Genomic DNA, 144,179 nt, shown 5'->3' on the forward strand with positions numbered 1-144,179 from the left:
TCAGCCCATTGAGTCTGTGCTCTTGAAAAGAAAACACCTAGCTATTCTAATCCCATTTTCCAGCACTTGGCCCATTGCCTCGTATGGCTTGGCAATGTAAGTGTACATCTAGATAATTCTGAAACAATATACGGGTTTCTGTCTCTACCATCCTGCTAGGTAGTGAGCCCCAGATTCCAACTGCAATCTGAGTGAAAAATATTCCTCACATCTCCACTAAACATACTGCCCCTTACCTAAGGCCACTTTTGGAATATTGTGCACAATTCTGGTCTCCTATCGGAAAGATGTTATGAAATTTGAAAGGGTTCAGAAAAGATTTACAAGGATATTGCCAGATTTGGAGGATTTGAGCTATAGGGAGAGGCTGAATAGGCTGGGGCTGTTTTCCCTGGAGCGTCGGAGGGGTGACCTTATAGAGATTTATAAAATCATGAGGGGCATGGGCAGGGTAAATAGACAAAGTATTTTCCCTGGGGATGAGGGAGTCCAGAACTAGAGGGCATAGGTTTAGAGTGAGAGGGGAAAGATATAAAAGAGACCTAAGGGGCAATGTTTTCATGCAGAGGGTGGTGCATGTATGGAATGAGCTGCCAGAGGAAGTGCTGGAGGCTGGTACAATTACAGCATGTAAAAGGCATCTGGATGGGTATATGAATAGGTTCGCAGGGATATGGGCTAAGTTCTGTCAAATGGGACTTGATTAATTTAGGATGTCTGGTCAGCATGGGCAAGTTAGACCGAAACCTGGATGAGTGAGTAGAAGGATGGGTTAGTAAATTTGTGGATGACACTAAACTCGGTGGAGTTGTTGAATGCGTGGAAGGATGTTGCAGGCTATAGAGGGACATAGCTCAGCTGCAGAGTCATAGAGATGTACAGCATGGAAACAGACCCTTCGGTCCAACCTGTCCACACTGACCAGATATCCCAACCCAATCTAGTCCCACCTGCCAGCACCCGGCCCATATCCCTCCAAACCCTTCCTATTCATATAACCGTCCAAATACCCCTTAAATGTTGCAATTGTACCAGCCCCCACCACATCCTCTGGCAGCTCATTCCATACACGTACCTCCCTCTGTGTGAAAAAGTTGCCCTTTAGGTCTCTTTTATATCTTTCCCCTCTCACCCTAAAACTATGCCCTCCAGTTCTGGACTCCCGGATCCCAGGGAAAAGACTTTGTCTATTTATCCTATCCATGCCCCTCATAATTTTGTAAACCTCTATAAGGTCACCCCTCAGCCTCCGATGCTCCAGGGAAAACAGCCCCAGCCTGTTCAGCCTCTCCCTGTAGCTCAAATCCTCCAACCCTGGCAACATCCTTGTAAATCTTTTCTGAACCTTTCAAGTTTCACAACATCTTTCCGATAGGAAGGAAACCAGAATTGCATGCAATATTCCAACAGTGGCCTAACCAATGTTCTGTACAGCCCCAACATGACCTCCCAACTCCTGTACTCAATACTCTGACCAATAAAGGAAAGCATACCAAACGACTTCTTCACTATCCTATCTACCTGCGGCTCCACTTTCAAGGAGCTATGAACCTGCACTCCAAGGTCTCTTTGTTCAGCAACACTCCCTAGGACCTTACCATTAAGTGTGTAAATCCTGCTAAGATTTGCTTTCCCAAAATGCAGCACCTCGCATTTATCTGAATTAAACTCCATCTGCCACTTCTCAGCCCATTGGCCCATCTGGTCCAGATCCTGTTCTAATCCGAGGTAACCCTCTTCGCTGTGCACTACACCTCCAATTTTGGTGTCATCTGCAAACTTACTAAATGTATCTCTTATGCTCGCATCCAAATCATTTATGTAAATGACAAAAGGTAGAGGACCCAGCATTGATCCTTGTGGCACTCCACTGGTCACAGGCCTCCAGTCTGAAAAACAACCCTCCACCACCACCCTCTGTCTTCTACCTTTTAGTCAGTTCTGTATCCAAATGGCTAGTTCTCCCTTTATTCCATGAGATCTAACCTTGCTAATCAGTCTCCCATGGTGAACCTTGTCGAATGCCTTACTGAAGTCTATATAGATCACACCTACTGCTCTGCCCTCATCAGTCTTCTTTGTTACTTCTTCAAAAATCTCAATCAAGTTTGTGAGACATAATTTCCCACACACAAAGCCATGTTGACTATCCCTCATCAGTCCTTCCCTTTCCAAATACATGTATATCCTGTCCCTCAGGGTTCCCTCCAACAATGTGCCCACCACTGAGGTCAGGCTCACTGGTCTATAGTTCCCTGGCTTGTCCTTAGCGCCCTTCTTAAACAGTGGCACCACGTTTGCTAACCTCCAGTCTTCCAGCACCTCACCTGTGGCTATCGATGATACAAATATCTCAGCAAGGGGCCCAGCAATCACTTCTCTAGCTTCCCACAGAGTTCTCGGGTACACCTGATCAGGTCCTGGGGATTGATCCACCTTTAACCGTTTCAAGATATCCAGCACTTCCTCTTGTGTAATCTGGACATTTTTCAAGATGTCACCATCTATTTCCCTACAGTCAATATCTTCCATATCCTTTTCCACAGTAAATACTGATGCAAAATATTCATTTAGTATCTCCCCCATTTTCTGTGGCTCCACACAAAGGCCGCCTTGCTGATCTTTGAGGGGCCCTATTCTCTCCCAAGTTACCGTTTTGTCCTTAATATATTTGTAAAAACCCTTTGGATTCTCCTTAATTCTATTTGCCAACACTATCTCATGTCCCCGTTTTGCCCTCCTGATTTCCCTCTTAAGTATACTCCTACTTTCTTTATACTCTTATAAGGATTCACTCGATCTATCCTGTCTATATCTTACATATGCTTCCTTTTTCATAACCAAACCCTCAATTTCTTTAGTCATCCAGCATTCCCTATACCTACCAGCCTTCCCTTTCACCTTGACAGGAATATACTTTCTCTGGATTCTTGTTATCTCATTTTTGAAGGCTTCCCATTTTCCAGCCATCCCTTTACCTGCGAACATCTGCCTCCAATCAGCTTTCGAAAGTAAAGCTGGGTTGAGACGTGACAAATGGAGTTTAATGCGGAAAAGTGTGAAGTGATACACTTTGGAAGGAGTAACAGGAATACAGAGCACTGGGCTCATGGTAAGATTCCTGGTCGTGTGGATTTGTCGAGAGATCTTGGTGTCCATGTTGCATCGATCCTTGACAGTTGCCATCCAGGTTGATAGGATTGTTAAGGTGTACAGTGTATTAGCTTTTATTGGTAGAGGGATTGAGTTTTGGAGCTGTGAGGTCATGCTGCAGCTGTACAAAACTCTAGTGTAGCTGCACTTGAAGTATTGCACTCAGCTCTGGCTGCCGCATTATAGGAAGGATATGGAAACTTTGGAAAGGGCACAGAGGAGATTTCCCAGGATTTTGCCTGGGATCAAGGGAAGGTCCTATGAGGAAAGGTGAGGGGCTTGAGGTTGTATTTGTTTGAGAGAAGAAGATTAAAAGATGACTTAATAGAGATATACAAGATGATCAGAGGATTAGACAGGGTGGACAGTGAGAGCCTTTTTCCTTTGATGGTGATGGCTAGCACAAGGCGACGTGGCTTTAAATTGAGGGGCGATAGACATAGGGCAGATGTCAGAGGGAGTTTCTTTACTCAGAGAGTATTAGGGGTGTGGAACACACTGCCTGTAGCAGTAGTAGACTCGCCAACTTTAAGGGCATTTAGATGGTCGTTGGATAAATATATGAATGATGATGGAATAGTAGAGGTTAGATGGGCTTCAGATCGGTACTTCAGGGTGGCGCAACATCGTGGGCCAAACGGTCTGTCCTGTATTGTTCTGTGTTCTATGTTCTATGTCTGTTTCCATGCTATGCATTTCTGTGACTCTAAGGCCTATGCCCCCTGGTTATTGATCCTTTCATCAAGGGAAAAGTTCCTTTGAGTCTCCTCTGTATATGCCCCTCTTAATTTTATGTACCTCAATGATTCCTCTCAGTCTCCTCTGCTCTAAGGAAAATGGGCTCAGCCCATCCAATCACTGTTCATCACTTGTATTGGAACATAGGAAAAGGACTCAGCCACTCAGCTCCTTGAACCTGTTGTTACATTCAAAGAGGTGCCTTTGGTCTGATCCCTTAATAACTTTGCTTAACAATAAAACATCTCAGATTTAAGATTAACAACTGATCCAGCATCCACTGTTGTTTGTGGAAGAGAGTTCCCAAGCCCTGCCACCCTTGCACATTGAAGTGCTTCTGAACATTTCTCCTAAATGGTGTGGCCCTGATCCTTAGCCCCCAGCTCTGGAATCAGAGGTGATGTAGGCTTTGTGACATTGTTGCTAGGTAATTAAATAGAAGAACAGGCAATGTTCCCACCCAGACAGATGGTGAAATGTGACTTCAGTAAAAATTTGCAATCAAGAGTCTAATGGTGCATGTGAAACCTTTGTTAATTGTCAGGAAAAATCCACATGGTTCAGTAATATCTTTTAGGAAAGGAAATTTACATCTTTACATGGTCTAGCTTACATGCGCTCCAGTTCCCTCCCACAGATATGCAGATTAGGTGAATTGGCCATGCTAAGTTGCCCATATTGCCCATGGATGTGTGGATTGGTCATGGGAAATGCATGGTGATGGGGCGTGGGTGTGGGTGGGATGCTCTTTGCAGGGGCAGTGTGGACCGAATGGGCTGAATGGCCTACTTCCATATTGCAGGTATTGTATTGTATTCTATTCTATTCTATGTGACTCCATACCCACAGCATTATGGTTGACCCTAACAGCCCTCTTGGCAATTGTAGATGGATATGAAATGCTGACTGGGCCAGTAACAACTATGTCCCATGAACAAATTAAAAATTCTCCAGCAAATGGAAATAGTTTATTCTTATCTACCCTGTCTTTCTCTGTTAATACCTGAAAGACTTCCAACTGATCAGTCCTAACCTCATAAATTTAGAGAAAACAAACTTAATTTAGGTAATCTCTCATAATTTGTCACCTGATACCATGGTATCATTTTTTAAACCTACATTGTGCCCCCTCCTAGGACTTCCTATCCTTACTAAGGATCTAAATAATTCTTAAACTTCTGCTCACAATCCTCCAAGTAGGGTCTAACCAGGGTTTTGTATAGTTGCAGCATAACTTTTGCATTGTTCTACTCTAGTCTTCTAGATATAAATGCTAGCAATCTGTTAACTTTCTTGATTATTCTTTGCTAAAACTGTTCCGGCTATAGTTGTAAACCTTTCAATACCATAGAATCATAGAGATATACAGCACGGAAACAGACCCTTTAGTGCAACTCATCTATGCTAACCAGATATCCCAACCTAATCTAGTTCCATTTGTCAGCACTTGGCCCATAACTTTCCAAACCCTTCCTATTCATATACCCATCCAGATGCCTTTTAATTGTTCCAATTGTACGAGCCTCCACCACTTCCTCTGGCAGCTCATTCCATACACATACCCTCCTCTGCACTCTAAAGTTGGCCCTTAGGTCTCTTTTATATCTTTCCCCTCCCACCTTAAGCGTATGCCCTCTAGGTTTGGACTCCCCCACCGCAGGGAAAAGGCCTTGTCTATTTATTCAAAGTTTGTGAGAAGATTTGTAGCTCGGGTGTTCGTTGTTGTGGTTCTGTTCGCTAAGCTGGGAATTTGTATTGCAGACGTTTCGTCCCCTGTCTAGGTGACATCCTCAGTGCTTGGGAGCCTCCTGTGAAGTGCTTCTGTGCTGTTTCCTCCGGCATTTATCGTGGTTTGAATCTGCCGCTTCTGGTTGTCAGTTCCAGCTTTCCGCTGCAGTGGCCGGTATATTGGGTCCAGGTCGATGTGTTTGTTGTTAGCATCTGTGGATGAGTGCCATGCCTCTAGGAATTCCCTGGCTGTTCTCTGTTTGGCTTGTCCTATAATAGTAGAAAGTGAGGACTGCAGATGCTGGAGATCAGAGCTGAAAATGTTTTGCTGGAAAAGTGCAGCAGATCAGGCAGCATCCAAGGAGCAGGAGAATCGACGTTTCGGGCATGAGCCCTTCTTCAGGAATCATATAATAGTAGTGTCCTATAATAGTAGTGTTGTTCCAGTCAAACTCGTGTTGCTTGTCATCTGCGTGTGTGGTTACTAAGGATAGCTGGTTGTGTCGTTTCGTGGCTAGTTGGTGTTCATGGATACGGATCGTTAGCTGTCTTCCTGTTTGTCCTATGTAGTGTTTTGTGCAGTCCTTGCATGGGATTTTGTACACTACGTTGGTTTTGCTCATGCTGGGTATCGGGTCCTTTGTCCTGGTGAGTTGTTGTTGGTTGTGTGCTGTTATGAATCCTTGTGTCATGGTAGTCTGGCTGTCAGTTCCAAAATGTTCTTGATGTATGGTAGTGTGGCTAGTCCTTTGGATTGTGGTATGTCCTCATTCCGTTGTCTTTCCCTTAGGCATCTGTTGATGAAATTGCGGGGGTATCCATTTTTGGCAAATACATTGTAGAGGTGTTCTTCTTCCTCTTTTTGCAGTTCTGGTGTACTGCAATGTGTCGTGGCCCTTTTGAACAGTGTCTTGATACAACTTCTTTTGTGCGTGTTGGGGTGGTTGCTTTTGTAGTTTAGGACTTGGTCTGTGTGTTTGGCTTTCCTGTATACCTTTGTGGTGAATTCTCCATTCGGTGTTTTCTCTACCATCACGACAAGGAATGGGAGTTGGTTGTCCTTTTCTTCCTCTCTAATGAATCTGATTCCTGTGAGTATGGCATTGATGATCCGGTGTGTGTTCTCTATTTCTGTGTTTTTAATGATAACAAAGGTGTCATCCACGTATCTGACCCAGAGTTTGGGTTGAATTTGCGGTAAGACTGTTTGTTCTAGTCTTTGCATTACAGCTCCTGCTATGAGTCCAGAGATGGGTGAGCCAATGGGTGTGCCGTTGATTTGTTCATTTATTTGGTTGTTGAATGTGAAGTGTGTTGTGAAGCACAGGTCCAGTAGTTTGAGTATGCAGTCTTTGTTGATAGGTTTCCCGTCTTGTTGTGTGTTCTGTATGTGCAGCAGGTTGGCTATTGTTTCTCTGGCTAGGGTTTTGTCGATAGAGGTGAACAATGCCGTTACATCGAATGAGACCATAGTTTCTTCCTTGTCTATGTGTATATTTCTGATGATGTCCAAGAATTCCTGTGTTGACTGTATAGATTATCTGGATCCGCTGATCAGGTGTTTCAGTTTCTGCTGTAGTTCTTTAGCCAGTTTGTGTGATGGTGTCCCTGGTAGCGATACTATGGGTTTGAGTGGGACGTCTGGTTTGTGCACTTTAGGTAGTCCATGAGATTGCCACACCGGGCCGAGAGACCGCCACACCAGGCTGGGAGGACACTATGCCAGGCCAAGAAACCACTAGGCCAGGCTGGGAGACAGACACACCGGGCCAAGAGATAGCCATGCTGGGCTGGGAGGATGCCATGCAAAGTCTGCACTGAGGCCAGGAGTTCAGGACATCACTAAAATTAAAGTAAGGAAGCACAAAAGGGAAACAAAATGAAACAGATGGAGCAGACGGGTTGACCTGCTTGGGTGAAATTGTCTGCATAGCCAGCTAAAATAAATACTGGTCCCTTGCAGGATGAGACCGGGGAGTTAATAGTCGGAACACAGAAATGACAGAGACACAAAGTCAATATTTGCCTCAGCTTTCAATGCGGAATACGCTGGTATTATCCGAATAGTAATAGGTAAGCTTAAGTTATAGAAAAAGAGGAACTTCGAACAATCATCATCATTAGGGAAAACGTATTGAGCAAATGGTTGTAATTTATACCAGAAATGTCCCTATAGCCTTCGTAACCTATCATAGGGTCTTAGAGTCATAGTCATAGAGATGTAAAGCATGGAAACAGACCTTTCAGTCCAACTCGTCCATGTCAACCAGGTATCCCAACCCAGTCATGTCCCACCTGCCAGCACCTGGCCCATATCCCTCCAGCAATTGTACCAGCCTCCACCACTTTCTCTGGCAGCCTATTCCATACACGTACCACCTTGTGAGTGAAAAGGTTGCCCCTTAGGCCTCTTCTATATCTTTCCCCTCTCACCCTAAACCTATGCCCTCTAGTTCTGGTCTCCCCCACCCCAGGGAGAAAAACTTGGTTGATTTATCCTATCCATGCCCCTCATGATTGTCTAAACCTCTATAAGGTCACCCCTCAGCCTCCGACACTCCAGGGGAAACAGCCCTAGCCTATTCAACCTCTCCCTATAATTCAAATCTTCCAACGCAGGCAACATCCTTGTAAGCTTTTTCTGAACTCTTTCATGTTTCACAACATCTTTCCGATAGGAAGGAGACCAGAATTGCATGTGATATTCCAACAGTGGCCTAACCAATGACCTGTACAGCTGCAACATGACCTCCCAACTCCTGTGTTCAATACTCTGACCAATGGGCGGCATGGTGGTTCAGTGGTTGGCACTGCTGCCTCACAACGTCTGGGACCCGAGTTCGATTCCTGCCTTGGGTGACAGTGTGTGGAGTTTGCACGTTGTCCAGTGTCTACATGGGTTTCCTCCAGGTGCTCCGGTTTCCTCACACAATCCAGGCTAAATTGCCCACAGTGTCAGGAGCATTAGTCAGGGATACATGGAGGGTCAGGTGGGGGAATGGGTCTGGGTGGATTACTCTTTGGAGGGTCGGTGTGGACTTGTTGGGCCGTAGCGCCTGTTTCAATACTGTAGGAAATCTAATCTAATAAAGGAATGCATACCAAATACCGTCTTCACTACCTGCCACTCTACTTTCAAGGAGCTATGAACCTGTACTCCAAAGTTTCTTTGTTCAGCAACACTCCCTAGGACCTTACCATTAAGTGTATAAGTCCTGCTAAGATTTGTTTTCCCAAAATGCAGCACCTTGCATTTATCTAAATTAACTCCATCTGCCACTTCTCAGCCCATTGGCCCATCTGATCAAGGTCCCGTTGTAATCTGAGGTAACCTTCTTCGCTGTCCACTACACCTCTAATTTTGGCGTCATCTGCAAACTTACTAACTTTACGTCTTATGCTCACATCCAAATCATTTGTATAAATGATGTAAAGTAGTGGACCTACCACCGATCCTTATGGCACTCCACTGGTCACAGGCCTCCAGTCTGAAAAACAACCCTCCACCACCACCCTCTGTCTTCTATCTTTGAGCCAGTTCTGTATCCAAATGGTGAGTTGTCCCTGTATTCCATGAGATCTAACCTTGCTCACCAGCCTCCCATGGGGAACCTTGTCGAATACCTTACTGAAGTCCGTATAGATCACATCTACTGCAGATTCAGTTATGATACTGCAAAATTCTCTAATTCCATAGAGAAAGGTTCCAGCATATTACACTCTGATTCAAGAAGGAAGGAGGCAGAAAATAGGAAACTGTAAACCAGTTGGATTAACGTGTGATGTTAGGAAATTGTTGGAATTGATAACACCATACGAAATAAGAACAGGAGTCGGCTGTTCAACCCGTTGAGCTTGCTCCACCATTCAATAGAATCAGGGCTAATCTGACATTCCTCATGCCCACATACCTGCCTTTTCCCCAAAACCCACGATTCCCCAACAACCAACAATCTGTCTGTCTCAGCTTCAAATGTATACAAGGGCATCAACCCCATAGCTCTCTGTGGCAAAAAGTTCCAAAGACTAAGAAATTCCTCCTTATGTCAGTATTAAGTTGACGCCCCTTTATGCAGAGATTCTGCCCTCTTGTGTTAGACTCTCCCCTGAAGGGAAACATACTCTCATTATTTACCCTGTCAAACCCCTTAAGAAAGAAAAAGTGAGGACTGCAGACGCTGGAGATCAGAGTCGAGAGTGAGGTGCTGGAAAGCACAGCAGGTCAGGCAGAATCTGAGGAGCAGGAGAAACGACGTTTCAGGCATAAGCCTCATTCCTGATGAAGGATTTATGCCCGAAACATTGATTCTCCTGCTCCTTGGATGCTGCCTGACCTGCTGTGCTTTTCCAGCATCACAGACGTAGAACATAGAACATTACAACGCAGTACAATCCCTTCGGCCCTCGATGTTGCGCCCACCAGTCATACCAATCTGAAGCCCATCTAACCTACACTATTCCATGTACGTCCATATGCTTGTCCAATGACAACTTAAATGTACTTAAAGTTGGCGAATCTACTACCGTTGCAGGCAAAGCATTCCATACCCTTACTACTCTCTGAGTAAAGAAACTACCTCTGACATCTGTCCTATATCTATCACCCCTCAATTTAAAGCTATGCCCCCTCGTGCTCGCCGTCACCATTTTTGGAAAAAGGCTCTCCCTGTCCAACCTATCTAACCCTCTGATTATCGCATCGTAATTGCCTTTCCCCAGCTGTAACTCCTGCCCAGTGGTGTACACCTATCCCTTTCTATCACTAAACATAACAAAATTGTGATCGCTATCACCAAAGTGCTCACCTACTTCCAAGTCTAACAGCTGGTCGGGCTCATTACCCAGTACCAAATCTAATGTGGCTTTGCCCCTTGTTGGCCTGTCTACATACTGTGTCAGGAAGCACTCCTGCACACACTGGACAAAAACTGACCCATCTATAGTACTCGTACTATAGTGTTCCCAGTCAATATTTGGAAAGTTGAAGTCCCCCATGACAACTACCCTGTCTCTCTCACTCCTATCGAGAATCATCTTTGCTATCCTTTCCTCTACATCTCTGGAACTATTCGAAGGCCTATAGAAAACTCCCAACAGGGTGACCTCTCCTTTCCTGTTTCTAACATCAGCCCATACTACCTCAGTTGACGAGTCCCCAAACATCCTTTCTGCAACTGCAATACTGTCCTTGACCAACAATGCCACACCTCCCCCTCTTTTACCATCTTCTCTGTTCTTACTGAAACATCAAAATCCTGGAAACTGCAACAACCATTCTTGTCCCTGCTCTATCCATGTCTCTGAAATGGCTACAACATCGAAGTCCCAGGTATCAACCCATGCTGCAAGTTCATCCACCTTATTCCGGATGCTCCTGGTGTTGAAGTAGACACACTTCAAACCAACTTCTTGCTTGCTGGTGCCATCTTGCGTCCCTGAAACTTGATTTCGGACCTCCCTACTCTCACCTTTTCTATACTTGAACTACAATTTTGGTTCCCATCCCCCTGCTGGATTAGTTTAAACCCACTCCAATAGCCTTAGCAAATCTCCCCCCCCCCCCCCCCCCCCCTCCCACCGATATTGGTACCCCTCTGGTTCAGATGAACACCATCCTGCTTGTAGAGGTCCCACCTACCCCAGAAAGAGCCCCAATTATCCAAGAATCCAAAACCCTCCCTCCTGCACCATCCTTGTGGCCACATGTTCAACTCTCCTGTCTCCCTATTCCTCGCCTCACCAGCACATTGCACAGGCAACAAACCAGAGACAACAACTCTGTTCGTCCTAGCTCTAAGCTTCCATCCTAGCTCCCTGAATTGCTGCCTTAGATCCTCATCTCTCCTTCTACCTATGTCATTGGAGCCAATGTGGACCACAACTTGGGGCTGCTCCCTCTCCCCCTTTAGGATCCCAAAAACACGATCAGCGACAACACGAACCCTGGCACCTGGGAAGCAACACACCAACTGTGAGTCTCTCTTGTCCCCACAGAACCTCCTATCTGTCCCCCTAACTATGGAGTCCCCAATGACTACTGCCCTGCTCCTCTTCCCCCTTCCCTTCTGAGCAGCATGGGCAGACTCTGTGCCAGAGCCCTGTGCCCCATTACTTTCCCTTGGTAAGTCCCTCCGCCAACAGTATCCAAAACGGGACCCTTTAAGAATCCTACATGTTTCAATGAGATCACCTCTCACTCCTCTAAACTCCAGTAAGTAGAGTCCCACATTGTTTAACCTTGCTCATAACACAATCCTTCCATACCTAGTGAACCTTCTTTGAACTGCCTCCAATGAAAGAATATCATTCTTTAAATTTGGGGACCAAAACTGCTCATATACTGCAGATGTGGTACAGGTGCTGTCAGACTTCCCAACTCTTATACTCTTATACCTTTGAAATAAGAGTAAACATTTTCTTGTGGTAGATCATTATATAAATAATCTCAGGAGCATTGAAGTACAACAATTATTTATTAAATAAAAGCAAATTACTGTGGATGCTGGAATCTGAAACCAAAAGAGAAAATGCTGGAATAGGCACTATTCCTATAGACAATGACGATTTAAAGATCAAAGCCAAAGGCTCGGCAATCTCCTCCCTGGCTTCCCAGAGGATCCTAGGATAAATCCCATCCGGCCCAGGGGATTTATCTATTTTCACACTCTGCAAGATTTCTAATACCTCTTCCTTGTGAACCTCAATGTCTTCTAGTCTAGTAGCCTGAATGTAGGGGAATGGGTCTGGGTGGGTTGCTCTTTGGTGTGGACTTGTTGGGCTGAAGGGCCTGATTCCACACTGTAATTACGTAATCTAATCACATACAAATCATCCTCTGTGTGAAAATGTTACCAGTCAAGATTAGAGTGATGCTGGAAAAACACAGCAGGTCAGGCAGCATCTGAGGAGCAGGAGAAGTGATCCTGCCTGAAACGTCGATTTTCTTGCTCCTGCGATGCTGCCTGACCTGCTGTGCTTTTCCAGCATCACTCTAATCTCGACTCTAATCTCTAGCATCAGCAGTACCCACTTCCGCCTAGTGAAAGGGTTACCCTCAGGTCTTTTAAGTCTTTCTCCTCTCAACTTAAAAATATGCCCCATAGTTTTCAACTCTCCCAACCTGGGGAAACGACCTTTGCCATTCACTTTATCTATGTCCCTCATGATTTTGTAAACCTCTTTAAGGTCACCCCTCAACCACCTATGCCAGTGAAAAAAGTCCCAGACTATTCTCTCCTTAGAACTCAAATCTGCAGTTCTGGCAACATCCTTGTAAATCTTGTCTGAACCCTCTCCAATTTGATAATATCCTTCCTTTAGCAGTGTGACTCGAACTATACACAGTACTTCAAAACTCATCAAAGTCGTCTACAACCTCAACATGACGTCCCAACTCCTCATAAAAAAATGAAAAAACTGCAGACATGGAAAATCAGAAACTAAAACAGAATTTGTTGGAAAATCTCAGCAGGTCTGGAGTATCTGTGGAGAGAAATCAAAGTTAACATTTTGTGCCCTTCTTCAGAACTGATGGTAGTTGGTTTTTGTGCAGAAGTTATGATGGGGGAGGGAGTAAGGAGTAAATAATAGGTGGAGATAGAGGTCAAAGAGAGATAAGAACAGTTGGACAGACAAAGGTGGAGATAACGGTCAGCCCAGGAGAGTGAACAGCTGCTAATGGGGACAATTAATGGCTGACAATGGGATGTGTGTAATAGCAGCCCATGTGATAAGAATGCTGGGCTAAGGACGTGGGAAAGGGTGCCTCAAGACCCAAAATTGTTGAACAAAGAACAAAGCTGAAAAATGTGTTGCTGGAAAAGTACAGCAGGTCAGGCAGCATCAAAGGAGCAGGAGAATCAACGTTTCGGGCATAAGCCCTTCTTCAGCTTTTCGGGCATAAGCCCTTCTGCGCTTTTCCAGCAACACATTTTTCAGCTCTGATCTCCAGCATCTGCAGTCCTCACTTTCTCCTAGAACAAAGAACAAAGAAAGTTTACAGCCCAGGAACAGGCCCTTCGGCCCTCCAAGCCTGAGCTGATCCAAATGTACTGTCTAAACCTGTCGGTCAATTCCTAAGCATTTGTATCCCTCTGCTCCCCACCTACCTATGTATCTGTCCAGACGCATCTTAAATGAATCTACCATGCCTACCTCTACCACCACTGCTGATAACGCGTTCCAAATGCCCACCACCATCTGTGTGAAATACTGCCACATGTATCCCCCTTAAACTTTCCACCTCTCACCTTGAAAGTATGACCTCTCGTTATTGAATCCTTCACCCTGGGAAAAAGCTTGTCCCTATCCACCCGTCTAAACCCTTCATGATTTTGTAAACCTCAATCAGGTCCCCCCTCAATCTCCTTTTTCCTACTGAAAATAAACCTAACCTACTCAACCTCTCTTCATAGCTAGCACCTTCCATACCAGGCAACGTCCTCATAAACCTTCTCTGCACCCTCTCCAAAGCGTCCACATTCTTTTGGTAATGTGGCGGCCAGAACTGTACACAGTATTCTAAATGCGGACAAACCAATGTTTTGTACTGTTTTAACATGACTTGCCAGCTCTTATACTAATATCCTGTCCAATGAAGGCAAGCATACTATATGCCTTCTTGACCACTCTATCCACCTGTGCAGCAACCTTCAGGGTACAATGGACCTTCACTCCCAGATCTCTCTGCCCATCAACTTTTCCCAAGGCTCTTCCATTCATTTGCTCTAGAATTAGACTTGCCTCAATGCATCACCTCACATTTTTCTGGATTGAAAGCCATCTGCCACTTTTCTGTCCAACTCTCCAATCTATCTATGTCCTCCTGTATTCTCTGACAGTCCCTTATGCTTTCTGCTATGCCACCAATCTTTGTGTCATCTGCAAACTTGCTGATCATACCAACAGTGCCCTCTTCTAGATCACTTATGTATATTACAAATAACAGTGGCCCCAACACTGACCCCTGTGGAACACCACTGGTCACCTTTCTCCATTTCAAGAAACTCCTTTCAACTACTACTCTCTGTCTCCTGGTGCTCAACCAGTTCTTTATCCACCTAGCTAGAACATCCTGCACACCATGTGACTTCACTTTCTCCATTAATCGATAATGGGGAACCATATCAAATGCTTTACTAAAGTCCATGTATATGACATCAACAGCCCTTCCTTCAGCTAACAAATTGGTCACTTCCTCAAAGAACTCTATTAATTAGGCATGATCTCCTCCGCATAAAACCATGTTGCTTATCACTGATAAGCTGATTCTTTTCTAAATATAAATAGATCCTGTCTCTCAATACCCTCTCCAGCAACATCCCCACCACCGACGTCAGGCTCACTGGTCTGTAGTTACCCGGAATATCCCTACTAACCTTCTTGTACAGGGGGAACAACATGAGCAACCTTCCAGTCCTCTGGCACCTCCCCTGTATTTCAGGATGCCACAAAGATATCTGTCAGGGCCCCACCTATTTCCTCTCTTGCCTCCCTCAGCAACTTGGGATAGATCCCATCCGGTCCTGGGGATTTGTCCACCTTAATAATTTCTAGCATACCCAACACATCTTCCCTACTTATGCCAATGTGATCCAGACTAATCAAAGTTCTATCTCTAATCTCAACATTTATCATATTCCTCTCCTCAGTAAACACTGATGCAAAGTAATCATTCAGAATCTCGCGCATTCTCTCAGGTTTGGCACAAAGCCTTCCTTCATTATCTTTTAGTGGACCAATCCTTTCTCTGGTTACCCGCTTGCTTCTTATATAAGAATAAAATGCTTTGGGATTTTCATTAATTCTGACCCCTTTTAGCCCACTTGATTCCTTGTTTAAGACTTGTCCTACTCTCCCGATATTCCTCCAGGGCCCGTTCTGTTCTTAGCTGCCTCGACCTTATGTACACTTTCCTTTTCCTCTTGGCTTGCGTACAATTTCTCCTTTCATCCACAGTTCACGAATCTTGGCCTTCCTGTCCTTTGCCTTCAACGGTACATGCCTATCCTGCACTACCGTTAACCTATCTTTGAAAGCCTCCCACATCTCAAGTGTGGACTTCCCTTCACACAGCTGTGTCCAATCCACATTTCCCAGCTCCTGCCTAATTTTGATATAATTGGCCTTGGACCAGTTTAGTCCTCTTCCCTTAGGATCACTCTCTTCTTTATCTATGAGTATTCTAAAACTTACAGAATTGTGGTCACTGTTCCCAAAGAAATCCCCCACCGCAACTTCTACCACCTGTCCTGGCTCGTTCCCCAGTACCAGGTCCAATATAGCCCCTTCCCTTGTCGGACTATTGACATACTGTTCTAGAAAACTCTCCTGGACGCTTCTTACAAATTCTACTCCATCCAGACCTCTGACACTAAGTGTATCCCAGTCAATGTTGGGAAAATTAAAATCTCCCATCACCACTAGCCTATTGCGTCTACATCTATTCATATCTGTTTACCTATTTGTTCTTCTACCTCACACTCACTGTTGGGAGGTCTGTAATACAGCCCCAACAATGTAACTGCACCTTTCTTATTTCTCAGCTCCACCCATAATGCCTCACTACCCAAGACCACCATAGTGTCCTCCTGTAGCACAGCCGTGATATCGTCCCTGACCAGTAATGCTGACCACCCCCTCTTTTACTTCCCCTCCTGTCCTGTCTGAAGCGTCTATATCCTGGAACATTTAGTTGCCAATTATCATGCCCTTGCTTTAACTAAGTCTCTGTGATGTCAATAATGTCATACTCCCAGGCACCAATCCAAGCCCTAAGTTCATCTGCCTTACCCACTATACTCCTTGCATTAAAGTAAATGCATTTATTCATGCTATCTTCATGTATCTTACAGTCTCCAGTCTCCACCTCGCTGCCGACTTGTTATATCTTCTGGTTCCCAGTCCCCTGCTACATTAGTTTAAAACCTCCCCAACAGCAGTAGCAAAAACTCCCTCAAGGACATTGGTTCTGGTGTGGTTCAGATGTAGACCTTCCATTTTGTAATAGTCCCACCTTCCCCAGAACCGGTCCCAATGTCCAACAAATCTGAACCCCTCCCTCCTCCACCATCTCTCAAGCCACATGTTCATCCTGCCTATTTTTTCATTTCTACGCTGGTGAGCACGTGGCGCTGATAGTAATCCCGAGATCACTACCTCACTGTCAATATTGAGTCCAGAAGGCTGTACAGTTCCCAGGTAGATAATGAGGAGCTGTTCTTCCCGCTTCTGCTGAGCCTCATTAGAGCATTGCAGCAAACCTGAGACAGAGAAGTTGGCCAGGGAACAAGGTGGTGTCAGGAGTGAAGGACGAGTGGACCAAGGTGAGCCAGAGGGAACAGACCATGCAGAAAGCTAACAAGATTTTCATTTGATTTGATTATTATTGTCACATGTACCGAAGTACAGTGAAAGGATTTGTTTTGCAAGCAGTACAGACAGATCATAACATACAAGGACATACAGATCATAGGGTTATTAGACAGTGAAGTATACAAGGTTACAGCTGCACAGGAGGTGCACAAAAGCAAGATGAACATTCGATTTGGAATTAGAGAGGTCCATTCAGCAATCTAATAACAGCAGGGAAGAAGCTGTTCTTCAACCTGTTGGTACAAGTGCTTAAGCTTCTGTATTTTCTTCCCCAGGGAAGTTGTTGGAAGAGAGTGTTACCGGGGTGGGAGGGGGTCTCATAAAGAGAGTGTTATGAGGGGGGGGGGGGGGGGGGGGTCGCTGATGATGACGACAGTGTTACTGGGGTGGGGAGGGGTCTCTGATGATGATGAAGTGAGTGTTACTGGGGTGGGAGGGGGTCTCTGATGATGATGAAGTGAGTGTTACTGGGGTGGGAGGGGGTCTCTGATGATGATGAAGTGAGTGTTACCAGGGTGGGAGGGGGTCTCTGATGATGATGAAGAGAGCGTTACTGGGGTGGGAGGGGTCTCTGATGATGTTGGAAGAGAGTTTTACCAGGGTGGGAGGGGTCGCAGATGGTGTTGAAAAAGAGTGTTACCAGGGTGGGAGGGGGTCTCTGATGATGTTGGAAGAGAGTGTTACCGGGGTGGGAGGGGTCGCAGATGGTGTTGGCAGCCTTTCTGTGGCAATGAGAAGTGTAGAAAGAGTCCATGGATGGTAGGCTAGCTTTTGTGGTGGTCTGAGGTGTGTACACTTTGCTGTAGTGTCCTACTGTCCTGGGCAGAGCCGTTACTGTATCAGTCAGTTATACATTCAGATAAAATGCTCTCTGTGGTGAATTTGTAAATATTGGTTAGGGTCCTTTGGTCATGCTGAATTTCCTAAGCCTCCAGATGAAGAAGAGGCATTGTTGTGCCTTCTTGACCATCACATCTACGCGGGAGATCCAGGGATACGCTACGCTGTATAACTCTGTGACTCAAAAACATGAGCGTCTCCTCGGAATTTGGTGCTAGGTAAAAACAAGGACTGCAGATGCTGGAAACCAGATTAGAGATTAGAGTGGTGCTGGAAAAGCACAGCAGTTCAGGCAGCATCCGAGGAGCAGGAAAATCGACGTTTCGGGCAAATTCCTGATGAAAGGATTTTGCCCAAAATGTCGATTTTCCTGCAAATTGGAATTTGGTGCTCTCAAACCTCTCCACATCATCTCCATTGATTTGGTCAGGGGCTTGGTCCTCCTCCTCTCTTCCTGAAGTTAATGGTCAGTTCTTTTGATTTGCTGAGACAGAGAGAGATTGTTATCTTTGCAACACGACACCTAGCATTCTATCTCCTTCCTATATTCTGACTCATCATGGATTGTAGATGGCGTTCATTCGAAATTTGACGACACAGCCGTGGGTGCACAGGCAGTACAGTAGGGGACTGAGGACATATCCTTGCAGGAATTATCATAGAGGAGGTGCTGTTGTCTATCTTCACTGATTGTGGTCTGCAGTTCAGGACGCTGAGGGTGCAGTTACAGAGGACATAGCTGAGACCTAAGTCTCAGAGTTCTGAGGTTACCGTAGTTGTGGATATGTTTGCTGAGCTGGGACGTTGATTTGCAGACATTTTAAACCCGTGTCTAGGTGACATCTTCAGTGCTTTGGAGCCTCCTGTGAAGCACAGCTGTACTGTGTCTTCTGGAATTTATTTGATTTTAGTTCTGTTGCTTTTGATTGCCAGTTCCAGTTATTCATTGTAGTGGCCAGTATACTGAGTCTAGGTCAATGTGTTTGTTGATTGAGTCCGTGGCTGAGTGCCATGCTTGTAGAAATTCTCTAGCTGTCCTGTTTAGCTTGTGCTATGATCATTGTGTTGTCCCAATCGAATTTGTGGCCCTTGTCATCTGTGTGTATGGCTACTGGGGACAGCTGGTCGTGGCATTTAGTGGCTAGTTGGTGTTCATGGATGCGGATTGGTAGTTGCTGCCTATCTGCCCTATAAAGTGTTTCATGCAGTCTTTGCATGGAATCTTGTAAATTACATTTGTCTTACACATGATGGGTATTGGGTCTTTTATTTTGGTGAGACATGTGTTTAAATTGTAATCATGTGTATGAACCAAATAAATTCCAGAAGACACAGTACAGCAACACTTCACAGGAGACTCCAAATCACTGAAGATATCACCTAGACAAGGGACAAAACATCTGCAAATCAACTTCCCAGATCGGCGAACATACTAACAACTATGACAACCAGCACCGAGCTACAAATCTTTACATAAACCTTGAGTTTTGAGGTTAGATTGGTTGGGATTATAGTGTTGAAGATGGGGCTATAGTTAATAATGTAGGAGCCTGACATAGGTATTGTATTATCCAGATGTTCCAGGATGGGTGTAGGGCCACGGAAATGGCATCCGCTGTGGACCTGTTTCATTGATAGGCAAATTGCAGGGAATCAAGGCAGGCTGGGAGGCTACAATTGATTTGGGCCATGACTAACCTCCCAAAGCACTTCATAATTGTTGAGGTCAGAGCTACTGGGTGGTAGTCATTGATGCACGCTGTATGCGTTTTCTTTGTAACTGGTATGATGGTGGTTTTCAGATTGTAGGAAAGAGAGACTAAAGATGTCAGCAAAAACTTATCTGATATCTGAAGCTGTGACTGAGGGAGCAAGTACATCCGGGGCTCTCAGGGAAGGTGACTTCACACCACTTACATTCTGATCGAACTGAAAATAAAAAGTGTTGAGTCCATCAGGGAGGGTTATGTTTTTGATTACTATTTTGCTCTGCATCATTTTGTATCCCATTATGTTGTGTAGACCTTGCCACAGGTGACAGGTGCCTGTGTGGTTAGTTTGGGACTCTAGCTTGGTCCAGTCTTGCTTCTTGGAATCTCTAATGGCCTTGTGGAGGTCATATCTGGATTTACTGGAAAGGCCTGGGTCATCTGACTTGAATGGTGTACACCTGGTCTTTAGTAGACGATGGATTTCCTGCTTCATCCAAGGTTTCTGTGTGGGGAACAAACGGATTGACTTCTTTAGCACGCAGTCCTCGACATACTTGCTAATGAAGCCTATGATGGTAGTGTCATTCTCGTCTAGGATATTTGCTGAATTATTGAATGTGGTCCGACTCACCAATTCCAACAAGGAGGGGAGGGGATCATGTGTCTGGTGGTGGCCTCCTTGGAAGTGACAGAAATGGTGGTTAATGATCCTCTGGACATGGATGCTGGTGGGTTGGTGGGCGAGGATAAGGGGGACCCTATTGTTCCTTTGGAAGGGAAGACAGGGAGCTAGGACTGAAGGGCGGGAGATCAGTGAGACTCAGCTAAGGGCCCTATCAACAATGGTGCTGAGGATTCTTCGGTTGAGGAAGCAGGTGGACATTTCAGAGGCCGCCTTGTCAAAGTTGGTGTTATTAGGAACGGGTATGGTGGAGATGGAGGAACTGGGATAATAGAATTTTTACAGGAAGTAGGGGGTGAGAATGTGTAGTCATGATAACTGTGGGTGTCAGTGAGTTTGTAGTGAGTATTGGTGGTCAGCCTATTCCCAGAAATAGAAACAGAAACATTGAGATAGGGGTGGGAGATAAAGACTTTTGCCCGAGACGTAAACTTTCCTGCTTCTCGGATGCTTCCTGACCTGCTGTGTTTTTCCAGCACCACTCTAATCTAGACTCTGATTTCCAGCATCTGCGGTCTTCACTTTTGCCATGGGAGGAATCCCTTTGGATTAGGTGAAGGTGAGAGCCAGGTGGAAATTGGAAGTGAAATTGATAAACCTTTCCAATTCTGGACATGAGAAGGAAGCAGTGCCAATAATATCAGCGATATACCAGAGAAAGAGTTGTGGGTGGGGGCTGGAATAGGACTGGAACAAGGAATGTTCCACAGACCCCACAAAGAGACAGGCATAACCAGGCCTCATGCTGGTACCCATGGCCACCCCTTTGACCAGAAGAAAGTGAGAGGAGTGAAAGGAGAAGTTGCTCAGGGTGAGGATGAGCCTGGCCAGGTGGAGGAGGGTGGGGGGGGAATGAGGAGGTTTCAGGGTGTGGATGAGCTTGGCCAGGTGGAGGAGAATGGGGAGGTAGGGTGAGGATAATCTAGGCTGGGTGGAGGGGGGTGATGATGCATGGGGATATTTCAGGCTTTTTTTCCAGAAAGAAATGGGGAGTCCTGAGACTGTCCTGCTGGGGGATGGATGTGTAAAGGGATTGCATAGCCATGGGAAAAAAGAGGTGCTGGAGCATGCAAACTGGAATTGCTGAAACTGATTCAGAGCTACGCATCTGAGAGGGGTGTATTTGTAGATGGGGCAGTGACAGGATGTAGTGAATCTATCAGGAAGGTTTTTCATCTGATGAAACAAAGGACTTGGTTAAAGTGTATTTGCTTTAATGCAAGGAGTGTCAGAAATAAGAGTGATGAACTGCGAGCATGGATCAGTACTTAGGACAATGATGTTGTGGCCATAACAGAGATGTGGGTTTCATACAGGCAGGAATGGTTGCTAGATGCTCCAGGGTTTAGAACATTTAAAAAGAATTTGCAAAAGGGAGGGTGGAAAAAGAGGAGGGGGTGTAGCATTGCTAATCAGAGAGTGCGTCACAGCTACAGAAATGAAGGTTGTTGAGGAAGGTTTGTCTACTGAGTCAGTATGGGTAGAAGTTAGGAACAGCAAGGGAACAGCCACCTCATTGGGGCCAAAAGAGAAAATGCTGGAAAATCTCAGCAGGTCTGGCAGCATCTGTAAGGAGAGAAAAGAGCTGACATTTCGAGTCTAACTGACCCTTTTTCAAAGCTCCTCATTGGGGGTTGTCTACAGACCCCACCCCCCCCAATAGCAGTAGGGAGATCGAAGAACCCACAGGTGGACAGATTTTGGAAAAATGCAGATGTAGCAGGATTGTTGTTATGGGTGACTTCACCTTTCCCAATATTGACTGGAATCTCCTTAGTGCAGATGGTTTGGATGGAGCCGTTTTTGCCAGGTGTGTTCAGGAGGGTTTCCTTACTCAGTATGTAGACAGACTGACAAGGGGAGAGGCCATTTTGGATTTGGTGCTCAGCAATGAGCCAGGACAGGTGTCAGATCTTGCAGTGGGAGACAGTGACCACAACAGCCTCACATTTACCATGGGCTTGGAGAGGGAAAGAAGCAGTTAATTTGGGAATATAGTTATTTGGGGAAAAGGAAATTATGACGCTATCAGACAAAAGTTGGGAAATAGAGACTGGGAGTAATTGTTCCACAGAAAGGGTACAACAGACATGTGGAGACTGTTTAAGGAGCAGTTGTTGCAGTGATAAACTAGTTTATTCCTCTGAGACAGGCAAGAAGGGGTAAGGTTAAGGAGCTTTGGATGGCAAGAACAGTGGAGCTTCTCATCAAAAGGAAGATGGAGGAAGCAAGTGTTTAACACAGCTTTAGAGGATTGTAGGTTTGCTGGAAAGGAGCTCAGATATGGACTGAGGAGAGCCAGGAGGGGGCACAAAAAAGGCTGGGTGGGAAGGATTAGGAAGAACCTGAAGGCATTTTACTCATACATGAGGAATACGAGAATGGTCAGGCAGAAGGTAGGTCCGATCAGGGATAGCATAGGGAACTTGTACGTGGATTAGAGTGGTGCAGGAAAAGCACAGCAGGTCAGGCAGCATCCGATGAGCAGCATTTTTGCTAACTTGTGCAGAGAGTCTGAGCATATAAAGGGAGTCCTAAATGAGTTTTTTGCTTCAATTTTCACTAAGGAAAGGGACCTTGTTGTGAATGAGAACTTTGAGGAGCTGGGAAACAGGCTTGAACAGATCAAGATTGATGAAGTTGATGTGCTGGAAACTTTGCAAACATTAAAATTGATAAGTCCCCAGGGCCAGATCAGATGTATCCTAGGCTGCTCAGGGAAGCGAGAAAGGAGGTGGCTGAGAAAGGAGGTGGCTGAGCCACTGGTGGAAGATCTTTGCTTCCTCAGTCTCCACGGGAGTTTTACTGAAGGATTGGAGGGAGGTGAATGTTGTTCCTCTTTTCAAGAAGGAGAATAGGGAAATCCCTGGCAATTACAGACCAGTCAGTCTTGCGTCTGTGGTCAGCAAGGTTTTGGAAAGAATTCTGAGGGATAGGATTTATGAGTATTTGGAAAAACATAGTGTGATTAAAGGCAGTCAGTATGGCTTTGTGAGGGGCAGGTCATGTCTCACAAATCTTATTAAGTTCTTTGAGGAGGTAACGAGATAGGTTGACGAAGGTCGAACAGTAGATGTGGTGTACTTGGACTTCAGCAAGGCATTTGATAAGGTTCCTCACGGTAGGCTCATTCATAAAGTCAGCAAGTATGGGTTACAGGGAGATTCGGCTGTCTGGATTCAGAATTGGTTGGCTGACAGAAGGCAGAGAGTGGTTGTAGATGGAAAGTATTCTGCCTGGAGGACAGTGGTGAGTGGTGTCCCGCAGGGCTCTGTTTTTGGGCCTTTGCTCTTTGTAGTTTTTATAAATGTTGGATGAGGTGGTTGAGGGGTGGGTTAGTAAATTTGAAGATGACACAAAGGTTGGAGGTGCCATTGATAGTATCATGAGACCATAATACATAGGAGTGGAAGTAAGGCCATTCGGCCCATCGAGTCCACTCCGCCATTTAATCATGGCTGATGGGCATTTCAACTCCATTTGTCAGCATTCTCCCCATAGCCCTTAATTCCTTGTGACATCAAGAATTTATACATCTCGGCCTTGAAGCCATTTAGTGTCCCGGCCTCCACTGCACTTCGCGGCAATGAATTCCACAGGCCCACCACTCTCTGGCTGAAGAAATGTCTCTGCATTTCTGTTCTGAATTGACCCCCTCTAATTCTAAGGCTGTGCCCACGGGTCCTAGTCTCCTCGCCTAACGGAAACAGTTTCTTAGCGTCCACCCTTTCCAAGCCATATATTATCTTGTAAGTTTCTATTAGATCTCCCCTTAATCTTCTAAACTCCAATGAATACAATCCCAGGATCCTCAGCTGTTCCTCTTATGTTAGACCTGCCATTATAGGGATCATCCGTGTGAATCTCCGCTGGACATGCTCCAGTGCCAGTATGTCCCTCCTGAGGTGTAGAGCCCAAAACTGGACACAGTACTCCAAATGGGGCCTAACCAGAGCTTTATAAAGGCTCAGTAGCACAACGGTGCTTTTCTCTTCCAACCCTCTTGAAATAAATATCAAGGGCTATTGCAGGCTGCAGCGTGACATAGATAGGATGCAGAGCTGGGCTGAGAATTGGCAGATGGAGTTCAACTTGGATAACTGCAAAGTGATGCTTTTTAGTCTGGAAATATATTTATTGAAAAGAAAAAGTTTTTTGAATTATTTTACAAAATTACAAAATTAATACAAAGAAGTGTATCCACTTTACAGTATAATAACAGCACCAATATAAAATTTAAAATAACTAACTACTAATCTACTCGACAAACTACCAAAACTCAAAATAAGATATGACAAAGAAGATTCTATATAAAAAAAACACATTAGCGTACATTACTAACAACAATAAAAGAAAAGTGGGCGGCACGGTGGCACAGTGGTTAGCACTGCTGCCTCACAGCGCCAGAGACCCGGGTTCAATTCCCGCCTCAGGCGACTGACTGTGTGGAGTTTGCACGTTCTCCCCGTGTCTGCGTGGGTTTCCTCCGGGTGCTCCGGTTTCCTCCCACAGTCCAAAAATGTGCAGGTCAGGTGAATTGGCCATCCTAAATTGTCCGTAGTGTAGGTAAGGGGTAGACGTAGGGGTAGGGGTGGGTTGCGCTTCGGCGGGGCGGTGTGGACTTGTTGGGCTGAAGGGCCTGTTTCCACACTGTAAGTAATCTAATCTAATCTAATCTAAAAAAAAGGGAAGATAAATAATAAATAGATATGCATTCAAAATAAAATTATATCAAGTAATAACAAAACCCGTATTTATTCGGGATTCTTCCTCCCAGGGGCCCCTGAACCAACAAACATCATCCTCATGGCCAAACAAAGGCCCTAAACATTATGGCGATACATCTCCATCGGTGTAGTTCAAAAAGGGCCGCCATGTCCTACAAAATAATTCAGTTTTTTTGGTGCACCGAAAGACCTCTCCAATGCCAAACCGTTCCATAGTATAAAAGAGATATAGCACATAAACAAATACCAATGTCTTATAATATGAGAATTAGAAGTGGGCAACCAACCCGTCCCCTTCATACTATTACTCAGGCACTCTTTACAAAACAGGAATATAAAATAAAATATATAAAATTACCATCCCAGCAAATATTAAAGAAAAGTAAACTCAGAAACATCCCCTAACGGCTGGATAAACAAAGTGAGTTCTAGGTAATAGTTTTAAAAAATCCCCCACCTCCCCATGGAAGAATGGAAAAGAGAAAGGGGTAGGGGGAGGGAAAAAAAGTGGGTAAAATAAAGTCATTGTCCATGTAGTTCAAGTCCATCAGTCTATTTGAGAGCATCCAAAAATTCTTTTGCTTTTTCCAGCGATCCAAAGTTATACACAGACCCTGCATGACTGAAGCGCAGCATTGCCAGGTCCCTGCCTGGTTGTGAACTTCATGGTCCTTTACCTTTGGTCATGTTAAAATGTACTAAAGTGCTAAAGTTTGATGCAGAATTACTGTAGCTGCTTTTTTTGTAGTTTAAAAAGTGAGGGGAGGGTAGATACACCACTTTGCCTGGGTCCTTGGCAGAGCTCAGCAGACTCAGACCTACTGGGTTGCCACCTTCTTGAATCCCCCCAGAGTGATGCATTTTGGAAGGTCGAACTCGAATGCTGAATATAGGGTTAAAGACAGGATTCTTGGCAGTGTGGAGGAACAGAGGGATCTTGGTATTCAGGTGCATATATTCCTCAAAGTTGCCACCCGAGTGGTTAGGGTTGTTAAGAAAGCATATGGTGTTTTGGCGTTCATTAACAGGGGGATTGAGTTTAAGAGCCGCGAGGTTTTGCTGCAGCTCTACAAAACCCTGGTGAGATCACACTTGGAATATTGTATTCAGTTCTGGTCGCGCTATTATAGGAAAGATATGGAGGCTTTGGAGAGGCTGCAAAGAAGGTTTACCAGGATGCTGCCTGGACTGGAAGGCTTGTCTTACAAAGAGACGTTGACTAAGCTCAGACTTTTCTCTCTGGAGAGGAGCAGGAAGAGAGGTGACCTGATCGAGGTATACAAGTTAATGGGAGGTATGGATAGAGTTGATAGCCAGAGACTTTCCCCTGGGACAGGACTGACTGGCACGAGGGCTCATAGTTTTAAGATATTGGGAGGAAGATATAGAGGAGACGCAGAGAGTTGTGAATGCATGGAATGCGTTGCTCGGGGTGCTGGTGGAAGCAGAGTCATTAGGGACATTTAAGCCACTGCTGGACATGCACATGGATAGCGGTGAGTTGAGGGGAGCATAGGTTAGGTTATTTCATTATAGATTATGATTAATCCTCGGCACAACATCATGGGCTGAAGGGCCTGTTCTGTGCTGTACTTTTGTATGTTCTATTCTATAGAACATAGAACAGTACAGCACAGAACAGGCCCTTCAGCCCATGATGTTGTGCCGACCACTGATCCTCATGTATGCACCCTCAAATTTCTGTGACCAGATACATGTCCAGGAGTCTCTTAAATGTTCCCAATGACCCTGCCTCCATAACTGCTGTTGGCAACGCATTCCATGCTCTCACAACTCTCTGTGTAAAGAACCCGCCTCTGACATCCACTCTGTACTTTCCTCCAACCAGCTTAAAACTATGACCCCTTGTGTTAGTCATTTCTGCCCTGGGAAATAGTCTCTGGCTATCGACTCTATCTATGCCTCTCATTATCTTGTATACCTCAATTAGGTCCCCTCTCCTCCTCCTTTTCTCCAATGAAAAAGTCCGAGCTCAGTTAATCTCTCTTCATAAGATAAGCCCTCCAGTCCAGGCAGCATCCTGGTAAACCTCCTCTGAACCCTCTCCAAAGCATCCACATCTTTCCTATAATAGGGCGACCCCAACTGAACGCAGTATTCCAAGTGCAGTCTAACCAAAGTTTTATAGAACTGCAACAAGATCTCACGATTCTTAAACTCAATACCCCTGTTAATGAAAACCAAAACACCATATGCTTTCTTAACAACCCTGTCCACTTGGGCAGCCATTTTAAGGAATCTATGTACCTGCACCCCAAGATCCCTCTGTTCCTCCACACCGCCAAGAATCCTATCCTTAATCCTGTACTCAGCTTTCAAATTCGACCTTCCAAAATGCATCACCTCGCATTTATCCAGGTTGAACTCCATCTGCTACCTCTCAGCCCATCTCTGCATCCTGTCAATGTCCCGCTGCAGCCTACAACAGCCCTCTATACTGTCAACGACACCTCCAACCTTTGTGTCATCTGCAAAATTGCTGACCCATCCTTCAATCCCCTCATCCAAGTCATTAATAAAAATTACAAACAGTAGAGGCCTAAGGACAGAGCCCTGTGGAACACCACTCACCACTGACTTCCAGGCAGAATATTTTCCTTCTACCACCACTCGCTGTCTTCTGTTGGCCAGCCAATTCTGTATCCAGACAGCTATGTTCCCCTGAATCCCATTCCTCCTGACCTTCTGAATGAGCCTACCATGGGGAACCTTATCAAATGTCTTGCTGAAGTCCATATACACCACATCCACAGCTCGACCCTCATCAATTTTTCTAGTCACAAAGTGCCAGACATAAAGTGCCAGAAAAATGATGGGTGTAAGTGGGAAGAGACTAGACAAGAGAAGAAACAAACCGAGTAGAGGGAGGAAAAACTGGGTTCCTGTGTGACTGGAGCTGGCAGCATCAATGGGAAATTGTGTCTCACAAGCTTGAGGTTTTGAGAACATAATTGAAAATTTTGCTGAGGGCTGAAAGGAGGAGATGTTGGGGAAATTTGAATATGACATGATTCAGCCTGTAAATCCACATGAAGTTCCAGCTGGGATAAGAATGCCGAAGGGTTAACTTCAAAGGCACTAATCTTCTAAATCAGTTAAGATTCACGTTCATTTCATTGAGTCAAGAAGTCTATAAATCCCAGACTTCTCCCTACAGCTTTTCTAAATTAAACGTACAACATTAGACACTCTCCAGACCTCTGACATTTAACCTCATAGACCCATAGAACTCTCCAGCACGGAAACATATCCTTTGGTCCAACTCGTCCATGCCGACCAGATATCCTAAATAAATCTCGTTCCATTTGCCAGCACTGGGCCCATATCCCTGTAAAGGAGAAAATGAGAACTGCAGTTCTCAGAGTTGAGATTGTGCTGCTGGAAAAGCACAGCATCCCTCATTCCTGATGAAGGCCTCCTGCCTGAAACGACAATTCTCCTGCTCCACGATGCTGCCTGACCTGCTGTGCTTTCCCAGCACCACACTCTTGACCCATATCCGTCTAAAGCCATCTATTCATCTACCCATCCAGATGCCTTTTTACCAGCCTCCACCACTTCCTCTGGCAGTTCATTTTCTATACGCGTACCACCCTCAGTGTGAAAAGGTTGCTCCTTAGGTCCTTTTATACTCTTTTATATCTTTCACCTCTCACCTTAAATGTATGCTGCCTAATTTTGGACTCCCCAACCCCAGGGAAAATACCTTATCTACTTATCTTATCCGTGCCCCTCATAACTTTGTAAACCTCTATAAGGTCATCCCTCAGCCTCCGACGCTCCAGGGAAAAGAGCCCCAGCCTATTCGGACTCTCACTATAGCTCAAACCCTCCATCTCTGGCAACATCTTCATAAATCTTTTCTGAGCCCTTTCAAGTTTCAGAGCATCCTTCGTATCGGAGGGAGACCAGAATTGCACCTGACTACTTTATTGACTCAATTAAATGAAAATAAATCTTAATTGATTAAATAATTATTGCTTATGAAGTTAACTGTACCTCATTCTAATCCCAGCTGGAACTTCACGTGGATTTACAGGCTGAATCATGTCACATTCAAGTTTTCCCCTAACAGCTCCTTTTTTCAGCCCCTTGGCCAAAAGCCCAAGGTCACTGGCCAATGGATGCTGACCAACCATTTACTTTATTGTCCACCATCATTGATATTGGCCAGGGGATGTCCTGCTTAGCATCGTAAAGGTGGGTGGTTAGACCATCTGTAGTAATCGATCCTTTATTCCATGTATATAGTCCATTACTTTACTACCCCAATTGCTAAATTTAGCTTTCTAAAGGAATAGACATGTTCAGCATGGAAATAAATCCTTGATCCAACTTATTCATGCTGACCAGATATCCTAACTTAATCGAGTCCCATTTACCAGCACTTGGCACATATCCCTTTAAACCCTTCCTATTCGTGTACCCATCTAGTTGCCTTTTAAATGTTGTAATTTTACTGGGCTCCACCACTTCCTCTGGCAGCTTATTCCATACACGCACCACCCTCTGTGTGAAAAAGTTATCCCTCAGGGCCTTTTAAAACCTTTCCCCTCTCACTTTAAACACATGCCCTCTATTTTGGAACTCCTCTACCCTGGGGAAAAGGCCTTGTCTATTTATCCTATCATGCCCCTCATGATTTTATAAACTTGTATAAGGTCACCCCTCAGCCCCCGACACTCCCAGGAAAAATAGCTCTAGCCAGTTGATAAGGTTGTTAAGAAGGCAAATGGTGTTTTGGCTTTCATTAGCAGGGGGATTGAGTTTAAGAGCCGCAAGGTTTTGGTGCAGCTGTGTAAAACCCTGGTTAGACCACACTTAGAATATTGTGTCCAATTCTGGTCTCCTCATCAGAGGAAGGATATAGATGTTTTGGGGAGGGTGTAGAGGGGATTTACCAGGTGCTACCTGGATCGGAGAGCTTGTCTTCTGAAGAGAGGTTGAGTGAGCAATGGCATTTCACACTGGAGAGAAGAGCAAGAGAGGTGACTTGATAAAGGTGTGCAAGGTAATGAGAGGCATGGACAGAGTAGATAGCCAGAGACCTTTCCCCAGGGCAGAAATGGCTGACATGAGGGTCATAATTTTAAGGTGATTGGAGGAATGTATAGGGGAGATGTCATAAGATGGTTCTTTACACAGAGTGTGGTGCGTGTGTGGAATGCACTGCCAGCGGTGGTAGTAGAGTCAGAGACATTACGGACACTTAAGTGACTGCAGGACAAGCATATGAATGGCAGTAAATTGAAGGGTGTGTAGATTAGGTTGATCTTAGATTAAGGTAAATGCATGACACGACATTGTGGGCTGAAGGGCCTGTACTGTGCTGTACTGTTCTACGTTCTTTGTTCTATTCAGCTTCTCCCTGTAGCACAAACCCTCCAACCCTGGCAACATCCTTTACTGAACCCTTTCAAGTTTCTACTGCCACTCCTTTTGCTCCTTTCTTACATGGTAACTGAGGTAGATCAGCTTTATGACTAATAACATTTGAATTATAATTAGGGCATGGGTGTATTTGTACGCTGGAGCCCTAAATCCATAAATCCTCCCACTAGGCAGATCAATACGTTCTTTTAAGACTCAGGTTTGTTGCTTTAAGAGTGAACTGGGTTAACAGGTTTTGAGGAGACTTTTAGATCATTTTTGCAAGGTTTATGAAGGTTTGTAGCTCAGGTTGAGGTTTAGGGTGTAGGTTTGCTCGCTGAGCTGTAGGTTTGATATCCAGACGTTTCATTACCCGGTGATGTCATTTCCTGTTCGTTTTCTGAGGGGTTGATAGATGGTATCTAGATCTATTGTTTGTTTATGGCGTTGTGGTTGGAGTGCCAGGCCTCTAGGAATTCTCTGGCATGTCTTTGCTTAGCCTGTCCCAGGATAGATGTGTTGTCCCAGTCGAATTGGTGGTTTTTTTCATCCGTGTGTAGGACTACGAGGGAGAGAGGGTCGTGTCTTTTTGTGGCTAGCTGGTGTACCTAGCCAGGTAATGAAACATCTGGATATCAAACCTACAGCTCAGTGAGCAAACCTACACCCTAAACTTTTAGCTCACCTTGAGGTTCTGGAGTTAAGTTTGCTCGTTGAGCTGGAAGGTTCATTTTCAGACATTTCATCACCATATTAGATAACATCATCAGTGAGCCTCCGATGAAGCACTGGTGTTTGTGACCTACGTTCTATGTATGTGTTTAAGTTTCTTTGGGTTGGTGATGTCAATTCCTGTGGTGATATCAGTTCCTGTGGTGAAGTAATTTCCTGTTCTTTTTCTCAGAGGGTGGTAAATGGGGTGAACTTGGGTGACCAGGTTCCGTGTATCCTTTGAGCCTGTTCCTGAATCACTGCTAGGTGTTCAGGTAGAAGGGGACATCATAAGAACACTGGCTCAAATACTGTGTCAAATTATCCTTTCAATCCTCCATGACCTGTAGGTCAACTCTGCCTTTCTTGTATATTTCAGCTAATGCCACTTTCCCTATTCTTGCTGGTACTCGTGGATCATGGCATACAGTGTGATTGGCTATGAAGCTTCATTGATTTGTCTCGTATTGAGAATTCTACTGCCATGTGGAAAATTAAAAATCACACAACTCCAGTTTATAGTCCAACAGGTTTAACTGTCCTCCACAAACACCTATGAAGGAGCGGTGCTCCGAAAGCTAGTGCTTCCAATTAAACCTGTTGGACTGTAACCTGGTGTTGTGTGATTTTTAACTTTGTACACCCCAGTTCTACACCGGCATCTCCAAATCAGAGAAAAGCAAGCCTGGGACAGTCGACTGGGACAACACATCCATCTTAGGACAAGCCAAAGAGAGACACGCACAAGAATTCTAGAAGCATGGCATTCCAACCGAATTCTATCAACAAACCCATCAAGTTAGACCCCCATCTACCACCCCGATAAAAAGAACCAGAAATGACATCACCACAGGCAATAACATCATCAACCCAAAGAAACCCAAACATATAAATAGAAAGCAGGAATCATGTACACTGCTTTGCCTGAGGCCCACTGATGATGTTACCTAGTAGGGTGACGAAACGTCTGGAAATGAACTTCCCAGCTCAGCGAACAAGCCTACATCCAGAACCTCAACCTGAGCAACAAATCTTCTCAAAACTCACTAAGACAATGCAGGCTCAATCATAAAACTTTTGAAGGGAGTACTGAAGCAGAATGTTTGATTAATTTAGATTCTCTACAGTGTGGAAACAGGCTCTTCGGCTCAACAGGTCTACATTGACACTTCTAAGACTAACCCTTTGACGAATGTGCCTAACACTATGAGCAATGTAGATTAGATTATTTACTTAGTGTGGAAACAGGCCCTTCGGCCCAACAAGTCCACACCGACCCTCCGAAGAGCCACCCACCCAGACCCATTCCCCAACAATTAACACTACGGGCAATTTTAGCATGGCCAATTCATCTAACCTGCACATGTTTGTGACTGTGGGAGGAAACCGGAGCACCCAGAGGAAACCCACGCAGACACGGGGAGAATGTCCAAACTCCACACAGACAGTTGCCCGAGGTGGGAATTGAACCGGGTCCCTGGCGCTGTGAGGCAGCAGTGCTAACCACTGAGCAACCATCATTGGGGTTCACCTGCAGAAATCTCCGAAAATGACCAGGAAAATTGAAACAGCTTTTAACAAATCTCAGGCTGAAGCATCAGCAACAAATTCAGTCAGAAGTGCTGAGTGGATGTTCCATCTCAGCCTCCTCCAGTGGTCCCCAGCATCACAGATACCAGTCTCCAGCCAATTCGATTCTCTCCACGTGATACCAAGAAATAGTTGGAGACATCGGATACTGCAAAGGCAATAGGCCCTGACAATATTCTTCAATAGAACTGAAGATGTGTGCTACAGAACTTGCTATTCCCTAGCCAAGCGTTACAACACTGGCATCTACCCGACAATGTGGAAAGCTGCTCCGGTGTACCCTGTATACAAAACGCAGGACAAACCCAACCTGACCAATTACCGAAAATCAGTCTACTCTCCATCTCAGTAAAATAATGGAAGGGGTCATTAACAGTGCAATCAAGCAGCACCTGCTCCACAGTAACCTGCTCAGTGACACCCAGTTTGGGTTCTATCATGGCCACTCAGCTCCTGACCTCATTCCAGCCTTGGTTCAAACATGGACAAAAGAGCTGAATTCCAGTGGGGAAGGGAGAGTGACAGCCCTTGATATCAAGGCTGCATATGACTGAGTGTGGCATCAAGGAGCCCTGGCAAAACTGGACCCAATGGGTGTCAGGGGGCAAAGGAAGATGGTTGTGGTTGTGGAGGGTCAGTCATCTCAGCTCCAGGGCATCTTTGCTGGGGTTCCTCAGGGTAGTGTCCTAGGCTCAACCATCTTCAGTTGCTTCATCAATGACCTTCCCTCTGTCATAAGGTCAGAAATGGGGATGCTCGCTGATGATTCTGCAGTGTTGACCACCATTCGTGACTCCTCAGATACTGAAGCATTCCGTGCTCAAATGAAACAAGATCTGGACAATATCTAGGCTTGGGCCAACAAGTGGCAAGTAACATTCGTGCCAGAGAAATGATCATCACCAATAAGAGACACTCTAACCACCACCCCTAGACGTTCAATGGTATTACCATCACTGTCAACCTCCCTGGGGTTACCATTGACCAGATACTCAACTGGACTCACCACATAAACACTGGCTACAAGAGCAAGTCAAAGTCTAGCGACCATCTGCAAGGCACAAGTGATGGAATACTCCCCACTTGTCTAGATGGGGGCAGCTCCAACAACACTCAAGAAGCTTGACACCATCCAGGACAAAGCAACTTGCTTGATTGGCACCACATCGACAAATATTCAGTCCCTCCACCACCGGCATTCAGTGGCAGCAGTGTGTACTATCTACAAGATGCACTACAGAAATTCATCAAAGATGAATCAAAGACAACACCTTCCAAACCCACGACCACTTCGATCTAGAAGGACAGGGGCAGCAGGTACTTGGGAACACCACCACCTGCAAGTTCCCTTCCAAGCCACTCACCACCCTGACTTGGAAATATACCGCTGTTCCTTCACAGTCATTCGGTCAAACTCCTGGAATTCCCTCCCTACTGGCATTGTGGGTCAACCCACACCAAGTGGACTGCAGCAATTCAAGATGACAGCTTACCACCACCTTCTCAAAGGCACATAGGGATGGGTTATCACTGCTGGCCAGCCAGTGACACCCAAATCCCACAAATGAATAAAAAAATCTAGGGGTCACAGTTTGAAGAATGTCAGTAACAGATCTCGGAGTGAGATAAGCAGAACCTTCTTTACTTTGAGAGTTGGTAGAATTTGGAACGTGCTGCCTGGGAAAGTGGTGGAGGCAGATTCCATCGGAGGTTTCAAACAGTTGGATGTATTTGAAAGTGATGCAGTTAGTCATGCTGTGGAGATAGGGCTGGATGGTGGGACTAGCTGGGTAGCTGTATTAGGAGCTGGTACAGACAGGATAGATGGCATGACGTTCTTCTGTACTGAAGATTCTATGATTCTATTAGTGCTGTGTATATATGTCTGAACCATGAGCTGACAACCAGTTAATCTGTGGTTCCTTTATTGTGAAAAATTGAATAAATATTCATTTGTTACCCTCCTTAAACTGCCTTAGACTCTCCTGTGTCTGTTCAAGCACCCATGATCCATTGGTGATACAGACATCATTCCTACTAGCATCATCTAAGATGTTTTTCCTGAACTTAATTCATTTAGTAATGGTTACTGAATGACTCTCAAATACAGTGAGCAGAGTTTGGATCAGTTTTGTTTGGCTCTGATTGGCATTTAATTCCTTGCTTTGAATTCTTTGCTTTTCAGTTATGATTGTCTTAAGTTGGGGGCTCAGTATCAGATGTTCTGATCCAGAGCTGCTAGATTTATGGAATTAGCCTTAGGATCTAATTTTCCTTGAAAAGCTCAGGGTGTGACCACTGAGTGCTGCATCCCACTATCGAACAGTCATCATTTGAGTAATAAAGGTCATGTATCAGTGTCTGGTTTGGATGAACCACTTGGGCAGGCTGATACTTGGAATGTATACAACTACAGGCACTAACTCACGTTGTACATTATAGTATTTTATTATCATTGATTAAGACCAGACCGTTCATCAGTCTAGGACTCATGCTCAGACATGGACATGGCGAGTTGGTTGGCGGTGCAGTTGGAATGATAACTGTCAGGTAGGGGGTGGTCTGTGGTCTTTATTGTGGAAGGAGGTGAAGTTGTAGTGACATTTATTTCGTCGGGGTGGGTTTCCCCTATCCATCCATCATCACTGTTCACCCACTGATGGACAAGTACAAGTGATCGATAACGTTTCAAATGTCCTCTCTCACATTCAATGAAGGGGAATTTAGGGTTTGGCAAAAGCCATTACCCATCCCATGTAAACACACCTTTCCTATTCACAAATAAATTCAAACTCCTCTTCCCAATCTGTTCTCCTATGGTCACGTTCAACATTCCATTCTGCTTTGGTTGAGGTAACACCAGAGTTCCTCTCACATTAAGCTACCAATCACTGCTTCCACAGCCAGGAATAATCGTCCCTCAAGGGTTAAAGTGGTGGCCAGCCTTCTACAAATTGAATAAAGTGCTGCCCCAGTTGTCGCTGTTCTGTTGGTATTAGTTCTGTAGCTCAGAATCAATTGTGTTGTGCTTCAGCTGTGATGAGGTCTTCACCTGCCTTCTACCTTTCATATCTAAACAGGCCTGTGTCCCTGGTCATCATAATCACAAACTGTTTGAGCCTTTTAGATGTAATTCCAGGTCTGTCAGATGTTACTTTAACCATTATCTTCACATCAGCTCTCAGTACCTTTGCTCGGTTGGTCATAGCATCTTGTTTGCGATCGTAGATTTTCTGCTGGTCTTTGACCTGCTGTCGTGGCCCATTCAACTGTTTGTAGAATTGTCTTGTAAACGGTTTCACTCTCTGTCTCACTAGTCCTAGCCTGTTACAATGTGCCCTGGCAATCTCATAGCCCTTCTTGTTATTAACTAATACGGAGTTAATGTAGTAATTCTGCTTGTTGTTGCTCTTGAGTCCCATCAGGATACTGGGAATTAAATCTGCCCATCCTTTCCATGTTGTAGAGTCACAGAGTCCTCCAGCCAGGGGACAGGCCGTTTGACCCAAACTGGCCCATGCCAACCAGAATGTCCATCCAGGCTAACACCATTTCCCTGCACTTGGCCTATATCCTTCTAAACTTTTCCTATCCATGTATTTGTTCAAATGCCTTTTAAATGTTGTTAATGTACCCACCTCAACATCTTTCACTGGCAAGGTAAAAACAATGACTGCAGATGCTGAAAATCAAATACTGGATTAGTGGTGCTGGAAGAGCACAGCAGTTCAGGCAGCATCCAACGAGCAGCGAAATCAATGTTTCGGGCAAAAGCCCTTCATCAGGAATAAAGGCAGTGAGCCTGAAGCGTGGAGAGATAAGCTAGAGGAGGGTGGGGTGGGGAGAGAGGAGCATAGAGTACAATGGGTGAGTGGGGGAGGAGATGAAGGTGATAGGTCAAGGAGGAGAGGGTGGAGTGGATAGGTGGAAAAGAAGATAGGCAGGTCGGACAAGTCAAGGAGACAGTAACTGAGCTGGAAGTTTGAAACTAGGATGAGGTGGGGGAAGGGGAAATGAGGAAGCTGTTGAAGTCCACATTGATGCCCTGGGGTTGAAGTGTTCCGAGGCGGAAGATGAGGCGTTCTTCCTCCAGGCGTCTGGTGGTGAGGGAGCGGCGGTGAAGGAGGCCCAGGACCTCCATGTCCTCGGCAGAGTGGGAGGGGGAGTTGAAATGTTGGGCCACGGGGCGGTTTGGTTGATTGGTGCGGGTGTCTCGGAGATGTTCCCTAAAGCGCTCTGCTTGGAGGCGCCCAGTCTCCCCAATGTAGAGGAGACCACATCGGGAGCAACGGATACAATAAATGATATTGGTGGATGTGCAGGTGAAACTTTGATGAATGTGCAAGGCTCCTTTAGGGCCTTGGATAGAGGTGAGGGAGGAGGTGTGGGCACAGGTTTTACAGTTCCTGCGGTGGCAGGGGCAAGTGCCAGAATGGGAGGGTGGGTCGTAGGGGGGTGTGGACCTGACCAGGTAGTCACGGAGGGAACGGTCTTTGCGGAAGGTGGAAAGGGGTGGGGAGGGAAATATATCCGTGGTGGTGGGTCTTTTTGGAGGTGGCGGAAATGTCGGTGGATGATTTGGTTGATGCGAAGGTTTGTAGGGTGGAAGGTGAGCACCAGGGGCGTTCTGTCCTTGTTACGGTTGGAGGAGTGGGGTCTGAGGGTGGAGGTGCGGGATGTGGACGAGATGCATTGGAGGGCATCTTTAACCACGTGGGAAGGGAAATTGCGGTCTCTAAAGAAGAAGGCCATCTGGTGTGCTCTATGGTGGAACTGGTCCTCCTGGGAGCAGATACGGCGGAGGCGGAGAAATTGGGAATACGGGATGGCATTTTTGCAAGAGATAGGGTGGGAAGAGGTGTAATCCAGGTAGCTATGGGAGTCAGTGGGTTTGTAAAAAATGTCAGTGTCAAGTCGGTTGTCACTTGAGATGGAGAGGTCCAGGAAGGGGAGTGAGGTGTCAGAGATGGTCCAGGTAAATTTAAGGTCAGGGTGGAATGTGTTGGTGAAGTTGATGAATTGCTCAACCTCCTCGCGGGAGCACGAGGTGGCGCCAATGCAGTCATCAATGTAGCGGAGGAAGAGGTGGGGAGTGGTGCCGGTGTAATTACGGAAGATTAACTGTTCTACATAGCCAACAAAGAGACAGGCATAGCTGGGGCCCATACGTGTGCCCATGGCTACGCCTTTGGTCTGGAGGAAGTGGGAGGATTCAAAGGAGAAATTGTTAAGGGTGAGGACCAGTTCGGCAATTCATCAACTTCACCAACACATTCCACCCTGACCTTAAATTTACCTGGACTATCTCTGACACCTCGCTCCCCTGCCTGGACCTCTCTATCTCCATTAGTGACGACCGACTTGACACTGACATTTTTTACAAACCCACTGACTCCCATAGCTACCTGGATTACACCTCTTCCCACCCTAGTGGTGGCTGTGTGGAATGCTCTGCCCCAGAGGGCAGTGGAGGCCCAGTCTCTGGATTCTTTTAAGAAAGAATTGGATAGAGCTCTTAAAGATAGTGGAGTCAAGGGGTATGGAGATAAGGCTGGAACAGGATACTGATTAGGAATGATCAGCCATGATCATATTGAATGGCGGTGTAGGCTCGAAGGGCAGAATGGCCTACTCCTGCATCTATTGTCTATTGTCTATTGTCTATCTCTTGCAAAAATGCCATCCCGTATTCCCAATTTCTCCGCCTCTGCCGTATCTGCTCCCAGGAGGACCAGTTCCACCAGATGACACACCAGATGGCCTCCTTCTTTAGAGACCGCAATTTCCCTTCCCACGTGGTTAAAGATGCCCTCCAACGCATCTCGTCCACATCCCGCAGCTGCGCCCTCAGACCCCACCCCTCCAATCGTAACAAGGACAGAACGCCCCTGGTGCTCACCTTCCACCCAACAAACCTTCGCATCAACCAAATCATCCACCGACATTTCCGCCACCTCCAAACGGACCCCACCACCAGGGATATATTTCCCTCCCCACCCCTTTCCCCCTTCCACAAAGACCGTTCCCTCCGTGACTACCTGGTCTGGTCCACACCCCCCTACGACCCACCCTCCCATTCTGGCACTTTGCCCTGCCACCGCAGGAACTGTAAAACCTGTGCCCACTCCTCCTCCCTCACCTCTATCCAAGGCCCTAAAGAAGCCTTCCACATCCATAAAAGTTTCACCTGCACACCCACCAATATCATTTATTGTATCCGTTGCTCCCGATTTGGTCTCCCCTACATTGGGGAGACTGGGCACCTCCTAGCAGAGGGCTTTAGGGAACATCTCCGAGACACCCGCACCAATCAACCAAACCGCCCCGTGGCCCAACATTTCAACTCCCCCTCCCACTCTGCCGAGGACATGGAGGTCCTGGGCCTCCTTCACCGCCGCTCCCTCACCACCAGACGCCTGGAGGAAGAACGCCTCATCTTCCGCCTCGGAACACTTCAACCCCAGGGCCTCAATGTGGACTTCAACAGCTTCCTCATTTCCCCTTCCCCCACCTCATCCTAGTTTCAAACTTCCAGCTCAGCACTGTCTCCTTGACTTGTCCGACCTGCCTATCTTCTTTTCCACCTATCCACTCCACCCTCTCCTCCTTGACCTATCACCTTCATCTCCTCCCCCACTCACCCATTGTACTCTATGCTACTCTCTCCCCATCCCCACCCTCCTCTAGCTTATCTCTCCATGCTTCAGGCTCACTGCCTTTATTCCTGATGAAGGGCTTTTGCCCGAAACGTTGATTTCGCTGCTCGTTGGATGCTGCCTGAACTGCTGTGCTCTTCCAGCACCACTAATCCAATCTTTCACTGGCAGCTCATTCCATATGCTTACCACCCTCAGTATAAAACGGTTGCCTCTCAGGTTCCCTTTTATTCTTTCCCCTCTAACCTTGACTGATGCCCTCTGGTCCATGATTCCCCGACCCTGGAAAAATGACTGAGTACATTCACCCTATCCATGCCTCTTGTGATCTTATGCACCTGTATAAGGACCCCCTCAGTCTCCTACGCTCGAAAGAAAAAATCCTAGCTTGTCCAACCTCTACCTATAAATCAGACCATTGAGTCCAGGCAACATTCTTGTAAGTTACTTCTGGTTTCTTTCCAGTTTAATAATGTCTTTCCTATAATAAGATGATCAAAACTGAATGCAATACGCCAAGTGCAGCCTCACCAACTTCCTGTATAACTGCAACATAACTTCCCAACTTTTATACTCAATGCCCTGACTGATGAAGGCCAATGTGCCAAATGTCCACTTCACTGCTTTGTCCACTGGTGACTCCACTTTCAGAAAACTGTGCACCTGAACTCCAAGGTCCCTCTTGTTCTACTACCCTCCTTAAGGCCCTACCATTCACCATGAAATTTCTATCTTGATTTGATTTTTTAAAATACAAACCTCCCACTTATCTATATTACACTCCATTTGCCATTTATCTCGGCTCACTTCCCCAGCTGATCAAAGTCTTGCTGCAATTTCTGATGACCTTCCTCACTGTACATAATACCAGTTAATTTAGTGTCCTGAATGGCTTTAGCTAAAACCTCATTAAGGACTGGTTCATTCATTGACGCATGCCTGAACTCTGTAGATGATACAGAATGTGCAACATGTGCCTCATGCTCAGCCATTTACAAACTTTCTTGATCAGTTTCCCTGCAACATGAGCTCCCTGATCTGAATCTATCCATAATAAATCCATTAACATTGTTTGAGCAATGTGCCGGTGCCTCATCATTTAAAATATGATTGATTGCTCTTCAGGTCAAAAGATCAAGATTTGAGAAGGGCATGTACCCACCCACTTGGTCCAATATTTTGGTTGGCAGCCATATCATCCAATCCAGTTCTCTTCAAACTTCAAATAATAATTTGCTCTTTCTGTTTTTCCCTTCAAAATAGACAACCTCGTACCTCTTCACATTAAACTTCATCTGCCAGATTGTGGCCCATTCTCCGAGCTAATCAATATAGAACATAGAACATAGAAAAATACAGCGCAGTACAGGCCCTTCGGCCCTCAATGTTGCGCCGACCGAAGCCTACCTAACCTACACTAGCCCACTATCCTCCATATGCCTATCCAATGCCCGCTTAAATGACCATAAAGAGGGAGAGTCTACCACTGCTACTGGCAGGGCATTCCATGAACTCACAACCCGCTGAATAAAAAATCTACCCCTAACATCTGTCCTATACCTACCACCCCTTAATTTAAAGCTGTGTCCCCTAGTAACAGCTGACTTCATTAGCGGAAAAAGTTCTCACTGTCAACCCTATCTAAATCCCTAATCAACTTGTACACCTCTATCAAATCTCCCCTAAACCTTCTTTTCTCCAATGAGAAAAGCCCCAAGTGCCTCAGCCTTTCCTCATACGATCTTCCTACCATGCCAGGCAACATCCTGGTAAACCTCCTCTGCACTCGTTCCAATGCCTCCACATCCTTCCTATAGTATGGCGACCAAAACTGCACACAATACTCCAGATGAGGCCGCACCAGAGTCTTATACAACTGCAGCATGACCTCAGGACTCCGGAACTCAATTCCTCTACCAATAAAGCCTAGTACTCCATATGCCTTCTTCACAGCACTATTTACCTGGGTGGCAACTTTCAAAGATCTGTGTACATGGACACCAAGATCCCTCTGCTCTTCCACACTACCAAGTAGCCTACCATTAGCCCAGTAATCCATCTTCTTGTTACTCATACCAAAGTGAATGACTTCACACTTAGCTACATTGAATTCCATTTGCCACCTTACTGCCCAGCTCTGCAACTTATCTATATCCCACTGTAACCTGCCACATCCTTCTTCGCTGTCCACAACTCCACCGACTTTCGTGTCATCCGCAAACTTGCTCACCCAGCCTTCAAGCCCCTCCTCCAGGTCATTTATAAAAAATGACAAACAGCAATGGTCCCAAAACAGATCCTTGTGGAACACCGCTAGTAACTGCACTCCAAGATGAATCTTTACCATCAACTACTACCCTCTGTCTCCTTCCAGCCAGCCAATTCCTAATCCAAACCTCTAATGCACTCTAATATCCATCAGAAAACTCTTTATCTCCTCATCACTACCTGCCTGCCCACCTATTTTGGTATCGTCTGTGAACTTTGTTGAGTTAGTCTGTCCCTGCTTGCAGATTATTTATATACATGGTAAATAGTTGAGGTATGAGAACAGAACCCACTAGTTCCAGTTCGCCATCCAGAGCAGGACCCACTTATCTGGACCCTCTGCTTTCAGCCAATCCTTTATCCAAGCCAATGTTCCACCCTTAACACCCGGGATCTAACCTTCTGAATCAGTCTTGTCAAATGCCTTCTGAAAGCTGAGATAGACATCTATCAGATCTCCATCATCGGATGTACGTGTATTTGGAAAGGCAAGGACTGATTAGGGATAGTCAACATGGCTTTGTGCGTGGGAAATCATGTCTCACAAACTTGATTGAGTTTTTTGAAGAAGTAACAAAGAGGATTGATGAGGGCAGAGCAGTAGATGTGATCTATATGGACTTCAGCAAGGCGTTCGACAAGGTTCCCCATGGGAGACTGATTAGCGAGGTTAGATCTCATGGAATACAGGGTGAACTAGCCACTTGGATACAGAACTGGCTGAAAGGTAGAAGACAGAGGGTGGTGGTGGAGGGTTGTTTTTCAGACTGGAGGCCTGTGACCAGTGGAGTGCCACAAGGATCGGTGCTGGGTCCTCTACTTTTTGTCATTTACATAAATGATTTGGATGCGAGCATAAGAGGTACAGTTAGTAAGTTTGCAGATGACACCAAAATTGGAGGTGTAGTGGACAGCGAAGAGGGTTACCTCAGATTACAACAGAATCTGAACCAGATGGGCCAATGGGCTGAGAAGTGACAGATGGAGTTAAAGACAGATAAATGCGAGGTGATGCATTTTGGGAAAGCAAATCTTAGCAGGATGTATACACTTAATGATAAGGTCCTAGGGAGTGTTGCTGAACAAAGAGACCTTGGAGTGCAGGTTCATAGCTCCTTGAAAGTGGAGACGGAGGTAGATAGGATAGCGAAGAAGGTGTTTGGTATGCTTTCCTTTATTGGTCAGAGGATTGAGTACAGGAGCTGGGAGGTCATGTTGCGGATATACAGGATATTGGTTAGGCCACTGTTGGAATATTGCATGCAATTCTGGTCTCCTTCCTATTGGAAAGATGTTGTGAAACTTGAAAGGGTTCAGAAAAGATTTACAAGGATGTTGCCAGGGTTGGAGGATTTGAGCTATAGGGAGAGGATGAACAGGCTGGGGCTGTTTTTCCTGGAGCGTCGGAGGCTGAGGGGTGACCTTATAGAGGTTTACAAAAATATGAGGGGCATGGATAGGATAAATAGACAAAGTTTTTTCCCTGGGGTCGGGGAGTCTAGAACTAGAGGGTATAGGTTTAGGGTGAGAGGGGAAAGATATAAAAGAGACCTAAAGGGCAACGTTTTCACACAGAGGGTGGTACTTGTATGGAATGAGCTGGTACAATTGCAACATTTAAGAGGCATTTTGATGGGTATATGAATAGGAAGGGTTTGGAGGGATATGGGCCAGGTGCTGGCAGGTGGGACTAGGTTGGATTGGGATATCTGGTCGGCATGGATGGGTTGGACCAAAGGGTCTCTTTCCATGCTGTACATCTCTATGACTCTATCTACCTTGCTGATTACATTGTCAAAGAATTCCAGCAAGTTTTTCAATCACGACTTGCCCATCATGAAATTTTACTGACACTGGTGTTCAGTTCTTTCCTCCTTTATGATTTGACCCCTGCAACATCCCTACTATAGAGGTGTAGTCTGTATATTCCCACTTTTTGCTTTATAGAATAAGGTGCCACATCAGGACCTTTGCAATCACCTGGTACTTTTTCAGAATCCAGGAAATGTTAGAAAATCTTGACTAACGCATCCACAAGCTCTGCTGCCACCATTTTTAATACCCTAGGCTGCAGGCCGTCAGGCCTCGGAGACTGTCAGCCTTTAATCTCATCAGTTTACTTAATACCTTCCCCCTAGTTCTTTTATTTCATCAGGTTCCTCTGCAGTATCTGCAGTGTTTGGAAAGAAATTATTATTTTCCACTGTGAAACAGATACAAAATACTAGTTTAGTTCCTCTGCGTTTTCAATCATTACCTCACCATTTTCGATTGATAAAGGGCCGACATTTACTTTCACTACTCTTTTCCTCATTATATATTTATAGAAGTTTATCATATCTGTGCTTATATTTCCTGCTATATTCCTTTGAAATTCACCTTAGCTCTTTGATTTTGTTTTTAGTAACCCTTTGCTAATGTTTAAAGTTCTCCTGAACCTCCAAACTGTTACTAGCTTTTACAATGTGAAATGCCCTGGTTTTTGCCTTTATGTTAACCTTGACTTCTTTGTTAAGTCACGGATGATTTTTCACCTTTTTACAATTCCTTTTCCTTTCAGAAATATATTTTGATTGAGATGCATCAAATATTCCTCGAAGCATTTGCCATTGTTCTTCCACTCTTCTACTCTTTTATAGAATATAGATTTTTGCCCAGCCACCTCCTTCCTCAGGCCTGTAGGATTACTTTGCCTAAAACTGAAACTCACGTATGCAACTTTCTTTTCACTCTTTCAATCTGAATTTGAAACACTAGAATATTGTGGTCATCTTCCAAGAGGAAGACTACAAGACTGTCATGATGAGAAATAGAGTGAGGTGGATCTCATTTAGAATGAGATCCTTGATTGGGGTTGTTAACCTGGACCTATCAGGGAACCCCGGCTGACAGATCTAAATGGGACATTAGCACGATTGTTATTTGCCAGTATTCTGGGGGCTTCTGATTAAAAAAAGAAGTATCATCGGGCGATTTAGAATCTTCTGAGTTCAGGGAACTGACTGCAGGTTGACTGGTCACAGCCAGTGTGTTACTGTCGTATTTGATTACTGATTCCTAAGCTGGCTGGTCACACAGACAGTGAATACTGTTATATTTTAGTTCTCATTGGGGAACTTGTATTTTTTTCCTGTATTTTACTGGATGGTTGTGTGTTACTCTTTTTGCTCTTTGAGCAAGGACGATGATGGTTTTTGTAGCAGGGCTTCGCCCTTGCACTATGGTTTGTAGTGTTTTCACCTTTTTGTGTGTGGACTGAGCTCCTGTGGGTTAAAAAAATCAAAACAAAACATATAAACAGGGGATACAGAAGGTCTTGTCAGTCGAGGGACTGACCTTGAGCTCTCTGGTCAGAGCCCATGCACTGTGCACATATAAATAAACAGTGACTTTATGATGGGATACTTACCTCTGTGCAATTATTCCAAAGACCATTTATTAGTCCTTCTTTGTTACATAATACCAAATCTAAAGTAGCCAGTTCCCTGGTTGGCTCCATGACAAGTTGCTCTGAGAACAGTCCCTCATACATTCAATGGACCTTGCTTTGAGCCTTCCCTTGCCAAGTTGAATAATCTAATCAATGTTCATGTTCAAATCACCGATAATTACTGCTGAGCCCTTCTCACAATCCCTCATTATTGAAGAACATACGAACATAAGAACTAGGAGCAGGTGTAGGCTATCTGGCCCTTCGAGCCTGCTACGCCATTCAATAAGACCACGAGGGATTAGCAGAGGGATTGAATTCAAGAGTCGTGAGGTGATGTTGCAGCTGTACAGGACCTTGGTAAGGCCACATTTGGAGTACTGTGTGCAGTTCTGGTCGCCTCACTTTAGGAAAGATGTGGAAGCTTTGGAAAGGGTGCAGAGGAGATTTACCAGGATGTTGCCTGGAATGGAGAATAGGTCATACGAGGATAGGCTGAGAGTGCTCGGCCTTTTCTCATTGGAACAGCGAAGGATGAGGGGTGACTTGATAGAGGTTTATAAGATGATCAGGGGAATAGATAGAGTCGACAGTCAGAGACTTTTTCTCCGGGTACAACAGAGTGTTACAAGGGGACATAAATTTAAGGTGAAGGGTGGAAGGTATAGGGGAGATGTCAGGGGTAGGTTCTTTTCCCAGAGAGTGGTGGGGGCATGGAATGCGCTGCCTGTGGGAGTGGCAGAGTCAGAATCATTGGTGACCTTTAAGCGGCAATTGGATAGGTACATGGATAGGTGCTTAAGCTAGGACAAATGTTCGGCACAACATCGTGGGCCGAAGGGCCTATTCTGTGCTGTATTGTTCTATGTTCTATGACTGATCTTTACAGGCCTCAGCTCCACTTACCCACCCTCTCACCTAACTCTTAATTCCTTTCCTGGTTTATACTATGCTAAACTTTGGTCGTACTGTTTTTGGAGCCTGAAAATTACTCCTAGCGAGACGTCTCTTCCCTTACCTTTTACTTCCACCCGAGAAGAAAGTGAGGACTGCAGATGCTGGATATCAGAGCTGAAAATGTGTTGTTGGAAAAGTGCAGCAGGTCAGGCAGCATCCAAGGAGCAGGAGAATTGACGTTTCGGGCATGAGCCCTTCTTCAGGAGGGCTCCTGAAGAAGGGCTCATGCCAGAAACAACAATTCTCCTGCTCCTTGGATGCTGCCTGACCTGCTGTGCTTTTCCAGCAACACATTTTCAGCTTTCCACCCTAGACCCTAGTGCCAATATCATTTGTTAATACAGCTTTGATGCCATGCTTAAACAATGCAACAACTCCACCTCCTCTTTCTTGTCTAACCTTTCAAAATACTGAGTACCCTTGGACATTTAACTCCCAGTTCTGAACTTCCTGTAACCATGATTCAGTAATCCCCACCAGGTATACCCATTTGTCTGTATCTGTGACATCAGCTCCTTGACTTTATTCCGAATACTGTGTGTGTTTAGGTCCAAGGTTTTTAAATCAGTCCTACTTGTTTGTCTTTCCCTTTCAATATTTTCTTGTGCACCACGCTTTCCATATTCTCCATCCTTATTTATTACTTCATAATACTGAACCTCACCTCTAACATTTACTCCAACTTGCAACTCACATTTTGATCTTTTATGAATCCTTCTCTCACCATAATCATTAGACTGGCCCTGCCTGTTTATCCTATTAGTCTTTACTGACTGCAAACCTTCTGACATGTTGTATTGGATCCTAACCCTCTGCCTTAATATATAAATCCATTCAGGTTGCACTAGGAACCATCCCCACCAGGATGTTGGTGCCCCTCCAGTTAAAATGCAACCTGTCTTTTTTGTACAGATCCCAACTAACTTGGAAGAGATCCCAATGATCCAAAAATCTGTCAGTCTCCTAGTTGCACCAGCTCTTTAGCCACATGTTAAGCTGTACTATCTTCCTATTCCTTGCTGCAGTACCATGTGGCACTGGGAGTAATCCCATGATTACAACCCTAGAGATCCTGCTTTCCTACTCATGGCCAAGCACCCTGAACTTTCCATGCAGGACCTCGTTATTCTTCCTTTCTATGTCATTGGTACAAGTGTGTACCATGACGTCTAGCTGTTCACCATCCCTCTTCAGTATGTCCTGTGCATGTTTAAGACATTCTTGACTGACAACAGGGAAGCAACACACCGTCTTGGTGTCTTGTTTGTGGCCATAGAAATGTCTATCTGTGCCTCTAACTATTGAGTCCTGTTTACCTGCATTTCAACCTGCCCTGCTGGCACTGTTCTATCTAACTGCTGTTGTCACCCCCGATACACAGTCCCCCTGAACAGTATCTAAAAGAGTTCACCTGTTTGAGATGGGGACAGCCACAGGAGTCTCCTGCATTGCTTGTCCCTTGTGACCATCCTGTATCTATCAGCCTCAGCCTTGGGTATGGCTACCTCCCTGAAACAGCTGTCTATTACCCTCTCAGCCTCCTACATGCTCCATCTGCTGCACCAGTTAATTTCAACAATCTGTTAAAACTGTAGCTGTACACACTTCCTGCAAATGTAACCATCTAAGACAGTTGAACTCTCCCAGAGTTGCCAAATAGGAGAAAGTGAGGACTACAGATGCTGGAGATCAGAGTCACTTTCTGACAGAGTTGTCAGTTGTCACACGTAGAGCACCTGATGCCCCTTACTAGTTTTCTCACCTAGTTATTAAGAGAAGTGTCTATGTAAATCTCCCTTATTTTATGAAAGCAAATTACTGAGGATGTTTCGACAAAGGGTCAGTTAGACTCGAAACATAGAACATATAGAACATAGAACAGTACAGCACAGAACAGGCCCTTCAGCCCACGATGTTGTGCCGACCATTGATCCTCATGTATGCACCCTCAAATATCTGTGACCATATGCATGTCCAGCAGTCTCTTAAATGTCCCCAATGACCTTGCTTCCACAACTGCTGCTGACAACGCATTCCATGCTCTCACAACTGTCTGTGTAAAGAACCCACCTCTGACATCTTCTCTATACTTTCCTCCAACCAGCTTAAAACTATGACCCCTCGTGTTAGCCATTTCTGCCCTGGGAAATAGTCTCTGGCTATCAATCTATCTATGCCTCTCATTATCTTGTATACCTCAATTAGGTCCCCTCTCCTCCTCCCTTTCTCCAATGTTCCTCCACACTGCCAAGAATCCTATCCTTAATCCTGTACTCAGCTTTCAAATTCGACCTTCCAAAATGCATCACCTCGCATTTATCCAGGTTGAACTCCATCTGCCACCTCTCAGCCCATCTCTGCATCCTGTCAATGTCCCGCTGCAGCCTACAACAGCCCTCTATACTGTCAACGACACCTCCAACCTTTGTGTCGTCTGCAAACTTGCTGACCTATCCTTCAATCCCCTCATCCAAGTCATTAATAAAAATTACAAACAGTAGAGGCCCAAGGACAGAGCCCTGTGGAACACCACTCACCAGTGACTTCCAGGCAGAATATTTTCCTTCTACTACCACTCGCTGTCTTCTGTTGGCCAGCCAATTCTGTATCCAGACAGCTAAGTTCCCCTGTATCCCATTCCTCCTGACCTGCTGAATGAGCATACCATGGGGAACCTTATCAAATGCCTTGCTGAAGTCCATATACGCCACATCCACAGCTCGACCCTCATCAATCTTTCTAGTCACATCCTCAAAGAACTCAATAAGGTTTGTGAGGCATGACCAGGCCCCTCACAGTGCCATGTTGACTGCGTTTAATCAAGCCATGCGCTTCCAGATGGTCATAAATCCTATCCCTCAGAATCATTTCTAACACCTTGCAGATGACAGACGTGAGATTTACTGGTCTGTAATTGCCGGGGATTTCCCTATTTACTTTCTTGAAGAGAGGAATTATATTTGCCTCTCTCCCGTCCTCAGGTACAACTCCAGTGGAGAGCGAGGATGGAAAGATCTTCGCAAGTGGCGAAGCAATTGCATTTCTCATTTCCCAAAACAGCCGAGGACTAATCTGGTCCGGGCCTGGCGACTTGTCAATCTTAATGTTTGACAAACTTTTCAGCACATCAGCTTCCTCTATCTCTATCCATTCCAGAATGCACACCTGCTCTTCAAAGGATTCATTCACTACAAAGTTTGTTTCTTTCATAAAGACAGAAGCAAAAAACTCATTTAGGGCTTCCCCTACCTCCTCAGACTCCACACACAAATTCCCTATGCTATCCCTGATCGGCCCTACTCTTTCTTTGACTATTCTCTTATTCCTCACATAAGTGTAAAATGCCTTTGTGTTCTCCCTAATCCGTTCTGCCAAGCCTTTCTCGTGCCCCCTCCTGGCTCTCCTTAGACCATTTTTGAGCTCCTTCCTCGCCTGCTGTAATCCTCTGGAGCTGAGCTTGACCCTAGCTTCCTCCACCTTATGTAAGCTACCTTTTTCCTTTTGATGAGAAGCTCAACTGCTCTCGCCATCCAAGATTCCTTTATCTTACCCCTTCTTTCCTGTCTCAGAGGGACATATTTATTCATCACTTGCAACAACTGTTCCTTAAACAGTCTCCACATGTCTATAGTGCCTTTACCATGGAACAATTGCTCCCAATCCATGCTTCCTAACTCATGTCTAATTGCATCATAGTTTCCTCTTCCCCAATTAAATATCCTCCCATTTTGCCTAATCCTCTCCTCCTCCATAGCTATGTAGAATGTGAGGCAGTTGTGGTCACTATCACCAAAATGTTCTCCCACCACAAGATCTGATACCTGCCCCGGCTCGTTTCCGAGTACCAAGTCTAGAATGGCCTCTCCCCTCGTCGGCCTGTCAACGTACTGAGTTAGGAAACCCTCCTGAACACACCTTACAAAAACAGCTCCATTCAAATCTTCTGCTTGAAGGAGGTTCCAATCAATATTGTGAAAGTTAAAGTCACCCATTACAACAATCCTAGTATGTCCACACTTTTCCAAAATCTGCCGAGCTATGCTTTCTTCAATCTCCCTGCTGCTATTGGGGGGCCTATAGTAAACCCCTAACGAGGTGACTGCTCTCTTGCTATTCCTAATTTCCACCCATACTGACTCAGTTGGCAGATCTTCCTCGATAATGGAGGCTTCTGTAGCTGTGAAACGTCAGCTCTTTTCTCTCCTTACAGGTGCTGCCAGACATGCTGAGATTTTCCAGCATTTTCTCTTTTGGTCTCCCTTATTTTGTTGGCTTTAGCTAATTAAGTAGTTCTATGACCTATTTTCTCACTATCTCAGTTCAAAAAGGTCATCCCTTCACTTGGAGGCTGTGCCCTCAGGGCCTATGAATGACAACATTTCCCTTACGCCCATTCAGTCCACGCCTCTTAATATTCTGTAGATTTCAATGATTCTCCCCCTCCTCCTTCTAATCAGCATTGATTATGGACCTAGAGTCCTCAATCACTGCACATATGACATCTTCCTGTTTGCCAGCTGTGTCTCCAACCGGGGGAAGTATGCCCCAATACTCAATGATTCTAATTTTGCTCAGGCTCCTTCATGCCATTCCTAATCAAATGCGACCCTGCTATCAAGGCCGTCACTTTCCCCTCCCCTCTGGGTTTCAGCTCTTTTGACCATGTTTGAACCAAGGCTGTAATGAGGTCAGGAGCTAAGTGGCCCTGGCACAACCCAAACCAGGCATCAGTGAGTAGGTTACTGCTGCTTGACATCAATGCTGATGGCAATTTCCATTACTTTGCTGGAGGTCGAGAGTAAACTAATGGGGTGGTAACTGGCCAAGATTGATTAGATTACTTACAGTGTGGAAACAGGCCCTTCGGCCCAACAAGTCCACACCGCCCCGCCGAAGCGCAACCCACCCATACCCCTACATCAACCCCTTACCTATACTACGGGCAATTTAGGATGGCCAATTCACCCTGACCTGCACATCTTTGGACTGTGGGAGGAAACCGGAGCACCCGGAGGAAACACATGCAGACTCGGGGAGAATGTGCAAACTCCACACAGTCAGTCGCCTGAGGCGGGAACTGAACCCGGGTCTCTGGCACTGTGAGGCAGCAGTGCTAACCACTGTGCCACCGTGCCGCCCAAGTTGGCTTTGTCCTGCTTTTTGTGTGCAGATAAGTGCATCTTTACTGTATGATCCAGTGGTTCCAGGTGTGACTTCACCATGGCCCCATATCATTGCAGCAAGACATCCCTGCTCTATGCTTGAATTCTTTTGCTATGAATGCCAACTTATCTTTTTCCTTCTTTACTGCCTGCATGCCTATCTTCAGCAACTGGTGCACAAAGACACAGACATCTCATTATACATTCCCCTCTCTCAATTTATAGCCATTCAGATAATAATGTGCCTTCCTGCTTTTGCTACGGAAGTGGATAACCTCACATTTATCCACATTATACTTCATCTGCCATGTACTTGCCAACTCATTCAGCCTGTCCAAATCACGCTACATTTGAATGTGATCCCAATCAAGTTCATTCTTTCTATACAGTGAAACTCAAGGAAAGGCAGCAGCATGTCCAACTCAGAATTGATTAGGAAATAAATTTCAATGGAATGAGAAATTGTGGAGGGAATAAAAAGTACATTTTACTATAATTTTTTTAGCTTTGGTTGAGTGGTTAAGAAGTTTAAGAAAAGTTATTCCTGTTGCATTTGAAGTGAATGAGAAGTGATAATTTGTTTGAAACTTCTTTCAAAATGCCTGGGCCTCAGGCAGAAGTCCTAACAGTAATTTATATCTCTGTTGATAACAATGGGCTGTCTATGAGCGAGAGATCGGGGGTGGAGTCAGGTGCTGTCACATAAAGAATTGGTCCACCTCAATGCTCTCACAAGTGAGCCAACCATAATGCCAGAAGCAACCTCAAACCTGTGCAGGAATTTGTATTGAAATTAACAAAGGATTAACAGCTAGAAGGGTTTACCAACAAAGATGATGACACACACTCAGGTAAGCGTGATCTTCAGACCTTTTTGACAGAGGTTAGGAGCTACACAGCTATACTGCTTTGCATTGGAGTTTCTGTAATTTGAAAACGTTGATTATATTGACCTAGCATTTCTGGTGATGCAACTCAAAAGTCAGGAGGCATGGGATAGTGGGAAATTTGGCCAGTTGGATAGAGAACTGGCTAACCGGTCGAAGTCAGAGAGTGGTGGTAGATGGTAAATATTCAGCTAGGAGCCCAGTTACAAGTGGAGTTCCGCAGGGATCAGTTCTTAGTCCTCTGCTGTTTGTAATTTTTATTAATGACTTGGAAGAGGGAGTCGAAGGGTGGGTCAGTAAATTTGCAGAAGATACGAAGATTGGTGGAGTTGTGGATAGTGAGGAGGGCTGTTGTCGGCTGCAAATGGACTTAGATATGTTGCAGAGCTGGGCTGAGGAGTGGCAGATGGAGTTCAACCCTGTCAAGTGTGTGGTTGTCCATTTTGGAAGGACAAATAAGAATGCGGAATACAGGGTTAACAGTCGGGTTCTTAGTAAGGTGGAGGAGCAGAGGGATCTTGGGGTCTATGTTCATAGCTCTTTAAAAGTTGCCACTGAGGTGGATGGAGCTTGTAAGAAGGCCTATGGTGTATTATCGTTCATTAGCAGAGGGATTGAATTCAAGAGTCGTGAAGTGATGTTGCAGCTGTACAGGACCTTGGTAAGGCCACATTTGGAGTACTGTGTGCAGTTCTGGTCGCCTCACTTTAGGAAAGATGTGGAAGCTTTGGAAAGGGTGCAGAGGAGATTTACCAGGATGTTGCCTGGAATGGAGAATAGGTCATACGAGGATAGGCTGAGAGTGCTCGGCCTTTTCTCATTGGAACAGCGAAGGATGAGGGGTGACTTGATAGAGGTTTATAAGATGATCAGGGGAATAGATAGAGTCGACAGTCAGAGACTTTTTCTCCGGGTACAACAGAGTGTTACAAGGGGACATAAATTTAAGGTGAAGGGTGGAAGGTATAGGGGAGATGTCAGGGGTAGGTTCTTTTCCCAGAGAGTGGTGGGGGCATGGAATGCGCTGCCTGTGGGAGTGGCAGAGTCAGAATCATTGGTGACCTTTAAGCGGCAATTGGATAGGTACATGGATAGGTGCTTAAGCTAGGACAAATGTTCGGCACAACATCGTGGGCCGAAGGGCCTGTTCTGTGCTGTATTGTTCTATGTTCTATGTTCTATGTTCTATGTTCAAAGTGGAACCATTCTTTCGAATAGCTCACTGTTAGCACTCTAATCAATTTCAGGATCCAGACCTGTGCATGTAAGGATGTGCATTGCAATTGACAGACAGTGGAAAAGACGATTGGTGATCTGTCCGGTTTTACTTGAACTGGCCAACACACTGCTGGTTTGGTGGAGGGAGGGTGCGAGTGGCATGGGTGGGTGGGGGTGAGGGCAGACTCCCCTAGTGGAGACTGGGTTAGTAATGCACTTGAAGCAGTTCCAAACAAATTTGTTCCTTTTATTCCCAAATCGTATTCAGGATTTCCTGTTAATGCTCTATCTGTGTTTAGAATTTCAACCTTTTGTAGACAATTTGATCAGTTACCCTTGTGAGAGAGTGGAACTGAAGGTGTTGTGTTTCATTTTTAGTAGTTCAGTATCTGCTGTGTTTTTCAACAAAGATTCATTTGTTACTTTCCTATTCACCACTGCATTGTGCAAAGCCCTTTCATCAATTAAATCGCTTTGAAATATCCTGTTATGTTGTTCAGAATGCATAAAGTTAATTTTCACACAACAAAGCTGTGAGCTGGAATATGTGCTCAGTTCTCTGGAGTGATACTTGACCAGGTGACTGTTTTACCAACTAAGTCACAGAGAGTCTGCACTTTGGAGCTTTATTAATGTAAGTCAAATTAATTTTGATTTGTTAATGGTTGTATGCTTAAACCACAATATAGGAGCAAATTGCTGCCGATGCTGGAATCAAAAAATATTCTGATGAAGAGTCACCTCGACTCAAACGTTAGCTTTGAGAGTGTGGTGCTGGAAAGGCACAGCAGGTCAGTCAGCATCAGAGGAGCAGGAGGATCAATGTTTCAGGCAAAAGTGTTTCATGAGGAATGTTACCTTGCAGTCTCTCCACGGATGTCGCCTTGATTGATGTTCGAGTATTAAGTAACAGATCATGTCCCAGCTGTATAGCTAAAACGAGAATCTTGCTTGTTGACTTCTTAGGCTCATGTTTCGCCATTTAGATACTATCCCGGTGGCTGGCTGGTGGTGCCTGAATTGTGGCTTGCACTTTTGAAGGTGACTTGTGTAGTTACTGATTCCTGATGAAGATCTGATGCTCGGAACGTCGATTGCCCCTTCAGGCCGAGCTGAGGTTGCATTTAAGACAGAGATAGAGAAGTTCTTGATTATAAGGGGATCAAGGGTTGTGGGGAGAGGGCAGGAGAATCGGGGTTGAGAAACCTGTGAGCCACGGCCGAGTGGCGGAGCGTGGGCCGAATGGCCTGATTCTGCTCCTACGTCTTACGGGCCGTCAGACCTTCCGTGGTCTTGCGGTCATGACAGGAAGCAGCCGTTTCCCAGAGGGTGGCGGCGGTCTGGAATGCACTGCTCGGGAGGGCAGCGAGGCGGGGAACCTCAAAACCTTGAAAAACTACTTGGATGAGCACTGGAAATGTCATCACTTTTCCTGGCTACGGACCAAGTGCTGGAAAGTGGGACTGGAGCAGACTTAGAGGAGCTTTGTCAGTGCGGACTCGGAGGGCCAAAGGGCCTCTTCTGTACTGTGTGACTGTGTGGGGAAGCTTTCTGATTCCCACCTGTTGATTGAGGCCGCGCTACCGATGCTTCCTGATGCGGAGCAGCCGGATGGATGGCTCCAAGTGCGCACTGAAGGTGAGAGGGTGGGAGAGAGCTTCGGAGCCTCCGTCCGTTTGGTTCAGGTTCCGTCTCGTCCTGATGCATGCATCGATGTACGTGCTCAGTGCCTACCAATAGAGTGAAGGTGCAGTTGATCACTGACTCCACGCGTGGTGCTGCAGGTTGTAATGTCTAGACGAAAACAGAACTCGCTGCACCCTTCGGGAGAAGGGTCACTGGACTCGAAGCGTTCATTCTGCTTTCTCTCCACAGATGCTGAGGTTTTGCTTACTGGGTGTTTTGCCTTATTTTGCATTTGAGACCTTGCTTTTTGATTGCACAGCCACTATCAAACCATTAGCTTGCTGTTAGCGCTGCAATTAGCACTCTTGAATCTTGATTTGCAATTCTAAGGAAGCAGACCGAATTGGAATGTTTGGAGCGGGAGCCGAACCAATAAAGGCTGATTTGCTGTAAATTGATCTTCACGTCCCCCGTCGTGCTGTTCATTTGCACGAGGTGGGCTGGGGGATGGGAGTTCACATTTTCCAAGACAAGATGGATTAGTCTGTGAGAGTTTCTGTTCGAAAAGGTGAGCCGAGATTTCCTGACAGTGAGATTTTTCGGTCAGAAGTCGAACCTGCTCCAATCATTTGCCTTGAGGGGAAGCAGGGATTTTTCACATTGGTAACAGCTGAGATTTTTAGAACATCGAACAGAGCAGCGCAACAACGGGCCCTTCGGCAACTGTGAGAAACAAAACTCACTCACAGTTCAGCCCGAGGCAAAGCCTTGGAAACAAGAACATCTTATTCTTTACGGCCTTGCAAGAACGGGCGTTTTGCTCAAGCAATCAGGCTAGCAAAAGCGCGCGGAAACAAAGCATGTAAGCATTCCTATTCGGTTTGCAAGTTGCGGAATCACGCCTCCCTTTTCCCATCCTATCACAACCTCACTTGTTTTTCTCTAATTTTCCTCATCTGACTACCCTGCTGTCCTTGTCCTTGTCTGTTACAGCCTGTCTGTTATTTTATCCAGTATCATACTATAAGCTTATTGTGAAATGCCCCTACTGCTTCTTTTGTGGTCAGCTACAACACTTTAAAGTTATTTCTTAGTTTAAAACTATTTCTTAAACAAAAACCTCTATATTCGTTAAAATCTTAGCCTTAAGTATGCTGCAAGAATCCCGCGACCGTTTGTGTAATGTTCCCCTTCCCCTCCCCCCACAGCACCCCGTCACCCACCTGCAAAAACAACATCTCTAACCACCATCACAACTACATTTCTAATCTCCCACAAACTGTCAGGGACATTTAAGCGACTGCTGGGCGAGCACACGCTGGGCGGCAGTAAATCGAGGGGTGTGTAGGTTAGGTTGATCTTAGATTAAGAAAACTGCTCGGCACGACATCGTGGGCCGAAGGGCCTGTACTGTTCAATGTTCTAACTGCAGGCACATCCACACACACATCAAAGACATGGAGGGCTCGGCTGAATCTATTGCTTTCTTCTCTACGTGTCACGTTTCATCGAGGTAGCGTCCTAGGCCCAAGCATCTTCAGCGAGTGGTTAGAATATGCAGTGCACTGCCCGAGAGAGAGGGTGCTGGAGGCAGATTCAATGGTGACTTTGGTCGGAGGGTCGGATACTTATCCGAAGAGAGAGTATTTGCTGCAGGGACTGGGGAAGTTGCTCGTGCAGAGAGCTGATGCAGACATGACAGGCTGAATGTATCATTCAATGCGTGCAGTTCTGCAGTTGGTTACCGCCTCCTCAAAAACGCTGTGCTGGTCACGTGAGAAGTCACGTAAGCTTAGCCCTGACCCACCTGATTGGTGAGATACTGACGATCTCTACATGACCATGAGGCAGTGGTTCACTGACAGGGGGAAAAAAGCAACTGCTGTAAACGGACCTGCTGCTCTAGTCAGAAATCCTGGGAGGACTACGGCGACAGGGAAACTGTCAGCAGTGATCTACAAGTCTTTGAACAGAATCAAGCTGACTGAAAACATGGAGGACAAATGGGACTTGAGGCAGTCCGCGGTATTGTAGTTATCGCTTCTCGGCCTTTTGGCTAAGATCAAGTGTAGTATCTGTTCTTATCAGTTTAATATCTGATACGTCCCTTATCTGGGGACCATATATTAAATTGATTTTTGGAGCAGGGAGATGGAATAGGGGCTTGCTCCGTCCACTCCACGCATCGACCTGGTATTGCAGTACCTCCGGGAACGGTGCACCCCTCGTCTATAAATCTAAAAACAGCTTCATGTTTATAGCTCAGGCTTTCGGTGCTTTGTGTCCGCTGGGTGGGTTTGAGTACCAAGTGCTTCATTTCTCACACCTCACATCCAGCCGGGCGTGAGTCGATTCAAACTCGGCTGTTCAGCTCCCGCTCCCTATCCTTCTCTCGCCGTCTCTGTCTCTTGCGCACCTTGACACTTGCTCTCAATGTCGTCCCCTCACCCCTGCTGCGTGCTGCACCGTCCCGCCATCGCCGGGCCCCGATCACACCACGTGGTGTCAGAATTTGGGAGTTGCAGCAACCGTAGCTGCCCACCAGCTTTTCCTACTCGCGAATGACATTTCAGAAAAACAAGAGAAGGTCAACTGTGCTACGTTGCTGCCTGCTGCTGGGGATGAAGCTATCAAGGGTTCAGTCGTTTTGATTTTGATGACTTGAAAGAGAGATTTCGAGAACACTGTGAGCTAGGACAAAAATAATCGGGACGTATTTAAGGCACATGTTTTTCATCAGAGTGCAAGGGCAAGCGGAATCGATAGGTACGTGTGTGCTGCTGAGGCTGCATCAGGCTCTGGTCTGAGCACAGGTGGAATATTGGGAGCAGTTTTGTGCCCTGTACCGAAGGAAGGGATGCGCTGGTGTTGGAGGGAGTCTAGAGGAGGTTTACAAGCGTGCTCCCCCTGGGGCTGAAGGGTTTGTCACACAAAGTCTCTGGGTCTGTACCCGGTGGTGTTTCGAAAGGTAAGGCGGGATCTGACTGAACCTTACAGGCTACTGGGAGGCCTGGTCACGAGAGTGGACGTGAAGACGATGGTCCCACTAGTCGGCGAGACGAGGACCTGGAAGTACAGCCTCAGGGTGAAGGGTCGCCCCTTCAGGCCGAGCTGAGGTTGCATTTAAGACAGAGATAGAGAAGTTCTTGATTATAAGGGGATCAAGGGTTGTGGGGAGAGGGCAGGAGAATCGGGGTTGAGAAACCTGTGAGCCACGGCCGAGTGGCGGAGCGTGGGCCGAATGGCCTGATTCTGCTCCTACGTCTTACGGGCCGTCAGACCTTCCGTGGTCTTGCGGTCATGACAGGAAGCAGCCGTTTCCCAGAGGGTGGCGGCGGTCTGGAATGCACTGCTCGGGAGGGCAGCGAGGCGGGGAACCTCAAAACCTTGAAAAACTACTTGGATGAGCACTGGAAATGTCATCACTTTTCCTGGCTACGGACCAAGTGCTGGAAAGTGGGACTGGAGCAGACTTAGAGGAGCTTTGTCAGTGCGGACTCGGAGGGCCAAAGGGCCTCTTCTGTACTGTGTGACTGTGTGGGGAAGCTTTCTGATTCCCACCTGTTGATTGAGGCCGCGCTACCGATGCTTCCTGATGCGGAGCAGCCGGATGGATGGCTCCAAGTGCGCACTGAAGGTGAGAGGGTGGGAGAGAGCTTCGGAGCCTCCGTCCGTTTGGTTCAGGTTCCGTCTCGTCCTGATGCATGCATCGATGTACGTGCTCAGTGCCTACCAATAGAGTGAAGGTGCAGTTGATCACTGACTCCACGCGTGGTGCTGCAGGTTGTAATGTCTAGACGAAAACAGAACTCGCTGCACCCTTCGGGAGAAGGGTCACTGGACTCGAAGCGTTCATTCTGCTTTCTCTCCACAGATGCTGAGGTTTTGCTTACTGGGTGTTTTGCCTTATTTTGCATTTGAGACCTTGCTTTTTGATTGCACAGCCACTATCAAACCATTAGCTTGCTGTTAGCGCTGCAATTAGCACTCTTGAATCTTGATTTGCAATTCTAAGGAAGCAGACCGAATTGGAATGTTTGGAGCGGGAGCCGAACCAATAAAGGCTGATTTGCTGTAAATTGATCTTCACGTCCCCCGTCGTGCTGTTCATTTGCACGAGGTGGGCTGGGGGATGGGAGTTCACATTTTCCAAGACAAGATGGATTAGTCTGTGAGAGTTTCTGTTCGAAAAGGTGAGCCGAGATTTCCTGACAGTGAGATTTTTCGGTCAGAAGTCGAACCTGCTCCAATCATTTGCCTTGAGGGGAAGCAGGGATTTTTCACATTGGTAACAGCTGAGATTTTTAGAACATCGAACAGAGCAGCGCAACAACGGGCCCTTCGGCAACTGTGAGAAACAAAACTCACTCACAGTTCAGCCCGAGGCAAAGCCTTGGAAACAAGAACATCTTATTCTTTACGGCCTTGCAAGAACGGGCGTTTTGCTCAAGCAATCAGGCTAGCAAAAGCGCGCGGAAACAAAGCATGTAAGCATTCCTATTCGGTTTGCAAGTTGCGGAATCACGCCTCCCTTTTCCCATCCTATCACAACCTCACTTGTTTTTCTCTAATTTTCCTCATCTGACTACCCTGCTGTCCTTGTCCTTGTCTGTTACAGCCTGTCTGTTATTTTATCCAGTATCATACTATAAGCTTATTGTGAAATGCCCCTACTGCTTCTTTTGTGGTCAGCTACAACACTTTAAAGTTATTTCTTAGTTTAAAACTATTTCTTAAACAAAAACCTCTATATTCGTTAAAATCTTAGCCTTAAGTATGCTGCAAGAATCCCGCGACCGTTTGTGTAATGTTCCCCTTCCCCTCCCCCCACAGCACCCCGTCACCCACCTGCAAAAACAACATCTCTAACCACCATCACAACTACATTTCTAATCTCCCACAAACTGTCAGGGACATTTAAGCGACTGCTGGGCGAGCACACGCTGGGCGGCAGTAAATCGAGGGGTGTGTAGGTTAGGTTGATCTTAGATTAAGAAAACTGCTCGGCACGACATCGTGGGCCGAAGGGCCTGTACTGTTCAATGTTCTAACTGCAGGCACTTCCACACACACATCAAAGACATGGAGGGCTCGGCTGAATCTATTGCTTTCTTCTCTACGTGTCACGTTTCATCGAGGTAGCGTCCTAGGCCCAAGCATCTTCAGCGAGTGGTTAGAATATGCAGTGCACTGCCCGAGAGAGAGGGTGCTGGAGGCAGATTCAATGGTGACTTTGGTCGGAGGGTCGGATACTTATCCGAAGAGAGAGTATTTGCTGCAGGGACTGGGGAAGTTGCTCGTGCAGAGAGCTGATGCAGACATGACAGGCTGAATGTATCATTCAATGCGTGCAGTTCTGCAGTTGGTTACCGCCTCCTCAAAAACGCTGTGCTGGTCACGTGAGAAGTCACGTAAGCTTAGCCCTGACCCACCTGATTGGTGAGATACTGACGATCTCTACATGACCATGAGGCAGTGGTTCACTGACAGGGGGAAAAAAGCAACTGCTGTAAACGGACCTGCTGCTCTAGTCAGAAATCCTGGGAGGACTACGGCGACAGGGAAACTGTCAGCAGTGATCTACAAGTCTTTGAACAGAATCAAGCTGACTGAAAACATGGAGGACAAATGGGACTTGAGGCAGTCCGCGGTATTGTAGTTATCGCTTCTCGGCCTTTTGGCTAAGATCAAGTGTAGTATCTGTTCTTATCAGTTTAATATCTGATACGTCCCTTATCTGGGGACCATATATTAAATTGATTTTTGGAGCAGGGAGATGGAATAGGGGCTTGCTCCGTCCACTCCACGCATCGACCTGGTATTGCAGTACCTCCGGGAACGGTGCACCCCTCGTCTATAAATCTAAAAACAGCTTCATGTTTATAGCTCAGGCTTTCGGTGCTTTGTGTCCGCTGGGTGGGTTTGAGTACCAAGTGCTTCATTTCTCACACCTCACATCCAGCCGGGCGTGAGTCGATTCAAACTCGGCTGTTCAGCTCCCGCTCCCTATCCTTCTCTCGCCGTCTCTGTCTCTTGCGCACCTTGACACTTGCTCTCAATGTCGTCCCCTCACCCCTGCTGCGTGCTGCACCGTCCCGCCATCGCCGGGCCCCGATCACACCACGTGGTGTCAGAATTTGGGAGTTGCAGCAACCGTAGCTGCCCACCAGCTTTTCCTACTCGCGAATGACATTTCAGAAAAACAAGAGAAGGTCAACTGTGCTACGTTGCTGCCTGCTGCTGGGGATGAAGCTATCAAGGGTTCAGTCGTTTTGATTTTGATGACTTGAAAGAGAGATTTCGAGAACACTGTGAGCTAGGACAAAAATAATCGGGACGTATTTAAGGCACATGTTTTTCATCAGAGTGCAAGGGCAAGCGGAATCGATAGGTACGTGTGTGCTGCTGAGGCTGCATCAGGCTCTGGTCTGAGCACAGGTGGAATATTGGGAGCAGTTTTGTGCCCTGTACCGAAGGAAGGGATGCGCTGGTGTTGGAGGGAGTCTAGAGGAGGTTTACAAGCGTGCTCCCCCTGGGGCTGAAGGGTTTGTCACACAAAGTCTCTGGGTCTGTACCCGGTGGTGTTTCGAAAGGTAAGGCGGGATCTGACTGAACCTTACAGGCTACTGGGAGGCCTGGTCACGAGAGTGGACGTGAAGACGATGGTCCCACTAGTCGGCGAGACGAGGACCTGGAAGTACAGCCTCAGGGTGAAGGGTCGCCCCTTCAGGCCGAGCTGAGGTTGCATTTAAGACAGAGATAGAGAAGTTCTTGATTATAAGGGGATCAAGGGTTGTGGGGAGAGGGCAGGAGAATCGGGGTTGAGAAACCTGTGAGCCACGGCCGAGTGGCGGAGCGTGGGCCGAATGGCCTGATTCTGCTCCTACGTCTTACGGGCCGTCAGACCTTCCGTGGTCTTGCGGTCATGACAGGAAGCAGCCGTTTCCCAGAGGGTGGCGGCGGTCTGGAATGCACTGCTCGGGAGGGCAGCGAGGCGGGGAACCTCAAAACCTTGAAAAACTACTTGGATGAGCACTGGAAATGTCATCACTTTTCCTGGCTACGGACCAAGTGCTGGAAAGTGGGACTGGAGCAGACTTAGAGGAGCTTTGTCAGTGCGGACTCGGAGGGCCAAAGGGCCTCTTCTGTACTGTGTGACTGTGTGGGGAAGCTTTCTGATTCCCACCTGTTGATTGAGGCCGCGCTACCGATGCTTCCTGATGCGGAGCAGCCGGATGGATGGCTCCAAGTGCGCACTGAAGGTGAGAGGGTGGGAGAGAGCTTCGGAGCCTCCGTCCGTTTGGTTCAGGTTCCGTCTCGTCCTGATGCATGCATCGATGTACGTGCTCAGTGCCTACCAATAGAGTGAAGGTGCAGTTGATCACTGACTCCACGCGTGGTGCTGCAGGTTGTAATGTCTAGACGAAAACAGAACTCGCTGCACCCTTCGGGAGAAGGGTCACTGGACTCGAAGCGTTCATTCTGCTTTCTCTCCACAGATGCTGAGGTTTTGCTTACTGGGTGTTTTGCCTTATTTTGCATTTGAGACCTTGCTTTTTGATTGCACAGCCACTATCAAACCATTAGCTTGCTGTTAGCGCTGCAATTAGCACTCTTGAATCTTGATTTGCAATTCTAAGGAAGCAGACCGAATTGGAATGTTTGGAGCGGGAGCCGAACCAATAAAGGCTGATTTGCTGTAAATTGATCTTCACGTCCCCCGTCGTGCTGTTCATTTGCACGAGGTGGGCTGGGGGATGGGAGTTCACATTTTCCAAGACAAGATGGATTAGTCTGTGAGAGTTTCTGTTCGAAAAGGTGAGCCGAGATTTCCTGACAGTGAGATTTTTCGGTCAGAAGTCGAACCTGCTCCAATCATTTGCCTTGAGGGGAAGCAGGGATTTTTCACATTGGTAACAGCTGAGATTTTTAGAACATCGAACAGAGCAGCGCAACAACGGGCCCTTCGGCAACTGTGAGAAACAAAACTCACTCACAGTTCAGCCCGAGGCAAAGCCTTGGAAACAAGAACATCTTATTCTTTACGGCCTTGCAAGAACGGGCGTTTTGCTCAAGCAATCAGGCTAGCAAAAGCGCGCGGAAACAAAGCATGTAAGCATTCCTATTCGGTTTGCAAGTTGCGGAATCACGCCTCCCTTTTCCCATCCTATCACAACCTCACTTGTTTTTCTCTAATTTTCCTCATCTGACTACCCTGCTGTCCTTGTCCTTGTCTGTTACAGCCTGTCTGTTATTTTATCCAGTATCATACTATAAGCTTATTGTGAAATGCCCCTACTGCTTCTTTTGTGGTCAGCTACAACACTTTAAAGTTATTTCTTAGTTTAAAACTATTTCTTAAACAAAAACCTCTATATTCGTTAAAATCTTAGCCTTAAGTATGCTGCAAGAATCCCGCGACCGTTTGTGTAATGTTCCCCTTCCCCTCCCCCCACAGCACCCCGTCACCCACCTGCAAAAACAACATCTCTAACCACCATCACAACTACATTTCTAATCTCCCACAAACTGTCAGGGACATTTAAGCGACTGCTGGGCGAGCACACGCTGGGCGGCAGTAAATCGAGGGGTGTGTAGGTTAGGTTGATCTTAGATTAAGAAAACTGCTCGGCACGACATCGTGGGCCGAAGGGCCTGTACTGTTCAATGTTCTAACTGCAGGCACTTCCACACACACATCAAAGACATGGAGGGCTCGGCTGAATCTATTGCTTTCTTCTCTACGTGTCACGTTTCATCGAGGTAGCGTCCTAGGCCCAAGCATCTTCAGCGAGTGGTTAGAATATGCAGTGCACTGCCCGAGAGAGAGGGTGCTGGAGGCAGATTCAATGGTGACTTTGGTCGGAGGGTCGGATACTTATCCGAAGAGAGAGTATTTGCTGCAGGGACTGGGGAAGTTGCTCGTGCAGAGAGCTGATGCAGACATGACAGGCTGAATGTATCATTCAATGCGTGCAGTTCTGCAGTTGGTTACCGCCTCCTCAAAAACGCTGTGCTGGTCACGTGAGAAGTCACGTAAGCTTAGCCCTGACCCACCTGATTGGTGAGATACTGACGATCTCTACATGACCATGAGGCAGTGGTTCACTGACAGGGGGAAAAAAGCAACTGCTGTAAACGGACCTGCTGCTCTAGTCAGAAATCCTGGGAGGACTACGGCGACAGGGAAACTGTCAGCAGTGATCTACAAGTCTTTGAACAGAATCAAGCTGACTGAAAACATGGAGGACAAATGGGACTTGAGGCAGTCCGCGGTATTGTAGTTATCGCTTCTCGGCCTTTTGGCTAAGATCAAGTGTAGTATCTGTTCTTATCAGTTTAATATCTGATACGTCCCTTATCTGGGGACCATATATTAAATTGATTTTTGGAGCAGGGAGATGGAATAGGGGCTTGCTCCGTCCACTCCACGCATCGACCTGGTATTGCAGTACCTCCGGGAACGGTGCACCCCTCGTCTATAAATCTAAAAACAGCTTCATGTTTATAGCTCAGGCTTTCGGTGCTTTGTGTCCGCTGGGTGGGTTTGAGTACCAAGTGCTTCATTTCTCACACCTCACATCCAGCCGGGCGTGAGTCGATTCAAACTCGGCTGTTCAGCTCCCGCTCCCTATCCTTCTCTCGCCGTCTCTGTCTCTTGCGCACCTTGACACTTGCTCTCAATGTCGTCCCCTCACCCCTGCTGCGTGCTGCACCGTCCCGCCATCGCCGGGCCCCGATCACACCACGTGGTGTCAGAATTTGGGAGTTGCAGCAACCGTAGCTGCCCACCAGCTTTTCCTACTCGCGAATGACATTTCAGAAAAACAAGAGAAGGTCAACTGTGCTACGTTGCTGCCTGCTGCTGGGGATGAAGCTATCAAGGGTTCAGTCGTTTTGATTTTGATGACTTGAAAGAGAGATTTCGAGAACACTGTGAGCTAGGACAAAAATAATCGGGACGTATTTAAGGCACATGTTTTTCATCAGAGTGCAAGGGCAAGCGGAATCGATAGGTACGTGTGTGCTGCTGAGGCTGCATCAGGCTCTGGTCTGAGCACAGGTGGAATATTGGGAGCAGTTTTGTGCCCTGTACCGAAGGAAGGGATGCGCTGGTGTTGGAGGGAGTCTAGAGGAGGTTTACAAGCGTGCTCCCCCTGGGGCTGAAGGGTTTGTCACACAAAGTCTCTGGGTCTGTACCCGGTGGTGTTTCGAAAGGTAAGGCGGGATCTGACTGAACCTTACAGGCTACTGGGAGGCCTGGTCACGAGAGTGGACGTGAAGACGATGGTCCCACTAGTCGGCGAGACGAGGACCTGGAAGTACAGCCTCAGGGTGAAGGGTCGCCCCTTCAGGCCGAGCTGAGGTTGCATTTAAGACAGAGATAGAGAAGTTCTTGATTATAAGGGGATCAAGGGTTGTGGGGAGAGGGCAGGAGAATCGGGGTTGAGAAACCTGTGAGCCACGGCCGAGTGGCGGAGCGTGGGCCGAATGGCCTGATTCTGCTCCTACGTCTTACGGGCCGTCAGACCTTCCGTGGTCTTGCGGTCATGACAGGAAGCAGCCGTTTCCCAGAGGGTGGCGGCGGTCTGGAATGCACTGCTCGGGAGGGCAGCGAGGCGGGGAACCTCAAAACCTTGAAAAACTACTTGGATGAGCACTGGAAATGTCATCACTTTTCCTGGCTACGGACCAAGTGCTGGAAAGTGGGACTGGAGCAGACTTAGAGGAGCTTTGTCAGTGCGGACTCGGAGGGCCAAAGGGCCTCTTCTGTACTGTGTGACTGTGTGGGGAAGCTTTCTGATTCCCACCTGTTGATTGAGGCCGCGCTACCGATGCTTCCTGATGCGGAGCAGCCGGATGGATGGCTCCAAGTGCGCACTGAAGGTGAGAGGGTGGGAGAGAGCTTCGGAGCCTCCGTCCGTTTGGTTCAGGTTCCGTCTCGTCCTGATGCATGCATCGATGTACGTGCTCAGTGCCTACCAATAGAGTGAAGGTGCAGTTGATCACTGACTCCACGCGTGGTGCTGCAGGTTGTAATGTCTAGACGAAAACAGAACTCGCTGCACCCTTCGGGAGAAGGGTCACTGGACTCGAAGCGTTCATTCTGCTTTCTCTCCACAGATGCTGAGGTTTTGCTTACTGGGTGTTTTGCCTTATTTTGCATTTGAGACCTTGCTTTTTGATTGCACAGCCACTATCAAACCATTAGCTTGCTGTTAGCGCTGCAATTAGCACTCTTGAATCTTGATTTGCAATTCTAAGGAAGCAGACCGAATTGGAATGTTTGGAGCGGGAGCCGAACCAATAAAGGCTGATTTGCTGTAAATTGATCTTCACGTCCCCCGTCGTGCTGTTCATTTGCACGAGGTGGGCTGGGGGATGGGAGTTCACATTTTCCAAGACAAGATGGATTAGTCTGTGAGAGTTTCTGTTCGAAAAGGTGAGCCGAGATTTCCTGACAGTGAGATTTTTCGGTCAGAAGTCGAACCTGCTCCAATCATTTGCCTTGAGGGGAAGCAGGGATTTTTCACATTGGTAACAGCTGAGATTTTTAGAACGTCGAACAGAGCAGCGCAACAACGGGCCCTTCGGCAACTGTGAGAAACAAAACTCACTCACAGTTCAGCCCGAGGCAAAGCCTTGGAAACAAGAACATCTTATTCTTTACGGCCTTGCAAGAACGGGCGTTTTGCTCAAGCAATCAGGCTAGCAAAAGCGCGCGGAAACAAAGCATGTAAGCATTCCTATTCGGTTTGCAAGTTGCGGAATCACGCCTCCCTTTTCCCATCCTATCACAACCTCACTTGTTTTTCTCTAATTTTCCTCATCTGACTACCCTGCTGTCCTTGTCCTTGTCTGTTACAGCCTGTCTGTTATTTTATCCAGTATCATACTATAAGCTTATTGTGAAATGCCCCTACTGCTTCTTTTGTGGTCAGCTACAACACTTTAAAGTTATTTCTTAGTTTAAAACTATTTCTTAAACAAAAACCTCTATATTCGTTAAAATCTTAGCCTTAAGTATGCTGCAAGAATCCCGCGACCGTTTGTGTAATGTTCCCCTTCCCCTCCCCCCACAGCACCCCGTCACCCACCTGCAAAAACAACATCTCTAACCACCATCACAACTACATTTCTAATCTCCCACAAACTGTCAGGGACATTTAAGCGACTGCTGGGCGAGCACACGCTGGGCGGCAGTAAATCGAGGGGTGTGTAGGTTAGGTTGATCTTAGATTAAGAAAACTGCTCGGCACGACATCGTGGGCCGAAGGGCCTGTACTGTTCAATGTTCTAACTGCAGGCACATCCACACACACATCAAAGACATGGAGGGCTCGGCTGAATCTATTGCTTTCTTCTCTACGTGTCACGTTTCATCGAGGTAGCGTCCTAGGCCCAAGCATCTTCAGCGAGTGGTTAGAATATGCAGTGCACTGCCCGAGAGAGAGGGTGCTGGAGGCAGATTCAATGGTGACTTTGGTCGGAGGGTCGGATACTTATCCGAAGAGAGAGTATTTGCTGCAGGGACTGGGGAAGTTGCTCGTGCAGAGAGCTGATGCAGACATGACAGGCTGAATGTATCATTCAATGCGTGCAGTTCTGCAGTTGGTTACCGCCTCCTCAAAAACGCTGTGCTGGTCACGTGAGAAGTCACGTAAGCTTAGCCCTGACCCACCTGATTGGTGAGATACTGACGATCTCTACATGACCATGAGGCAGTGGTTCACTGACAGGGGGAAAAAAGCAACTGCTGTAAACGGACCTGCTGCTCTAGTCAGAAATCCTGGGAGGACTATGGCGACAGGGAAACTGTCAGCAGTGATCTACAAGTCTTTGAACAGAATCAAGCTGACTGAAAACATGGAGGACAAATGGGACTTGAGGCAGTCCGCGGTATTGTAGTTATCGCTTCTCGGCCTTTTGGCTAAGATCAAGTGTAGTATCTGTTCTCCCGAACGCTCTCGGTCAGATCCACCGACGTCAAGCCGGTGTTCTTCTCTGACCACTGCCTCCTGCTGGCCGACTGTCACCTACAGGACGAACAGCGGGCGGGCAAGGGAACGTGGAAACTGAACACTAAGCTGTTGACCCCGGGAAACATCGAAGAGCTCAAGAGGGATTACGCAGGTTGGAGAACCGTGAAGCCCCTCTTTGAGTCTCCAGCGGACTGGTGGGAAACGGTAAAAGGGAACATCAAGAGGTTCTTTATCCTCAAAGGTGTCCAGGAGGCGGGGAAAACTGTCCCAGCTCCAGGAAAGTATGCAGAACCTGCTCCTGCTGCAGACGATGGGGGTGGATGTCACGGAGGACCTCAAGGAGGTGAAGGGCCAGCAAGCCTCGCTCTTTGCCTCGGAGGCCTCCAGGATAATCTTCCGGTCCAGGGTCCGCTCGGTGGAGCAGGACGAGACGTGCTCACGTTTCTTCTTCCAGAAGGTGCACAAAGAGAGCTCCGTGCTCAGCAGCCTGAAGAAAGAAGATGGCTCGGTAACGTCATCTCAGGCTGACGTCATGAGGATCAGCAAATCCTTCTACGCCAGCCTGTATGACTCGAAGCCGACCGACAGCGCGGCCTCCCAGTCGTTCCTGTCCTCTATCACGGAGGTCCTAGATGACGGAACACGAGAGAGGCTGGACCAGCCGCTATCTCTGGATGAACTGACCAAGGCCCTCGAGTCCTTCGAAAAGAATAAAACTCCCGGAAGCGACGGCTTACCGGTCGAGGTTTATTCCGCTCTTTGGGACTTGATCGGCCAGGACCTGCTGGAGGCGTATGTCAGTATGCTCCGGGCAGGTACCATGAGTGAATCCATGAGGAAAGGCATCATCACCCTCGTCTACAAGCGGAAGGGGGAGAGGGAGGAAATTAGAAATTGGAGACCGATCTCACTGTTAAATGCAGACTACAAAATCCTGTCAAAGGTCATCGCCAACCGGGTCAGGTCTGCTCTGGGATCGGTGATCCACCCGGACCAAACCTGTGCTGTACCGGGCAGGAAGATCTCTGAGAGTCTCGCACTCCTCAGGGATACGATCGCCTACGTGCAGGACAGGGGGGTGGACACCTGCCTCATCAGCCTGGACCAGGAGAAAGCCTTTGACAGGATATCGCATACATATATGAGGGATGTCCTCTCCAAAATGGGCTTTGGGGAGGGAATCGGAAATTGGATCAGACTGCTCTACACCAACATTGTCAGTGCAGTCTCAATCAATGGGTGGGAATCAGATAGCTTCCCTGTAAGATCTGGAGTCAGGCAGGGATGCCCCCTCTCACCCGCCTTGTTTGTGTGTTGCATAGAGCCATTTGCCGAATCCATCAGGAAGGATGCGAGCCTGAGAGGGGTGACTATTCCTGGCAGCGGGGGCCTGCAGGTTAAGGCCTCCCTGTACATGGATGACGTCGCTGTTTTCTGCTCGGATCCGCTGTCCGTGCACAGACTCGTGTGCATCTGCGACCAGTTCGAACGGGCCTCGGGGGCCAAGGTAAACCGAGGCAAGAGCGAGGCCATGCTCTTCGGGAACTGGGCCGACCAATCCTCTATCCCCTTCACCGTCAGGACTGACCACCTGAAGGTGCTGGGTATTTGGTTCGGGGGGGCTGGGGCGTGCGCCAAGACCTGGGAGGAGCGGATCAGAAAGATGAGACAGAAACTAGGCAGATGGGGGCAACGGTCGCTCTCCATCGCGGGAAAAAACCTGGTCATCAGGTGTGAGGTCCTCTCAGTATTGCTATATGTGGCACAGGTCTGGCCTATCCCCAGGACCTGTGCCGCCGCAGTCACCCGGGCCATCTTCCAATTCATTTGGAGATCAAAGATGGACCGGGTCCGAAGAGACTCAATGTACAAAGACCGGTGCAATGGGGGAAAAAACACGCCCAATGCCACCCTCACCCTGATGGCCACCTTTGTGTGTGGCTGCATCAAGCTGTGCGTGGATCCCCGGTACGCAAACACCAAGTGTCACTACGTACTGAGGTTCTACCTGTCCCCGGTGTTGCGAAGGATGGGCCTGGCCTCGCTGCCGCGGAACGCTCCGAGTAGTTGGACCGTTCCGTATCACCTGTCCTTCGTGGAGAAATTTATGAGGAAAAACACCTTTGACCACAAGTCCATCAGGAAGTGGTCAGCACGTAGCGTCCTTGAGACCCTTCGGGAAAAGGAGAGGGCGGATCCTGTCGAGCGGTTCCCTGAGCAGACTGTCAAAGCCATTTGGCAGAATGCCTCATCGCCAGAACTTTCCAACAAGCACCAAGACGTGGCTTGGCTGGTGGTGAGAAGGGCTCTGCCTGTGAGATCCTTTATGCACGCCCGGACTCTCTGCCGCACCGCACGCTGCCCTCGAAGTGGCTGCGGGGGGGACGAGACTGTCACACACCTCCTTCTGGAATGTGCCTATGCAGAGGAAGTCTGGAGAGGAATGCAGTGGTGCTTGTCGAGGTTCGTCCCGAGCAGCGCCGTGACGCGGGACTCCGTGCTCTACGGCCTGTTCCCCGGGACTCACACCGAGACGAACATTAACTGCGCCTGGAGGATCATCAACTCGGTGAAGGACGCTCTCTGGGCGGTCCGAAACCTGTTGATCTTCCAGCTGAAGGAGTTGACCCCGACCGAGTGTTGCAGACTGGCACATTCCAAGGTCCAAGACTACGTGTTGAGGGACGCGCTGAAGCTTGGGGCAGCTGCCGCCAAGGCGCGGTGGGGAAAGACCACCGTGTAAGATCGGCCTGCCGAAAGAAGAACAGGGGGCCCATACAGACGTTTTTTTTGGGCTCTGCTGATGCCTCAGCCAAATATATGTACAAGATTGAAAAATGCACAGGATTGTAAATGACATTGATAAATTCGAATCTGTGTTTGGAAATGTGGACATATGTATGGCATGATCAAATGTACAGACCATCAAATCTTTTTATGAATAAAGTATATTTTTGAAATAAAAAAAAAAAAATCTGTTCTTATCAGTTTAATATCTGATACGTCCCTTATCTGGGGACCATATATTAAATTGATTTTTGGAGCAGGGAGATGGAATAGGGGCTTGCTCCGTCCACTCCACGCATCGACCTGGTATTGCAGTACCTCCGGGAACGGTGCACCCCTCGTCTATAAATCTAAAAACAGCTTCATGTTTATAGCTCAGGCTTTCGGTGCTTTGTGTCCGCTGGGTGGGTTTGAGTACCAAGTGCTTCATTTCTCACACCTCACATCCAGCCGGGCGTGAGTCGATTCAAACTCGGCTGTTCAGCTCCCGCTCCCTATCCTTCTCTCGCCGTCTCTGTCTCTTGCGCACCTTGACACTTGCTCTCAATGTCGTCCCCTCACCCCTGCTGCGTGCTGCACCGTCCCGCCATCGCCGGGCCCCGATCACACCACGTGGTGTCAGAATTTGGGAGTTGCAGCAACCGTAGCTGCCCACCAGCTTTTCCTACTCGCGAATGACATTTCAGAAAAACAAGAGAAGGTCAACTGTGCTACGTTGCTGCCTGCTGCTGGGGATGAAGCTATCAAGGGTTCAGTCGTTTTGATTTTGATGACTTGAAAGAGAGATTTCGAGAACACTGTGAGCTAGGACAAAAATAATCGGGACGTATTTAAGGCACATGTTTTTCATCAGAGTGCAAGGGCAAGCGGAATCGATAGGTACGTGTGTGCTGCTGAGGCTGCATCAGGCTCTGGTCTGAGCACAGGTGGAATATTGGGAGCAGTTTTGTGCCCTGTACCGAAGGAAGGGATGCGCTGGTGTTGGAGGGAGTCTAGAGGAGGTTTACAAGCGTGCTCCCCCTGGGGCTGAAGGGTTTGTCACACAAAGTCTCTGGGTCTGTACCCGGTGGTGTTTCGAAAGGTAAGGCGGGATCTGACTGAACCTTACAGGCTACTGGGAGGCCTGGTCACGAGAGTGGACGTGAAGACGATGGTCCCACTAGTCGGCGAGACGAGGACCTGGAAGTACAGCCTCAGGGTGAAGGGTCGCCCCTTCAGGCCGAGCTGAGGTTGCATTTAAGACAGAGATAGAGAAGTTCTTGATTATAAGGGGATCAAGGGTTGTGGGGAGAGGGCAGGAGAATCGGGGTTGAGAAACCTGTGAGCCACGGCCGAGTGGCGGAGCGTGGGCCGAATGGCCTGATTCTGCTCCTACGTCTTACGGGCCGTCAGACCTTCCGTGGTCTTGCGGTCATGACAGGAAGCAGCCGTTTCCCAGAGGGTGGCGGCGGTCTGGAATGCACTGCTCGGGAGGGCAGCGAGGCGGGGAACCTCAAAACCTTGAAAAACTACTTGGATGAGCACTGGAAATGTCATCACTTTTCCTGGCTACGGACCAAGTGCTGGAAAGTGGGACTGGAGCAGACTTAGAGGAGCTTTGTCAGTGCGGACTCGGAGGGCCAAAGGGCCTCTTCTGTACTGTGTGACTGTGTGGGGAAGCTTTCTGATTCCCACCTGTTGATTGAGGCCGCGCTACCGATGCTTCCTGATGCGGAGCAGCCGGATGGATGGCTCCAAGTGCGCACTGAAGGTGAGAGGGTGGGAGAGAGCTTCGGAGCCTCCGTCCGTTTGGTTCAGGTTCCGTCTCGTCCTGATGCATGCATCGATGTACGTGCTCAGTGCCTACCAATAGAGTGAAGGTGCAGTTGATCACTGACTCCACGCGTGGTGCTGCAGGTTGTAATGTCTAGACGAAAACAGAACTCGCTGCACCCTTCGGGAGAAGGGTCACTGGACTCGAAGCGTTCATTCTGCTTTCTCTCCACAGATGCTGAGGTTTTGCTTACTGGGTGTTTTGCCTTATTTTGCATTTGAGACCTTGCTTTTTGATTGCACAGCCACTATCAAACCATTAGCTTGCTGTTAGCGCTGCAATTAGCACTCTTGAATCTTGATTTGCAATTCTAAGGAAGCAGACCGAATTGGAATGTTTGGAGCGGGAGCCGAACCAATAAAGGCTGATTTGCTGTAAATTGATCTTCACGTCCCCCGTCGTGCTGTTCATTTGCACGAGGTGGGCTGGGGGATGGGAGTTCACATTTTCCAAGACAAGATGGATTAGTCTGTGAGAGTTTCTGTTCGAAAAGGTGAGCCGAGATTTCCTGACAGTGAGATTTTTCGGTCAGAAGTCGAACCTGCTCCAATCATTTGCCTTGAGGGGAAGCAGGGATTTTTCACATTGGTAACAGCTGAGATTTTTAGAACGTCGAACAGAGCAGCGCAACAACGGGCCCTTCGGCAACTGTGAGAAACAAAACTCACTCACAGTTCAGCCCGAGGCAAAGCCTTGGAAACAAGAACATCTTATTCTTTACGGCCTTGCAAGAACGGGCGTTTTGCTCAAGCAATCAGGCTAGCAAAAGCGCGCGGAAACAAAGCATGTAAGCATTCCTATTCGGTTTGCAAGTTGCGGAATCACGCCTCCCTTTTCCCATCCTATCACAACCTCACTTGTTTTTCTCTAATTTTCCTCATCTGACTACCCTGCTGTCCTTGTCCTTGTCTGTTACAGCCTGTCTGTTATTTTATCCAGTATCATACTATAAGCTTATTGTGAAATGCCCCTACTGCTTCTTTTGTGGTCAGCTACAACACTTTAAAGTTATTTCTTAGTTTAAAACTATTTCTTAAACAAAAACCTCTATATTCGTTAAAATCTTAGCCTTAAGTATGCTGCAAGAATCCCGCGACCGTTTGTGTAATGTTCCCCTTCCCCTCCCCCCACAGCACCCCGTCACCCACCTGCAAAAACAACATCTCTAACCACCATCACAACTACATTTCTAATCTCCCACAAACTGTCAGGGACATTTAAGCGACTGCTGGGCGAGCACACGCTGGGCGGCAGTAAATCGAGGGGTGTGTAGGTTAGGTTGATCTTAGATTAAGAAAACTGCTCGGCACGACATCGTGGGCCGAAGGGCCTGTACTGTTCAATGTTCTAACTGCAGGCACATCCACACACACATCAAAGACATGGAGGGCTCGGCTGAATCTATTGCTTTCTTCTCTACGTGTCACGTTTCATCGAGGTAGCGTCCTAGGCCCAAGCATCTTCAGCGAGTGGTTAGAATATGCAGTGCACTGCCCGAGAGAGAGGGTGCTGGAGGCAGATTCAATGGTGACTTTGGTCGGAGGGTCGGATACTTATCCGAAGAGAGAGTATTTGCTGCAGGGACTGGGGAAGTTGCTCGTGCAGAGAGCTGATGCAGACATGACAGGCTGAATGTATCATTCAATGCGTGCAGTTCTGCAGTTGGTTACCGCCTCCTCAAAAACGCTGTGCTGGTCACGTGAGAAGTCACGTAAGCTTAGCCCTGACCCACCTGATTGGTGAGATACTGACGATCTCTACATGACCATGAGGCAGTGGTTCACTGACAGGGGGAAAAAAGCAACTGCTGTAAACGGACCTGCTGCTCTAGTCAGAAATCCTGGGAGGACTACGGCGACAGGGAAACTGTCAGCAGTGATCTACAAGTCTTTGAACAGAATCAAGCTGACTGAAAACATGGAGGACAAATGGGACTTGAGGCAGTCCGCGGTATTGTAGTTATCGCTTCTCGGCCTTTTGGCTAAGATCAAGTGTAGTATCTGTTCTTATCAGTTTAATATCTGATACGTCCCTTATCTGGGGACCATATATTAAATTGATTTTTGGAGCAGGGAGATGGAATAGGGGCTTGCTCCGTCCACTCCACGCATCGACCTGGTATTGCAGTACCTCCGGGAACGGTGCACCCCTCGTCTATAAATCTAAAAACAGCTTCATGTTTATAGCTCAGGCTTTCGGTGCTTTGTGTCCGCTGGGTGGGTTTGAGTACCAAGTGCTTCATTTCTCACACCTCACATCCAGCCGGGCGTGAGTCGATTCAAACTCGGCTGTTCAGCTCCCGCTCCCTATCCTTCTCTCGCCGTCTCTGTCTCTTGCGCACCTTGACACTTGCTCTCAATGTCGTCCCCTCACCCCTGCTGCGTGCTGCACCGTCCCGCCATCGCCGGGCCCCGATCACACCACGTGGTGTCAGAATTTGGGAGTTGCAGCAACCGTAGCTGCCCACCAGCTTTTCCTACTCGCGAATGACATTTCAGAAAAACAAGAGAAGGTCAACTGTGCTACGTTGCTGCCTGCTGCTGGGGATGAAGCTATCAAGGGTTCAGTCGTTTTGATTTTGATGACTTGAAAGAGAGATTTCGAGAACACTGTGAGCTAGGACAAAAATAATCGGGACGTATTTAAGGCACATGTTTTTCATCAGAGTGCAAGGGCAAGCGGAATCGATAGGTACGTGTGTGCTGCTGAGGCTGCATCAGGCTCTGGTCTGAGCACAGGTGGAATATTGGGAGCAGTTTTGTGCCCTGTACCGAAGGAAGGGATGCGCTGGTGTTGGAGGGAGTCTAGAGGAGGTTTACAAGCGTGCTCCCCCTGGGGCTGAAGGGTTTGTCACACAAAGTCTCTGGGTCTGTACCCGGTGGTGTTTCGAAAGGTAAGGCGGGATCTGACTGAACCTTACAGGCTACTGGGAGGCCTGGTCACGAGAGTGGACGTGAAGACGATGGTCCCACTAGTCGGCGAGACGAGGACCTGGAAGTACAGCCTCAGGGTGAAGGGTCGCCCCTTCAGGCCGAGCTGAGGTTGCATTTAAGACAGAGATAGAGAAGTTCTTGATTATAAGGGGATCAAGGGTTGTGGGGAGAGGGCAGGAGAATCGGGGTTGAGAAACCTGTGAGCCACGGCCGAGTGGCGGAGCGTGGGCCGAATGGCCTGATTCTGCTCCTACGTCTTACGGGCCGTCAGACCTTCCGTGGTCTTGCGGTCATGACAGGAAGCAGCCGTTTCCCAGAGGGTGGCGGCGGTCTGGAATGCACTGCTCGGGAGGGCAGCGAGGCGGGGAACCTCAAAACCTTGAAAAACTACTTGGATGAGCACTGGAAATGTCATCACTTTTCCTGGCTACGGACCAAGTGCTGGAAAGTGGGACTGGAGCAGACTTAGAGGAGCTTTGTCAGTGCGGACTCGGAGGGCCAAAGGGCCTCTTCTGTACTGTGTGACTGTGTGGGGAAGCTTTCTGATTCCCACCTGTTGATTGAGGCCGCGCTACCGATGCTTCCTGATGCGGAGCAGCCGGATGGATGGCTCCAAGTGCGCACTGAAGGTGAGAGGGTGGGAGAGAGCTTCGGAGCCTCCGTCCGTTTGGTTCAGGTTCCGTCTCGTCCTGATGCATGCATCGATGTACGTGCTCAGTGCCTACCAATAGAGTGAAGGTGCAGTTGATCACTGACTCCACGCGTGGTGCTGCAGGTTGTAATGTCTAGACGAAAACAGAACTCGCTGCACCCTTCGGGAGAAGGGTCACTGGACTCGAAGCGTTCATTCTGCTTTCTCTCCACAGATGCTGAGGTTTTGCTTACTGGGTGTTTTGCCTTATTTTGCATTTGAGACCTTGCTTTTTGATTGCACAGCCACTATCAAACCATTAGCTTGCTGTTAGCGCTGCAATTAGCACTCTTGAATCTTGATTTGCAATTCTAAGGAAGCAGACCGAATTGGAATGTTTGGAGCGGGAGCCGAACCAATAAAGGCTGATTTGCTGTAAATTGATCTTCACGTCCCCCGTCGTGCTGTTCATTTGCACGAGGTGGGCTGGGGGATGGGAGTTCACATTTTCCAAGACAAGATGGATTAGTCTGTGAGAGTTTCTGTTCGAAAAGGTGAGCCGAGATTTCCTGACAGTGAGATTTTTCGGTCAGAAGTCGAACCTGCTCCAATCATTTGCCTTGAGGGGAAGCAGGGATTTTTCACATTGGTAACAGCTGAGATTTTTAGAACATCGAACAGAGCAGCGCAACAACGGGCCCTTCGGCAACTGTGAGAAACAAAACTCACTCACAGTTCAGCCCGAGGCAAAGCCTTGGAAACAAGAACATCTTATTCTTTACGGCCTTGCAAGAACGGGCGTTTTGCTCAAGCAATCAGGCTAGCAAAAGCGCGCGGAAACAAAGCATGTAAGCATTCCTATTCGGTTTGCAAGTTGCGGAATCACGCCTCCCTTTTCCCATCCTATCACAACCTCACTTGTTTTTCTCTAATTTTCCTCATCTGACTACCCTGCTGTCCTTGTCCTTGTCTGTTACAGCCTGTCTGTTATTTTATCCAGTATCATACTATAAGCTTATTGTGAAATGCCCCTACTGCTTCTTTTGTGGTCAGCTACAACACTTTAAAGTTATTTCTTAGTTTAAAACTATTTCTTAAACAAAAACCTCTATATTCGTTAAAATCTTAGCCTTAAGTATGCTGCAAGAATCCCGCGACCGTTTGTGTAATGTTCCCCTTCCCCTCCCCCCACAGCACCCCGTCACCCACCTGCAAAAACAACATCTCTAACCACCATCACAACTACATTTCTAATCTCCCACAAACTGTCAGGGACATTTAAGCGACTGCTGGGCGAGCACACGCTGGGCGGCAGTAAATCGAGGGGTGTGTAGGTTAGGTTGATCTTAGATTAAGAAAACTGCTCGGCACGACATCGTGGGCCGAAGGGCCTGTACTGTTCAATGTTCTAACTGCAGGCACATCCACACACACATCAAAGACATGGAGGGCTCGGCTGAATCTATTGCTTTCTTCTCTACGTGTCACGTTTCATCGAGGTAGCGTCCTAGGCCCAAGCATCTTCAGCGAGTGGTTAGAATATGCAGTGCACTGCCCGAGAGAGAGGGTGCTGGAGGCAGATTCAATGGTGACTTTGGTCGGAGGGTCGGATACTTATCCGAAGAGAGAGTATTTGCTGCAGGGACTGGGGAAGTTGCTCGTGCAGAGAGCTGATGCAGACATGACAGGCTGAATGTATCATTCAATGCGTGCAGTTCTGCAGTTGGTTACCGCCTCCTCAAAAACGCTGTGCTGGTCACGTGAGAAGTCACGTAAGCTTAGCCCTGACCCACCTGATTGGTGAGATACTGACGATCTCTACATGACCATGAGGCAGTGGTTCACTGACAGGGGGAAAAAAGCAACTGCTGTAAACGGACCTGCTGCTCTAGTCAGAAATCCTGGGAGGACTATGGCGACAGGGAAACTGTCAGCAGTGATCTACAAGTCTTTGAACAGAATCAAGCTGACTGAAAACATGGAGGACAAATGGGACTTGAGGCAGTCCGCGGTATTGTAGTTATCGCTTCTCGGCCTTTTGGCTAAGATCAAGTGTAGTATCTGTTCTCCCGAACGCTCTCGGTCAGATCCACCGACGTCAAGCCGGTGTTCTTCTCTGACCACTGCCTCCTGCTGGCCGACTGTCACCTACAGGACGAACAGCGGGCGGGCAAGGGAACGTGGAAACTGAACACTAAGCTGTTGACCCCGGGAAACATCGAAGAGCTCAAGAGGGATTACGCAGGTTGGAGAACCGTGAAGCCCCTCTTTGAGTCTCCAGCGGACTGGTGGGAAACGGTAAAAGGGAACATCAAGAGGTTCTTTATCCTCAAAGGTGTCCAGGAGGCGGGGAAAACTGTCCCAGCTCCAGGAAAGTATGCAGAACCTGCTCCTGCTGCAGACGATGGGGGTGGATGTCACGGAGGACCTCAAGGAGGTGAAGGGCCAGCAAGCCTCGCTCTTTGCCTCGGAGGCCTCCAGGATAATCTTCCGGTCCAGGGTCCGCTCGGTGGAGCAGGACGAGACGTGCTCACGTTTCTTCTTCCAGAAGGTGCACAAAGAGAGCTCCGTGCTCAGCAGCCTGAAGAAAGAAGATGGCTCGGTAACGTCATCTCAGGCTGACGTCATGAGGATCAGCAAATCCTTCTACGCCAGCCTGTATGACTCGAAGCCGACCGACAGCGCGGCCTCCCAGTCGTTCCTGTCCTCTATCACGGAGGTCCTAGATGACGGAACACGAGAGAGGCTGGACCAGCCGCTATCTCTGGATGAACTGACCAAGGCCCTCGAGTCCTTCGAAAAGAATAAAACTCCCGGAAGCGACGGCTTACCGGTCGAGGTTTATTCCGCTCTTTGGGACTTGATCGGCCAGGACCTGCTGGAGGCGTATGTCAGTATGCTCCGGGCAGGTACCATGAGTGAATCCATGAGGAAAGGCATCATCACCCTCGTCTACAAGCGGAAGGGGGAGAGGGAGGAAATTAGAAATTGGAGACCGATCTCACTGTTAAATGCAGACTACAAAATCCTGTCAAAGGTCATCGCCAACCGGGTCAGGTCTGCTCTGGGATCGGTGATCCACCCGGACCAAACCTGTGCTGTACCGGGCAGGAAGATCTCTGAGAGTCTCGCACTCCTCAGGGATACGATCGCCTACGTGCAGGACAGGGGGGTGGACACCTGCCTCATCAGCCTGGACCAGGAGAAAGCCTTTGACAGGATATCGCATACATATATGAGGGATGTCCTCTCCAAAATGGGCTTTGGGGAGGGAATCGGAAATTGGATCAGACTGCTCTACACCAACATTGTCAGTGCAGTCTCAATCAATGGGTGGGAATCAGATAGCTTCCCTGTAAGATCTGGAGTCAGGCAGGGATGCCCCCTCTCACCCGCCTTGTTTGTGTGTTGCATAGAGCCATTTGCCGAATCCATCAGGAAGGATGCGAGCCTGAGAGGGGTGACTATTCCTGGCAGCGGGGGCCTGCAGGTTAAGGCCTCCCTGTACATGGATGACGTCGCTGTTTTCTGCTCGGATCCGCTGTCCGTGCACAGACTCGTGTGCATCTGCGACCAGTTCGAACGGGCCTCGGGGGCCAAGGTAAACCGAGGCAAGAGCGAGGCCATGCTCTTCGGGAACTGGGCCGACCAATCCTCTATCCCCTTCACCGTCAGGACTGACCACCTGAAGGTGCTGGGTATTTGGTTCGGGGGGGCTGGGGCGTGCGCCAAGACCTGGGAGGAGCGGATCAGAAAGATGAGACAGAAACTAGGCAGATGGGGGCAACGGTCGCTCTCCATCGCGGGAAAAAACCTGGTCATCAGGTGTGAGGTCCTCTCAGTATTGCTATATGTGGCACAGGTCTGGCCTATCCCCAGGACCTGTGCCGCCGCAGTCACCCGGGCCATCTTCCAATTCATTTGGAGATCAAAGATGGACCGGGTCCGAAGAGACTCAATGTACAAAGACCGGTGCAATGGGGGAAAAAACACGCCCAATGCCACCCTCACCCTGATGGCCACCTTTGTGTGTGGCTGCATCAAGCTGTGCGTGGATCCCCGGTACGCAAACACCAAGTGTCACTACGTACTGAGGTTCTACCTGTCCCCGGTGTTGCGAAGGATGGGCCTGGCCTCGCTGCCGCGGAACGCTCCGAGTAGTTGGACCGTTCCGTATCACCTGTCCTTCGTGGAGAAATTTATGAGGAAAAACACCTTTGACCACAAGTCCATCAGGAAGTGGTCAGCACGTAGCGTCCTTGAGACCCTTCGGGAAAAGGAGAGGGCGGATCCTGTCGAGCGGTTCCCTGAGCAGACTGTCAAAGCCATTTGGCAGAATGCCTCATCGCCAGAACTTTCCAACAAGCACCAAGACGTGGCTTGGCTGGTGGTGAGAAGGGCTCTGCCTGTGAGATCCTTTATGCACGCCCGGACTCTCTGCCGCACCGCACGCTGCCCTCGAAGTGGCTGCGGGGGGGACGAGACTGTCACACACCTCCTTCTGGAATGTGCCTATGCAGAGGAAGTCTGGAGAGGAATGCAGTGGTGCTTGTCGAGGTTCGTCCCGAGCAGCGCCGTGACGCGGGACTCCGTGCTCTACGGCCTGTTCCCCGGGACTCACACCGAGACGAACATTAACTGCGCCTGGAGGATCATCAACTCGGTGAAGGACGCTCTCTGGGCGGTCCGAAACCTGTTGATCTTCCAGCTGAAGGAGTTGACCCCGACCGAGTGTTGCAGACTGGCACATTCCAAGGTCCAAGACTACGTGTTGAGGGACGCGCTGAAGCTTGGGGCAGCTGCCGCCAAGGCGCGGTGGGGAAAGACCACCGTGTAAGATCGGCCTGCCGAAAGAAGAACAGGGGGCCCATACAGACGTTTTTTTTGGGCTCTGCTGATGCCTCAGCCAAATATATGTACAAGATTGAAAAATGCACAGGATTGTAAATGACATTGATAAATTCGAATCTGTGTTTGGAAATGTGGACATATGTATGGCATGATCAAATGTACAGACCATCAAATCTTTTTATGAATAAAGTATATTTTTGAAATAAAAAAAAAAATCTGTTCTTATCAGTTTAATATCTGATACGTCCCTTATCTGGGGACCATATATTAAATTGATTTTTGGAGCAGGGAGATGGAATAGGGGCTTGCTCCGTCCACTCCACGCATCGACCTGGTATTGCAGTACCTCCGGGAACGGTGCACCCCTCGTCTATAAATCTAAAAACAGCTTCATGTTTATAGCTCAGGCTTTCGGTGCTTTGTGTCCGCTGGGTGGGTTTGAGTACCAAGTGCTTCATTTCTCACACCTCACATCCAGCCGGGCGTGAGTCGATTCAAACTCGGCTGTTCAGCTCCCGCTCCCTATCCTTCTCTCGCCGTCTCTGTCTCTTGCGCACCTTGACACTTGCTCTCAATGTCGTCCCCTCACCCCTGCTGCGTGCTGCACCGTCCCGCCATCGCCGGGCCCCGATCACACCACGTGGTGTCAGAATTTGGGAGTTGCAGCAACCGTAGCTGCCCACCAGCTTTTCCTACTCGCGAATGACATTTCAGAAAAACAAGAGAAGGTCAACTGTGCTACGTTGCTGCCTGCTGCTGGGGATGAAGCTATCAAGGGTTCAGTCGTTTTGATTTTGATGACTTGAAAGAGAGATTTCGAGAACACTGTGAGCTAGGACAAAAATAATCGGGACGTATTTAAGGCACATGTTTTTCATCAGAGTGCAAGGGCAAGCGGAATCGATAGGTACGTGTGTGCTGCTGAGGCTGCATCAGGCTCTGGTCTGAGCACAGGTGGAATATTGGGAGCAGTTTTGTGCCCTGTACCGAAGGAAGGGATGCGCTGGTGTTGGAGGGAGTCTAGAGGAGGTTTACAAGCGTGCTCCCCCTGGGGCTGAAGGGTTTGTCACACAAAGTCTCTGGGTCTGTACCCGGTGGTGTTTCGAAAGGTAAGGCGGGATCTGACTGAACCTTACAGGCTACTGGGAGGCCTGGTCACGAGAGTGGACGTGAAGACGATGGTCCCACTAGTCGGCGAGACGAGGACCTGGAAGTACAGCCTCAGGGTGAAGGGTCGCCCCTTCAGGCCGAGCTGAGGTTGCATTTAAGACAGAGATAGAGAAGTTCTTGATTATAAGGGGATCAAGGGTTGTGGGGAGAGGGCAGGAGAATCGGGGTTGAGAAACCTGTGAGCCACGGCCGAGTGGCGGAGCGTGGGCCGAATGGCCTGATTCTGCTCCTACGTCTTACGGGCCGTCAGACCTTCCGTGGTCTTGCGGTCATGACAGGAAGCAGCCGTTTCCCAGAGGGTGGCGGCGGTCTGGAATGCACTGCTCGGGAGGGCAGCGAGGCGGGGAACCTCAAAACCTTGAAAAACTACTTGGATGAGCACTGGAAATGTCATCACTTTTCCTGGCTACGGACCAAGTGCTGGAAAGTGGGACTGGAGCAGACTTAGAGGAGCTTTGTCAGTGCGGACTCGGAGGGCCAAAGGGCCTCTTCTGTACTGTGTGACTGTGTGGGGAAGCTTTCTGATTCCCACCTGTTGATTGAGGCCGCGCTACCGATGCTTCCTGATGCGGAGCAGCCGGATGGATGGCTCCAAGTGCGCACTGAAGGTGAGAGGGTGGGAGAGAGCTTCGGAGCCTCCGTCCGTTTGGTTCAGGTTCCGTCTCGTCCTGATGCATGCATCGATGTACGTGCTCAGTGCCTACCAATAGAGTGAAGGTGCAGTTGATCACTGACTCCACGCGTGGTGCTGCAGGTTGTAATGTCTAGACGAAAACAGAACTCGCTGCACCCTTCGGGAGAAGGGTCACTGGACTCGAAGCGTTCATTCTGCTTTCTCTCCACAGATGCTGAGGTTTTGCTTACTGGGTGTTTTGCCTTATTTTGCATTTGAGACCTTGCTTTTTGATTGCACAGCCACTATCAAACCATTAGCTTGCTGTTAGCGCTGCAATTAGCACTCTTGAATCTTGATTTGCAATTCTAAGGAAGCAGACCGAATTGGAATGTTTGGAGCGGGAGCCGAACCAATAAAGGCTGATTTGCTGTAAATTGATCTTCACGTCCCCCGTCGTGCTGTTCATTTGCACGAGGTGGGCTGGGGGATGGGAGTTCACATTTTCCAAGACAAGATGGATTAGTCTGTGAGAGTTTCTGTTCGAAAAGGTGAGCCGAGATTTCCTGACAGTGAGATTTTTCGGTCAGAAGTCGAACCTGCTCCAATCATTTGCCTTGAGGGGAAGCAGGGATTTTTCACATTGGTAACAGCTGAGATTTTTAGAACGTCGAACAGAGCAGCGCAACAACGGGCCCTTCGGCAACTGTGAGAAACAAAACTCACTCACAGTTCAGCCCGAGGCAAAGCCTTGGAAACAAGAACATCTTATTCTTTACGGCCTTGCAAGAACGGGCGTTTTGCTCAAGCAATCAGGCTAGCAAAAGCGCGCGGAAACAAAGCATGTAAGCATTCCTATTCGGTTTGCAAGTTGCGGAATCACGCCTCCCTTTTCCCATCCTATCACAACCTCACTTGTTTTTCTCTAATTTTCCTCATCTGACTACCCTGCTGTCCTTGTCCTTGTCTGTTACAGCCTGTCTGTTATTTTATCCAGTATCATACTATAAGCTTATTGTGAAATGCCCCTACTGCTTCTTTTGTGGTCAGCTACAACACTTTAAAGTTATTTCTTAGTTTAAAACTATTTCTTAAACAAAAACCTCTATATTCGTTAAAATCTTAGCCTTAAGTATGCTGCAAGAATCCCGCGACCGTTTGTGTAATGTTCCCCTTCCCCTCCCCCCACAGCACCCCGTCACCCACCTGCAAAAACAACATCTCTAACCACCATCACAACTACATTTCTAATCTCCCACAAACTGTCAGGGACATTTAAGCGACTGCTGGGCGAGCACACGCTGGGCGGCAGTAAATCGAGGGGTGTGTAGGTTAGGTTGATCTTAGATTAAGAAAACTGCTCGGCACGACATCGTGGGCCGAAGGGCCTGTACTGTTCAATGTTCTAACTGCAGGCACATCCACACACACATCAAAGACATGGAGGGCTCGGCTGAATCTATTGCTTTCTTCTCTACGTGTCACGTTTCATCGAGGTAGCGTCCTAGGCCCAAGCATCTTCAGCGAGTGGTTAGAATATGCAGTGCACTGCCCGAGAGAGAGGGTGCTGGAGGCAGATTCAATGGTGACTTTGGTCGGAGGGTCGGATACTTATCCGAAGAGAGAGTATTTGCTGCAGGGACTGGGGAAGTTGCTCGTGCAGAGAGCTGATGCAGACATGACAGGCTGAATGTATCATTCAATGCGTGCAGTTCTGCAGTTGGTTACCGCCTCCTCAAAAACGCTGTGCTGGTCACGTGAGAAGTCACGTAAGCTTAGCCCTGACCCACCTGATTGGTGAGATACTGACGATCTCTACATGACCATGAGGCAGTGGTTCACTGACAGGGGGAAAAAAGCAACTGCTGTAAACGGACCTGCTGCTCTAGTCAGAAATCCTGGGAGGACTACGGCGACAGGGAAACTGTCAGCAGTGATCTACAAGTCTTTGAACAGAATCAAGCTGACTGAAAACATGGAGGACAAATGGGACTTGAGGCAGTCCGCGGTATTGTAGTTATCGCTTCTCGGCCTTTTGGCTAAGATCAAGTGTAGTATCTGTTCTTATCAGTTTAATATCTGATACGTCCCTTATCTGGGGACCATATATTAAATTGATTTTTGGAGCAGGGAGATGGAATAGGGGCTTGCTCCGTCCACTCCACGCATCGACCTGGTATTGCAGTACCTCCGGGAACGGTGCACCCCTCGTCTATAAATCTAAAAACAGCTTCATGTTTATAGCTCAGGCTTTCGGTGCTTTGTGTCCGCTGGGTGGGTTTGAGTACCAAGTGCTTCATTTCTCACACCTCACATCCAGCCGGGCGTGAGTCGATTCAAACTCGGCTGTTCAGCTCCCGCTCCCTATCCTTCTCTCGCCGTCTCTGTCTCTTGCGCACCTTGACACTTGCTCTCAATGTCGTCCCCTCACCCCTGCTGCGTGCTGCACCGTCCCGCCATCGCCGGGCCCCGATCACACCACGTGGTGTCAGAATTTGGGAGTTGCAGCAACCGTAGCTGCCCACCAGCTTTTCCTACTCGCGAATGACATTTCAGAAAAACAAGAGAAGGTCAACTGTGCTACGTTGCTGCCTGCTGCTGGGGATGAAGCTATCAAGGGTTCAGTCGTTTTGATTTTGATGACTTGAAAGAGAGATTTCGAGAACACTGTGAGCTAGGACAAAAATAATCGGGACGTATTTAAGGCACATGTTTTTCATCAGAGTGCAAGGGCAAGCGGAATCGATAGGTACGTGTGTGCTGCTGAGGCTGCATCAGGCTCTGGTCTGAGCACAGGTGGAATATTGGGAGCAGTTTTGTGCCCTGTACCGAAGGAAGGGATGCGCTGGTGTTGGAGGGAGTCTAGAGGAGGTTTACAAGCGTGCTCCCCCTGGGGCTGAAGGGTTTGTCACACAAAGTCTCTGGGTCTGTACCCGGTGGTGTTTCGAAAGGTAAGGCGGGATCTGACTGAACCTTACAGGCTACTGGGAGGCCTGGTCACGAGAGTGGACATGAAGACGATGGTCCCACTAGTCGGCGAGACGAGGACCTGGAAGTACAGCCTCAGGGTGAAGGGTCGCCCCTTCAGGCCGAGCTGAGGTTGCATTTAAGACAGAGATAGAGAAGTTCTTGATTATAAGGGGATCAAGGGTTGTGGGGAGAGGGCAGGAGAATCGGGGTTGAGAAACCTGTGAGCCACGGCCGAGTGGCGGAGCGTGGGCCGAATGGCCTGATTCTGCTCCTACGTCTTACGGGCCGTCAGACCTTCCGTGGTCTTGCGGTCATGACAGGAAGCAGCCGTTTCCCAGAGGGTGGCGGCGGTCTGGAATGCACTGCTCGGGAGGGCAGCGAGGCGGGGAACCTCAAAACCTTGAAAAACTACTTGGATGAGCACTGGAAATGTCATCACTTTTCCTGGCTACGGACCAAGTGCTGGAAAGTGGGACTGGAGCAGACTTAGAGGAGCTTTGTCAGTGCGGACTCGGAGGGCCAAAGGGCCTCTTCTGTACTGTGTGACTGTGTGGGGAAGCTTTCTGATTCCCACCTGTTGATTGAGGCCGCGCTACCGATGCTTCCTGATGCGGAGCAGCCGGATGGATGGCTCCAAGTGCGCACTGAAGGTGAGAGGGTGGGAGAGAGCTTCGGAGCCTCCGTCCGTTTGGTTCAGGTTCCGTCTCGTCCTGATGCATGCATCGATGTACGTGCTCAGTGCCTACCAATAGAGTGAAGGTGCAGTTGATCACTGACTCCACGCGTGGTGCTGCAGGTTGTAATGTCTAGACGAAAACAGAACTCGCTGCACCCTTCGGGAGAAGGGTCACTGGACTCGAAGCGTTCATTCTGCTTTCTCTCCACAGATGCTGAGGTTTTGCTTACTGGGTGTTTTGCCTTATTTTGCATTTGAGACCTTGCTTTTTGATTGCACAGCCACTATCAAACCATTAGCTTGCTGTTAGCGCTGCAATTAGCACTCTTGAATCTTGATTTGCAATTCTAAGGAAGCAGACCGAATTGGAATGTTTGGAGCGGGAGCCGAACCAATAAAGGCTGATTTGCTGTAAATTGATCTTCACGTCCCCCGTCGTGCTGTTCATTTGCACGAGGTGGGCTGGGGGATGGGAGTTCACATTTTCCAAGACAAGATGGATTAGTCTGTGAGAGTTTCTGTTCGAAAAGGTGAGCCGAGATTTCCTGACAGTGAGATTTTTCGGTCAGAAGTCGAACCTGCTCCAATCATTTGCCTTGAGGGGAAGCAGGGATTTTTCACATTGGTAACAGCTGAGATTTTTAGAACGTCGAACAGAGCAGCGCAACAACGGGCCCTTCGGCAACTGTGAGAAACAAAACTCACTCACAGTTCAGCCCGAGGCAAAGCCTTGGAAACAAGAACATCTTATTCTTTACGGCCTTGCAAGAACGGGCGTTTTGCTCAAGCAATCAGGCTAGCAAAAGCGCGCGGAAACAAAGCATGTAAGCATTCCTATTCGGTTTGCAAGTTGCGGAATCACGCCTCCCTTTTCCCATCCTATCACAACCTCACTTGTTTTTCTCTAATTTTCCTCATCTGACTACCCTGCTGTCCTTGTCCTTGTCTGTTACAGCCTGTCTGTTATTTTATCCAGTATCATACTATAAGCTTATTGTGAAATGCCCCTACTGCTTCTTTTGTGGTCAGCTACAACACTTTAAAGTTATTTCTTAGTTTAAAACTATTTCTTAAACAAAAACCTCTATATTCGTTAAAATCTTAGCCTTAAGTATGCTGCAAGAATCCCGCGACCGTTTGTGTAATGTTCCCCTTCCCCTCCCCCCACAGCACCCCGTCACCCACCTGCAAAAACAACATCTCTAACCACCATCACAACTACATTTCTAATCTCCCACAAACTGTCAGGGACATTTAAGCGACTGCTGGGCGAGCACACGCTGGGCGGCAGTAAATCGAGGGGTGTGTAGGTTAGGTTGATCTTAGATTAAGAAAACTGCTCGGCACGACATCGTGGGCCGAAGGGCCTGTACTGTTCAATGTTCTAACTGCAGGCACATCCACACACACATCAAAGACATGGAGGGCTCGGCTGAATCTATTGCTTTCTTCTCTACGTGTCACGTTTCATCGAGGTAGCGTCCTAGGCCCAAGCATCTTCAGCGAGTGGTTAGAATATGCAGTGCACTGCCCGAGAGAGAGGGTGCTGGAGGCAGATTCAATGGTGACTTTGGTCGGAGGGTCGGATACTTATCCGAAGAGAGAGTATTTGCTGCAGGGACTGGGGAAGTTGCTCGTGCAGAGAGCTGATGCAGACATGACAGGCTGAATGTATCATTCAATGCGTGCAGTTCTGCAGTTGGTTACCGCCTCCTCAAAAACGCTGTGCTGGTCACGTGAGAAGTCACGTAAGCTTAGCCCTGACCCACCTGATTGGTGAGATACTGACGATCTCTACATGACCATGAGGCAGTGGTTCACTGACAGGGGGAAAAAAGCAACTGCTGTAAACGGACCTGCTGCTCTAGTCAGAAATCCTGGGAGGACTACGGCGACAGGGAAACTGTCAGCAGTGATCTACAAGTCTTTGAACAGAATCAAGCTGACTGAAAACATGGAGGACAAATGGGACTTGAGGCAGTCCGCGGTATTGTAGTTATCGCTTCTCGGCCTTTTGGCTAAGATCAAGTGTAGTATCTGTTCTTATCAGTTTAATATCTGATACGTCCCTTATCTGGGGACCATATATTAAATTGATTTTTGGAGCAGGGAGATGGAATAGGGGCTTGCTCCGTCCACTCCACGCATCGACCTGGTATTGCAGTACCTCCGGGAACGGTGCACCCCTCGTCTATAAATCTAAAAACAGCTTCATGTTTATAGCTCAGGCTTTCGGTGCTTTGTGTCCGCTGGGTGGGTTTGAGTACCAAGTGCTTCATTTCTCACACCTCACATCCAGCCGGGCGTGAGTCGATTCAAACTCGGCTGTTCAGCTCCCGCTCCCTATCCTTCTCTCGCCGTCTCTGTCTCTTGCGCACCTTGACACTTGCTCTCAATGTCGTCCCCTCACCCCTGCTGCGTGCTGCACCGTCCCGCCATCGCCGGGCCCCGATCACACCACGTGGTGTCAGAATTTGGGAGTTGCAGCAACCGTAGCTGCCCACCAGCTTTTCCTACTCGCGAATGACATTTCAGAAAAACAAGAGAAGGTCAACTGTGCTACGTTGCTGCCTGCTGCTGGGGATGAAGCTATCAAGGGTTCAGTCGTTTTGATTTTGATGACTTGAAAGAGAGATTTCGAGAACACTGTGAGCTAGGACAAAAATAATCGGGACGTATTTAAGGCACATGTTTTTCATCAGAGTGCAAGGGCAAGCGGAATCGATAGGTACGTGTGTGCTGCTGAGGCTGCATCAGGCTCTGGTCTGAGCACAGGTGGAATATTGGGAGCAGTTTTGTGCCCTGTACCGAAGGAAGGGATGCGCTGGTGTTGGAGGGAGTCTAGAGGAGGTTTACAAGCGTGCTCCCCCTGGGGCTGAAGGGTTTGTCACACAAAGTCTCTGGGTCTGTACCCGGTGGTGTTTCGAAAGGTAAGGCGGGATCTGACTGAACCTTACAGGCTACTGGGAGGCCTGGTCACGAGAGTGGACGTGAAGACGATGGTCCCACTAGTCGGCGAGACGAGGACCTGGAAGTACAGCCTCAGGGTGAAGGGTCGCCCCTTCAGGCCGAGCTGAGGTTGCATTTAAGACAGAGATAGAGAAGTTCTTGATTATAAGGGGATCAAGGGTTGTGGGGAGAGGGCAGGAGAATCGGGGTTGAGAAACCTGTGAGCCACGGCCGAGTGGCGGAGCGTGGGCCGAATGGCCTGATTCTGCTCCTACGTCTTACGGGCCGTCAGACCTTCCGTGGTCTTGCGGTCATGACAGGAAGCAGCCGTTTCCCAGAGGGTGGCGGCGGTCTGGAATGCACTGCTCGGGAGGGCAGCGAGGCGGGGAACCTCAAAACCTTGAAAAACTACTTGGATGAGCACTGGAAATGTCATCACTTTTCCTGGCTACGGACCAAGTGCTGGAAAGTGGGACTGGAGCAGACTTAGAGGAGCTTTGTCAGTGCGGACTCGGAGGGCCAAAGGGCCTCTTCTGTACTGTGTGACTGTGTGGGGAAGCTTTCTGATTCCCACCTGTTGATTGAGGCCGCGCTACCGATGCTTCCTGATGCGGAGCAGCCGGATGGATGGCTCCAAGTGCGCACTGAAGGTGAGAGGGTGGGAGAGAGCTTCGGAGCCTCCGTCCGTTTGGTTCAGGTTCCGTCTCGTCCTGATGCATGCATCGATGTACGTGCTCAGTGCCTACCAATAGAGTGAAGGTGCAGTTGATCACTGACTCCACGCGTGGTGCTGCAGGTTGTAATGTCTAGACGAAAACAGAACTCGCTGCACCCTTCGGGAGAAGGGTCACTGGACTCGAAGCGTTCATTCTGCTTTCTCTCCACAGATGCTGAGGTTTTGCTTACTGGGTGTTTTGCCTTATTTTGCATTTGAGACCTTGCTTTTTGATTGCACAGCCACTATCAAACCATTAGCTTGCTGTTAGCGCTGCAATTAGCACTCTTGAATCTTGATTTGCAATTCTAAGGAAGCAGACCGAATTGGAATGTTTGGAGCGGGAGCCGAACCAATAAAGGCTGATTTGCTGTAAATTGATCTTCACGTCCCCCGTCGTGCTGTTCATTTGCACGAGGTGGGCTGGGGGATGGGAGTTCACATTTTCCAAGACAAGATGGATTAGTCTGTGAGAGTTTCTGTTCGAAAAGGTGAGCCGAGATTTCCTGACAGTGAGATTTTTCGGTCAGAAGTCGAACCTGCTCCAATCATTTGCCTTGAGGGGAAGCAGGGATTTTTCACATTGGTAACAGCTGAGATTTTTAGAACGTCGAACAGAGCAGCGCAACAACGGGCCCTTCGGCAACTGTGAGAAACAAAACTCACTCACAGTTCAGCCCGAGGCAAAGCCTTGGAAACAAGAACATCTTATTCTTTACGGCCTTGCAAGAACGGGCGTTTTGCTCAAGCAATCAGGCTAGCAAAAGCGCGCGGAAACAAAGCATGTAAGCATTCCTATTCGGTTTGCAAGTTGCGGAATCACGCCTCCCTTTTCCCATCCTATCACAACCTCACTTGTTTTTCTCTAATTTTCCTCATCTGACTACCCTGCTGTCCTTGTCCTTGTCTGTTACAGCCTGTCTGTTATTTTATCCAGTATCATACTATAAGCTTATTGTGAAATGCCCCTACTGCTTCTTTTGTGGTCAGCTACAACACTTTAAAGTTATTTCTTAGTTTAAAACTATTTCTTAAACAAAAACCTCTATATTCGTTAAAATCTTAGCCTTAAGTATGCTGCAAGAATCCCGCGACCGTTTGTGTAATGTTCCCCTTCCCCTCCCCCCACAGCACCCCGTCACCCACCTGCAAAAACAACATCTCTAACCACCATCACAACTACATTTCTAATCTCCCACAAACTGTCAGGGACATTTAAGCGACTGCTGGGCGAGCACACGCTGGGCGGCAGTAAATCGAGGGGTGTGTAGGTTAGGTTGATCTTAGATTAAGAAAACTGCTCGGCACGACATCGTGGGCCGAAGGGCCTGTACTGTTCAATGTTCTAACTGCAGGCACATCCACACACACATCAAAGACATGGAGGGCTCGGCTGAATCTATTGCTTTCTTCTCTACGTGTCACGTTTCATCGAGGTAGCGTCCTAGGCCCAAGCATCTTCAGCGAGTGGTTAGAATATGCAGTGCACTGCCCGAGAGAGAGGGTGCTGGAGGCAGATTCAATGGTGACTTTGGTCGGAGGGTCGGATACTTATCCGAAGAGAGAGTATTTGCTGCAGGGACTGGGGAAGTTGCTCGTGCAGAGAGCTGATGCAGACATGACAGGCTGAATGTATCATTCAATGTGTGCAGTTCTGCAGTTGGTTACCGCCTCCTCAAAAACGCTGTGCTGGTCACGTGAGAAGTCACGTAAGCTTAGCCCTGACCCACCTGATTGGTGAGATACTGACGATCTCTACATGACCATGAGGCAGTGGTTCACTGACAGGGGGAAAAAAGCAACTGCTGTAAACGGACCTGCTGCTCTAGTCAGAAATCCTGGGAGGACTACGGCGACAGGGAAACTGTCAGCAGTGATCTACAAGTCTTTGAACAGAATCAAGCTGACTGAAAACATGGAGGACAAATGGGACTTGAGGCAGTCCGCGGTATTGTAGTTATCGCTTCTCGGCCTTTTGGCTAAGATCAAGTGTAGTATCTGTTCTTATCAGTTTAATCGCTTCTCGGCCTTTTGGCTCGGAATATGTGTCGTTCCTGAGGACCAGAGGAAGAGATTCTGCTCGAGTGTTGGAGGTTCGACGCAGCACAAGCGTGCTGGCAGGGGAAAAACTGCGGGGGTCGTGTTGCGAGTCGTCGGAGCTGCTGGAGACCATCGCTGGATCGTGATTGGACGTTGGAGGATCGTTTGGTTGTGCTGACCTGCTCTTGGTGGATCTTCATGCTGGCTTCGGCCTAACGCCAATTCAGGGACCAGCCAACCTCTGAGCTATGGCCTCAGCAGCCACTCGCCGCCCGGGCCAGGGCATTCGGAACACAGTCAGGGTGACTGTGAAGAAGGTGGAGGAGCACACACCGGTGGATCGGACGGTGTTTGTGAAGAAAGTTCTGCTGGAGTGTTGCGGCCTTGCAGCCGCAGACGTGTACTGCCTGCAGGATTTCCCTGGGGCAGGCTACTTCGATGTGACCTTCAGGAGCGTGAAGCAGTGCGAACAGCTCCTGAAGGTCTTCAAGGAGAAGGAAGGGGAGCCGCTGTTCTCCATCTTGTCGGCGACCCCATTGTGTGTGCTTCCTGCACAGAGGAACCGGGTTGTTACAATCCATATGTACAACCCCTACGTTCCAGCGGCTGATGTCCTGACCTTCCTGGGAAGGTACGTCCAAGTCGAGGGAGAAGCCACCGATGTGATCGACCCCTTTGGGATCTGGACCAGTAAGAGGCAGGTCAAGGTAACTCTGAGGGCCGATGACAGTGGGAACATCCTCCACCCACCCTCGAGCTTCGCAATCGGAGGGAGCAGAGGCTACCTGACATATGCAGGGCAGCCCAAAGTGTGCCGAACCTGCGGGAAGTCGGGACACGTGGCGGTGGATTGCAAAGTGACCATCTGCAGGAACTGCAAACAGGAGGGTCACTTGACAAAGGACTGTCGGGAGGAAAAGAGCTGCAACCTGTGCGGGGAGGCGGGCCACATGTACAAGGCCTGCCCAAGACGAGGAGCCGCCACCTACGCACAGATGGCCGGAGGTGGCAACACGAGCCGCGGACCGACAAAGTCTAACGAGGTACCGCGAATCAGCAAAGGAACGGTACCTGGAGGCACCCAGAAGGAAGGGAAAGTTGTAGAGGAGCAGGCAGCAGACGGCGGGGAGATGCAGCAGCCGACCCAAGCTCCTGCAAGACAGACGGAGGAAATGGAAGAGGAGGGATCAAAGGAGGCAGAGCAGTGGATTATCGTTAAAAACAGGAAAAGGAAACCTCTCGAGGGCCCCAAAGCCACCAAGCGAAGGGGGAAGAGACACCTCCAAGAGGAGGATACAGGCAGCTCCTCCGAGGGTGAGGACGGGCGCAAGAAGGGTCGCCTCCGGAGGAAGAGGCAGAGCGCCGTGGGGAGAAAGGAGGGCAACACCGCCCAAGGAGGAAAAGACGATCCCTCTGAGGGGATGGGTGAAGGCCTCCCCCTACCCGGTGAGAACCAAGGGGTACCCACCGGCCCACAGCTCCAGGGAACTGGGAGCAGCGTCCCAGTGACAGCCCTGCTGTCAGATGGAGAACGGGGCGATGAGGACCCTGGGTCCGACACGATGACACCAGAGCGGGGAAATGACTCCAGCGTGGAGCCGGACAACTACCTCAGCCCTGGGAAGGTCCAGCAGTTTGCTGTCACCACGGGGATGCACGCAGCTACCCCACTGGAGCAAGACCAGAAGAAAATGGACACTGGTAACCCCGCAAACTGTTAAAATGGGGTTTAAAATTGCCAGCGTAAATGTACGTAGCATTAAAGCGGCTACGCGATGTGTTTCAACGCTGGCCTTCCTGGCCAACGTCAAAGCCGATGTCCTGTTTCTGCAGGAGTGTGGGATACCGCACCTCAGCAGTTACAGGAGATGGTCGAGCTTGTGGGCCCACGGGCCGTCAGTGTGGTCGGGGGGCAACGATAGCCGCGCCTCCGGCCTGGGTATCCTGTTGCGGGGAGGCAACTTCACCATCTCCGAGGTTAAGGAGGTGGTGGGCGGGCGCCTCCTCGTCGCGGATGTTAAATACAGAAACGCTCCCGTGAGACTAATCAACGTGTACGCCCCAGTGGGTAAGAGTGAACGGTTGGCCGTCCTGCAACAGCTTCCACTGCTGCTGGCTACGTCCAGGCCGGTCATTCTGGCCGGAGACTTCAACTGCATCATTGATGCTGATGGACGATCCGGCGGGGGGGACAGTAAACCGGACGCTACGTCCAGGGCCCTGATGGAAACGGTCAAAGACGCCAAGCTGCACGACGTCTTCAGCGCCCCTGCAGACGGAGCGCAGCGTAGATACACCTGGTCACGGGCAGACGGGTCTATCCGCTCAAGGATAGATTACCTGTTTGTGTCCCGAACGCTCTCGGTCAGATCCACCGACGTCAAGCCGGTGTTCTTCTCTGACCACTGCCTCCTGCTGGCCGACTGTCACCTACAGGACGAACAGCGGGCGGGCAACGGAACGTGGAAACTGAACACTAAGCTGTTGACCCCGGGAAACATCGAAGAGCTCAAGAGGGATTACGCAGGTTGGAGAACCGTGAAGCCCCTCTTTGAGTCTCCAGCGGACTGGTGGGAAACGGTAAAAGGGAACATCAAGAGGTTCTTTATCCTCAAAGGTGTCCAGGAGGCGAGAGAGAGGCGGGGAAAACTGTCCCAGCTCCAGGAAAGTATGCAGAACCTGCTCCTGCTGCAGACGATGGGGGTGGATGTCACGGAGGACCTCAAGGAGGTGAAGGGCCAGCAAGCCTCGCTCTTTGCCTCGGAGGCCTCCAGGATAATCTTCCGGTCCAGGGTCCGCTCGGTGGAGCAGGACGAGACGTGCTCACGTTTCTTCTTCCAGAAGGTGCACAAAGAGAGCTCCGTGCTCAGCAGCCTGAAGAAAGAAGATGGCTCGGTAACGTCATCTCAGGCTGACGTCATGAGGATCAGCAAATCCTTCTACGCCAGCCTGTATGACTCGAAGCCGACCGACAGCGCGGCCTCCCAGTCGTTCCTGTCCTCTATCACGGAGGTCCTAGATGACGGAACACGAGAGAGGCTGGACCAGCCGCTATCTCTGGATGAACTGACCAAGGCCCTCGAGTCCTTCGAAAAGAATAAAACTCCCGGAAGCGACGGCTTACCGGTCGAGGTTTATTCCGCTCTTTGGGACTTGATCGGCCAGGACCTGCTGGAGGTGTATGTCAGTATGCTCCGGGCAGGTACCATGAGTGAATCCATGAGGAAAGGCATCATCACCCTCGTCTACAAGCGGAAGGGGGAGAGGGAGGAAATTAGAAATTGGAGACCGATCTCACTGTTAAATGCAGACTACAAAATCCTGTCAAAGGTCATCGCCAACCGGGTCAGGTCTGCTCTGGGATCGGTGATCCACCCGGACCAAACCTGTGCTGTACCGGGCAGGAAGATCTCTGAGAGTCTCGCACTCCTCAGGGATACGATCGCCTACGTGCAGGACAGGGGGGTGGACACCTGCCTCATCAGCCTGGACCAGGAGAAAGCCTTTGACAGGATATCGCATACATATATGAGGGATGTCCTCTCCAAAATGGGCTTTGGGGAGGGAATCGGAAATTGGATCAGACTGCTCTACACCAACATTGTCAGTGCAGTCTCAATCAATGGGTGGGAATCAGATAGCTTCCCTGTAAGATCTGGAGTCAGGCAGGGATGCCCCCTCTCACCCGCCTTGTTTGTGTGTTGCATAGAGCCATTTGCCGAATCCATCAGGAAGGATGCGAGCCTGAGAGGGGTGACTATTCCTGGCAGCGGGGGCCTGCAGGTTAAGGCCTCCCTGTACATGGATGACGTCGCTGTTTTCTGCTCGGATCCGCTGTCCGTGCACAGACTCGTGTGCATCTGCGACCAGTTCGAACGGGCCTCGGGGGCCAAGGTAAACCGAGGCAAGAGCGAGGCCATGCTCTTCGGGAACTGGGCCGACCAATCCTCTATCCCCTTCACCGTCAGGACTGACCACCTGAAGGTGCTGGGTATTTGGTTCGGGGGGGCTGGGGCGTGCGCCAAGACCTGGGAGGAGCGGATCAGAAAGATGAGACAGAAACTAGGCAGATGGGGGCAACGGTCGCTCTCCATCGCGGGAAAAAACCTGGTCATCAGGTGTGAGGTCCTCTCAGTATTGCTATATGTGGCACAGGTCTGGCCTATCCCCAGGACCTGTGCCGCCGCAGTCACCCGGGCCATCTTCCAATTCATTTGGAGATCAAAGATGGACCGGGTCCGAAGAGACTCAATGTACAAAGACCGGTGCAATGGGGGAAAAAACACGCCCAATGCCACCCTCACCCTGATGGCCACCTTTGTGTGTGGCTGCATCAAGTTGTGCGTGGATCCCCGGTACGCAAACACCAAGTGTCACTACGTACTGAGGTTCTACCTGTCCCCGGTGTTGCGAAGGATGGGCCTGGCCTCGCTGCCGCGGAACGCTCCGAGTAGTTGGACCGTTCCGTATCACCTGTCCTTCGTGGAGAAATTTATGAGGAAAAACACCTTCGACCACAAGTCCATCAGGAAGTGGTCAGCACGTAGCGTCCTTGAGACCCTTCGGGAAAAGGAGAGGGCGGATCCTGTCGAGCGGTTCCCTGAGCAGACTGTCAAAGCCATTTGGCAGAATGCCTCATCGCCAGAACTTTCCAACAAGCACCAAGACGTGGCTTGGCTGGTGGTGAGAAGGGCTCTGCCTGTGAGATCCTTTATGCACGCCCGGACTCTCTGCCGCACCGCACGCTGCCCTCGAAGTGGCTGCGGGGGGGACGAGACTGTCACACACCTCCTTCTGGAATGTGCCTATGCAGAGGAAGTCTGGAGAGGAATGCAGTGGTGCTTGTCGAGGTTCGTCCCGAGCAGCGCCGTGACGCGGGACTCCGTGCTCTACGGCCTGTTCCCCGGGACTCACACCGAGACGAACATTAACTGCGCCTGGAGGATCATCAACTCGGTGAAGGACGCTCTCTGGGCGGTCCGAAACCTGTTGATCTTCCAGCTGAAGGAGTTGACCCCGACCGAGTGTTGCAGACTGGCACATTCCAAGGTCCAAGACTACGTGTTGAGGGACGCGCTGAAGCTTGGGGCAGCTGCCGCCAAGGCGCGGTGGGGAAAGACCACCGTGTAAGATCGGCCTGCCGAAAGAAGAACAGGGGGCCCATACAGACGTTTTTTTTTTTTGGGCTCTGCTGATGCCTCACCAAATATATGTATATATACAAGATTGAAAAAATGCACAGGATTGTAAAGGACAAGAATAAAGTTGAATCTGTGTTTGTAAATATGGACATATGTATGGCATGATCCAATGTACAGACCATCAAATCATTTATGAATAAAGTATATTTTTGAAATAAAAAAAAAAAAAAATCTGTTCTTATCAGTTTAATATCTGATACGTCCCTTATCTGGGGACCATATATTAAATTGATTTTTGGAGCAGGGAGATGGAATAGGGGCTTGCTCCGTCCACTCCACGCATCGACCTGGTATTGCAGTACCTCCGGGAACGGTGCACCCCTCGTCTATAAATCTAAAAACAGCTTCATGTTTATAGCTCAGGCTTTCGGTGCTTTGTGTCCGCTGGGTGGGTTTGAGTACCAAGTGCTTCATTTCTCACACCTCACATCCAGCCGGGCGTGAGTCGATTCAAACTCGGCTGTTCAGCTCCCGCTCCCTATCCTTCTCTCGCCGTCTCTGTCTCTTGCGCACCTTGACACTTGCTCTCAATGTCGTCCCCTCACCCCTGCTGCGTGCTGCACCGTCCCGCCATCGCCGGGCCCCGATCACACCACGTGGTGTCAGAATTTGGGAGTTGCAGCAACCGTAGCTGCCCACCAGCTTTTCCTACTCGCGAATGACATTTCAGAAAAACAAGAGAAGGTCAACTGTGCTACGTTGCTGCCTGCTGCTGGGGATGAAGCTATCAAGGGTTCAGTCGTTTTGATTTTGATGACTTGAAAGAGAGATTTCGAGAACACTGTGAGCTAGGACAAAAATAATCGGGACGTATTTAAGGCACATGTTTTTCATCAGAGTGCAAGGGCAAGCGGAATCGATAGGTACGTGTGTGCTGCTGAGGCTGCATCAGGCTCTGGTCTGAGCACAGGTGGAATATTGGGAGCAGTTTTGTGCCCTGTACCGAAGGAAGGGATGCGCTGGTGTTGGAGGGAGTCTAGAGGAGGTTTACAAGCGTGCTCCCCCTGGGGCTGAAGGGTTTGTCGTTCACTAAGGGAGCGACCGGGGCAGGTATCGCCAGTATCTGTAACAACAACATCTCATTGGTTTATGCGCCTGGGCTTTTGTCTTATTGCCCTTTTTGTACCAATTCGGATTTTTTCCTGTACTTTCGCTGCAGTATAACTGTATAACTGAACGTTCCCACCATTCCAGCAACACAATTTCACCTCTGATCTCCAGCATCTGCAGTCCTCACTTTGTCCTAAAATAACAGACAGGCTGTAACAGACAAGGACAAGGACAGCAGGGTAGTCAGATAAGGAAAATTAAAGAAAACCAAGTGATGTAATCGGCTTATGATAGTTTGGGAAAAGGGAGGCGTGATTCCACAACTTGAAAACCGAATAAGAATGCTTACATGCTTTGTTTTCGCGCGCTTTTGCTAGCCTGATTGCTTGACCAAAACGCCCGTTCTTGCAAGGCCGTAAAGAATAAGATGATCTTGTTTCCAAGACTTTGTCTCAGGCTGAATTGTGAGTGAGTTTTGTTTCTCACAGTTGCCGAAGGGCCCGTTGTTGCGCTGCTCTGTTCGATGTTCTAAAAATCTCAGCTGTTACCAATGTGAAAACTCCCTGCCTCCCCTCAAGGCAAATGATGAGAGCAGGTTCGAATTCTGACCGAAAAATCTCACTGTCAGGAAATCTTGGCTCACCTTTTCGAACAGAAACTCTCACAGACTAATCCATCTTGTCTTGGAAAATGTGAACTCCCATCCCCCAGCCCACCTCGTGCAAATGAACAGCACGACGGGGGACGTGAAGATCAATTTACAGCAAATCAGCCTTTATTGGTTCGGCTCCCGCTCCAAACATTCCAATTCGGTCTGCTTCCTTAGAATTGCAAATCAAGATTCAAGAGTGCTAATTGCAGCGCTAACAGCAAGCTAATGGTTTGATAGTGGCTATGCAATCAAAAAGCAAGGTCTCAAATGCAAAATAAGGCAAAACACCCAGTAAGCAAAACCTCAGCATCTGTGGAGAGAAAGCAGAATGAACGCTTCGAGTCCAGTGACCCTTCTTCCGAAGGGTGCAGTGAGTTCTGTTTTCGTCTAGACATTACAACCTGCAGCACCAAGCGTGGAGTCAGTGATCAACTGCACCTTCACTCTATTGGTAGGCACTGAGCACGTACATCGATGCATGCATCAGGACGAGACGGAACCTGAACCAAATGCTTCAGCCCCAGAGGGAACACGCTTGTAAACCTCCTCTAGACTCCCTCCAACACCAGCGCATCCCTTCCTTCGGTACATGGCACAAGACTGCTCCCAATATTCCACCTGTGGTCTGACCAGAGCCTGATATGCAGCCTCAGCAGCACCTCTCTGCTCCTTTTTTCTCGTCCGCTTGAAATGAATCCCGACACTGCATTTGACTTTCGAACCATCGTATGAACCTGCATGTTAATCTTGAAACAACCTGGAACTAGGACTCCCGAGACCCTCTGCACATCAGATTTGCAAAGCCTTTCCCTCTTTCAGAAAATCGTCTCCCCGATTGTTCTTGCTACCAAAGTGCAAAACCGCACACTCGGTCACTTCTTTCCCCACTCGCCCGTCATGTCCACGCTCTTCTGCAGCCTGCCCATTTCCTCAAAACTACCTGTCCCTCTAGCTATCTTTGTGCCATCTGCAAACTCAGCAAAAATGCCCTCCGTGGCCCTCATTATCATGGACACCCCAATAAGGTCCCTGTCACAGCCCCGTCTACAAGGTATTTGCAGAAATTCACCAAAGTCATACACGTGGCCGGAGACTTTGGCACCGTCGGATCGATAACACAGGGCCGAGTGAGCCTGTGCCGATTCCTACTCCTTGTTTGGACGTGCTACTTGTTGCCCAGACGTGGTTTCAGTCCCGCCGTTCCGCCTCCCGTTCACGTGTCTAACAAGGTGAGCCTTAAACATTCCTGCTTCCAGTGCTTCGACTGGCAACGTGTTCCAGGCACCCACCATCCTCTACGTGAAAACCTTTCCCTGCAATTTTCCCTTCTCACTTTCCCCCTCTCCCGTGAACTACGGGAAGGATGTTGAAGCTTTGGAAATAGCTCGGAGGAGATTTACCTGGATGTTGCATAGTATGGAGGGAAGGTCTTACGAGGAAAGGCTGAGGGACTTGAGGCTGCTTTCATTAACGAGAAGTTTGAGAGGCAACTTAATTGAGACATATAAGATAATCAAAGGGTTAGACAGGGTGGACAGTGATAGCCTTTTTCCTTGGACGGTGATGGCTGGTCTGAGGGGACTTAGCTTTATATTGAGGGGTGATAGATATAGGACAGATGTCAGAGGTAGTTTCTTCACTCAGAGAATAGTAGGCGCATAGAACGCACTGCCTGCAACAGTAGTAGACTTGCCAACTTTAAGGGCATTTAAATGGTCATTGGATAGTCATATGGGCGAAAATAGAATAGTGCAGTTTAGATGGACTTCAGATTGGTTCGACAGGTTGGCGCAATATCAAGGGCTGAAGGGCCTCTACTGCGCTGTAATCTTCTATGTTCTATGTCGTAAAAGCACAGCAGGTCAGGCAGCATCCAAGGAGCAGGGGAATCGACGCTCGAGCATGAGCTCTTCATCAGGAATCAGTGACTACACAAGTCACCTTCAAAAGTGAAAGCTACAACTGAGGCACCAGCAGCCAGCCACCCGAAAAGTATCAAAATGGTGAAACATGAGCCTAACAAGCAAGACGTCTGGTTTCAGATATACAGCTGGGACATGGTCCGTTACTTAATATTCGAACATCAATCAAGGTGACATCCGTGGAGAGACTGCAAGGTAACATTCCTCACGAAACACTTTTGCCTGAAACATTGATCCTCCTGCTCCTCTGATGCTGACTGACCTGCTGTGCCTTTCCAGCACCACACTCTCAAAGCTAACGTTTGAGTCGAGGTGACTCTTCATCAGAATATTTTTTGATTCCAGCATCTGCAGCAATTTGCTCCTATGTTATGGTTTAAACATACAACCATTAACAAATCAAAATTAATTTGACTTATATTAATAAAGCTCCAAAGTGCAGACTCTCTGTGACTTAGTTGGTAAAACAGTCACCTGGTCAAGTATCACTCCAGAGAACTGAGCACATATTCCAGCTCACAGCTTTGTTGTGTGAAAATTAACTTTATGCATTTTGAGCAACATAACAGGATATTTCAAAGCGATTTAATTGATGAAAGGGCTTTGCACAATGCAGTGGTGAATAGGAAAGTAACAAATGAATCTTTGTTGACAAACTCAGCAGATACTGAACTACTAAAAATGAAAAACAACACCTTCAGATCCATTCTCTCACAAGGGTAATTGACCAAATTGTCTACAAAAGGTTGAAATTCTAAACACAGATAGAGTATCATCGGGAAATCCTGAATGAGATTTGGGAATATAACAAACAAACTTGGTTGGAACTCCTTCAAGTGCATTACTAACCAGTCTCCACTGGGGGAGTCTGCCCTCACCCGCGCCATTCGCACCCTCCCTCCATCAAACCAGCAGTGTGTTGGCCAGTTCAAGTGAAACCGGACAGATCACCAATCATCATTTCCACTGTCTGTCAATTGCAATGCACATCCTTCCATGTGCAGGTATGGATCCTGAAGTTGATTGGAGTGCTAACAGTAAACTATTCGAATGAATGGTTCCATTTTGAGTAGCATCACCAGAAATGCTAGGTTAATATAATCAACAAATTCAAATTACAGAAACTCCAATGCAAAGCTGTGTAGCTCCTAAACTCTGTCAAAAAGGTCTTGATTTGATTCATAAAGTATCACCCTTGCCTGAGTGTGTGTCATCATCTTTGTTGGTAAACCCCATGTAGCTGTTAATCCTTTGTTAATTTCAATACGATATCCTAGTTTCCTGCACAGGTTCGAGGTTGCTTCTGGCATTATGGTTTGCTCACTTGTGAGAGCACTGAGGTGGACCAATTCTTTATGCGATCGCATCCTGACTCCACCCCCGATCTCTAGCTCACCAGACAGTCCATTGTTATCAACAGAAATAACAAAACACTGTTAGAACTTTTGCCTGAGGCCCAGGCATTTTGAAAGAAGTTTCAAACAAATTATCACTTCTCATTCATTTCAAATGCAACAGGTGTAATTTTTCTTAAATTTCTTAACCACTCAACCAAAGCTAAAAAAATACAGTAAAATGTACTTTTGTTCCCTTCTCAATTTCTCATTTCATTGAAATTTATTTCCTAATCAATTCTGAGTTGGACATGCTGCTGCCTTTCCTTGAGTTTCACTGTATAGAAAGAATGAACTTGATTGGGATCACATTCAAATGTAGCGTGATTTGGACAGGCTGAATGAGTTGGCAAGTACATGGCAGATGAAGTATAATGTCGATAAATGTGAGGTTATCCACTTCCGTAGCAAAAGCAGGAAGGCACATTATTATCTGAATGGCTATAAATTGAGAGAAGGGAATGTATAATGAGATGTCTGTGTCTTTGTGCACCAGTTGCTGAAGATAAGCATGCAGGCAGTAAAAGAAGGAAAAAGATAAGTTGGCATTCATAGCAAAAGGGTTCAAGTATAGAGCAGGGATGTCTTGCTGCCACTGGATCATACAGTAAAGATGCATTTATCTGCACACAAAAAGCAGGACAAAGCCAACTTGGCCAGCTACTGCCCCATCAGTTTACTCTCGATCTTCAGCAAAGTAGTGAAAATTGCCATCAGCATTGATATCAAGCAGCACGTGCAAGCAGCATTAACCTACTCACTGATGCCTGGTTTGGGTTGTGCCAGGGCCACTTAGCTCCTGACCTCATTACAGCCTTGGTTCAAACATGGTCAAAAGAGCTGAAACCCAGAGGAGAGGGGAAAGTGACGGCCTTGATAGCAGGGTCGCATTTGATTAGGAATGGCATGAAGGAGCCTGAGCAAAATTTTGCTTGTTGTATTCTTTAGACCCAGTTTTTTTTTTAAAATAAAGGTTAGCTTTAGAGGGATGGCAGTGAAGGCAGTGCAATGTTCCTCCTGCAACATGTATGAGGTGAGGGATGCCATGGACGTCCCTGCTGATTACACTTGCAGGAAGTGCACCCATCTCCAGCTCCTCCAAGACCGTGTTAGGGAACTGGAGCTGGAGTTGGATGAACTTCGGATCATTCGGGAGGCAGAGGGGGTCATAGATCGGAGCTATAGGGAAGTAGTAACTTCGAAGATGGCAGATAGATGGGTGACAGTGAGGGGGACTGGGAGGAAGCAGCCAGTGCAGGGATCCCCTGTGGTCGTTCCCCTCAAGAACAAGTATACCGTTTTGGATACTTGTGGGGGGGACGACTTACCAGGGGTAAGTAACGGGGCTCAGGTCTCTGGCACGGAGCCTGTCCCTGCTACTCAGAAGGGAAGGGTGAAGAAGAGCAGAGCAATAATAATTGGGGACTCGATAGTTCGGGGCACAGATAGGCGGTTTTGTGGGAACGAGAGAGACTCACGTTTGGTATGTTGCCTCCCAGGTGCAAGGGTACGTGATGTCTCTGATCGTGTTTTCCGGGTCCTTAAGGGGGAGGGGGAGCAGCCTGAAGTCGTGGTCCATATTGGCACCAATGACATAGGTAGGAGGAGTGCTGAGGATGTTAGACAGGCTTTTAGGGAGCTAGGTTGGAAGCTCAGAGTTAGAACGAACAGAGTTGTTGTCTCTGGTTTGTTACCCGTGCCACGTGATAGAGAGTCGAGGAATAGGGAGAGAGAACAGTGCCTGTAAACAGAAGAGTGGCTTGAAGTGTGTATACTTTAATGCCAGAAGTATACGAAATAAGGTAGGTGAACTTGCAGCGTGGGTTGGTACCTGGGACTTCGATGTTGTGGCTATTACGGAGACGTGGCTAGATCAGGGACAGGATTGGCTGTTGCAGGTTCCAGGGTTTAAATGTTTTAGTAGGGTCAGAGGTGGGGGTAAAAGAGGGGGGTGGTGTGGCTTTGCTTGTCAAAGATAGTATTACAGCGGTGGAAAGGAAGATGGACGAAGATTTGCCATCTGAGGTAGTTTGGGTTGAGGTTAGGAATAGGAGAGGTGAGGTCACCCTGTTAGGAGTCTTTTACAGGCCTCCTAATAGTCCTAGAATCGTTGAAGAAAGGATTGCGAAGATGATTCAGGAGAAGAGTGACAGTAATAGGGTGATTGTTATGGGAGACTTTAACTTTCCTGATATTGATTGGGAAAGCTATAGCTCAAGTTCGTTAGATGGGTCAGTGTTTGTGCAATGTGTGCAGGAGAGTTTCCTGACACAATATGTAGATAAGCCAACAAGAGGTGAGGCCATACTGGATTTGGTTCTGGGTAACGAACCAGGCCAGGTATTAGAACTAGAGGTAGGTGAGCACTTTGGGGACAGTGACCACAATTCGGTGATTTTTACTCTAGTGATGGAGAGGGATAAGTGTGTACTACAGGGCAAGAGTTATAGCTGGGGGCAGGGAAATTATGATGCGTTGAGGCATGACTTAGGATGTGTGGATTGGAAAAGTAGATTCCAAGGCAAGAGCGTAATTGATATGTGGAACTTATTCAAGGAGCAACTATTGAGTGTCCTTGATAAGTACGTACCTATCAGGCAGGGAGGAAAGGGTCGTGTGAGGGAGCCGTGGTTTAATAAGGAGTTGGAATCCCTTGTTAAATGGAAGAGGGCGGCCTTTGTAAAGATGAGGCGTGAAGGTTCAATAGGGGCGATTGAGAGTTATAAGGTAGCCCGGAAGGACCTGAAGAGAGAGCTAAGAGCAGCAAGGAGGGGACATGAAAGGTCCTTAGTTGGTAGGATTAGGGAAAACCCTAAGGCTTTCTATAGGTATGTTAGGAATAAAAGAATGACTAGGGAAGGAATAGGTCCAATCAAGGATAGTAATGGGAAGTTGCGTGTGGAGGCTGAAGAGATTGGGGAGGCGCTGAATGAATACTTTTCGTCAGTATTCACTCAGGAACAGGACATTGTTGTCGATATGAATACTGAGGCACGAATAAGTAGAATGGATGGCTTTGAGATATGTAGAGAAGAGGTGTTGGAAATTCTGGCAAGGGTGAAAATAGATAAGTCCCCTGGGCCTGATGGCATTTATCCTAGGATTCTCTGGGAAGCAAGGGAGGAGATTGCAGAGCCATTGGCCTTGATTTTTGTGTCCTCTTTGTCGACAGGAGTAGTGCCAGAGGACTGGAGGCTAGCAAACGTGGTTCCCTTGTTCAAGAAGGGGAGTAGGGATAATCCTAGTAACTATAGGCCAGTGAGTCTCACTTCTGTTGTGGGCAAAGTCTTAGAGAGAATTGTAAGGGATAGGATTTATGCACATCTGGATAAGAATGATGTGATCAAGGATAGTCAGCATGGTTTTGTGAAGGGCAGGTCGTGCCTCACAAACCTTATTGAATTCTTTGAGAAGGTGACTAAGGAGGTAGATGAGGGGAAAGCGGTAGATGTGGTATATATGGATTTTAGTAAGGCGTTTGATAAGGTCCCCCATGGTAGGCTACTGCAGAAAATACAGAGATATGGCATTGAGGGTGAGTTGGAGGTTTGGATTAGGAATTGGCTCTCTGGAAGAAGACAGAGGGTAGTAGTTGATGGCAAAGGTTCATCTTGGAGTGCCGTCACTAGCGGTGTTCTGCAAGGATCTGTTTTGGGACTATTGCTGTTTGTCATTTTTATAAATGACCTGGAGGAAGGGTTAGAAGGTTGGGTGAGCAAGTTTGCAGATGATACGAAAGTCGGAGGAGTTGTAGACAGTGAGGAAGGATATGGCAGGTTACAGCGGGATATAGAGAAGCTGCAGAGCTGGGCAGAAAGGTGGCAAATGGAGTTCAATGTAGCTAAGTGTGAAGTGATTCACTTTCGTAAGAGTAATAAAAAGATGGATTACTGGGCTAATGGTAGACTACTTGGTAGTGTGGAAGAGCAGAGGGATCTTGGTGTCCATGTACACAGATCTCTGAAAGTTGCCACCCAGGTAAATAGTGCAGTGAAGAAGGCATATGGCATACTGACTTTTATTGGTAGAGGAATTGAGTTCCGGAGTCCTGAGGTCATGCTGCAGTTGTATAAGACTCTGGTGCGGCCGCATCTGGAATATTGTGTGCAGTTTTGGTCGCCATACTATAGGAAGGATGTGGAGGCACTGGAACGGGTGCAGAGGAAGTTTACCAGGATGTTGCCTGGTATGGTAGGAAGATCCTATGAGGAAAGGCTGAGGCACTTGGGGTTGTTTTCATTGGAGAAAAGAAGGTTTGGGGTGACTTGATAGAGGTGTACAAGATGATTAGGGGGTTAGATAGGGTTGACAGTGAGAACCTTTTTCCACGTATGGAGTCAGCGATTACAAGGGGGCATAGCTTTAAATTAAGGGGGGGTAGATATAGGACTGATGTTAGGGGTAGGTTCTTCACTCAGCGAGTCGTAAGTTCATGGAATGCCCTGCCAGTAGCAGTAGTGGACTCTCCCTCTTTATGGGTATTTAAGCGGGCATTGGATAGGTATATGGAGGATAGTGGGTTAGTGTAGGTTAGGTGGGCTTTGATCGGCGCAACATCGAGGGCCGAAGGGCCTGTACTGCGCTGTATTCTTCTATGTTCTATGTTCTATGTAAAATCGGAATCAATGAGTATCGGGGGCATACTCTCCCCGGTTGGAGACACAACTGGCACACAGGAAGATGTCACATGTGCAGTGATTGAGGACTCTGGGTCCATAATCAATGCTGTTTAGAAGGAGGAGGGGGAAGATCTCATTGAAATCTACAGAATATTAAGAGGCCTGGTCTGAGTGAGCATAAGGAAAATGTTGTCATTCATAGGCCCTGAGGGCACAGCCTCCAAGTGAAGGGATGACCTTTTAGAACTGAGATAGTGAGAAAATAGGTCAAATAACTTCTTTATTAGCTAAAGCCAATACAATAAGGGAGGTAGACACTTCTCTTGATTAAATCATAACCAGGTGAAAAAAACTGGTAAGGGGCATCAGGTGCTCTACGTGTGACATCTGGCAACTCTGTTAGAAAGTGACTCTGATCTCCAGCATCTGCAGTCTTCACTTTCTCCTATCTGATAACTCTGGGAGAGTTCAACATTTGGAGGAAGTGTATACAGCTACAGTTTTTAACAGATTGTTTAAATTAACTGGCACTCAGATGGAGCAGGTAAGAGGCCAAGAGGGTCATAGACATCTGTTTCAGGGAGGTAGCCATACCAAAGCTGAGGCAGATAGATACAGGATGGTCACAAGGGACAAGCAATGCAGGAGGCCCCTGTGGCTGTCCCCATCTCAAACATGTGTGCTACTTTAGATACTGTTCAGGGGGACTGCGTATCGGGGATGACAACAGCAGTAGATAGAACAGAGCCAGCAGGGGAGGTTGAAGTGCAGGTAAACAGTGGTAGTCAACAACTCAATAGTTAGAGGCACAGATAGACATTTCTATGGCCACAAACAAGACACCAAGACGGTGTGTTGCCTCCCTGTTGCCAGCATCAAGGATGTCTCTAAGCGTGCTCAGGACAAACTGAAGAGGGATGGTAAACAGCTAGACGTCATGGTATACACTTGTACCAATTACATAGAAAAGAAGAATGATGAGGTCCTGCACGGACAGTCCAGGGAGCTTGGCCATATGTAGATTGGGATCTCTTCCAAGTTAGGTGGGATCTGTACAAAAAAGACAGGTTGCATTTTAACTGGAGGGGCACCAACATCCTGGTGGGGATGGTTCCTAGTGCAACTTGAATGGATTTATACATTAAGGCAGAGGGTTAGGATCCAATGCAACAGGTCATAAGGTTTGCAGTCAGTAAAGACTAATAGGATAAACAGGCAGGGCCAGTCTAATGATGAGATTTACTTACAGTGTGGAAACAGGTCCTTCGGCCCAACAAGTCCACACCGACCCGCCGAAGCACAACCCACCCATACCCCTACATTTACCCCTTACCTAACACTACAGGCAATTTAGCATGGCCAATTCACCTGACCTGCACATCTTTGGACTGTGGGAGGAAACCGGAGCACCCGGAGGAAACCCACGCAGATACGGGGAGAACATGCAAACTCCACACAGTCAGTCGCCTGAGGCAGGAATTGAACCCGGGTCTCTGGCGCTATGAGGCAGCAGTGCTAGCCACTGTGCCGCCCACAAATTATGGTGAGAGAAGGATTCATAAAAGATCAAAATGTAAGTTGCAAGTTGACGTAAATGACAGAGGTGAGGTTCAGTATTATGAATTAATAAATAAGGATGGAGAGTATGGAAAGCGTGGTGCACAAGAAAGTATTGAAAGAGAAAGAATTAACTTAACAACCTTGGACCTAAACACACACAGTATTCGGAATAAAGTCAAGGAGCTGATGTCACAGATGCAGACAAATGGGTATACCTGGTGGGGATTACTGAATCATGGTTACAGGAAGTTCAGAACTGGGAGTTAAATGTCCAAGGGTACTCAGTACTCTGAAAGGTTAGACAAGAAAGAGCAGGAAGTGGAGTTGTTTCATTGTTTAAGCATGGCATCAAAGCTGTGGTAACAAACGATATTGGCACTAGGGTCTAGGGTGGAAATAAAAGATAAGGGAAGAGACCCCTTGCTAGGAGTAATTTTCAGGCTCCAAAACAATACTGCCAAAGTTTAGCATAGTATAAACCAGGAAAGGAATTAAGAGTTAGGGTGAGAGGGTGGGTAAGTGGAGCTGAGGCCTGTAAAGATCAGTCGTGGTTTTATTGAATGGTGTAGCAGGCTCGAAGGGCCAGATGGCCTACTCCTGCTCCTAGTTACGTTCCTATGTTCTTCAATAATGAGGGATTGAGAAGGACTCAAAAGTAATTATAGGTGATTTGAACATGAACATTGATTAGATTATTCAACTTGGCAAGGGAAGGCTCAAAGCAAGGTCCATTGAATGTATAAGGGATTGTTTCCCATAGCAACTTGTCATGGAGCCAACCAGAGAACTGGTTACTTTAGATTTGGTATTATGTAACAAAGAAGGACTAATAAATGGTCTTTGGAATAATTGCACAGAGGTAAGTATCCCATCATCAAGTCACTGTTTATTTATATGTGCACAGTGCATGGGTTCTGACCAGAGAGCTCAAGGTCAGTCCCTCGACTGACAAGACCTTCTGTATCCCCTGTTTATATGTTTTGTTTTGCTTTTTTTTAACTCACAGGAGCTCAGTCCAAACACAATCTCTGTCAAAAAGGTCTTGATTTGATTCATAACGTATCATGCTTACCTGAGTGTGTGTCATCATCTTTGTTGGTAAACCCTTGTAGCTGTTATAATCCTTTGTTAGTTTCAATACGATAGGAGAAAGTGAGGACTGCAGATGCTGGAGATCAGAGCTGAAAATGTGTTGCTGGAAAAGCGCAGCAGGTCAGGCAGCATCTTGGGAACAGGAGAATCGACGTTTCGGGCATCTCCTGTTCCCAAGATGCTGCCTGACCTGCTGCGCTTTTCCAGCAACACATTTTCAGCTCTAGTTTCAATACAACATCCAAGATTCCTGCACAGGTTTGAGGTTACTTCTGGCATTATGGTTTGCTCACTTGTGAGAGCACTGAGGTGGGCCAATTCTTTATGCGATCGCATCCTGACTCCACTCCCGATCTCTAGCTCACTAGACAGTCCATTGTTATCAACAGAAATAACAAAACACTGTTAGAACTTCTGCCTGAGGCCCAGGCATTATGAAAGAAGTTTCAAACAAATTATCACTTCTCATTCATTTCAAATGCAACAGGAATAACTTTTCTTAAACTCTCTAACCACTCAAAAAGGTGAAAACACTACAAACCATAGTGCAAGGGCTGAGCCCTGCCACAAAAACCATCATTGTCCTTGCTCAAAAAACAAAAAGAGTAACACACAGGTTGCAACCATCCAGTAAAATACAGGGGCAAAAAAACAAGTTCCCCAATGAGAACTAAAATATAACAGTATTCACTGTCTGTGTGACCAGCCAGCTTAGGAATCAGTTATCAAATACAAATGTAACACATTGGCTGTGACCAGCCAACCTGCAGTCAGTTTCCTGAACTCAGGAGTTTCTAAATCGCCTGATGATACTTCTTTTTTAATTAGAAGCCCCCAGAATACTGGCAAATAGCAATCATGCTAATGTCCCATTTATTTATTTATTTATTATTTTTTTATTAAAAAATTACAAAACAGTTTACAAAAAGGAAAACTTAACATTTACAGCTGTATACAACAGCAATTTTACAAGGGAGAGGAGCAGCAAAGCCAGGCCCCAAACCCTACCGTTCAACCATTTTACAGGGAGATGAGGACAAACCTCAAATCCCAGTTCCACATATGACAAGACAGTGACAATGACATTTGTACATGAGACAATCCTGTTACATACAAAAGTGCAGACAATACAGACCCAGCAAGTCCCTGTCCCTCCCACCTTCCGGCCATTCTAAGGCAGCCCGCCCTTACACACTTTCCGGCTCTCAGTCCATCCCATGCCCCTTCCAGTTCTCGGTCCGCCCTGACACACCTTTTGACCACCTCTAGGACAGCCCGCTCTGGTACCCGCCCGGGGTGACAGTGATCAGGACAGCCTACCCACCTTCCAGCTTCACTAACCACCCTCAGCACCTTTCGACCGCCTCTAGGACAGTCTGCCCCGGTACCTGCCCGGGGTGACAGCACTGAGGACGGCTACCCGCCTTCTGGCTCTCAGTCTGCCCCTACGTACCATGGGGCTCTCACCCACCCCGATGCACTATCCGGCCAGTGGGCTCTCCTGGCACACCTTCCGGCCACCTCTAGGACAGTCCGTCCCCTTCCCTGGGATGACAGCATGCAGGGTAGCCCACAAGCCTTCCGGATCTCGGCCTGCCCCTACGCGCCTTCTGGCTCTCAGCTGCTCTGACACACCTTTCAACAACCTCTAGAACAGCCCGTCCCAATTACCCCTTCTCGGGACAACAGCGCTCAGAACGGCCGACCCACCATCTGGCTCTCAGGGCGACTGGCATCAGGGTGGCCTACCCACCCTCTGGCTTTCGGGACAGCCTACCAATCTTCAGGTTCACAGGATGGCCTACCCACCCTCCGACTCTCGGGGTGACAGCTTTCAGGACGACCCATGAGCCTCCCAGCTCACAGTAAGGCCTGCCAAACCCAGGGACACACAAGACAGTGCAAGTGATAGACCCAACAAACTACACAATACAGTTAATTACCAAAAAAAAGAGTCCTTTCTGGTACACAGTCCAAATAGAGTCTTCAAAATGTAGAGTCCACTCCAGTTTGAGGTGCATGGTCCAAAATGGAGTCCATTCCAAACTGCAGAGCCCACTCCTGAAGGCAGCAAATGCACACCCCACAGCACACAGGTGTTCAGTCTCCATGGAGTCCTGGCCCAGCCTTGGAGAGCCAGGCCCACTCACAGGAACACAGTACATTGTACAGGTGCAGTTAACTCACAGGGGTTTGATCCATTCCTGAAGGAAAGGTCTTCTCCCAAACTCCAGGATACAGCAACTGCTCACCTCCCAGCACACACACAGGTGTTCAATCGTCAGAGGCCCAATCCCAGGGCTAGGCCTCCCCACAGGAACAGCTCCTCTGGTAAAATGTATGTCTTCCACAGGGCTCAGTCAAAACACCAATAAAAACTGAAGACACATACAAAAAATAAAGAAAACTACAGACCAAGGGCTAAGCCCGACCACAAAATTAACATTGTCCTTTTCTCAAAAAGTAAAAAGAGAAAAAGGAGTAACACTCAGGCTGCAACCATCCAGTAAAATACAGGGGGAAAAAAAACAAGTTCCCTAATGAAAACTAAAATATAACAGTATGGACTGTCTGTGTGACCAGCCAGCTTAGGAATCAGTTATCAAATACAACAGTAACATACTGGCTGTGACCGGCCAACCCGCAATCAGTTCCCTGAACTCAGGAGTTTCTAAATCGCCTGATGATACTTCTTTTTAATCAGAAGCCCCCAGAATACTGGCAAATAGCAATCGTGCTAATGTCACATTTATATCTGTCAGCCAGGTTCCCTGATAGGTAAAAACAATGACTGCAGATGCTGGAAAGCAAATACTGGATTAGTAGTGCTGGAAGAGCACGGCAGTTCAGGCAGCATCCAACGAGCAGCGAAATTGACGTTTCGGGCAAAAGCCCTTCATCAGGAATAATGCACCAATCAACCAAACCGCCCTGTGGCCCAACATTTCAACTCCCCCTCCCACTCTGCCGAGGACATGGAGGTCCTGGGCCTCCTTCACTGCCGCTCCCTCACCACCAGACGCCTGGAGGAAGAATGCCTCATCTTCCGCCTCGGAACACTTCAACCCCAGGGCATCAATGTGGACTTCAACAACTTCCTCATTTCCCCTTCCCCCACCTCATCCTAGTTTCAAACTTCCAGCTCAGCACTGTCTCCTTGACTTGTCCAGACTTGTCCGACCTGCCTATCTCCTTTTCCACCTATCCACTCCACCCTCTCCTCCTTGACCTATCACCTTCATCTCCTCCCCCACTCACCCATTGTACACTATGCTACTCTCTCCCCACCCCCACCCTCCTCTAGCTTATCACTCCACGCTTCAGGCTCACTGCCTTTATTCCTGATGAAGGGCTTTTGCCCGAAACGTCGATTTTGCTGCTCGTTGGATGCTGCCTGAACTGCTGTGCTCTTCCAGCACCACTAATCCAGGTTCCCTGATAGGTCCAGGTCAGCAACCCCAATCAAGGATCTCATTCTAAATGAGATCCACCTCACTCTATTTCTCATCATGACAGTCTTGTAGTCTTCCTCTTGGAAGATGACCACAATATTTTAGTGTTTCAAATTCAGATTGAAAGAGTGAAAAGAAAGTTGCATACGTGAGTTTCAGTTTTAGGCAAAGTAATTCTACAGGCCTGAGGAAGGAGGTGGCTGGGCAAAAATCTATATTCTATAAAAGAGTAGAAGAGTGGAAGAACAATGGCAAATGCTTCGAGGAATATTTGATGCATCTCAATCAAAGTATATTCCTGAAAGGAAAAGGAATTGTAAAAAGGTGAAAAATCATCCGTGACTTAACAAAGAAGTCAAGGTTAACATAAAGGCAAAAACCAGGGCATTTCACATTGTAAAAGCTAGTAACAGTTTGGAGGTTCAGGAGAACTTTAAACATTAGCAAAGGGTTACTAAAAACAAAATCAAAGAGCTAAGGTGAATTTCAAAGGAATATAGCAGGAAATATAAGCACAGATATGATAAACTTCTATAAATATATAATGAGGAAAAGAGTAGTGAAAGTAAATGTCGATCCTTTATCAGTCGTAAATGGTGAGATAATAATTGAAAACACAGAAGCACTAATCCAATATTTTGTATCTGTTTCACAGTGGAAAATAATGATTTATTTCCAAATACTACAGTTACTGCAGAGGAACTTGATGAAATAATCTAACTAGGAAGCGATTTCTTTGGTTAGGAGTAGCCATGGGCACCCGCATGGGCCCCAGCTATGCCTGCCTCTTCGTAGGATATGTGGAACAGTCCATCTTCCGCAGCTACACTGGCACCACCCCCCCTTTTCCTCCGCTACATCAATGACTGTATCGGTGCTGCCTCGTGCTCCCACGAGGATGTTGAACAGTTCATCCGCTTTACCAACACCTTCCACGCCGACCTCAAAATCACCTGGACAGTCTCAGACTCCTCCCTCCCCTTCCTAGACATTTCCATTTCTATCTCGGGCGACCGAATCAACATGGACATTAACTATAAACCGACCAACTCCCACAACTTCCTAGACTACACCTCCTCCCACCCTGCCCCCTGTAAAAATGCCATCCCATATTCCCAATTCCTTCGTCTCCGCTGCATCTGCTCCCAGGAGGACCAGTTCCAATACCGTACAACCCAGATGGCTCCTTCTTCAAAGACCGCAATTTCCCCCCAGACGTGGTCGATGGTGCCCTCCACCGCATCTCCTCCACTTCCCGCTCCTCCGCCCTTGAGCCCCGGCCCTCCAATCACCACCAGGACAGAACCCCACTGGTCCTCACCTACCACCCCACCAACCTCCATATACAGTGTATCATCCGCCATAATTTCCGCCACCTCCAAACGGACCCCACGCCCAGGGATATATTTCCCTCCCCTCCTCTATCAGCGTTCCGAAAAGACCACTCCCTCCGTGACTCCCTCGTCAGGTCCACACCCCCCACCAACCCAACCTCCACTCCCGCCACCTTCCCCTGCAACCGCAAGAAATGCAAAACTTGCGCCCACACCTCCCCCCCTTACTTCCCTCCAAGCCCCTAAGGGATACTTCCATATCCACCACAAACTCACCTGCATCTCCACACACATCATTTATTGCATCCGCTGTACCCAATGCGGCCTCCTCTATATTGGGGACACAGGCCGCCTACTTGCGGAACGTTTCAGAGAACACCTCTGGGACACCCGGACCAATCAACCCAACCACCCCGTGGCTCAACACTTCAACTCCCCCTCCCACTCCACCAAGGACATGCAGGTCCTTGGACTCCTCCATCGCCAGACCATAGCAACACGACGGTTGGAGGAAGAGCGCCTCATCTTAGAACATAGAACATAGAAAAATACAGCGCAGTACAGGCCCTTCGGCCTTCGATGTTGCGCCGACCGAAGCCTACCTAACCTACACTAGCCCAATAACCTCCATATGCTTATCCACTGCCCGCTTGAATGACCATAAAGAGGGAGAGTCCACCACTGATACTGGCAGGGCATTCCATGAACTCACAACCCGCTGAGTAAAGAATCTACCCCTAACATCTGTCCTATACCAACCTCCCCTTAATTTAAAGCTGTGTCCCCTAGTAACAGCTGACTCCATACGTGGAAAAAGGTTCTCACTGTGAACCCTATCTAAACCCCTAATCATCTTGTACACCTCTATCAAGTCTCCCCTAAACCTTCTTTTCTCCAATGAGAACAGCCCCAAGTGCCTCAGCCTTTCCTCATACGATCTTCCTACCATGCCAGGCAACATCCTGGTAAACCTCCTCTGCACCCGTTCCAGTGCCTCCACATCCTTCCTATAGTATGGCGACCAAAACTGCACACAATACTCCAAATAAGGCCGCACCAGAGTCTTATACAACTGCAACATGACCTCAGGATTCCGGAACTCAATTCCTCTACCAATAAAGCCCAGCATGCCATATGCCTTCTTCACAGCACTATTTACCTGGGTGGCAACCTTCAGAGATCTGTGTACATGGACACCAAGATCCCTCTGCTCATCCACACTACCAAGTAGCCTACCATTAGCCCAGTAATCCATCTTCTTGTTACTCCTACCAAAGTGAATGACTTCACATTGAACTCCATTTGCCACCTTTCTGCCCAGCTCTGCAACTTATCTATATCCTGCTGTAACCTGCCACATCCTTCTTCGCTGTCCACCACTCCACCGACTTTTGTATCGTCCGCAAACTTGCTCACCCAGCATTCAAGCCCCTCCTCCAGGTCATTTATAAAAATGACAAACAGCAATGGTCCCAAAATAGATCCTTGTGGAACACCGCTAGTAACTGCACTCCAAGATGAACCTTTATCATCAACTACTACCCTCTGTCTCCTTCCAGCCAGCCAATTCCTAATCCAAACCTCTAATGCACCCTCAATGCCATACCTCCGTAATTTTTGCAGTAGCCTACCATGGGGTACCTTATCGAACGCCTTGCTAAAATCCATATACACCACATCTACTGCTTTACCCTCGTCCACTTCCTTGGTCACCTTCTCAAAGAACTCAATAAGGTTTGTGAGGCACGACCTGGCCTTCACAAAACCATGCTGACTATCCTTGATCTTCCGCCTAGGAACCCTCCAACCACAAGGGATGAACTCAGATTTCTCCAGTTTCCTCATTTCCCCTCTTCCCACCTTGTCTCAGTCAAATCCCTCGAACTCAGCACCGCCTTCCTAACCTGCAATCATCTTCCTGACCTCTCCGCCCCCACCCCACTGCAGCCTATCACCCTCACCTTGACCTCCTTCCACCTATTGCATTTCCAACGCCCCTCCCCCAAGTCCCTCCTCCCTACCTTTTATCTTAGCCTGCTGGACACACTTTCCTCATTCCTGAAAAGGGCTTATGCCCGAAACATCGATTCTCCGGTTCCTTGGATGCTGCCTGACCTGCTGCGCTTTTCCAGCAACACATTTTCAGCTCTGATCTCCAGCATCTGCAGTCGTTAATTTCTCTTTCTAGGAAATCCATTGCCTACTAAAGACCAGGTGTGCACCATTCAAGTCAGATCACCCAGAGCTTTCCAGTAAATCCAGATATGACCTCCACAAGGCCATTAGAAATTCCAAGAGGCAAGACTGGACCAAGTTAGAGTTCCAAACTAACCACACAGGCACTTGTCACCTCTGGCAAGGCTTACATGACATGTCGGGATACAAAATGAAGCAGAGTAAAATAGTAATCAAAAACACAACCCTCCCTGATGGACTCAACACTTTTTATTTTCAGTTTGATCAGAATGTAAGTGGTGTGAAGTCACCTTCCCTGAGAGCCCCGGATGTACTTGCTCCCTCAGTCACTGCTTCAGATATCAGATAAGTTTTTGCTGACATCTTTAGTCTCTCTTTCCTACAATCTGAAAACCACCATCATACCAGTTGCAAAGAAAACGCATACAGCGTGCATCAATGACTACCACCCAGTAGCTCTGACCTCAACAATTATGAAGTGCTTTGGGAGGTTAGTCATGGCCCAAATCAATTGTAGCCTCCCAGCCTGCCTTGATTCCCTGCAATTTGCCTATCAATGAAACAGGTCCACAGCGAATGCCATTTCCGTGGCCCTACACTCATCCCTGGAACATCTGGATAATACAATACCTATGTCAGGCTCCTACATTATTAATTATAGCCCCATCTTCAACACTTTAATCCCAACCAATCTAACCTCAAAACTCTAGGTTTATGTAAAGATTTGTAGCTCGGTGCTGGTTGTCATAGTTGTTAGTATGTTCGCCGATCTGGGAAGTTGATTTGCAGATGTTTTGTCCCTTGTCTAGGTGATATCTTCAGTGATTTGGAGTCTCCTGTGAAGTGTTGGTGTACTGTGTCTTCTGGAATTTATTTGGTTCATACACATGATTACAATTTAAACACATGTCATACACACAGATGACAAGGAACACAAATTCGATTGGGACAACACAATGATCATAGCACAAGCTAAACAGGACAGCCAGAGAATTTCTAGAAGCTTGGCACTCAGCCATGGACTCAGTCAACAAACACATTGACCTAGACTCAGTATACTGGCCACTACAATGAATAACTGGAACTGGCAACCAAAAGCAGCAGAACTAAAATCAAATAAATTCCAGAAGACACAGTACAGCCGCGTTTCACAGGAGGCTCCAAAGCACTGAAGATGTCACCTAGACACGGGTTTAAAATGTCTGCAAATGAACTTCCCAGCTCAGCAAACATATCCACAACTACGGTAACCTCAGAACTCTTAGACTTAGGTCTCAGCTGTGCCCTCTGCAACTACATCCTGAACTGCAAACCACAATCAGTGAAGATAGACAACAACACTTCCTCCATGATAATCCCTGCAAGGATATGTACTCAGCCCCCTACTGTACACCTTGTGCACCCGTGGCTGTGTCGTCAAATTTCGTTTGAATGCCACCTACACGTTTGCTGATGTCACCACCTTTGTAGGTCAGATGTCAAACCATGACGAGTCAGAATATAGGAAGGAGATAGAATACTAGGTGTCGTGTTGCAAAGATAACAATCTCTGCCAGTGTCAGCAAAACAAAAGAACAGGATTAGTGGTGCTGGAAGAGCACAGCAGTTCAGGCAGCATCCAACGAGCAGCAAAATCGACGTTTCGGGCAAAAGCCCTTCATCAGGAATAAAGGCAGTGAGCCTGAAGCATGGAGAGATAAGCTAGAGGAGGGTGGGGGTGGGGAGAGAGTAGCATAGAGTACAATGGGTGAGTGGGGGAGGAGATGAAGGTGATAGGTCAAGGAGGAGAGGGTGGAGTGGATAGGTGGAAAAGGAGATAGGCAGGTCGGACAAGTCCGGACAAGTCAAGGAGACAGTGCTGAGCTGGAAGTTTGAAAATAGAATGAGGTGGGGGAAGGGGAAATGAGAAAGCTGTTGAAGTCCACATTGATGCCCTGGGGTTGAAGTGTTCCGAGGCGGAAGATGAGGCGTTCTTCCTCCAGGCGTCTGGTGGGAGGGAGCGGTGGTGAAGGAGGCCCAGGACCTCCATGTCCTCAGCAGAGTGGGAGGGGGAGTTGAAATGTTGGGCCACGGGGCGGTTTGGTTCATTGGTGCGGGTGTCTCGGAGATGTTCCCTAAAGCGCTCTGCTAGGAGGCTCCCCAATATAGAAGAGACCACATCGGGAGCAACGGATACAATAAATGATATTAGTGGATGTGCAGGTAAAACTTTGATGGATGTGGAAGGCTCCTTTAGGGCCTTGGATAGAGGTGAGGGAGGAGGTGTGGGCACAGGTTGTACAGTTCCTGCGGTGGCAGGGGCAAGTGCCAGAATGGGAGGGTGGGTCGTAGTGGGGTGTGGATCTGACCAGGTAGTCGTGGAGGGAATGGTCTTTGCGGAAGGTGGAAATGGGTAGGGATGGAAATATATCCCTGGTGGTGGGGTCTTTTTGGAGGTGGCGGAAATGTCGGCGGATGATTTGGTGTATGTGAAGGTTTGTAGGATGGAAGGTGAGCACCAGGGGCGTTCTGTCCTTGTTACAGTTGGAGGGGTGGGGTTTGAGGGCAGAGGTGCGGGATATGGACGAGATGCATTGGAGGGCATCTTTAACCACGTGGGAAGGGAAATTGCGGTCTCTAAAGAAGGAGGCCATCTGGTGTGTTCTATGGTGGAACTGGTCCTCCTGGGAGCAGATACGGCGGAGGCAGAGAAATTGGGAATACGGGATGGCATTTTTGCAAGAGATAGGGTGGGAAGAGGTGTAATCCAGGTAGCTGTGGGAGTCGGTGGGTTTGTAAAAAGTGTCAGGTCGGTCGTCACTAATGGAGATGGAGAGGTCCAGGAAGGGGAGCGAGGTGTCAGAGATGGTCCAGGTAAACTTAAGGTCAGGGTGGAATGTGTTGGTGAAGTTGATGAATTGCTCAACCTCCTCGCGGGAGCACGAGGTGGCGCCAATGCAGTCATCAATCTAGCGGAGGAAGAGGTGGGGAGTGGTGCCGGTGTAATTACGGAAGATTAACTGTTCTACATAGCCAACAAAGAGACAGGCATAGCTGGGGCCCATACGTGTGCCCATGGCTACGCCTTTCGTCTGGAGGAAGTGGGAGGATTCAAAGGTGAAATTGTTAAGGGTGAGGACCTGGGCCTCCTTCACCGCCGCTCCCTCACCACCAGACGCCTGGAGGAAGAACGCCTCTTCTTCCGCCTCGGAACACTTCAACCCCAGGGCATCAATGTGGACTTCAACAGCTTCCTCATTTCCCCTTCCCCCACCTCATCCTAGTTTCAAACTTCCAGCTCAGCACTGTCTCCTTGACTTGTCTGGACTTGTCCGACCTGCCTATCTCCTTTTCCACCTATCCACTCCACCCTCTCCTCCTTGACCTATCACCTTCATCTCCTCCCCCACTCACCCATTGTACTCTATGCTACTGTCTCCCCACCCCCACCCTCCTCTAGCTTATCTCTCCATGCTTCAGGCTCACTGCCTTTATTCCTGATGAAGGGCTTTTGCCCGAAATGTCGATTTTGCTGCTCGTTGGATGCTGCCTGAACTGCTGTGCTCTTCCAGCACCACTAATCCAGTATTTGCTTTCCAGCATCTGCAGTCATTGTTTTTACCTAAAACAAAAGAACTGACTATTCACTTCAGGAAGAAAGGAGGAGGACCATACCCCTGTCTAAATCAATGGAGAAGATGTGGAGAGGATTGAAAGCACCAAATTCCGAGGAGACTCTCATGTTTATGGAATCACTGGGTCATACAGTATAGAATCGCCCTGGATCTCCCGCGTAGATGCAATGGTCAAGAAGGCACAACAATGCCTTTTATCGTCTGGAGGCTTAGGAAATTCGGCATGTCCAAAAGGACATTTATCAACATTTGCAGAAACACCACAGAGAGCACTTTATCTGAATGTATAACTGCCTGATATGGTAACTGCTCTGCCCAGTACCGTAGGACATCACTGAAAAGTCAGCCTTCCATCCATGGACTCCTACACTTCTCATTGCCACAGAAAGGCTGGCAAAAACATCAGAGATCCCTCCCATCCTGGTAACACTCTCTTCAAACACCATCTGAGACCCCTCCCACCCCGGTAACACTCTCTTCAAACACCATCAGAGACCCCACCCACCCCGGTAACACTCTCTTCAAACACCATCAGAGACCCCTCCCACCCCGGTAACACTCTCTTCAAACACCATCAGAGACCCCTCCCATCCCGGTAGCATTCTCTTCATCATCATCAGAGACCCCTCCCACCCTGGTAACACCCTCTGCATCATCATCAGCGACCCCCCCCCCCCCCGTAACACTCTCTTTATCACCATAAGAGACCCCCTCCCACCCCGGTAACACTCTCTTCCAACAACTTCCCTGGGGCAGAAAATACAGAAGCTTAAGCACTTGTACCAACAGGTTGAAGAACAGCTTCTTCCCTGCTGTTATTAGATTGCTGAATGGACCTCTCTAATTCCAAATCGAATGTTCATCTTGCTTTTGTGCACCTCCTGTGCAGCTGTAACCTTGTATACTTCACTGTCTAATAACCCTATGATCTGTATGTCCTTGTATGTTATGATCTGTCTGTACTGCTTGCAAAACAAATCCTTTCACTGTACTTCGGTACATGTGACAATAATAATCAAATCAAATGAAAATCTTGTTAGCTTTCTGCATGGTCTATTCCCTCTGGCTCACCTTGGTCCACTCGTCCTTCACTCCTGACACCACCTTGTTCCCTGGCCAACTTCTCTGTGTCAGGTTTGCTGCAATGCTCTAATGAGGCTTAGCAGAAGCAGGAAGAACAGCTCTTCATTATCTACCTGTTAACTCTGCAGCTTTCTGGACTCAATATTGAGGTTCAGCAACTTTGGGTCTTGAGGCACCTTTTCCAATGTCCTTAGCCCAGCATTCTTATCAGATGCACTGCTATTACATACATCACATTGTCAGTCATTGTCCCCATTAGCAGCTATTCACTCTCCTAGGCTGACTGTTATTCTTCCCTCCTTTGTCTGTCCAACTGTTCTTATCTCTCTTTGACCTCTATCTCCACCTATTATTTACTCCTTACTCCCTCCCCCATCATAACTTCTGCACAAAAACCAACTACCATCAGTTCTGAAGAAGGGCACAAAATGTTAACTTTGATTTCTCTCCACAGATACTCCAGACCTGCTGAGATTTTCCAACAAATTCTGTTTTAGTTTCTGATTTTCCATGTCTGCAGTTTTTTCATTTTTTTATGAGGAGTTGGGACGTCATGTTGAGGTTGTAGACGACTTTGATGAGTTTTGAAGTACTGTGTATAGTTCGAGTCACACTGCTAAAGGAAGGATATTATCAAATTGGAGAGGGTTCAGACAAGATTTACAAGGATGTTGCCAGAACTGCAGATTTGAGTTCTAAGGAGAAAATGGTCTGGGACTTTTTTCACTGGCATAGGTGGTTGAGGGGTGACCTTAAAGAGGTTTACAAAATCATGAGGGGCATAGATAAAGTGAATGGCAAAGGTCGTTTCCCCAGGTTGGGAGAGTTGCAAACTATGGGGCATATTTTTAAGGTGAGAGGAGAAAGACTTAAAAGACCTAAGGGTATCTTTTTCACTAGGCGGAAGTGAGTACTGCAGATGCTGGAATCAAGATTAGAGTGAACATAGAACATAGAACATAGAACAATACAGCACAGAACAGGCCCTTCGGCCCACGATGTTGTGCCGAACTTCTAACCTAAATTAAGCACCCATCCATGTACCTATCCAAATGCCGCTTAAAGGTCGCCAATGATTCTGACTCTACCACTCCCACGGGCAGCGCATTCCATGCCCCCGCCACTCTCTGGGTAAAGTGCTGCTGGAAAAGCACAGAAGGTCAGGCAGCATCGGAGGAGCAGGAAAATCGACGTTTCAGGCAGGAACACTTCATCAGAAATGTTGATTCTCCTGCTCCTCAGATGCTGCCTGGCCTGCTGTGCTTTTCCAGCATCACACTAACTTTGACTGGTAACCTTTTTGCACAGAGGATGATTTGTATGTGGAGTGAACTAATACAGAAAGTGGTGAATGCAAATACAGTTACAACATTTAAAAGACCTTTGGATAGTTACATGAACAGGAAAAGGTTAGAGGAATATGAGCCAGCTGCATGCAAATTAGATTAGTTTTGTTTGGGAAACTTGAGTTGGACTGAAGGGTCTGTTTCTGTGCTGTATGACTTGATGACTCTATAAGCATTAATTAGTTAGGCTCCATAAAAATGCACAGATGATGATGTAGCAGACTGATAGAGTTCTGTCAAAATGCAACAAGGCTGAACCAACATTCACCCTGAGGCCTTATCTGGAAATAGAAGTGAGGATAACCTCCATACCACATCAAGAAAGACAAAGCAATGGGGTTTAGTTGAGGCAGGGAATGAAGCAAGGCTTTGGGGAGGAGATAGGTTCGCACCTCGGAGGATAGGGAGTGGGGAGACCAAGGGAACAAGTGCCTTGCCACTTTTGGAAAGTGTGTAAAACAAGGTGTTTATCTTAAACAGACAATTGTGGAATTGGACTAATGTTTCGTTCAGGTGGCTTACAATGTAAAAATACCTGTTTGAGTTAGAGTGCAACTTTGGAACCTTTTCTAGGGTAGACTCTCTCAGTGCTGGTTCACAGTGCCGGGAGCTTAACACATGGCTGCGCAGCTGGTATAGGAGGGAGGGCTTCAGATATGTAGATAATTGGGATGCCTTCTGGGGAAGGTGGGACCTGTACAAGAAGGACGGGTTGCATCTGAACTGGAAGGGGACCAATGTCCTGGGTGGAAGGTTTGCTCGAGTAGTTCGAGAGGGTTTAAACTAGTATGGTAGTGGGGTGGGAACCTGAGCTGTATACCGGAGGTGAGAGTTGATGCAGATGAGGCAATAGCAAGAGGTAGACCAGCTAGTGGGAAGGATTTTCCTGGGAAAGAACCAAGGGATCAGTTAAAGTGTGTTTGCTTTAACGTAAGGAGTATCAGGAATAAAAGTGATGAACTTAGAGCATGGATCAGTACCTGGTGCTATGATGTTGTGGCCATAACAGAGACATGGGTTTCTCAGGGGCAGGAATGGTTGCTGGATGTTCCAGGGTTTAGAACATTTAAAAAGAATAGGGTGGAGGGAAAAAGAGGAGGGGGTGTAGCACTACTAATCAGAGAGGGTATTACAGCTACAGAAGCTTCCATTGTCGAGGAAGATCTGCCTACCGAGTCAATATGGGTGGAAATTAGGAACAGCAAGGGAGCAGTCACCTTGTTAGGGGTTTGCTACAGGCCCCCCAATAGCAGCAGGGTGATGGAATAAAGCATAGGTCAGCAGATTTTGGAAAAGTGTGGACATAGTAGGGTTGTTGTAATGGGTGACTTTTAACTTTCCCAATATTGATTGGAACCTCCTTCGAGCAGAAGATTTGAATGGAGCTGTTTTTGTAAGGTGTGTTCAGGAGGGTTTCCTAACTCAGTACGTTGACAGGCTGACGAGGGGAGAGGCCATTCTAGACTTGGTACTCGGAAACGAGCCGGGGCAGGTATCATATCTTGTGGTGGGAGAGCATTTTGGGGGTAGTGACCACAACTGCCTCACATTCTACACAGCTATGGAGAAGGAGAGGATTAGGCAAAATGGGAGGATATTTAATTGGGGAAGAGGAAACTATGATGTGATTAGACATGAGTTAGGAAGCATGGATTGGGAGCAATTGTTCCATGGTAAAGGCACGATAGTAATGTGGAGACTGTTTAAGTGATGAATAAATATGTCCCTCTGAGACAGGCAAGGAGTGGTAAGATAAAGGAATCTTGGATGACGAGAGCAGTGGAGCTTCTTGTCAAAAGGAAAAAGGTAGCTTACATAAGGTGGAGGAAGCTAGGGTCAAGCTCAGCTCCAGAGGATTACAGGCAGGCGAGGAAGGAGCTCAAAAATGGTCTGAGGAGAGCCAGGAGGGGGCACGAGAAAGGCTTGGCAGAACGGATTAGGGAGAACACAAAGGCATTTTACACTTAGGTGAGGAATAAGAGAATGGTCAAAGAAAGAGTAGGGCCGATCAGGGATAGAGGTAAAAACAATGACTACAGATGCTGGAAACCAGATTCTGGATTAGTAGTGCTGGAAGAGCACAGCAGTTCAGGCAGCATCCAAGGAGCTTCGAAATCGATGTTTCGGGCAAAAGCCCTTCATCAGGAATAAAATGCTGCCTGAACTGCTGTGCTCTCCGATCAGGGATAGCGTAGAGAATTTGTGTGTGGAGTCTGAGGAGGTAGGGGAAGCTCTAAATGAGTTTTTTGCTTCTGTCTTTATGAAAGAAACAAACTTTGTAGTGAATGAAACCTTTGAAGAGCAGGTATGCATGCTGGAATGGATAGAGATAGAGGAAGCTGATGTGCTGAAAATTTTGTCACACATTAAGATTGACAAGTCGCCAGGCCCGGACCAGATTAGTCCTCGGCTGTTTTGGGAAACGAGAAATGCAATTGCTTTGCCACTTGCGAAGATCTTTCCATCCTCGCTCTCCACTGGAGTTGTACCTGAGGACTGGAGAGAGGCAAATGTAATTCCTCTCTTCAAGAAAGTAAATAGGGAAATCCCCGGCAATTACAGACCAGTAAATCTCACGTCTGTCATCTGCAAGGTGTTAGAAATGATTCTGAGGGATAGGGTTTATGACCATCTGGAAGAGCATGGCTTGATTAAATGCAGTCAACACGGCTTTGTGAGTGGCAGGTCATGCCTCACAAACCTTAGAGAGTTCTTTGAGGATGTGACTAGAAAAGTTGATGAGGGTCGAGCTGTGGATGTGGTGTATATGGACTTCAGCAAGGCATTTGATAAGGTTCCCCATGGTAGGCTCATTCAGAAGGTCAGGAGGAATGGGATTTAGGGGAACTTTGTCTGGATACAGAATTGGCTGGCCAACAGAAGACATCGAGTGGTAGTAGGAAAATATTCTGCCTGGAAGTCTGTGGTGAGTGGTGTTCCACAGGGCTCTGTACTTGGGCCTCTACTGTTTGTAATTTTTATTAATGACTTGGATGAGGGGATTGAAGGATGGGTCAGCAATTTTGCAGACAACACAAAGGTTGGAGGTGTCGTTGACAATATAGAGGGCTGTTGTAGGCTGCAGTGGGACATTGACAGGATGCAGAGATGGGCTGAGAGGTGGCAGATGGAGTTCAACCTGGATAAACGTGAAGTGATGCATTTTGGAAGGTCGAGTTTCAAAGATGAGTACAGGATTAAGGATAGGATTCTTGGCAGTGTGGAGGAACAGAGGGATCTTGGGGTGCAGGTACATAGATCCCTTAAAATGGCCACCCAAGTGGACAGGGTTGTTAAGAAAGCATATGGTGTTTTGGCTTTCATTAACAGGGGGATTGAGTTTAAGAGTCGTGAAATCTTTTTGCAGCTCTATAAAACTTTGATGAGACCGCACTTGGAATACTGCGTCCAGTTCTGGTCGCCCTATTATAGGAAAGATGTGGATGCTTTGGAGAGGGTTCAGAGGAGGTTTACCAGGATGCTGCCTGGACTGGAGGGCTTATCTTATGAAGAGAGATTGACTGAGCTCGGACTTTTTTCATTGGAGAAAAGGAGGAGGAGAGGGGACCTAATTGAGGTATGCAAGATAATGAGAGGCATAGATAGAGTCGATAGCCAGAGACTATTTCCCAGGGCAGAAATGACTAACACGAGGAGTCATAGTTTTAAGCTGGTTGGAGGAAAGTACAGAGTGGATGTCAGAGGTGGGCTCTTTACACAGACAGTTGTGAGAGCATGGACTGCGTTGCCAGCAGCAGTTGTGGAAGCAAGGTCATTGGGGACATTTAAGAGACTCCTGGACATGCATATGGTCACAGAAATTTGAGGGTGCATACATGAGGATCAGTGGTCGGCACAACATTGTGGGCTGAAGGGCCTGTTCTGTGCTGTACTGTTCTATGTTCTATGTTCTAATAAATAATTGTTGTACTTCAAGGCTCCTGAGATTATTTGTAAAGTATTCTACCACAATAAAATGTTTACTCTTATTTCAAGGGTGTTAGAGTATAAGAGTTGGGATGTCTGACAGCACCTGTACCACATCTGCAGTATATGAGCAGTTTTGGCCCCCAAATTTAAAGAATTATATTCTTTCATTGGAGGCAGTTCAAAGAAGGTTCACTAGGTATGGAAGGATTGTGTTATGATCAAGGTTAAACAATGTGGGACTCTACTTACTGGAGTTTAGAGGAGTGAGAGGTGATCTCATTGAAACATGTAGGATTCTTAAAGGGTCTGTGATGCTGGGAAAGCACAGCAGGTCAGGCAGTATCCAAGGAGCAGGAGAATCAATGTTTCGGGCATAAATCCTTCATCAGGAATGAGGCTTATGCCTGAAACGTCGTTTCTCCTGCTCCTCAGATTCTGCCTGACCTGCTGTGCTTTTCCAGCACCTCACTCTCGACTCTGATCTCCAGCGTCTGCAGTCCTCACTTTTTCTTTCTTAAGGGGTTTGACAGGGTAAATAATGAGAGTATGTTTCCCTTCAGGGGAGAGTCTAACACAAGAGGGCAGAATCTCTGCATAAAGGGGCGTCAACTTAATACTGACATAAGGAGGAATTTCTTAGTCTTTGGAACTTTTTGCCACAGAGAGCTATGGGGTTGATGCCCTTGTGTACATTTGAAGTTGAGACGGATAGATTGTTGGTTGTAGGGGAATCGTGGGTTTTGGTGAAAAGGCAGGTATGTGGGCATGAGGAATGTCAGATTAGCCCTGATTCTATTGAATGGTGGAGCAACCTCATCAGCCTACTCCTGTTTTTATCCCTTATGGCCTTATCGATTCCAACAATTTCCTAACATCACACGTTAATCTAACTGGTCTACAGTTTCCCACTTTCTGCCTCCTTCCTTTTTAAATAAGAATGTTATATGCTGGAACCTTTCTCTATGGAATTAGCGAATTTCGCAGTATCATAAGGTTAGTTCAGGTGTCCGGGCTTCCATTTGCCGAGAGGTGCGAGGGAGGAGCGAAGGACTTCTGGGGAGTTTTTAAGTGGGTGACATCTAACCCATTTAAAAACTCCCCAGAAGTCCTTAGCTCAGGGTAGTTGCATGTTCCTCCTTCAGAATGTGGCAGGTGAGAAACTTCACATGTCTCTGTCGACTATATTTGCAGGAAGTGCACCCAACTCCAACTCCTCGAAAACTAAGTTGGGGAGCTGGAGCTGGATGAACCATGAATCATCCGGGAGGCTGAGGGGGAAATTGAGAGGATGTACAGGGAGGTGGTCACTCCCCAGACACAGGATAAGGACAGCTGGGTTACTGTCAGGGGGAGGAAAGGGAACCGACGGTCAGAGCAGGGATCCCCTGTGGCCGTTCCCCTCAGCAATAAGTATACCGTTTTGGATACTGCTGGTGGAGACAGCCTACCAGGGGAACACCATAGTTGTCAGGTCTCTGGCACTGAGGCTCAGAAGGGAAGGGAAGGAAATAGAAAAGCACTAGTAGTAGGGGACTCAATAGTTAGACGGATGGACAGGAGATTTTGTGGTCTCCCAGAACGGGACTCCCGGAAGGTACGTTGCCTTTCTGGTGCTAGGGTCTGGGATGTCGCTGATCGGGTTTACAAGATTCTAAAGGGGGAGCCAGAAATCGTGATACATATTGGCACCAATGTATAGCCAGGAAAGGGATTGAGGATCTGAAAAGTGACTACAGAGAGTTAGGTTGGAAGCTGAAGAGCAGGATGTGTAGAGTAGTGATCTCAGGTTTGCTACTGGTGCCACGAGATAGTGAGATGAGGAACAGTCAGCAAATGCAGCTTAACACGTGGCTGCGAGGCTGGTGCAGGAGGGAGGGCTTCAGATAGCTAGACCATTGGGATACCTTCTGGGGAAGGTGGGACCTGTACTTGAAGGACGGGTCGCACCTGAACTGGAGGGGCAGAAATGTTCTGGGTGGAAGATTTGCTCGTGTGATTTGGGAGGGTTTAAACTAGTTTGGCAGGGGGGGGGTGGGAATTGGAGCCACATGTCTGAGAGGGGGTCAGTCACAGACAGGACAGTGACAGGATATATTGAATCTATCAGGAAGGTTTCTCATGCGATGAAACAAAGGGATCGGTTAAAGTGTGTCTGCTTTAATGCAAGGAGTGTCCGGAATAAGAGTGACGAACTTAGAGCATGGATCAGTAAAACATTGAACATAGAAAAGTACAGCACAGATGTTGTGAAACTTGAAAGGGTTCAGAAAAAACTTACAAGGATGTTGCCATGGTTGGAGAATTTGAGTTATCGGGAGAGGTTGAATTGGCTAGGATTGTTTTCCCTGGAGCATTGGAGGACGAGGGGTGACCTTATAGAGGTTTATACAATTATGAGGGGCATGGATAGGATAAATTTACCAAGTTTTTTTCCCTGAGGTGGGGGAGTCCAGAACTAGAGGGCATAGGTTTAGGGTGAGAAGGGAAAGATATACAAGAGACCTAAGGGGCAACTTTTTCACTCACAGGGTGGTACGCATATGGAATGAGCTGCCAAAGGAAGTGGTGGAGGCTGGTACAATTGCTGGAGGGATACGGGCCAGGTGCTGGTAAGTGAAACTTAATTGGGTTGGGATATCTGGTTGACATGGACGAGTTGGACCAAAGGGTCTGTTTCTGTGCTTTACATCTCTATGACTATGACTCTAAGATCCTATGATGGGTGACTAAGGCTATGGGGACTTTTCTGCTATAAATTGCAACCATTTGCTCAGTACGTTTTCCCTAATTATGACAATTATTCAAAGTTCCTCTTTTTCTATAACCTAAGCATTACCTATACTATTCAGATAATACCAGCATATTCCTCAGTGAAAGCTGAGGCAAATATTGACTTTGTGTCTCTGTCATTTCTGTGTTCCCACTATTAACTCCCCAGTCTCATCCTGCAAGGGACCAGTATTTATTTTAGCTGGCTATGCAGACAATTTCACCCTGGGTGGAGAAAAACTGCTTCAAGCAGGTCAACACGTCTGCTCCATCCATTTCGTTTTGTGCTTCCTTAATTTACCTTTAGTGATGTGCTGAACTCCCAGCCCTGCGCAGACTTTGCATGGCATACTCCCAACCCAGCATGGCTGTCTCCTGGCCCGGCGTGGTGGTCTATTGGCCCAGTGTGGTGGTCTATCGGCCCGGTGTGGCGGTCTGTCGGTCCGGTGTGGTGGTCTCTTGGCCCAGCGTGGCAGTCATCATGACCTCAGCATGCTCTTCTGGCCTTGAGGTGAAGGCCAACACGGTCTGGAGACTGGCTGCTGGCATGGACTGTGTTGGAAGGACTGTTATTCTGAACTTTTATTTCTTCATTTTTCCAACTTTGGTTTGCCTAAAAAATATGTATTTATAAATCTGTAGATAGGTACCTTTGTACCTTTGTAAGTGGTGACTTGTAGACTTGTCACCGCACTCATTTGAGTACATGTGAGAATAAAGCTAATTCTAACAAACAATTCTCTTCATTTTTTATACACTTATAGAAGCTTTCACTACCTGCTTTTATATTTGCTTTGTTTTATTTTGTAATTTATTTTTGCTCTTTTTACGTCTTTTTAAGTAACTCTTTTGTGATCTTTGAAAGTTTCCCAGTCTTCCAGTATGCCACTCACATTTGCAATATGGTATGCTTTAGCTGTTGTGTTTATATTATCCTTAACCTCCTTGTTTAGTGACCAGTGCAGTGCCACAAGGATGGGTGCTGAGTCCACTACTTTTCATCATTTATATAAATGATTTGGATGCAATCATAAGAGGTATAGTTAGTAAGTTTGCAGATGACATCAAAATTGGAGACAGCGAAGAAGGTTACCTCAGATTACAATGGGATCTTGATCAGATGGGACAATTGGCTGAGAAGTGGCAGATTGAGTTTAATTTAGATAAATGTGAGGTGCTGATTTTGGGAAAGCAAATCTTAACAGGATGTATACACTTAATGGTAAGGTCCTTGGGAATGTTGTTGAACAAAGAGACTTTGGAGTGCAGGTTCATAGCTCCTTGAAAGTAGAGTTGCAGGTAGATAGGATAGTGAAGAAGGCATTTGATATGCATTCCATTAATCGTCAGAGCTTGGAGTGTAGGATTTGGGAGGGCATGTTGCGGCTATAAAGGTCGTGAGTTAGGCTACTTTAGGAATATTGTGTGCCGTTTTGGTCTCCTTCCTATCGGAAGGATGTTGTGAAACTTGAAAGGGTTCAGAAAATGTTTACAAAGATGTTGCCAGGGTTAGAGGATTTAAGCTAGAGGAAGAGGTTGAATAGGCTGGGGCTGTTTTCCCTGGAGTGTTGAAGACTGAGGGGTAACCTTATAGAGGTCTATAAAATCTTGAGGGACATGGATAGTATAAATAGACAAGGTCCTTTCCCTAGGGTGGGGGAGTCCAAAACTACAGGGCATACGCTTAAGGTGGGAGGGGAAAGATATAAAAGAGACCTAAGGGCCAACTTTAGAGTGCAGAGGAGGGTATGTGTATGGAATAAGCTGCCAGAGGAAGTGGTGGAGGCTAGTACAATTGGAACAATTAAAAGGCATCTGGATGGGTATATGAATAGGAAGGGTTTGGAAAGTTATGGGCCAAGTGCTGTCAAATTAAACTAGATTAGGTTGGGATTGTGGTTCTGTTTGCCGAGCTGGGAATTTGTGTTGCAGACGTTTCATCCCCTGTCTAGGTGACATCCTCAGTGCTTGGGAGCCTCCTGTGAAGCGCTTCTGTGATCTTTCCTCCGGCATTTGTAGTGGTTTGAATCTGCCGCTTCCGGTTGTCAGTTCCAGCTGTCTGTTGCAGTGGTCGGTATATTGGGTCCAGGTCGATGTGCTTATTGATTGAACCTGCGGATGAGTGCCATGCATCTAGGAATTCCCTGGCTGTTCTCTGTTTGGCTTGTCTTACAATAGTAGTGTTGTCCCAGTCGAATTCATGTTGCTTGTCATCTGCGTGTGTGGCTACTAAGGATAGCTGGTCATGTCGTTTTGTGGCTAGTTGGTATTCATGGTAATTCGATGTAATGGCAATGTTCACCTCTATCAACAAAACCCTAGCCAGAGAAACAATAGCTAACCTGCTGCACATACAGAACACACAACAGGACGTTGAATCTATCAACAAAGACTGCATACTGAAACTACTGAACCTGTGCCTCACAACACACTTCACATTCAACAACCAAATATATGAACAAATCAACGGCACACCCATGGGCTCACCCATCTCTGGAGTCATAGCAGAAGCGGTAATGCAAAGATTAGAACAAACAGTCTTACCGCAAATTCAACCCAAACTCTGGGTCAGAAATGTGGATGACACCTTTGTAATCATTAAAAACACAGAAATAGAGAACACACACCGGATCATCAACGCCACACTCACAGGAATCCAATTCACTAGAGAGGAAGAAAAGGACAACCAACTCCCATTCCTTGACGTGATGGTACAGAGAACACCTAACGGAGAATTCACCACAAAGATATACAGGAAAGCCACACACACAGACCAAGTCCTGAACTACGAAAGCAACCACCCCAACACACACAAAAGAAGTTGCATCAAGACACTATTCAAAAGGGCCACAACATACTGCAGTACACGGAACTGCAAAAAGAGGAAGAAGAACACCTGTACAATGTATTCGCCAAAAACGGATACCCGCGCAATTTCATCAACAGATGCCTAAGGGAAAGACAACGGAACGTGGACATGCTGCAACCCACAGGACTAGCCACACTGCCAAACATCAAGAGCATTTCCGAACTGACAGCCAGACTACTGCGACCACTAGGACTCATAACAGCACACAAACCAACAGCTACTCTCAGACAACAACTCACCAGAACGAAGGACCCGATACCCAGCATGAGCAAAACCAATGTAGTGCACCAAATCCCATGCAAGGACTGTACAAAACATTACATCGGACAAACAGGAAGACAGCTAACGATCCATATCCATGAACACCAACTAGCCACACACGCAGATGACAAGCAGCTGGAACTGGAAGCGGCAGATTCAAACCACTACAAATGCCAGAGGAAAGATCACAGAAGTGCTTCACAGGAGGCTGCCAAGCACTGAGGATGTCACCTAGACAGGGGACGAAACAGCTGCAACACAAATTCCCAGCTCGGCGAACAGAACCACAACAACAAGCACCCGAGCTAATAATCTTCTCACAAATTAGGTTGGGATATCTGGTCAGCATAGATGAGTTGCACCAAACGTTCTGTTTCCGTGCTGTATGACTCTATGGCTTTGAAAGGTTTACAACTGAAGCCTGAACAGTTTTAGCAAAGAATAATCAAGAAAGTTAACAGATTGCTAGCATTTATATCTAGAAGACTAGAGTAGAACAATGCGAAAGTTATGCTGCAACTATACAAAACCCTGGTTAGACCCTACTTGGAGGATTGTGAGCAGATGTTTAAGAATTATTTAGATCCTTAGTAAGGATAGGAAGTCCTAGGAGGGGGCACAATGTAGTTTTGAAGAATGATACCATGGTATCAGGTGTCAAATTATGAGGTGAGATTATCTAAATTAGGTCGGTTTTCTCTAAATTTATGAGGTTAGGACTGATCAATTGGAAGTCTTTCAGGTATTAATAGAGAAAGACAGGGTAAATAAGAATAAACTATTTCCATTTGCTGGAGATTGTTTAATTTGTTCATGGGACATTGTTGTTACTGGCCCAGTCAGCATTTCATGTCCATCTACAATTGCCAAGAGGGCAGTTAGGGTCAACCATAATGCTGTGGTAATGGAGTCTCATAGAATAGAATACAAAACCTGCAATGTGGAAGCAGGCCATTAGCCCATCGAGGTCACACTGCCCCTCCAAAGAGCATCCCACCCACACCCACGCCCGATCACCATGCTTTTCCCATGACCAATCCACACATCCCTGGGCAATATGGGCAATTACACCGCTGAAGCCAAACGCCAACTCAAGGACACCTCTTCCTACTGCCCCCTCGACCATGACCCCACCCTCATCTCCAAACCATCATCTCCCAGACCATACAGAACCTCATCACCTCAGGAGAACTCCCACCCACAGCTTCCAACCTCATAGTCCGGGAACCCCGCACTGCCCGGTTCTACTTCCTTCCCAAGATCTACAAGCCTGACCACCCTGGCCGACCCATTGTCTCAGCATGCTCCTGCCCCACTGAACTCATCTCTGTCTACCTCGACACTGTCCTATCCTCCCTAGTACAGGAACTCCCCACATACATTCAAGACACTACCCACGCCCTCCACCTCCTCCAAGACTTCCATTTCCCCGGCCCCCAATGCCTCATCTTCACCATAGGTATCCAATTCAATCCATGATTGAATTGGATATCTATGGCAGAGATTGATAGATTCTTGTTGTCTCGGGGAATTAAGGGCTACGGGGAGAATGCGGGTAAGTGGAGTTGAAGTGCCCAGCAGCCATGATTGAATGGCGGAGTGGACTCGATGGGCCGAATGGCCTTACTTCCACTCCTATGTCTTATTGTCTTATGGTCTTAATCCCTCTACACCTCCATCCGCCATGACCAGAGAGTCCAAGCCCTCCTCTCCGGACATCCCCAACAGTACCCTTCCACCGACACTCTCATTCGTTTGGCCAAACAGGTCGTCACCCTTAACAATTTCTCCTTTGAATCCTCCCACTTCCTCCAGACCAAAGGGGTAGCCATGGGCACACGTATGAGCCACAGCTATGCCTGTGGCTACGTAGAGCAGTTGATCTTCCGTAATTACACCGGCACCACTCCCTACCTCTTCCTCTGCTACATTGATGACTGCATTGGCGCCACCTCGTGCTCCCGCGAGGAGGTTGAGCAATTCATCAACTTCACCAACATATTCCACCCTGACCTTAAATTTACCTGGACCATCTCTGACACCTCCCTCCCCTTCCTGGACCTCTCCATCTCCATTAATGATGACTGACTTGACACTGACATTTTTTACAAACCCACTGACTCCCACAGCTACCTGGATTACACCTCTTCCCACCCTACCTCTTGCAAAAATGCCATCCCGTATTCCTAATTCCTCCGCCTCCGCCATATTTGCTCCCAGGAGGACCAGTTCCACTATAGAACACACCAGATGGCCTCCTTCTTTAGAGACCGCAATTTCCCTTCCCACGTGGTTAAAGATGCCCTCCAACGCATCTTGTCCACATGCCGCAACTCCGCCCTCAGACCCCACTCCTCCAATTGTAACAAGGACAGAACGCCCCTGGTGCTCACCTTCCACTCTACCAACCTTCGCATAAACCAAATCATCCGCCGACATTTCCGCCACCTCCAAACAGACCCCACCACCAGGGATATATTTCCCTCCCCACCCCTTTCCGCCTTCCGCAAAGACCGTTCCCTCCGTGACTACCTGGTCAGGTCCACGCCCCCCCTACAACCCACCCTCCCATCCTGGCACTTTCCCCTGCCACCGCAGGAATTGTAAAACCTGCACCCACACCTCCTCCCTCACCTCTATCCAAGGCCCTAAAGGAGGCTTCCACATTCATCAAAGTTTTACTTGCACATCCACTAATATCATTTATTGTATCCGTTGCTCCCAATGTGGTCTCCTCTACATTGGGGAGACTGGGCGCCTCCTAGCAGAGCACTTTAGGGAACATCTCCAGGACACCCGCACCAATCAACCACACCGCCCCGTGGTCCAACATTTCAACTCCCCCTCCCACTCTGCCAAGGACATGGAGGTCCTGGGCCTCCTTCACCGCCGCTCCCTCACCACCAGACGCCTGGAGGAAGAATGCCTCATCTTCCGCCTCGGAACACTTCAACCCCAAGGGCATCAATGTGGACTTCAACAGTTTCCTCATTTCCCCTTCCCCCATCTCACCCCAATTCCAAACTTCCAGCTCAGCACTGTCCCCATGACTTGTCTGGACTTGTCCTACCTGCCTATCTCCTTTTCCACCTATCCCCTCCACCCTCCCCTCCCTGACATATCACCTTCATCCCCTCCCGCACTCACCCATTGTACTCTATGCTACTTTCTCCCCACTCCCACTCTCTTCTAGCTTACCTCTCCACACTTCAGGCTCACTGCCTTTATTCCTGATGAAGGGCTTTTGCCGAAACGTCGATTTTGCTGCTCCTTGGATGCTGCCTGAACTGCTGTGCTCTTCCAGCACCACTAATCCAATTACAATACGATTAGGCAAGAATTAGAATGCATAGAATGGGATAGCAAAATGCAGGGGATGCAGACAATGGATATGTGGAGCTGGTTTAAGGAACAGATATTATGCGTCCTTGATAGGTATGTCCCTGTCAGGCAGGGAAGAAGCGATAATGTAAGGGAACTGTGGTTTACAACAGAAATTGCAACTCTTGTTACGAAGAAGAAGGAGGCTTATATGTTGATGAGGGAAAATGGTTCAGATGAGGCGATGGAGAGTTACAGATCAACTAGGAAGGATTTAAAGAGAGAGTTAGGAAGAGCAAAGAGAGGACAAAAGCAGTCTTTGGCAAATAGAATAAAGGAGAACCCTAAAGCTTTCTATAGGTATTTGAGGAATAAAAGGATGATTAGGGTAGGAATAGGGCCTGTCAAAGACAGAAGTGGGAAGTTGGGTGTGGACCCTGTGGAGAGCGGAGAGGGGCTAAATGAACATTTCTCATCGGTTTTCACTCAGGAAAAGGAGAATATTGCAGAGGAGAAGAATGAGTTACGAGATATTAGACTAGAAAGGATAGAGATTAGTTATGAACAGGTGTTATCAATTCTAGAAGGAGTGAAAGTAGACAAGGCCGGGATTTATCCGAGGATTCTCTGGGAAGCTAGGGAGGAGATAGCAGAGCCTTTGGCTTTGATATTAGAGTTGTCATTGTCCACAGGTTTGATACCAGAGGACTGGAGGATTGCAAATGTTGTGCACTTGTTCAAGAAGGGCAGTAGAGATGGCCCAGGTAATTATAGACCAGTGAGCCTTACTTCTGTTGTAGGAAAGGTTTTAGAAAGAATTCTAAGAGATAAGATTTATAATCATCTTGCAAACAACAATTTGATTTCAGATAGTCAACATGCTTTCATCAAGGGCAGGTCATGTCTCACATTGAGTTTTTTGAGAAGGTGACCAAGCATGTAGATGAGGGTAGGGCAGTTGACGTGGTATACATGGACTTCAGTAAAGCCTTTGATAAGGTTCCACATGGTAGGCTGTTGGAGAAAATGCAGAGGCATGGAATTGAGGGTGATTTAGCAGTTTGGTTTAGAAACTGGCTTTCTGAGAGAAGGCAGCGAATGGTGGTTGATGGAAAATATTCAGCCTGGAGTCTGGTTACTAGTAGTTTGCCACAAGGATCTGTTTTGGGACCACTGCTGTTTATAAATGACTTAGACGCAGGCATAGGTGGATGGATTAGTAAATTTTCAGACGACACTAAAGTCGGTAGAGTAGTGGTCAGTGTGGAAGAATATTACAGGTTGCACGGGGGCTTGGATAAACTGCAGAATTGAAATGAGAGGTGGCAAATAGAGTTCAATGCAGCTAAATGTGAGGTGATGCACTTTGGGAAGAATAACAGGAAGGCAGAGTACTGGGTGAATGGAAAGATTCTTGGTAGTGTGGATGTGCAGAGGGATCTTGGGGTCCATGTACATAGATCCTTGAAAGTTGCCACCCAGGTAGATAGTGCTGTTAAGAAGACATACGGTGTGTTAGGTTTCATTCGTAGAGGGATTGAGTTCCAGAGCCGCAATATCATGCTGCAACTATACAAATGCTGGTGCGGCCACACTTGAAATATTGTGTACAGTTCTGGTCCCCATATTTTGGGAAGGATACGGAAGCATTGGAAAAGATGCAGAGGAAATTTACCAGGATGTTGACTGGTCTGGAGGGAAGGTCTTATGAGGAAAGGCTGAGGGACTTGAACCTGTTCTCATTGGCAAGAAGAAGGCGAAGAGGGAATTTGATAGAGACATACAAAATGATCAGAGGATTAAATAGGGTGGACACTGAAAGTCTTTTTCCTAGGATGATGACATCAGCGTGTACAAGGGGGCATAACTACAAATTGAGGGGTGATAGATTTAAGACAGATGTCAGAGGCAGGTTCTTTACTCAGAGAGTGGTATGGGTCTGGAATGCCCTACCTGCTAATGTAGACAACTCAGCCACATTAGGGAGATTTAAACAATCCTTAGATAAGCCCATGGATGATTTTGGGATAGTGTAGGGGGATGAGCTGAGAATAGTTCATAGGTCAGCGCAACATCGAGGGCCAAAGAGCGTGTTCTGAGCTGTATTGTTCTATGTTCTATGATACTATCAACGGCACCTCCCACCGTTGTGTCATCTGCAAATTTACTAGCCCACCCCTCAACCTCCTCATCCAAGTCATCTATAAAAACTACAAAGAGCAGAGGCCCCAAGAACAGGGCCCTGCAGGATCCCACTCAACACTGACCTCCAGGCAGAATACTTTCCATCTACAACCACTCTCTGCCTTCTGTCAGCCAGCCAATTCCGAATCCAGACAGCCGAATCTCCCTGTTTCCCATACCTCCTGACCTTATGAATGAGCCTACCATGGGGAACCTTATCATATGCCTTGCTGAAGTCCCTTGGCTTTGTGAGGGGCAAGTCATGCCTCACTAATCTTATTGAGTTCTTCGAGGAGGTGACAAGACAGGTCGACGAAGGTCAAGCAGGGGATGTGGTGTATATGGACTTCAGCAAGGCCTGTGAACTGCTCTCAGCTTGTCCCCCTACACTATCCATCATCATCCATGTGCTTATCTAAGGATTGTTAGCCCCTCACAAATTCCCACCTCTTTCCGCCTTCCGCAAAGACCGTTCCCTCCGTGACTACCTGGTCAGGTCCACGCCCCGCAACAACCCACCCTCCCATCCTGGCACCTTCCCGTGCCACCGCAGGAATTGCAAAACCTGCACCCACACCTCCTCCCTCACCACCATCCAAGGCCCCAAAAGAGCCTTCCACATCCTCAAAGTTTTACCTGCACATCCACCAATATCATTTATTGTATCCGTTGCTCCCGATGCAGTCTCCTCTACATTGGGGAGCACTTTAGGGAACATCTCCGGGACACCCACACCAATCAACCCTACTGCCTTGTGGCCCAATATTTCAACTCCCCCTCCCACTCTGCTGAGGACATGCAGGTCCTGGGCCTCCTCCATCACCACTCCCTCACCACCCGACGCCTGGAGGAAGAACGCCTCATCTTCCACCTCGGTACACTTCAACCCCAGGGCATCAATGTAGACTTCAGCAGTTTCCTCATTTCCCCTTTCCCCACCTCACCCTAGTTCCAACCTTCCAGCTCAGCACTGCCCTCATGACCTGTCCTACCTGCCTATCTTCTTTTCCACCTATCCACTCCACTCTCCTCTCTGACCTATCACTTTCACCCCCCCCATTCATCTATTGTACTCTTTGCTACCTTCTCCGACCCTCCTCTCTGACCTATCACCTCCATCCCGACCCCCATTCACCTATTGTACTCTATGCTACTTTCTCCCCACCCCCCACCCCCATCTCATTTATCTCTCCAATCGGCAGGCACCCTGCCTCTATTCCTGATGAAGGGTTTTTGCCCAAAATATCGATTTTCCTGCTCCTCGGATACTGCCTGACCTGCTGTGCTTTTCCAGCACCACTCTAATCTAGACTCTGGTTTCCAGCATCTGCAGTCCTTGTTTTACCTCACAAAGCCATGCTGACTGCCTTTAATCACACTATGCTTTTCCAAATAGTCATAAATCCTATCCCTCAGAATTCTTTCCAACACTTTGCTGACCACAGACGTAAGACTGACTGGTCTGTAATTGTCAGGGATTTCCCTATTACCCTTTTTGAAAAGGGGAACAACATTTGCCTCCTTCCAATCCTCTGGTACGACCCCCGTGGAGAGTGAGGAGGCAAAGATCTTCGCCAGCAGCTTAGCAACCTCCTTTCTTGCTTCACGGAGCAGCCTAGGATAAATCTGCTCTGGCCCTGGGGACTTATCAATCTTAATGTTTTCCAAAATTTCTAGCACATCAACTTCATCAATCTTGATCTGTTCAAGCCTTTATCCCAGCTCCTCAAAGTTCTCATTCACAACAAGGTCCCTTTCCTTTGTGAAAACTGAAGCAAGAAACTCAATTAAGTCTTCCCCTATCTGCTCAGACTCCATGTGCAAGTTCCCTCCGCTATCCCTGATCGGTCCTACCTTTTCCCTGATCATTCTCTTATTCCTCACGTATGAGTAAAATGCCTTTGGGTTCTCCCTAATCCTTCCTGCCAAGCCTTTTTCATGCCCCCTCCTGGCTCTCCTCAGTCCATTTCTGAGCTCTTTTCTAGCTAGCCTGTAATCCTCTAAAGCTGTGCTAGATCCTTGCTTCCTCCACCTTACATAAGCTACCTTCTTCCTTTTGAAGAGAAGCTCCTCTGTTCTCGTCATCTAAGGTTCCTTAATCTTACCCCTTCTTACCTGTCTCAGAGGAACAAATTTGTGCATCACTCGCAACAACTGCTCCTTAAATAGTCTCCACATTTCTGCTGTGCCCTTTCTGTGGAGCAATTGCTCCAAATCTCTACTTCCCAACTCCTGTCTGATAGCGTCATAATTTCCTTTTTCTCCAATTAAATATCTTCCCTTGGTAACTGCTTCTTTCCCTCTCCAAGGCTATGCTAAATGTGAGGCAGTTGTGGTCACTGTCCCCAAAGTGTTCTCCCACCACAAGATCTGATACCTGTCCTGGTTCATTGCCGAGCACCAAATCCAAAATGGCCTCTCCCCTTGTCAGCCTGTCTATGTACTGAGTAAGGAAACCCTCCTGAACACATCTGACAAAAACAGCTCCATCCAAACCTTCTGCACTCAGGAGGTTCCAGTCAATATTGGGAAAGTTGAAGTCACCCATACCAACAACCCTGCTACATCTGCATTTTTCCTAGATCTGCCGGTCTACGAGTTCTTCAATCTCTCTACTGCTATTGAGGGGGATCTGTAGAAAACCCCCAATGAGGTGGCTGCTCCCTTGCTGTTCCTAACTTCCACCCATCCTGACTCAGTAGACAAACCTTCCTCAACAACCTTAGATCTCACCCACTTAAAATCTTCCTGGCAGCCCTCCTTTCTCCCCGCCCTCTCTCCTCGCCGCTTTTTTCAAAACATTTGTTTTTTTACTCACCTTCCCAGCAGTCCTCCGCTCTTTCCTAGCACCTCTTGACGAATGAAGGCCCCGACACCTGAGGGTAAGTATTTTAAACAGTTTTACTCACCTGCTCAGCAGTCCTCCACTCCTCCCTTGCACCTCTCGAAAAATCGACAGTGAAGAGAAGGATTTTAATCAATTCACTATGTCAATTCTGTATACATATTGGAAGGTGGGAACATAATATATGTTCGAAAAGCTGTAGTTTAATCGATGTCTTAGTGAGATTCACTTTGTATTTCCTCTTCTGGATTATGACATCTTAATGCCAAGCCCAGACCTCATTCTTCACTGGCCGAACAGTTACAGTTTTGTACACTGTGCTTTCTAACTCCTCATTTAGCTTCGTTATATCCATATAGCACTAATTTCAATTTTTATAGTATTATCACAGTATGTTTTCCTGATCACGGACATCTCCTCTTACTGTCCCCTTGACCATGACCTCACCTCCCATCACCGAACCATCAGCTCCCAGACCATCCACAACCTCATCACCACAGGGAATCTCCCACCTCCAAACTCATAGTCCTAGAAAACCACACACCGCCCAGTTCTACCTCCTACCCAAAATTCACAAACCTGACTGCCCCGATTGACCCATCGTCTCCGCCTGCTCCTGCCCCATCGAATGTATCTACTCTTACCTTAACACCATCCTTGTCCCCCTTGGTCCAGGATCTCCCCACGTATATTTGGGACACCACCCATGCCCTCCAACTCCTCCATGACGTTTGGTTCCCCAGCCTCCAATGCCTCATATTCACCATGGACATCCAGTCTCAATACGCATTCATCCGCCATGATGAATGACTCCAAGCCGTCTGGTTCTTCCTCTCCTGCCGATCCAACCAGTACCCTTTCACGACACACTCAACTGATTGGCTGAACTGTCCTCAGCCTCAACAATTTCTCCTTCAAATTGTCCCACTTCCTTCAGACCAAAGGGTTGGACATGGACACCCACATGGCCCCCAGCTGTGCCTATCTCTTCATAGGTTTGTGGAACAGTCCATCTTCCACAGTTACACCGGCACTATTCCCCACCTGTTCCTCTGCTACATCAATGACTGTATCAGTGCCAGCTCGTGCTCCCATGAGGAGGTTGAACAATTCATCAACTTCACAAACACCTTTCACCCCGACCTCAAGTTCACCTGAACCATCCCGGACACTTCCGTCCCCTTCCTGGACCTTTCTATCTCCATTTCCGGTGACCAACTCAATACAGGACCCTCCTCTCTTTTATCTCTCCACCACCCTCCTCTCATTTATCTCTCCACCCTTCAGGCACTCTGCCTGTATTCCTGATGATGGGCTTTTGCCAGAAACGTGGATTTTACTGCTCTTCGGATGCTGCCTGAACTGCTGTGCTTTTCCAGCACCACTAATCCAGAATGCTGTGGTTCTGTTCGCCAAGCTGGGAATTTGTCTTGCAAACGTTTCGTCCCCTGTCTAGGTGACATCCTCAGTGCTTGGGAGCCTCCTGTGAAGCGCTTCTGTGCTGTTTCCTCTGGCATTTATAGTGGCCTGTCTCTGCCGCTTCCGGTTGTCAGTTCGAGCTGTCCGCTGTAGTGGCCGGTATATTGGGTCCAGGTCGATATGTTTGTTGGTAGAGTCTGTGGATGAGTGCCATGCCTCTAGGAATTCCCTGGCTGTTCTCTGTTTGGCTTGCCCTATAATGGTAGTGTTGTCCCAGTCAAATTCATGTTGCTTGTCGTCTGTGTGTGTGGCTACTAAGGATAGCTGGTCGTGTCGTTTCGTGGCTAGTTGGTGTTCGTGTATACGGATCGTTAACTGTCTTCCTGTTTGTCCGATGTAGTGTTTTGTGCAGTCCTTGCATGGGATTTTGTACACTACATTAGTTTTGCTCATGTTGGGTATCGGGTCCTTCGTTCTGGTGAGTTGTTGTCTGAGCGTGGCTGTTGGTTTGCGTGCTGTTATGAGTCCTAGTGGTCGCAGTAGTCTGGCTGTCAGTTCAGAAATGCTCCTGATGTATGGTAGTGTGGCTAGTCCTTTGGGTTGCAGCATGCCCTCGTTCCGTTGTCTCTCCCTTAGGCATCTGTTGATGAAATTGCGCGGGTATCCGTTTTTGGCGAATACCTTGTATAGGTGTACCTCTTCCTCTTTTTGTAGTTCTGGTGTGCAGCAGTGTGTTGTGGCCCTTTTGAATAGTGTCCTGATGCAACTTCGTTTGTGTGTGTTGGGGTGGTTGCTTTCATAGTTTAGGACTTGGTCTGTGTGTGTGGCTTTCCTGTAAACCTTTGTGGTGAATTCTCCGTTCGGTGTTCTCTGTACCATCACGTCTAGGAATGGGAGTTGGTTGTCCTTTTCTTCCACTCTAGTGAATCGGATTCCTGTGAGTGTGGCGTTGATGATCTGGTGTGTGTTCTCTATTTCTGTGTTTTTAATGATTACAAAGGTGTCATCCACGTATCTGACCCAGAGTTTGGGTTGAATTTGTGGTAAGACTGTTTGTTCTAACCTTTGCATTACTGCTTCTGCTATGACTCCAGAGATGGGTGAGCCCATGGGTGTTCCGTTGATTTGTTCGTATATTTGATGTTGAATGTGAAGTGTGTTGTGAGGCACAAGTCCAGTAGTTTAAGTATGCCGTCTTTGTTGATAGGTTCAACATGTGTCAGATACAGACCACCAGTCAACAATCCACAAGTCAGGGACACAGCTAGGCAGAACGGATTCAGGATGATCCAGGTAATGATTACAGACGCTCACAACAGCCTACATAAATACAGACAAGAAATTGCGTGCCAAAAATCGTTCCAACTTGTGGAACATTTCAGAAAACATCTCTGGGACACACGCATTAAATAACCCCACTGCCCTGTGGCCGCACACTAACTCTTTTCACACAGAGGGTGGTGCATGTGTGAAATGAGCTGCCAGAGGAAGTGGTGGAGGCTGATACAATTACAGCACTTAAAAGGCATTTGGATGGGTATATGAATAGGAAGGGTTTGGAGGGATGTGCACTAAATTCTGGCAAATGGGATTAGGTTGGGATATCTAGTTGGCGTGGGTGTGTTGGATCAAAAAGTTTGTTTCCGTGCTGTACATCTCTGACTCTGTAAATTGCATGAGACATTTGGATAAATGATCAAAAGCTTAGTTAAAGATTAGATTCCTGACTGTGAAAACAGGCCCTTCGGCCCAACGAGTCCACACCGACCCTTCGAAGAGTAACCCACCCAGACCCATTTCCCTCTGACTAATGTACCTAACACTACAGGCAATTTAGCATGGCCAATTCACCTGACCTGCACATCTTTGGACTGTGGGAGGAAACCCATGGAGACACAAGGAGAATGTTAAACTCCACACAGACATTCGCACAAGGCTGGGCTCAAACTTGGAACACTGGTGCTGTGAGGCAGCAGTGCTAACCACTGAGCCACCAAAGAGAATCTTAATGAAGGAATGAGGGATAGTGGTGTTCAAGGAGGAAGTGTCAGTGCTTAGGACCTAAGAAGCTAAGAGCACGGTCAGT

General features: G+C 47.7%; 7 non-coding genes and 5 pseudogenes across 7 annotated transcripts; all 12 read left to right on the forward strand.

The window, feature by feature from the left end:
- The first annotated feature begins 56,885 nt into the window (after positions 1–56,885).
- LOC140453460 (U2 spliceosomal RNA) lies at positions 56,886–57,076 on the forward strand. Its single transcript, XR_011952393.1, has one exon. It is a non-coding gene; the product is annotated as a U2 spliceosomal RNA (small nuclear RNA).
- Positions 57,077–60,510: 3,434 nt separating this feature from the next.
- LOC140453466 (U2 spliceosomal RNA) lies at positions 60,511–60,701 on the forward strand. Its single transcript, XR_011952394.1, has one exon. It is a non-coding gene; the product is annotated as a U2 spliceosomal RNA (small nuclear RNA).
- A 3,434-nt stretch (positions 60,702–64,135) lies between these two features.
- On the forward strand, positions 64,136–64,326 carry LOC140453472 (U2 spliceosomal RNA). Its single transcript, XR_011952396.1, has one exon. It is a non-coding gene; the product is annotated as a U2 spliceosomal RNA (small nuclear RNA).
- Positions 64,327–67,760: 3,434 nt separating this feature from the next.
- Positions 67,761–67,867, forward strand: LOC140453519 (U2 spliceosomal RNA; annotated as a pseudogene).
- Positions 67,868–70,780: 2,913 nt separating this feature from the next.
- Positions 70,781–70,959, forward strand: LOC140453495 (U2 spliceosomal RNA; annotated as a pseudogene).
- A 3,434-nt stretch (positions 70,960–74,393) lies between these two features.
- LOC140453477 (U2 spliceosomal RNA) lies at positions 74,394–74,584 on the forward strand. The gene has a single exon (XR_011952397.1). It is a non-coding gene; the product is annotated as a U2 spliceosomal RNA (small nuclear RNA).
- A 3,434-nt stretch (positions 74,585–78,018) lies between these two features.
- On the forward strand, positions 78,019–78,125 carry LOC140453523 (U2 spliceosomal RNA; annotated as a pseudogene).
- A 2,892-nt stretch (positions 78,126–81,017) lies between these two features.
- On the forward strand, positions 81,018–81,215 carry LOC140453491 (U2 spliceosomal RNA). The gene has a single exon (XR_011952405.1). It is a non-coding gene; the product is annotated as a U2 spliceosomal RNA (small nuclear RNA).
- A 3,434-nt stretch (positions 81,216–84,649) lies between these two features.
- On the forward strand, positions 84,650–84,840 carry LOC140453480 (U2 spliceosomal RNA). Its single transcript, XR_011952402.1, has one exon. It is a non-coding gene; the product is annotated as a U2 spliceosomal RNA (small nuclear RNA).
- A 3,434-nt stretch (positions 84,841–88,274) lies between these two features.
- On the forward strand, positions 88,275–88,465 carry LOC140453488 (U2 spliceosomal RNA). Its single transcript, XR_011952404.1, has one exon. It is a non-coding gene; the product is annotated as a U2 spliceosomal RNA (small nuclear RNA).
- Positions 88,466–91,899: 3,434 nt separating this feature from the next.
- LOC140453515 (U2 spliceosomal RNA) lies at positions 91,900–92,018 on the forward strand (annotated as a pseudogene).
- A 5,306-nt stretch (positions 92,019–97,324) lies between these two features.
- LOC140453500 (U2 spliceosomal RNA) lies at positions 97,325–97,505 on the forward strand (annotated as a pseudogene).
- The last annotated feature ends 46,674 nt before the right edge of the window (positions 97,506–144,179 follow it).

This window comes from Chiloscyllium punctatum, chromosome 2, assembly GCF_047496795.1.
Source record: "Chiloscyllium punctatum isolate Juve2018m chromosome 2, sChiPun1.3, whole genome shotgun sequence".
Taxonomy (NCBI): Eukaryota; Metazoa; Chordata; class Chondrichthyes; order Orectolobiformes; family Hemiscylliidae; genus Chiloscyllium; species Chiloscyllium punctatum.